This window comes from Glycine soja, chromosome 8, assembly GCF_004193775.1.
Source record: "Glycine soja cultivar W05 chromosome 8, ASM419377v2, whole genome shotgun sequence".
Lineage (NCBI taxonomy): Eukaryota > Viridiplantae > Streptophyta > Magnoliopsida > Fabales > Fabaceae > Glycine > Glycine soja.
Window position 1 is genome coordinate 13,075,569 of NC_041009.1, and position 112,618 is coordinate 13,188,186.

Below are 112,618 nucleotides of genomic sequence, written 5' to 3' on the forward strand. Positions count from 1 at the left end.
TTCTCTTGTCATGTCTCGGTTTTGTGTGGTTGTGATTTGAGTTTTATACATACCCAGAAAAATCTCGGAAAAACTATAATCTATACTTTAATTTTATCTATCCCCAGTCCCCACTCATCATTATATGTAATATATATGTGCAGGATGATGATTCAAGTGCCAACAAAATCGCAAAAGATTTGGATTAATTTTTTATTTTTAAAATTTTTAATCAAAATTCAATTTGATAAAAAAAATTAAACTTTATGTTTTAATTTGTTTCTTCTTTCTGTTTATTAGTTTTTCTTAATTACATTTAATATTATTAAATTAAATTGACTTATGAATATTCCTGACTTATGTCTGCGCAGTTTTGTCCGACTATACGTGTTTTCAGTTCTATACATTCCTAGAAAAATCTCAACAAAACTATAATCTATACATTGATCTATTCCCACTCATCATCATTTTATATATATATATATATATATAGTGGAGAATGGTGGTTCAAGTGTCAACAATATGATTGCCTGTACTTCAACTACGTACTCTTTATTTTGTATTATTTTGTTTTTTTGGTTAAGGTAACGTGCAGAACTTTAGTCTTGATTTTTATGTGTTTAAACTATTTCTTTTAGCAAAATCAAACTTTTACCAATTACATTAAGGCCAATTATCGTTCCGAAGAAAAACAAATATCTCACTGTCTAGAGTTTAGAAACACATCAACATAATAAAATTGTGTTTGACATCTAAATCTAAATCTAAAATGAATTAAAATTTAGTTGTGGGCTTATTCTTCCTACACTCAACAAAATTCTTCTCCATTCAACATATTTTAAAAATTTCAACTTTATTATTTATGGATTGTCAATTTCTAAGAGGCTTACAGATTATATATTACAAATCGGTATGGAACTTACATGTTGATAATTCACAAACATCTAATCCATATGTGTTATATGTAAGAGTATTTTTATTTTTCATTTTTTTGCTAGGTGTATTGGAAAAAATGTGGGTGTAAGAAGAAAATCCCTTTCTTGAGTTGACTTTGATATATCTTGTGCTCAAGCTTCTCAGCCCACTAGGCCAATAGGCCTAAATTCAAGTTTTCAAGGTTCTTAGTCTCATTTTATGTGAAAATAATTGTTTATTGGGTTTTTTTATTGACCTAGATTGATTATTAAAATTCTAGATGAAAATTCAGCAAAAAGACCCCTATATGAATCATTGTTGCTTGCCCTAATGCTACTTAATTGAGAAGTTTACAAGACATACTTAGGGCACAAACTCATATTCTTCAATCTTCCATCTTGAACCTTGTCTTCTTAGCTTTTTTATTCTATTTTTTTTGCTATAATTTGAATTGTGTTGAGAATGCTTTAGTTGCTGGCTTTGTCTCCATCAAAATTTATCATAATAATTTCCTTGGATAGTCTTCTTGAATGCTTGGAAGCTCCACAAATAGTGTTGGAAAAAATAATTGTAGCAAAAGAATGCAGAAACGTGACCTTTCCCCACTATTTAAAACTTAAAAAATGAAACAATATAATACATGTTTTTATCAAAATTTGAAACCGTGGCACATCAGGGTGGACATGATTAAGTGGGGTCCCGAACTTCACACGTCTACTTTGAGAGATGTCTTTTACAGGAGAGGGACCTACAAAACATGGGACTCTGACGCTCAAGTAAGAATATGTGTGACAAAAACAAAGCGTATATGTTTAATAAGACTCATATGAGTGAAAGAGAATGGAACACATGCTTGTTGTCGTGTGTTGAATATGTGAGCAAGTTGAGTAAAAGGGTTCGATAGAACTTGTATTTATATTAGTTAAGCGAGGGTGTTGATCTTTGTTTGTAGGGGTTGTTGCTGGGAGCTTATAGATAATATTAGAGACAAATATTTGTTTATAAATAAAAGGTAGAAGATAATCGTACCTTGTAGATAATATGACGTTATAGATAATTTAATACTTGTCAATAGATAAAATATTCAAATATATTTGATTATTAGTTAGGTTAGAGATAACTTGTTTGTTGAGAAGTCCGGCTGCTAAGAATTAGACGTCTGTGTTCCTATTATAGGACTGACGTGGAGGGTAGACACGTGTCTCCCGATGCCACATAGATTTTGTGGGTCCTAAACAGTATAATACAAATGAAAAATAATGTATTTTTCAATACAAGTAATGTTTTTGAGTTTTTGGCTCACAAGTTAAATGCAAAACAACCTTCTTTCCTATACAAATTGGCATTACAATCTGACACTAGACATGCTTAAACCAAACACCTTTTGTGAAAACATGAACTATTACGGCTACGCCACAAGAACCAAAACATAGAGTAGTAATATGTGTTAACTTTTCTTCCTATGAAGCATTTTAATAATATAGTAGTAAGATGAGGAGTTCATACTCCAATCCAATGATGCAAATCAATATTCACTAACATTAGGTGATAACAAGTACATGTTGGTACCACACTAATATAATCATGGATAAATTGTAGTGATAATCAGGAATGTTAGTGTGTAAAACACCTTGATCATAACCCAGAGAAACTAAGACCCTTAGGTCATATGTCTTACGTAGGATGACATGCATTAGACATCCTTAGAGTTTCCTTGGCTTTCACTACAAAGTTTGCATCCTATCATGAGGTGGAATTTATTCTGAGACCCCGTAAGTCTATTAGACAATGGTTGTATGATCATAGTTAATCTTCTTAGAATTCACATCAGTGAATAATTTCATCAGAGAGTATAAATCTCCTATAGACTTCATTAAAAATCCTTTTAATAAGAAGTTAAACCTCAATATCTTTACTCGATATCAACTCTACCATTCACATGTCACTGGAAATAATTTTATTATTATGTGAAACCATACACGTATACAACATATCAATAATATCGTGAATATTATACATTTGCATTATGAGTTTTTCGTTAAGCTCAAAGATACCCCAAAATCATCACTTTTATTAGAAATTTCATCACACATAAACACTCTTCGATCACAATTATTTCCTTATTATAATTCTTAAAAAAATTATTTCACTCCTTTAAAGGTCCTTTTTTTATCCTATAACTTAGAGGACTAGTTTCATCAAATGTTTTATTTATTATTCTTATTAGCATTATTAACAATATTTTTGTGATTATTATTATTATTATTATTAATAGTAATAAGTATTATTATTACCAACAAAAACACAGATATTAACATCTTTTATTGTGCTAAAATTTAGACTTTATAACAAACGTTTGTAACACATGTCAGTGTTATAATTATAGTAAAAAAATATGAAAAAAATAAGATGCATGATTATTTGAATGCCGAGCCGAAACACAAGAGTTGACGTATGTGTGTTTATAATTCTATTATGCTAAATATGATATATTTTTACAATTTCTATTTTTATGAATTGGCATACATATTAATTTTAGTTTAATTTTTTTTTAAAAAATAGTCGTTTATCTATAAGGATTTTATATTTTATTTCTCATGTCTCTATTGTTTACGATAAATTTGAAATATTGTAAATTAAATATCATAGACTTGTTATGCTACTTACTTTATACGCGTAAATTAATACTTCTGGAATTTTATATTATTATTATTTAAAGAATATTTTATAAAATAGGAGTTATCTCAATTTAGGAAAAAAGTATCATTGTATTTATTTTATACCAAATTAATATTATTGTTTTATACCAATAATATATTGATTTGTCTCTCCATATTCAGATTTTCTAGGGTTCCCTAAAGTGGGAGGAAATGTATATTTGTCTAAAGTATAAAATGTTATGGTTAGTCTTATTTCTCTTGGTACGAAGAAGTTCTTTTTCATTAAAAAGAAACTAATATAGCTTTTATTTCAATTTATATGATATGATGTACAACATAGGCAAATAACTTTTTACATATATAGGAATAAAAAATTACAATATCCACAAAACAGTCACTCACCACCGAGTAGTCTAAGTACATGTAAGCAATAAAGTTCTAACTACATGTAAACAATAAAGTCTAAAAAACATTTTCTATTTAGAAAATCACCAAATATCAAAAGGATTAATTCGCCTTTCCCAGAAAAAGGATTAAATCACCAGTAGTAATTGAAGATCCTGAATGAGATTGAAGATGGGTTGGTGGTATTAGTGTCCAAGTCTTGAGCCCAAATGAAGGTTGACTTAGAGGAAAAAACACGAAATGATTGTATATGGGGGGTTGGGGTCTACGGGGGAGAAGAGAGAGGGAAATAAATCGAGTGTGTTTAAAAGGATAATGAAGAAAAGAATTCAAAAAAAAATATTGGAGGGGAGTGTTGACAGTAACTGCAAAAAAGAAAAAAAAAGAAGACAATTGATATTGGCCATACTGAAATTACTAGTGGCACCTATAGAATTTTAAAACCCCTAGAAAAGATTAATTTCTCCCTCTATTCAAATACTTCACCCCTCCTTTTCCTCACCCCATGTTAGATGCACGACTGAACTACAACAAAATCATAATTAACTTGTTTTTACAATTTTTTATTAATTATAAATACAAGTTACCTTTTTTAAAGTAATTAAATTAAATGTTAATAATGTTAATATAATTTATCATTTTCAATAGTACTCAATATATTTTTTTAATTAAAATTAAATTAATTTGATACAAATTTTTAATGTTTATATCTTTCCACAAAGTTAGAGAGTTAGGGAACAGAGAATTAGATGGGCTATATATATATATATTGAGAAATATTAGTAACACTCTCATATACATGTGTTTGGTTGTTTTGAATGAAAATGAATAAAATTGTGATGAATAAAAAGGATGAAAGAAAATAAAAAATAAAGTTGTTTGGTAGAGATGATAGAGGTATAAAAATAAAAGAATGAAAATTTTGAATTAAAGTGATTTAATAAAAAATAAAATAAAGTATTTTTATAAATTTAATTTTACTCATGTATTTTTCTTTTTTTTAGAACAAAAACTCTTTTTTGTCACTTTTATGATTATACATCGATATTCAGTTATAAAAAAGGAAATAAATAATGCCAAAATGCATATTCGAATATGTCCATGCAAGAAGATGATTTTGACACATGTGTTGTGTATTAGAAAAAAGGTTATTCAATTACGTTTTTAATACTATATTTGATTATGGAAGGAAAGATATTCTATGCTTAACATAATTTAATTGAATATGCATGCAATATAATTGATTTTTGATTTTCTAAGATGCATGTAGAAGTTATTTTTATTGGCATTGGTTAGGCCACACCAATTTATATCATGTTACAAGATAAATGATAGTTTTGAAAACATATAAAAGTCATGATATAAACTTTCAATGTATTTTATGTCATTTTTAGAGTTTAATTAAAGTGAGAGTCCTTCTATTTTTGGATAACTTTCGTTGTTCATTATATTCGTACGGAGAAATGAAAGTTTGGCTTTCCACTTATTACGTTGAAACTCTCAATTTCACTCATAGTAACAACATCCATGATTCTCTCTTGATTTATATTTAAAACCTATCAATTGTTATGATTTTTAATAAATTTTAAATCATATATAGTGATATATAGAGTATTAGAAATAGAATGTCAAATTTAGGTCCTTTTTATTTTTGATCTTTTAAATTTAAATTTAAATTTATATTTTAGTCCCTCAATTTTAAAAAATATTTTAATAATTTATTTTGCGATAGAAAAAATTGTTAAAGTTACGGATAAAAGCTGCCAAAATCAGTTAAGAGGGAATTTTTTTTCCGATATTCAAGGACTAAAAAAAGTAAATCTAATTTTGGAATCGAAAACAAAAATACCCAAATTTAAGGAAAAAAACCATAGGCAAAATCAAAATAAAAGATAGAAGTTATTTTTTCCTAAAAATAAAATAAAACCCAAGCTATATATTATTTTCTCCCTTCTCGTGGTAAGTAGGGTCCACTTCCGAGTGAGCCAAAACCAAAACTCACACCTTTCGCATCCGTCAGCTCTCAATCCCATTCGGAACCAAATTTCAATTCCACCAAAAACCCTAATTTCCTTTCTCTCTAACTCTTAGATCTTCACGTTTTAGGGCTTTCTCCACCTTCCGCAATGGTAAGTGTTTTCCCTTCGCTTCCGATTTCATTTTTTTATTTATTTATCTGTGGCTCAATTTTTTACTACACAGTTTCGCAATTCTCAATCTTTGCTTTATTTATTTTTTATTCATGTAGAATTAATTTTCTGCCATCGTAACTTTTGAAACTCCCTTTTAATCGGTTTGAATGTTTTTTTTTTCTTTTTTGAATTTAACGACTTGGATGTTGTAATAATTGATGAGATACTCAAACTGAGATATATTAAATTAAATGATTTGTTCTTGGTGTATTTATGCTGTTTATTATGATATGGGCTATGATAATATATGCTAATTAATTGTTCTGGTTTGAGCTACAGCACAAATTGGGAAGAGGTCATCGTGACAAACTCCAGCAGTTCATAACAATAACTGGAGCCAGGTGATTTCATAGTTGCCTATGATTTAGTTGCTTCATTTGAAGGTTTTAAATTGTGATTGCGCTGCGGTTTTTGAAATAGTATATAATTGAGGGCAAATGTGACTGCAGTTGTGGTTATAATATGGTTGAGGAGACCTCCAAAACCTCAATATTGCAGCCTCAGTTGCGGTTGCTTTCCACAATTAGAAACTATGCTTAATTTGATTTCACATGTCCTTTGGGTGCATGTGATGGTTTGTCCATTGCATTTGAATCTCTGAATTTTACTTTTATTATATATTATATTATATTATATATATTACGAATTATATTACTAATTACAAAAGATATTCAGTTAGTGTGTATTGTGTGTTGAATTTGGATGGGTTTGGGGTGGGGGGAGAGAGTTGGGATCTTTGTATTCAACCTCGGATCGAAAGCCTCTGTGATTTTCTGTTTTTGATCTGAATTTTTTTGATGTTCCTTGGATTGATTAGTTTGTCTGATATTGACAGACGAGTGTGTGATCATTCTTGGAAGGGTTATATTTTCTACATCAATTATGATTATGATTTGCTTCAGATACCTTGTTGATACTTAATGTATTTTAGTCTGGTTCATGTACTTTGTCGGTTACTTCAGCTGAATATTTTTTTTGTGGGTAAATTTTTTTGAATTTATATCATGCAAGTCAATTGCATCTTTAACTTCTGACATATTTGAAAACAATGTTTGTATTTTCAGCGAGAAACTAGCCCTGCAGGCTCTGAAGGCTAGTGATTGGCATCTTGAAGGAGCATTTGATTTCTTTTACAGCCAACCCCAGCTTAAAACATTTACTGATTCTAGGCACTTGGAGGAGCTATACAATAGATATAAAGGTTAGCAATAAAGGTGAAAATAAAATTGAGACACTGATAGCTTTTAAAATAGTCTGATCCGCACAACAACCAATTGGTGTGGAAACATGAAAAATAAATAAAAAAAAAACAGTATCATATGTGTAAAATGCTTATCAACTATGGCATAATTTTTCTATCCCTTGAGGTTTCACCCTGGTGAATAAGAAGTAAATTTGTCTACGCAATTTATTGTTATTTTGAGTGAGCATGGGTGTTTCATCCCTATTTAAAATTAATTACTGCGCTTGTCAATTAAACTTGGAAGCATTCTAAGATAGAGTATCAACAACAACAACAACAACAACGCCTTATCCCACTAGGTGGGGTCGGCTACATGGATCAACTTCCGCCATAATGTTCTATCAAGTACCATACTTCGATCCAAACCATTAATTTCGAGATCCTTTTTGATAACCTCTCTTATAGTCTTTTTGGGTCTTCCTCTGTCTCGAATTGTTTGTCTTCTCTCCATCTGGTCTACTCTCCTCACTACAGAGTTTACCGGTCTTCTCTCTACATGCCCAAACCACCTAAGTCTATTTTCCACCATCTTCTCTACAATAGGCGCTACTCCAACCCTCTCTCTAATAGCTTCGTTTCTAATTTTATCCTGTCGATCTTACCACACATCCACCGCAACATCCTCATCTCCGCTACACCTACTTTATTCTCATGTTGGCTCTTGACCGCCCAACATTCTGTTCCGTACAAAATCGCCGGTCTTACCGCAGTCTGATAAAACTTTCCCTTTAGCTTGATCGGTACCTTTGCATCACATAACACCCCCGATGCTTTTCTCCATTTCATCCATCCTGCTTGAATGCGATGATTCACATCCCCTTCAATTTCCCCATCATCCTGTATTACAGACCCAAGATATTTAAACCGTGTGACTTGAGGGATAATATGGTCTCCTATTTTCACCTCTGAGTTAGAAACCCTCCTTCTTTTGTTGAACTTACATTCCATATACTCCGATTTGCTTCTGCTTAGGCGAAAGCCATGTGTTTCTAGAGCTCGTCTCCAAGTTTCCAACCTCTCATTCAACTCCTCCCTCGACTCTCCAAGGAGGACTATGTCATCTGCAAAAAGCATGCATCTCGGCGCTATCTCTTGGATTTGTTCCGTGAGGACATCCAGAATTAAGGTAAAAAGGTAGGGGCTAAGGGTTGACCCTTGATGAGATCCAATGTAGTTGTTCCTTTGTATGAGAATAAGGTATGTTGGATATGAGATCCAATAACTTTTGCATGTAAGCTTTTACATTAAAAAAGTTAATCAAGGACATTTTTATTTTGGCTGAGATGCAGCATATATGAACATTACTAGTTGTTTATTTCTAAGTTATTCAATAATACCTGTTGATTAGTGGCTATCATTTATCAAATATATGTACATTATGCCTGTCTGCTAATCCTTTATTGCACTAATTTCTATACAGATGCATATGTTGATATGATTTTGGCAGATGGTATCACTCTCCTTTGCAATGATATCCAGGTTACTGTTTCTGAATGCAAATTAAAATTTCTTGATTCATTTATCTTTATAGTTTACATTTATTCACCTGTATGTAATCACAGAGTCTGTTGTAAAGATGTGAACAGTACTTGCAAGTTGCAAGCACTAATTCCGGAGATTTTGTTTGGAATTTGAGCTGAATTGCTATCAAATGCTTTAGGAATTTTGGAATTGGATTATTTTAAGGCATCCAATTAGGGGAAACTGGGAAAGGTTTATTACTGTTCTTCAGAATAAATGAGAGTAGTGGAGATAAAGAGAAAAGAAGAAGAAAACATAGAGTTCATACCTTGGGTTCTTAGGCATAACACCTAACAGATGAACTTTATTTATTCTTGGAGTATAGCTTTGGCTAAGATAAATTGAGACATTGGGACATGTAGTTGAAAACCTAATTACCTAAGATACAAGTTTAATGTTAAAAAGATGGAAGGAACACAATAGGAATAGATTAGTATGTGATTAAGGGTGATTGAAAATGTAAACTACTAAAGGGATTTGGGAATGCCTAGGAGTGTCATTTTGGGCTGTGATTAGGAAGAAGTAAAGGAGAAGTTTTGATTCTTTTGAATGGAATGGAATCAAATGTATTTCTAGATGTTTCATCTTATTTTAAATAATTCAAATAATAAAACTTAGTAGTATTCCATTTAGTTCCACTTTATTTCATCTCTTTTCATCAATTTAACAATAATTGCCGAATTCTTCCAAGAAGAATAAGAGTCAAATCTGAATACAAGAAAAATGAAGGTTGGTTATCACCATGTGAAAATGAATGTGTCATATATATATATATCTCAGATGTGATACTCATTTCCTGTATCATGTTTATGTTGGTTAGTACATCTCAGTTTCATAGGTCTTGATACCCATATGGAATTCTGATATTTAAGTATCTTATCTATCTATTCAGTGTTCTTGAGTTTTAATTCATTCATAAGGTGAAGATAATTTTTGTTCGAAGAGTAATTGATGCTTGATTCTTCTTTTCCTTTGCAGGTGGATCCTCAAGATATAGTAATGGTACGGATATGTTTTAAACAATATTTCAATTCTGAATCATGCATAATTGCTGGGTTATTTATTCTTTCCTTCATTAATATGATCTTATGTGTAAGGTTATACTTTAAAAAACTGCTATTTAAACAATGATTACATAAGTTACAAACACCTATTAAATGTGAAAACTAAAGATACAGGTGCTGCTAACTAACTTTAGTTGGTAGTAATTATGGTTATTTGAGGGTGCTTTTCCTTTCATCAGAGTTAGATATACATGGATAATAAGTTATAATAGATGTCACCGACATGTCTACATTTCACCATCAGTCAGTCATTTCCTTAGTGTAAAAGCTCTAAATTTATGATTTCTGACAAATATTAACCATAGCAAGATAAGATTCTGTTTAAGGAAATAAAATAAAGAACAATAATGCTCTGACTTATTTGTGTAAGTGGGTGATGATTGGTTCCTGTACGACGAAATATGCAATATTTGTAAATGAAGAGTTTGCAATTTTAAATGAATAGTTGTTGAGCATAAAATTTTCATCTGTTTACACTTCCTACTGTTAGTGTGAACTCAGCTGCACAATGAGTTTATTTAGATGACAAGGGAATGCTTTAGGTAACTGGGAATATTGGAATTTTTGCAGTTAGTTCTTTCATGGCACATGAAGGCTGGCACCATGTGTGAATTTTCCAAGAAGGAGTTTATTGAAGGTCTACAATCTTTGGGGTGTGTATTTTTTTGTAATTTTGAAATGATTTTTCTTTCTATAATGATTAAGTCTCAGTTGAAAACCTTATATAATTGTTGCAGGATTGATTCTCTGGAAAAGTTCCGTGAAAAGATACCTTATATGCGCTCTGAGCTGAAAGATGAACGTATGGGCAACAGTATTTAGATTACAGATCAAAACTAGTTTTAGTCATACAATTTATAATTCACTTGTCACTATAAATTATCTCCAGCAATATTTTGATAAGCTCCCTGAAATATATTCATTGTTTTTGATTGTCCAGAGAAATTCCGTGAGATATATAATTTTGCTTTTGGCTGGGCAAAAGAGAAGGTATGCATCCTTGTCTTATTTCCTCTGCTCCTCTCTAATGTAGCTTAAGTGCTCAACTATTTTGCATGGCTGTAAGTGATAAACTAAGGCCATGACCTAATTTAAATAATGCATTTGGACATAATACAATCTACTAGTTCATACTGTGATGGAACAGGGAATATCTTGGGAAACTGAGTCAAATGATAACAAATTTGATTAATTGATTACTTCTGAGTTATTCTTAAAAATTGATTTTTTATGTTCCTTTAGTTTGGAATTTTTTGGTCTAGATTTTCAACAATGCAGTATGTTGAATGACATTGAAAGTTTGAAACAGGGCTTGAGATCTCTCTTATGTAGTCAAATCCAATTTCTTCTTTCTTGCTTCCCGAGGTTCAAGATGCTGTGCAATATTTGATTGCTAGGCTACCCCTGCATGCTTCTTGCATATGTGTTTTTTGGTTAATTAAAAAATTTGGTCCCTGCACCTATATACTTTTTTTTTTAATTTTAATCCTTCATAAAAAACCAGTTACAAATCAGCCTTGCTGTTATAATTTTGGAAAAGTAGGGACTGATTTGTAAACATCTTTTTCATGTAAGAACCAAATTGTAGAGGTGTTCTTAATGTTGGGACCAATTTTTTTTTATTTTTTATATATCAAATATAAGGACTAATTTTGAATTTAATTTTTAAACATTGTTCATTTTCAATGTCTGGTGATGGTTATTGGTTATATTCATTCTAGTTGTATGCAGAATATTCAATACTACTGATGGCTTTGCAATTATTATGCTAGGGTTGCTTCATGTTCTTCACCAGTTTTCAAAAATTAAAATAACATATTGATGTATTTGTTATTATTATTTATGATTAATGGCTTTGCATTTCGTTCTTTTGGTGGACCCACTTACTGTATCTAGTATTTATGAAATTTCAAAGTTTAAGTAACTGAAAATATATATGTTCAAGAGTCTATCTTATGCTGACAAGACTATATTAATGACTTTAAAAGTCTGTCTTAGGATCATGGGGTTTGTATTTCATTGACTACTAATTGCTTTATGATAAAGTTCTCTGCATAATGGTGCAACATATTGGAAATATCGGATGCTAAAGGGGTTAATGTTCTTACTCTTGAAAGGAAGGAACATCAAAGTAGGATGCAAATGATTTACTTGCCTCCAATGAATGATTTGATGCTAGTGTGTTTTGGTATACGTTAGCAATTGTGAGATCTATGACTGCCTTGAGCATCTAGGGTCGAGTATAAATTCACTGTCGATTTCAGTACTGTTTTGATTCTTTCATTTTGAATGTGTATGCAACAGTAATTTTCAAGTTACCTTTTGCAGGGTCAAAAATCTCTTGCATTGGATACTGCTATTGGTATGTGGCAATTATTATTTGCTGAGAAGCAGTGGCCGCTGGTTGATCATTGGTGCCAGTTCTTGCAGGTAATATACTTGATTATTATTCATATACACCTTTTTAACTTTCTCAAGTTATGTTGTGAAGCTTTCTTATTAGGATGGCTCTCTGTGGGATCTGCTAATACTCGATCGTTTTACTTAAATTGATAATTTTGATACTACATACTCAGGCTCGGCATAACAAAGCAATATCTAGGGACACATGGTCTCAGCTTTTGGAGTTTGCAAAGGTAAAATAATAAACTATTAATCCTTACAGTAAACATAGTCAATGGTGCCCTCATAATGTGAATGAACACTTCCTGTCTTGATAGGGATTTATTGTTGCATGAATATATCTATATCTATGCTTGATCTCTGGCCATCTGTCTTTTATTCTGTTTTTCTCATTTTGTTTGCGTATGATCATCTTGCACTTGGTGGCTAGTTATAGTATCCAAGCTATGTCATTTTAAATCATTAAGGTCTTCTTTCTATCTTGACTGCTGGGGATTTATTTTAGGATTATAACCTCTCTATGTTTTGGGTATAAAGTGGCATGAGCCAAACATGAAATTAACTGGAATATGAATATTCCCATGCAAATATTATAAAGGTTAAACTCTTGAAATGACAATAAAAAAATTCTCAAGACCCCTAACTTTTCAATTGAAACCCTGATCAACATGATCACATTTTACATTGATGGTTGCTGTTGTAATATATCCACGCTTAAAAGTGTGATGTAAAAGAAATATTTTTCTTTCATTGTTCCTTGGTTTTACTTCAATTCTTGGAAAAATGGAAAGATATTGAATGTGAAATGTTAGTTTTTTCTTTTAGTACCCGATCAGCTGGATATTGGGAAATATGCTTTCAATAGTACTGGAAGTGTTTTTACCTACTACCCCCAACCCTAAGAAAATAGCCAAAATATAAAGGGCTTTAGGGCATCTATTGAGATTATATTAAGCCATGTGAGATGTAAACCGTCAACTTCATTTTCTGGTCACCCACCTATAGATTGAGAAGAACTCCGGTTTGCTTGTACTGTTTTTTCAAATGACAATGCTGGTGAATCTTTTAATGATATTTTTATGATAGTATGTTGTTTGGCTTTATGAAGTAACACAAAAACCACTAATATTTGTCATGCTGTTTGCAGACTGTTGGCTCAAATTTATCTGATTATGATGCCGAAGGTGCTTGGCCATATCTTATTGATGAATTTGTGGAGTATCTCAACGAGAATGGCATAATCCAAAATGATCTGATCAATGATTCTAGTCTAAAACGATGATGCATTCAAATCTCAATAAATTGTTATTTAAGAGAATTTGATGGAGTCTCTTGTGATGAGTTGTGCTATTCTGTGATTGAACTCCTCTTTGTTATTAAGTGGGATTCGGTCTAAATTCAAAGGGGACATGGCTGCTAGAGCAAACTCATTCTTACTGACAAGTAGTAGCATCATTTGTGAGATTGTTGATATGGCATATGAATTTCCTTGGGAAGTATTGTGGAATTAGTAATGGGAGCCTACTAATTCCACGGTGTTATAGTTTCTGGTCTCTTTTTAATTTAATAATTAATTCTTGAACGATGTCTTGATAGAAGATAAGAGACTTACGTGATTGTGATTGGCTGTCCTTGTTTCTGGTCTAGTTTCATCTTGTATAATATGTGGCACCAAGTTATTAAAACATTCATGAAATAGAGAAGGGGAAAAAATAACTATGTTGTGGGTCTGTTTTCCTTTGGAACTATTTAGAAGCAATACCTTGCATATCGGTTCTATATGCTCCTACAATATGGTATGTTGTTTATTTGGATATTTAAAAATTTGTCATCTTAAAATTTGGAGAATTCTGAAAATATTAGTACAAGTCATCAAGGGACAATGTGCGAGGTTAGTTTTTTTTCCTTCTTTTTTTCTTTTTCATTTATTATCATGAAATTTCGGATATATATATATATATATATATATATATATATATATATATATATATATAATTTAAGGATATTATCATATTTTATCGTTTAATCAATTTTTTTTCACGTGTCTTTTTTCAATGATTTTCTTATATATATGGATTTTTTAAGTTAAATGATAAATTATGATAATATTCTTAAATTAAAATTTGAAAAATAAAAGGTTCAACAATTTTTTATTTTAAATTTTTTGGTGTTAATGCTACTGTACACCAGCTAGGATCGATATTAGAATTGATTAAATTAGTTTTGGTCTTTAATTTTATTATTAAGATTTAATTTGGTCTTTTTTTAATTCAATTTGATTTTTTGTTTTTTAAAATAATTTGTTTTTTAGAAAATGTATATTTTGTGATGAATTAAAATTACTTAGTGATAATTTTACGTTCATAAAGTGTGATTTTTAAATATCGTTATTTCAGTTTAGATGAAGGATTAAATTGAATAGATTTAAAAATGATTAAATATAATTTTTGTTGCTATAATTTTTTCTTTTCATATTAATTTTTATAAAATGTGTTTATTTTATTTTTTATCCTTAAAGTATATTAGATAACACTTTTAACAATAAAAAAAATATTTTGAGCAGTGAATTAAAGTGCTTTAATGACTAAAAACAAAACAAATACAATTATAAGAACTAAAAGAAAAAATTTATTTTTGTAAGGATGTTAATAAAAAAATGTTGAATTATAAGGATAACAAAGATATTTAAGCCTTTAAAAAAATTAAATGATCAAATTAAATCTAAGAGTAACATTCTCATATATATATATATATATATATATATATATATATATATTTTTTTTTTTAATGATTTGTACTTAGTTGGGAGTTGGATGCTTTTTCGAGTGTTTTCTTTTTTCTGGGAATTTGAGCTTAGACAGTTTTGGTATGCAAGTTGTGGCTATGTACAATCTCAAAAAGACTATCACATTTTTAGTTTCTCAAATTGAAAATTTGTTTTTATTATTATAAAGCTTAAATTAAGTGTTTAAAATCACATCATTTTCAAGTGTTCTGATAATTGGAAGTTTGCTCATGGTAAAAAGGGTTATGAACGTTGGAGAAGAAAAAGATTAGACTCATGTGTTCAAAATCACACCATTTTTAAACTCGTAATATAACTCAAATCTGAAAATAAAATTACAAAAGTAACCAAAAGGTCACACTCAAATTCAAATGTCGTGTAGAAGGCATTAAACCACACGATTAAGTCCAATTTGCGTCAGAGAGAGATATAGGAGACTTGACTCGATAGATTAGGAACTTGAAATCACTGCATTGAGCGAGACAAATTGAGAGCGTCACAAGGTAAAAAGGGAGAATGTTGCAAGACAGAGAATGAGATCGTCGCAAGATAGAGAGAACAAGAATGTTGAGAGGGTGATTTCCACAAGGGGATGTCTATATAACGATCTTAAAAAAATATTGTTGGTATTACGTGATATTTTATATAATGACTTAATTTTTGTCACGACTATAATGAACTTCTAATCAAGAATTAAATATTTAAAGTTAGATTACAGGATATGAACATTTACTTCATGGCATGAACTTAGGAGGTCACCTGAGGCATAAAAATAATACTAGAATGTTGAATACAATACTAAAGAAAAGAGGATATGATAGCATATTGGCCCAAAAAATGCCATTGAGTTAAGGGAGTTAATATTTGCCCTTACCCTGTTTGCTATTGACCTTACAAATTTGAGTGCCAAGGCAAACCCTCCCCTTGCCCCTTCACCTTTCCTGTGCCCCCAACCCAACAACATCGGGTGCTGCTCTTGACACTAGATCTGCGTGCGTGACCCCTTCTACCAAGGTCAAACTACCACCGCACTGGTGCAAAGTCACCTCTACAACTCCATCCGCACCCACACACACTTCCACCTACCCAAACAACTCAGCCAAACCCCACCTGTGCGTGCACTATGCCACCAAGCTGCATACCGCTTGAAATATATAAATATTTAGGGTGCTGTTAACAGTACTGAGTAGCCTGAATTGAATAAGGTTGAGAGAAAAAAATATGATTTGATTGTTAATTTTGTAATGATGCAAAGTCTTTCGGTAACTAACAAAAAATTTGAAAAATAGAGTCGTCTGGTAACGGGTCCTCCTCTGCCTCATTAATTTCCATTTACTAAATTATTGTGTCCTGATATTCTGTTTCATATTTATTTATACATTGATTTTGTTCTTCTAGTTGGACATTCCTTGTGATCCAGCTAGTTTGATAAACATACTTCACTTTTGCCTGTAAAAAAACAAAAAAAAAAAGTGATTGAAAGATCTTGTAACTAGATTTTCAGATTCAATCTCGTTTAAAACATGGTTGGATATTAAAATTTACAAAAAAAAATAAAAATTTCATTGGTTATATATTAGAATACTAATCCCAACTTTTAGGCTCATTTTATAGTTCTAATATTCAAATAAAAAACACACATTTTAAAATATATGATTAAGATTAATTCTTAAAACCAATTCAATTGTATTTGATAATTTGAAATTAATTTAATTTGTTCAATTAGTTTGTATTAAAAATGAAATGTGTATCCATTATAAGAAAAACGTGCTAATTGAGAGTAACTCCTTCCCCCTTTGGATGATGTTTGATAAAATGGAAATTTTTGTTAGGGAATTAAGTGAGACTATTCATTAGGAATAAACATTGATGATTTATCAACATATTTGTGAACAATATGAGTCATAAAATTTACGCATAATTCTTGTAAAATATAATTTGCAAATTAAATCAACTTTGTTGATTCAATCTTAAGTCTTAACACAAAAATTTCTGAACATTTCTTAGAATTCTATGGATAAGGTCTTAAATTGAGCCTCCTGTTCACTTATGTTACAATTACAAGATATGAGGACGACCTTGATTAGCAAGATTATAAAAGAAATTATTTTAAGAAAATCATACCAAGCCTCTTGGAAGAGGGAAAATAGAATGGAAAAATGACTAAACAATAAAAGAAATCAAATTTACACATTCATAATTAATATCTCACCATTTAACCAATTGACCTGATTTGTCGTAAAAGAAAAGAAAAGAACAATTGAGCTAAACACATAAGACTTAAATAGCGAATATTAGGAGTTTAATTTTGTCATGTCAGTCATGTAAGCAAACATATGCTCAATTTATATCAAACTTAATTATTTGACTATATATGTTGATAGTTACATGAAATATGAAACTTATTAACAAATTTCATAACATATCATTAAATATAAATGTAAAGTGTATTTTAAATTAGAATTATTAATTCATATTTAAGGTTATTTACAATAAATAAAATGCATTTGACTCAAGAAATTGACATTTTTTTAAAAAAAAGGCTGAAGTGAAAAGCATCAAGAAAGAATAGAAAATCTCAACTAGATTGACATCCCTACTCAAACTATCCCATGGCGCCACACCACATATATTTATTAAATGATGAAATAAAACAGAATAAAAAAAACAAAATGACCACCTCTACCCACTAATACGGCGTGTGCCCCCCTCTCCCACACTCTAGGGTCCATGCTTTAAGTTTTGTTTGAGGTGTAGGGTTACGGTTTTATGGAGAGTAACCACTTCACCTTTGAATGTTGTTTTCTAAATTAATTATACTGGGATTTTTTTTAAAAAAATTAAAGATTTAAATGACCAAAGATGGAATAATTCAAGAATAAACATTGACAATTTATAAATATGTTTGTGAGCAGTCTTTATCATGAAATATACGCATAATTCTTCTAAAATATCAGTTGCAAATAATCTTTATTAATTCAATCTTAAGTCTTAATACAAAGATTTCTCGATGCTTTTTATTCTTTCATGGATGAGGTCTTGACCGGAGCCTCCTCTTCACCCAAGTGAACATTCTTCGACACGGAGCATCTTTTAAGGCAAGTACAATGAAGATTTGTCATATTGCATTCTCCATCATCAAAACCTTGTGTTTGACAAATTTGAAGACAAACTAGGTTAGAGGTGCATGGGCCTAGGAAATTTTTATTTTCGGGTATGCATTTTGATGTCGCAACTTGTATCGACATTTCTTCTACAATTGAAAATCATGTCAAAAGAAAATGTTATCACATTCAAAGATGTAAATATATAACTTTTTAACCAATGTTAATACACAGACACCTTACAGAGAGATAGAGACACTTACGAGCAAAAAAGAGAACGATGAACAAAATTGACGCGTAAATTTGTTTTGCCATGATTAGTTGATGGTCACCAAAGTGAAGAGTTTATTAGAAAATGGATGGTCAATCCTTATCAAATAGTGAATATATATAAATGTAAGATGTATTATATGAATGTCCATAGAATCTGATTTCATAACATATGTATTTAATTATTATAATAAATGACATTAATTCTAAGGTTACAAGATTCTCTCCAGTTGAAATGAAATCCCAAAAATTAAGTGTAACCAATAAGTTTTCTATCTCCGGTTAGTTATCGTCTCCGGTTAGTTATCGACTGTGAATACTTTCCACCAGTAATATTGTAAACAAAAATAAATCCAACTGTATAGTGTAATAATTTTCGTCTAGAAAAATATAGTGTAATAATTTATAAATAAGTAATTATTTTATTTGTTTAACTATAATAACTTTTCGGTTGTTACAAATTCAAACACATTCAAACATATATATATATTGTGGTACATATGAAATATATTATACTAATTAACTGTTTCTCAACTTCCATACTCAATTATTTGACTGCATATTGCAGTAGGTAAACATAGCTTTTAATGTTATTCAACAGTCAACTTTAACTATAATATATTAATATTTATACTTAATAAATATATTAAATTTAATTAATTGTTATATAAATTTATAGATGTATGACTTTTTATATGATTTTTTATATATTAAAATTATTTTTAATAAAATTTAATTTTTCAAAACTATAAAAAAATTCATTTCATTTGATATGAAAACATAAAAGCCATGTATCACATTAATTAAGCAAAAACGAATATTCCTAAAAAAAGAAGTAAAAAAACCATGACAATTAAAGTAAAGACATTTTTTTATCAAAAAAGTTAAACTGGAAATTAGCTAATTAAAAAAGACTTAGATTCATTTTTAGTCTGTATAATTTAACATTTTTTTTTTATTTTTGTGTATGTAATTTTTTTTTCATTACTTCTTGTAAAATATATTTATTTTGATTTTTTTTATCTTAAAGTGCTTTAGATATATTTTAAACAATAAAAAGTATTTTGAATACTGAAAAATCTAAAGTGTTTAAAGCACACAAAATAAAACAATAGTCATTCCTACCGAATGGCTAATCTGCAATCAACACATCGGTTAATATTGCTCTAATTCCTTAATTCAGTGTCATTGGATATGCTCTTAAATTAATGTGAGTTTGGTATAATCTTTAATAAAATATTGAATATATGAAACCAAATTCTTAATAAATAATAATAGAAACGTTTTTTTTAATAAAAAAGAAAAATGTTATAACACCACATGTTTCTTCTTCTTCTTCTTTATGTTTTTTTTGTTGATAAAAGCAAGACATCCATACCTGAAAGTCATCAAACTAATCTCTCAAGACTATGCACACACGGACATAAATTTTATCTCTTCATACAATGTTTTCTTCATACATACATGCAAAAACATCCTCTCGAACAACACTATGATCACAATCGTTCTTGTTAGTTAACATTTATTTAAAATCACAAAATTCTATGAATCTCACATTTTGTTTAATAAACATCTCCTAATTTTATAATTTTCAATAAATTTAAATTAATACCCTTCAATAGATATGTTTAAATCAATAATAAAGAATTTGTACCTATCACTGCTTTTATAATAATTGGTCGTATAAGTTTGTGTATTGCATAAAAAATTCGTAAAGTAAAACTTATTTAAGAAAATCATACCAAGCATCTTGGAAGAGGAAAAATATAATGGAAAAGGGACTAAACAAGAAAAGAAATAAAGTTTACACATTCATAATTAATATCTCACAATTTAATCAATTGACATGCTTTTTCGTAAAAGAAAATAACAATTGAGCTAAACGCATGAGACTTAAATAGAGAATATTGAAAGTTTAATTTGGTCATGTCAATCATGTAAGAAAACATATTCTCAATTAATATTAAACTTAATTATTTGACTATATATGTTGATAGTTACATGAAATATGAAACTTATTAAACAATTTCATAACATATCATTAAATATAAATGTAAGGTATTTTACATTAGAATTATTAATTCATATTTAAAGTTATATTTACAACAAATAAAATGCATTTGACTCAAGACATTGACATTTTTTTTAATAAGAGTGAAAAGCATCAAGTAAGAATAGAAAATCTCAACCAGATAGACACCCCTATCCAAACTATCCCATGGCGCCCCATCACAGAAATTTGTTAAATGATTAAATAAAAGAGAATAAAGTAGCTTTAAAAAAAAAAAAAGAAGCAAAATGACCCCCTCTATCCTCTAATAGGGCCGTTGCACCTCTCCCACACTCTAGGATCCATGTTTTAATTTTCGTTGGACCCCATTTAAGTGTAGGGTTAGAGTTTTATGGAGTGTTATATAAATTATATACATGTTTTTCAACAATTGCCAAAATAGGTTCACATGTTTTTTTTTGGAAAGAATTATTATTTTTAAAAAAAATACCCATTTCAGCTTCTTTAGAAAATGATCGATTAAATATTTTAATAAAGACTTATTTATTGTTGTATATCTTAACGCATTTTTGTATATGAAAAGCATAGACAAACAAGTCTTAAATTAAAAACCTTTATATCAACTTATTATTTTTTCCCAAAAATAAAAAACTATCAGTTTATATTAGCCAAAACCATATGTTATATACAAAATTCTACTCCTAATATCAGGAAAACAATTTTTATATACTTTATTTTTATGTAGTCACATCCTTCTATATTGTTTTATGAATCTTCTGAATTTTTAATATTTTATTGAGTTGACATTTTAATTTTTTCTGTTAATTTTTTTTATTAATTTATCAATCAATCTTGTTTTTAATAGTATAGACATAATTGAATATTTACATATCACTAAAAACAATAATTTTTTATCAATTAAATTAATATATAAATTTTCTAAGGGGTGTATGAGATTATGATTTTAAAAGAATATTTTATCATAAAAAAATATTGTGAATTTTAAAGATTACGTAGAAATATTATTACTTATCATATTTCTTTTTAAGGTTTTTATGATAGTTTGATTTTTAAGGGATTTATATCACAAAAACTTAAAGGATTTGAAAGGATTTATAAGATTTGAAAGGACTCTATGAATTTTAAAAAATACATTCAAAATTACAAGAGTTAATGAAAAAAATAATAAGAAATGATGAGGTTTGAATAAAAAAAAAGTAAAATCAATATATATTTTTTAATATTTTAATAGCTAAATTGATTTTTATTTTATGTCCTCCTATACTAAGTCTTCTTGCAATAACATCTTCTCATTCTTACTTTTGGATTTGAATAATAAATTTTAAAATATACACTGATTTTTTGATTATTTTTAATTAATAAAATTATTTCATCATAAATCTAATGACATGTTTAAATGATGTGCAATAATAAACATATACTAGAAGAGAGTGATGAGGATAAAAAATTTGTAAAAGATTACTGAGTTATGTGAAAAACAAAATTAAAAATAAAAACATTGCATTAAACAGGTGATGAACATGGTCAATGTAAGGAAAACATGATTAGTTTTGACATATAAGACAAACATTAACTTAGTTTAGAAAGTAAACAGAAAAATTTAGAGAGGGAAAGTATATTTGACAATTTGTTATTCCAAAAGAATAGGAGAAACACATATAACACAAGCATCTTGAAGAATCTTATTTTTTGGCAATTATTTGGTACATCTTTCAATTGAGTAGATGTTGGATATTGAGGTAGGGTATGTCTAATGAGAGAAAAGAAAGTTTGATAATCAATAGAAGAAGAAATAAAAGAGTTTAGCAAAATCTCAAGGATTTAGGTTGGATTGTTTGAAAGATATTTTATACTAAAAAATAACATGAAATTCATATTTAAAAATTTTATCAAAATTTGTATATTTTTTAATACCAAAAAGTTTTATATAAGTTATAAAAAATCCTAATTGAATTCACTGAATTTTGTTGTCCTCCTTAAAATATCTTAAATGTCTTAATTGAATATCACAAAATGTATTTATATTATCTACAAATTTTGATTAAATATCAATGAGTTTTTTATAAAAAAAAAATATTTCAAAAATATTTTGAAATCCTAATCGAATACATCGCCTAAATCTGATATTTTAAACCCATGTTCTTCTAATATTTAAATTATTTTTAATGAAATATTTTTTATAATTAAGTTATTTATATATAATTGTATTTTTATTTACTAACTAAATTTTAAATTGTAACAAGAAAAATGAGTTTTTAAAAGTATGAATGAGGTTATCCTTTTTCAGGCAAGAGGCGTCAACCAATTATACCGTGGCATGTCAAGTGTCGGTTTCTGAAACAATCCTTGCGGTAAAATAGTTTGGATATTCTTTTGTTGCAACGATAAATTGTTAGAAAAAATTGTTGTTTGTTAATGGCCTAATGAGATTTATCCCAGACTTCATTCCTGCCAACAATTGTTCACCTTATGTTATCAATTCCTCCATTGTTAACTTTAGAAGGAAAATTTATCTCGTCTTCTTGCAAAGCCTTTTGGTCTCTCTCTCAGCTTGCTATCATATTGTAAGTATGCATATGATTTTAATTTGTTTGTGTAGTACGGGGATGGTTGAATTGAAAAATTGTTGTTGCATCATGCTTGTGGCAAATGGGAATTCATTTCACATCTGGAAATAATATAATTATTTTGTGTTCTTTTGGGGGGAGAAATTTGGAATTAAGGGCGCCTTTGAATGTTTAAATGATTTTCTACATGGTGTCTCAAATGTCAATCTTGAAGGGTCTAAATGTTGAGCCACAGAATTTAATTAATCAATGTAACAATAAAATAGAACTGGACAAAAGCTCTGCGTGTTTTGATTTTTTACTTTGTTGAGCTGCATTTTTCTTTTCTTTTTTGAAAATAGATAATGTTATTTTGTTAAATAGCAAATTTCAATTGTAATTTTGTCCTCGGTGAATTTGTTCATGTCATAATTAATCATATGTAATTAGCTCTCTGTTACTGAATATTTTTTAAGTGGCAATTTTCATTCCAGTAGTTATTTTTTTCATATCTATGATGGTTTGCATTCTAATGTAGATAGTATATGATATTTCTCAATTCAATTTTAAATTTTTAATAATCAATATGCCGATATGCGTCGCGACTTCTCTATTGTGGTGAAACATATATGAGCATAAAGTAAATGAGTTTAAATCATATTCTTACTCATTCCACAAGGATATTGGTTGAACAATATGATTGAGAATACTTTTTTACATTTGTAAGAATTTGTCATTTTGAATCCAGAGCTTGTGCTTTCAGATGATGAATGCTGGATTTGATTAATTACCTTAGAAGTCTTTCATTTTTGCTCTCTTTCGACTTCTGTTTCCTCTGTCACCATCATATATCTTGCCACTTACATATATTTTCTCCCAGAAATTATTGAGCAGTCACGGTATATTTGTGAATTTGGGAGCTTCTTGTGTATTGTAGTTTCACCACACATGAAAGGGTGTAACTATGTCAACTTGATTTCCACTATTACTTTTAATTGAGGGTCTTTGGCCATATCACATGTAACGTTAACAATAACACATATAGTATTGAAGTAGTGTCTATATTATTATCTTTATTTAATTTCGTTAACTTTTATAAATTTTGGTATCAGCAGTATTGATTCATTCATTAGTTTCATATTTTAGGATGGCTATCAGTTTCAGCTATTGGGATGATTGTGTTGACCCTCAGAATTTTGAGGCAATGTGGAATGTACCTGAAGTGAGTGCTGAATGGATAAAGGCTGGAGAACAAAGATGCCAAAAGGTTCACCTATCACGTGATCCCGATGGGCAGCCATATTTAACACAAACTGAAATGAGGGTAAACACATTTCTCTATCTTATGGATTTGGCCAAGTTTCAAATTTCTAGGTGGCTGGCTTCTACTTATAAGTTATAATAAACACAAGTGTTATGATTTTTTTGGTAAATTGTCGAATTGTTTCGTAAAGGTTTTTGATCGTAATGTAGGGATATATACTCTTAGACGACATTTGAGCCTTTAATTTACAAATTTTTAAATATCTTGTTCACAAATGAAGATGAAATATTTGTTTGTTGTAATTAAGTTGTCACATCTGTCATCTGCATATCCAACTAGGTATTTATAAGTAGTAAAATTGCTTTTAATTAATACTAAATACTCAACTACATCTAAAAGAAGCTTTTCTAATACTTTTACCTTGACCTAATTTGGATAATTAGCCTCTAACTTGTGGGAGCTTTTCAATTCTAAACTCTTACTCTTAAGACTTCGCTAAAGCAACAATGTTGAGCTTTGTGAAGTTTACAACTTACTGGTGCATAGTGCTTATACAGAAGTTAAATGAGGGAACTTCTAAAAAAGTTAGAGGTGTATAAGTTGATTTTAATTAACTTGCCTGATTTGTTTTATCTCTTTCATTCATTTTTTTATAAGTATTTGTTGAGAAATTTATCAAAACTAACTCTCAATACAACAAATTAACCCTACTGACGGTACCTTCTTAAGCTTTTGGAAGATGTGGCAATGCTAAGCTTAAAAAGTTTGGATTATTCTTGATTGGTTGTAGGTCCAAACTCCTACGTCTATCATAATAATGATTTAAAATAAATAATTATGACAAATTCAGAGTATGCATATGCACCCTTAATGAAATGATTGTTTTATGGTTCTAATCTCTGAAATATAAGTGGTACTCCTTTTCGGTTATTAACTTTTTAAATGTTTTTATTCCTTCCATGATTATGGAGCCTCCTTAATTATCAAAATGGGAAGCCATGAAAGGTTATTAATTGCATTAAATGTGGATCATAGATTCAAAATATGTTGGCATATGTGATTGTTTATTCCTTCTTTTTTTACATTACATCATTTTGTGTACTTTCAGGCTGTAGCTGACATCATTATTACCAAGCACTTTCATTCAGAGATAGATCCTGTAAGTCTTCCTTTAGTTTATGTATTTTATCATATTATCTCTTTGTTTTGTTTTTCATGTCCCAAATAAGGTTGACTGATATATACTATTTTCATTATAATAAAAATATGGGGTTAGAGGTTTCGGATCGATGTTACTTTCTCTTTCCTTCCAACCAAGGACAACAAGAAACTATAAATATGTAATCCCCAACGTAGTAGTTTGCTCCATCAATGCAAATCTTTTTTTTAAGAAAATTAACATGAATGATATTAATTTTCACCCAAGCCAATTTAACTCTTGATCGTTGTCTTTTTATTCATTGAATTCTTTTTTTAGCAGTAGAGCATTTGAATTTCTGTATTTTTCATCTCTCAATTCTGTTCCAAAAATAATATATATAGTCTAGGAATTGTTGAGGTTGATATCAAATATTGAAAACATAAATAGGTAGCTAAGTACTCAATCTTACCTAGCTGAGAAGGGGGATGAAAGAAGAATGTGCTATAAGTTTAAATGTAGTCTGTTATGAAGTATTATTACAAGATCATATGGAACAGCTTCACATTGTTATTCTCTGATAGAATTTTAAGTTCCATTGAGATAAGTACTATAGGGACAAGGTCAAGAGCAAATAGATTTTATTCCATGATGAAGGGTGCGACTAGCACACAAATAATGCGATCATAACTCAAAACTATCTTCTGTTTAGACTCTTACAAATTTGCATTACTTTTACGATTAAAATTAATTGCTGCAGGACATGATATGTGCTATTGCTGAACTTGAAAGTGATAGACAACTACTTGTTATGAATTCCAGACACAAATCTAAAGAGCCTACCGTGGGGCTTATGCAACTCCTGCCAAAAACTACAGAGTGGTTGATGAGGTACTGGCTAGATGTCAATACCTTATTTCTTGTATACCTTATTTAATGATTATGTTTCACCAAGGTTGACTACAGCTTGCAGTGAATTAGGTTATTGTTCATATGAAGCAGATGAGAATCGAGAATTCTTATTCAAACCCTTTGTAAATGTATATTTTGGTGCTGCTTATATTAAATGGCTGTCAAACTTTGAGAACAAGTAAGTCACGTATATTTCACATGATGAATGTATACAATGTAGGACCGGCCTAACTAAAAGTAAGACTTAAAGCAAATTTTAGAAACAATGTTTTACTTTAAATGAAAAAAATTATTTATTAAATCTTTTGGTCTAACATACGTGACATTTTTTCTAATAAATGTGGTGTTTTTTTTTTTTTTTACAAAAACTAAAAAGATATATATTTTTAAACAAGGAAGGCGAGCCCTGGTGCAGCGGTAAAGTTGTGCCTTGGTGACTTGTTGGTCATGGGTTCGAATCCGGAAACAGCCTCTTTGCATATGCAAGGGTAAGGCTGCGTACAATATCCCTCCCCCATACCTTCGCTATGAAGTTTTTTTAAAAAGATATATATTTTTATTGGTAGACCTAAAGCTTATGTTTTATACACTTGAGTTGGTCCTGATATAGTATGCATTGAGAACGAATATTGCCTAGTGTTTACAATGAGATCTTGTTCTGAAATGTTTATCACATTGAGGGGCATTGCTTGCAGAAAAAGAAGTGAAGAATTTATTGTAAGGGCATATAAAGGTGGTACAAAGAAGGCAACTCATAAATCCACTTTGCGCTATTGGAATTGCTATCTCTCAGTTAAAGAAAGTTTTCGATCCAGGTGGTTCCTCCTTTTCCTTATTGAAAAATTTTAGTGTATAGATTTTTTTTTAACTTTCATTATATAATTTTTTTGGTGCCACTACACACTTTTGGGAGATAGATAATATCAACAGTGTATTAAATTATGAGTTATAGTCTTTTTCTTGGTTAGAAGGAAAACTCTAATTAAAATGTGTTGTTCAGAATATTTTAATGCTAATACTTTGTCCTTGTTCAGAAAATCTGTTGATGACAATGTTTCACCTCCTGCTCACTCTCATCCCTTACCTTCATTAGAAAACTCAAAAGGTCACTTTCTTTCCCCCTATTCTCCATCTTTAGCATGTTATTTCTCAAGGGTGTGATCTCATTATTTTGGTTTGAATTTGAATTCGGGCTTCATTCTAATATTACACTTGACTGGCTAAGGATCATCCTTTTGTTCTGCTTAGTTTATTAGGGAGCAAAATAAATTGCTTCAAGTAATATTTTGACAAATTTGCAGTTTACCTCTAATTATATTTGAAAATTTCACAAGAACTTAAAGAATATATGTAAGGAAAACCAAACCAAACAAATAGACAAATTGAGCTTCTCTCAGGAAAAAAGGTGGCTCTTTTGGATGCCTCAAGGGTCATTCCCTCCACAAATTTTTAAAACTTAAATTTTATGTTTTCTTTAACTTTTGAACTTTCCCCCTCGAATAAAATTTCTCATCCAAACCCCTTCAAAATTTTCCTCTAACTTTACCCGTGTCAAGATAAATTACAAGCAACAACACAGTCTAAGCTCATTCCTTAATGTAGTTTCTGGTTCACAATGTCACGAACATAAACAAAAAATATTTCTATGGGATGATAGGTTGCTGTGAAATCCCAAATTTTATCTCTCAAACGTGTATTAGTAGTCATTTTGTCATGTAGTCATGCCTAAAAATCCAATTAATATATACTTAAATACATTGGATAATTGTAAGTTCAATTTTTCTTAGTTTTCTGGCATCCAGTCTTAGAATGTTGGTTGTAGATGCTATAGACAAAAAATTATAAGATCAAGAAGTACTTGAAGGAGGCATAATTACAAAAGTATGAAGAGAAAAATGAGTTTTTTAAGAAGTTAACTGACTATGTGCACTTATAAATGACCCTGTCACATGTTTAGATTGTGCCAGTGCCATAACAGTCGAAAGTTTAATGTTGATGGTTTTTTCTTGGATTGTGCCTTTGCTTTTAAGTTGATATTTATCATAAAATATTAATGATTTTCTTTGTTGATATTTATCATAAAATATTAATGATTTTCTTTATTCCATATGATGTGTCTAAGCCATATAGTTATAGATCTGAATATTTTCAGTCTTCTCTTCTATGATTTTAATTATATTATAAATTTATCATAGTATAGGCTTAAAATTAGCCTTGTATTTCTATATTGGCTGACTAATTTTTTATATTTTAAATGAAGATGCAAGTGTTGACACATATTGGGATTCCAGAGTAGCCCCAGAAGATATGGAAGCTATGTGGAATCATCTTGAGGTTCGAAAAGAGTGGAATAAATCCAAACAAAAACAAGGAAAGGTGCGGTTTGCACATGATGAAAAGAAGAGACCATATCTATCCCGAGTAGAAATGAAGGTATGAATCTGTTACTGTGAGTAATTACATATCCACTTAAAAGTTCAAAAAAAAAAAAGGGACACATGAATAAATCAAATGCATAACTAATGCATAAATATTTTACACAAATGTTATAAATGGGAGAGATATAACATTGCAAGGATATGTTAAGAAGTTAAAATCAATTTTAACTTAAATGGGGATATTATTGCTTCCATTCCTTATTTGGGTTATCTTCCAAAGTGAACAATTAAGAAAAAACAAAGGGAGTAGTAACGAATAAATTTTGCATTAACTAGTGTTTTCTTTGATGCATTTCTCCAAAGTTGCACATTATGAAAGTCTTGATGACTTTGATTGATAATAGTGCTTACTACTTTCTGAAATTCTTAGTCCAATCTTATAACTTCAATACATAATTTTGTGGCAGAAGTTTGTTTGGCATGTTTTGTAAAGATTTCATTCTTTTGGATGGATTTTACAAGATGGCTTTTACTATTTTTAGGTTTCATTCCTTGTACTTTTTTTTGTTATTTAACATAAAAAATATATTTATCCTCTTTTTTTTCCTTTTCTATTGAAAATATTTTGAAATCTATAAGTTACAATTCTTAAAATTTGTTAGACTCTTATTTTATATTTTTTTACTTAATCCTCAATAGAAAGAGTCTAACAATGAAACTTGTACTTTTTAAAAAGAACACATCATTTATGCATCTTTTTTAGTAGCAAAAAATTCAAGTGAAAATATCTTACAACATGTGAAGTGGGAAGTAAACTAATAACTGAACGGATTTTTTCTGTTCTTTTTATTTTTCTCTCACACCAAGCCAAAATGGGGATCATGTTTCTGTGTCTTGTCCATTCCATGATAACATACACTGTAATATTTAGTGTTTAAGAAATAAAATTAGTATGCAATATGTGAATTCTAAATTATCATTTTAATTTTTTTTTCTTACAGGCAATTGCAGATATAATTCTATACAAATACCTCAGCACAGTGAAAATTAAATCCGTAAGTATGTCTAATTGGAGGAGTTTGGTTTTAGTATAAATTTGAAATGATTAGGATAAATGCATTCCAGCATACCTATAACACACTTTGAAGGTTGAAAAGTTGAGAACTCTTCAGGTAGTAAGCAATATGTGTATAAATCAAAGTCCAAGCATACTGTTTTTTGGTACAAAGATGGCAAATTGACAGTGTGATTTGGATTTATAATTTCATGCAAACTATCTGAATCTCTCACCACTAGCCAATTCTTGTGGCTTGAATTCCGTACACATTTGACACTATTCACTAGAGTTTAACATAGTTGTATAGGGACATGTGTTATAAACTTATAATAGCTTGATGTTGTACCCTATCTTAATATAAAGTTTAGGGTTATTAAGCTAACTAATCTTCAGAGAAGAAAGGAAATTTCAATACGTTTTTTGAGTCGCCATTATGAGATTATGAAATTTAACAAATATTCAAAAATGCCCTTAAAACGAGATTTCTGGTATTTTTCAGCTTTTCAAATTCAATATTGTGTCTTTTTGACATGCATTTGTTGGTAATATATAGTAATACATGAATTCCTTCTGATTTTTCTGGAATATTGTTTGGTGCACAGACAGTAATTTGTGCCATTGGGGAGGTTCTAAGCAAGCGTTTTCTACATGGAGTTGGAGAACAACCTGGAATAATGGGGATTGACTACTCCACTGCTTACTGGCTTTACTTGTATGTATAGCACATATCCAACATTATCCTTCTAGAATATATATTGATGAAACATTAATGTATCTATGTGCGTGTAATATACTTTGTTAATCTTGGAAATTTGTAAAATTTTGGCATTAGACCAATATCTATTTTATCATCAATTTTAACAAGTACCGTGATGACATTCTTTTTAGCAAATATTTTTTACTTTGCCAAATTCTAGAGTTCAGTTATCTGTTTCAAAGCTCTACCATTCAGAAAGCTTTTAGATACTGCAAGTCTGCAACTACTGTAGATTTGCAATTATAAAGATAAACTTGTATGATTGTATCTTAATTTTGCCAAAACTGGACATAGTAGTATTTGAGCAATGCCCTTGTTTCTTCCTTCACACTGATGTTTGTGTTCAATGTCTTGTTTTTTGCAGGGAATTGGGCTATAGGGCTTATAGACTTGAATCTGTTGATGATCTTAACAATCCATTTGTGTCCATGTACTTTGGTGCTGCTTATGTAGCATGGTTATCAGAATATGAAGGAAGGTATGTCTAATTTGATTACCCCGCTAAATATTTTTCTTTTTGGGTAAAGTTACCTTAGTTGCATGAATGACCTTCCATGTCCATGAAACCACTAGTTTCCCCTTGTCTCCATCCCTGCAGTTTGGATTTTGGAATAGGAGACTTTGTAGTGAAAAATTTGGAAGGAAACTAAAAACCAATAGGAATCTAAATAAGCAAATATTCCTTTATTTTGGGACATACATATAGTTTGGGAAGGGTCAGGGTATATAGAGGGCAACAATGATCTCTCTCACAAATTCCTTTTAAAATATTAGAAAGTGTGTGACTGTGACCTGTAACATTATTGTCAAAGAAAAGAGTAAAGCATCCATCTTGGTCTTTCAAGAAAAAGTAGCATTAGTTTGGTCCTTTAATAATAAAATACATTGAAATGATCTATGTCAAATTTCAATATCAACTTGATCCTTTTGGAGTAATTTGAAGTCAAAATTGAACATGGAAGAACTAATTGATTTGATGTCAAAGTTTGACACCGAAAGATCATCTTGACGTGTTTTGAAAACTAAATTGATGACACTTGCATTTTGGAGAACTAAAATATATGCTTACAGGACAAAAAATAAATCAACTTTAATCATTACTGACTTGCAATTCAGGGAAAGGCCACCGGACTTTTTTGTTCAAGCATATTTTGTAGGGCCAAAAAATGTGAACCCTCAAGATACAAGCACTCTCTGGCTAAAATTTGAGGAAACTCTCAGCAAATATGAAGAAACAAAGAGGTACTAATTTTGAATGCTCACATTTTTCATAGGAATTTATATAGATACAACTGGACTTATATATTGAACTGAACTTGACCAAAGACAACTTTTCTTTCTCTCAGAACATGACACTTATCATATTTGGAAAAAATATAGTTTTAGTTTCAAGGTATTTTTTGGTTAATCTTTATAAATTTTTAAAATATTTAATAATTCCTATCTCCAAAAATGTAACATGCATGTAATCATGTCGCGTTACATGTAACCTCAAAATGGTTAATGTGACATGTTATATGCATGGTATGTCACCATAACAAGTGAAAATGGAGATTATTCTAAAAAAAAATCGTAGGGATCAAAACCAACATTTTTTTAAAAGACTAAATTTAAATGAAGTCATATTTATAGGAGATAAAAATATATTTCATTTTCATATTTTTAGCGTGAATTATAATAGGATAATCTAATCATATGGATTTCTTTTTACAGGAGTAGCGATAGCTGCTCTATCATGTAACCTAACGACGACTTGCCAATCAAATTATGATTACGAGGACTCTATATCCCAAACAGTTATATAGTGTTTCATTTGAGAGCTTTGTAATTAGAGTGGAACCAACGGATTGATGCTATAGGAAAGGAAACAAGAGAATGGAAAAAAGAAAAGAAAAAAATGACCAAAGAAATCTTTAATTTTATTTCTTGCTTCCTTTAATTTTATAGAACCGATTGTCAGAGAAATCTTTTAAATCAATGCAATTCGTTCAAATTTATTGCAATGCAGATATATAGGATCGGTCTTGAGAATTTATGGATCCGAGGAGAAATAATAAATATGACCTTTTATATTTAAGTATTTGAAAATATAAATATATATTATATAAAAATACATATTAATTTCATTAAAAAGTATATAGTTTGTTACATTAAACAAATAAGATAGTCTTAATAAATATCAAAAAAATATATCTCATTTTTATTCAATTTATTCTTATGTTTTTTTATCTATTATTCAATTTATTCTCAAAACAAAATACATAATATAAAGACTTAATTGTAAAAACAGTCCCCTTATTTATCCCAACTTACTAATTTGATATTCCTGTAATTTAATTCATCAATTGAGTCTCCCATTTTTTTTTTCAATCTGACAATTTGAGTCTAAAACTCCAAAATTGAATGTTGACTCTTAATGGGTAACGTTGACGGTAATGTGTAATAATCATTGGATGTTAAAAAAGTGTATGACATTGAATCCCTATTGGTAATTTTGACCAAATACCACCGCCAACGGCACCACCTTTGCCAGCCCTGTCAAAGTCAAAGGAGCGTTAAACACACCTTCATCCACCACCATCATAAGCATCATTAGAAGCAGCATTATTATTATTATTACTACTGCTATTCCATGCTACCATGTTTTCAAACTCGGTTTCGACAAAAAGCATGTGCTTATTGTTGTGGTGATTCTGGTGAAGCAAAATTGGGTCTAGCAAGGACTGAAGTGAGAGATGCAGGTCTTGGCTACTGGTTCTGGAAAGCAAATTTGATGGGTAGCTCTAGAAGTGAACCAACGACGACGTCGTTGTGGATAACACTACTAGAAAAAGGATCTTCGACAATAATTTTTTAGGGACATTAGACGACAATTTTGAATTGTCTTTGAAGTCAACATCATAGAAAGTAAAGACTTTTCACGACGATTCCTAAAAAATTATCGTTGAAAAACTACTATTCTAAGATGATTTTTAGGAAAATAACCATCTTAAAATGTTAAAAAGTTTTAACTTAAAAAATGTCTTAAAATGTATTTTTTTTAAATTAAAAAATTGAGGATTCTAAAACGATTTTTACGAAAGGTTTTTATGCGAAAATCATCTTAGAATATCTTTCTTTTAAAAATTAAAAATAAAAAATGAAAATTTTAAGATGATTTTCAGAAAAAATTTAAAAAATTTAAAGATTCTAAAACAGTTTTCTAAGATGGTTCTCTAAATACTCATCTCAGAATGTCTTTTTTTTAAAAAAAAAATTATAAAAAATCAAGAGACCATTTTACTAATACAAAACAAATTTCTTTTACGTATAAAATGATTGTAATTAAATCCATAAAAATTCAACATTCTATGCCAGTAACTCAATAATTTTCCAATAATCATTAACAAATTAAAAATTTAAATCGTAGACATAATTTTATATATATTTAAATTTGTGAAACAATATATCGATTATGCATATATTCAATATTAAAGAAAGTTATAAAACCTTGGACAACTGCAAAATTTAGCATAAGCATAGAACCATCAAATATGCCTCTAACTAATTATTCATATAATTTACTATTTAGAGAACACAACTGATGTTGCAAACACAATCCAGTTGCATCTAATCAAGATCAACAATTTTTCAGTAGCAGGCTATAAGTGATATTTGTACAATTTATTTACTTATTTCAGAAATCTTGAGAAAAAAGATATGTATTTTAGTTTATGACAAAAAGTCTCACCCACGCAACCGGTTTCTCAATTCATTATCAGATATTTTTGTCCTTGCATATAGCCAAAAATGTGAACTTCATCTGGTTGTAAAAATCCCTGCAAATAGAGATGCCAAATGTTGGAAAATGTTGCTTTAAGGGAAACAAACAACCACTAGAAAATAATCCAGTAAATTTCCACAAAAATGAAAAATAGGAATAGACATTAGATATCAAATTAGTATGTAGAACAGATGAATATAATTTTTTTCATAAAAAAGAAAGCAAAATTGAACTAGTGCTTGATCAAAGAAAAATTTGACTTCATAACATGAGCTGGAAAATAAAATGGCATTCAACGTGAATTCCTTTGTAACGTCTCTAACATAGACCTTCTAGTGAAAATCAACCAATGTGGATTCTTTGAAATAGTTTATCTAAAAGTTGTATTACTGTCAATTTTATCTGTTGAACCATATTTTAAATATCTGAATCAAAACTGCCGACGAACAAAGGGAGGTTAATGAACAGGGTTTATCGAATGTTCTGCACCTGACCCTACTCATGACTTCCAGATTTTATAGGTCAAATAAAAAAATTTTAATAGTTCATGTTAAGTTAAACCAAATAGATATATAGTGCACCTGATCCACTACCATGTCCTAATTATTAAATAAAATATGTATTACTTCTAATAAAATTTAATTTTGATCCACTAGTACTAGTAGTGTTAAAAGTTTCCACACTATCATTGAATCATGTGTTTTCAGTTTTCACTTCATTAAAAAGAATTTGAACATATAACCACTATTAGCAAGGTCAAACTCTTTCAAAAATGTGGCAACATACTATTGATTGTGGAAGAACATTAAGCATTTCTCTTGATAGTACGAATATAAGAGCGAAAGGTTTAGAATGATAGTCGTTGGTTGGAACAATATTCGTACAATTTATTATACATATAGAATTCTCTTACAATGTTTTTTTATTTTCACTTGTTTAAATAAGGAAAAAACTAGTATTTTCTTTATTATTTCTATAAATCCAAATAATATTATTTTTCATTCTCTATTTCTATCATTTTTAATTAAATTTGATGGTTTAAAATCTTTTCATTAAATCATTATTTTTATTTTATATTAATTTTAAATTACATTTATAATTATATATATAAGCTTAAATATTTGTTTGTGGCTAGAAATATTTCATTTTTTCATTATAAGTTTATGTATTTTTTTTTATCATTTTTATCATTGTAAGTTTATTTTTCATTAATATTTTTAGTTTTTATAAAAAGATACATTTTTAATTTCTGTAACTTTTTTTTTCATTTTAGTTCTTATAATACCATTATGACATGAAATTGTTGGCATGCATGACATTTCTGATGTGGCATGTAATGACATCATATGTTGATGTCATATTGAATGTTTTTGTAAGGGAACTTGACAGCAGGATTAAAAAGAAAAATTTGAAAGTGTTAAAGATTAAAATTGATTTTTAAACTAAAAAAATACTAAATTATAGAAATAAAAAATATATTTAAATCTAATAATAATTTGTTATTTTGACTCATGATAGATGTGTTTCAGGTTCTCTTTAGTTGTTGTGAGACTCCTACACTAAGTTGAGACATCCCAAGAGTACAAGTGTTTTTCTTTTAGTAAATGTTATTCAATTACCTAATTGAAGGACAACAAAATAATAGAGTAGATCTCATTTTTTAAAATTTGGGACTAAGCAGCCACCACGACTGGCTGGACACAAAATTTTGAGTTTGATTATATTTTCTTGTACTCTTCAATTATTATATTTGTTGCACTATATCTATTTTTTTTATAGATCATAGGTTCTATAGGTAATAGTCTGGTTAGATTACTATAAGCAATAAAACTTTTGCTTGGATATTTAATATCGTTACATATTAAAAACTCGAACTCAAAACCCTTGCTTAAACTAGAATAACAGCGTCAATTTATTCATACGCTCAATGGTTGCACTAACACGAACACCTATTAGAAAAATATCTATTAATTCAAGATAATGAGAAATTTATACACAAACAGATTTCTTCAAGATAATAGCATTAATAGCATAGGTACTAGCCATGAAGAAACAAACAAACCATTTTAGTCTGAGCTTTGCTGTAAAACTAATTAATTCATACCATACACTAGTCATTATTGTAATTGAAACAACTGATACACAATTGGAAATAGAAATAGATGAAGTTAACTATGAGTTTGACCGAGAGAAATCATTGCTAATTTGTACCATAGCACTGTTCCGCCTTTCAAATTGTTGGGGTGATGTTCAAGTACTAAGACAACACTTGGATAATTGTTGCTGAAGTCAGGAAAGTTCTCATAATAACCATGTATCTGTCGAGTGAAGAAGATCGGCTAAGTTTTAATTATACAAAGAACCTTCACTCTCTTCAATATATCTGAATAGGATTTCACTTAGTATTGTCAGTGTCATGACTTACATTATTTTTCAGTATAACATTATCATTCGAGAGCAGGAATCGACCACCCAACAGCAACTGAGGTCGAGCTTCAGTCTCAACATTAGCTAGAGGAGAAATTCTTGTAGCACTGAGAGAAAATGGTGGAGTTTGTAGTGTCTGCACACTCATGGGCATAAAGTTTTGAGCCAGCAGATTAGGCCTCTCATTGAAATATAGACCATGAAGTTGTGGAGCCATTGTGTTCGAGTTGGCGTTTATTACTTCCCTATGAGCAATAGCCGAGGGTTGAACTGAATTAAAACCTCTTGAGGAAGATCCTTGATGGTAAGGACGAAATGCACAACTTGAGGAGGGGATGAACCTTCCCAAGTTGAGGCCTTCTTCATTCCCCACACCAACATGGAATGGAGGAATGCCAAGTCTAGGGATAGGTTTCCTTGGGCCTTCTGTACCAATACTTTCTGGTCTGGATGTAGAACCAGAAGCTAAAACCATCTAACAAAAATCACGAGTTTGGTCTAGTTAGCCCGATGATGAAAGTTTTCCATTAAAATATAATGAGAAATAATCTTTGTACCATAAAAAGGGAAGAAAAATAAGGTGTGGAAATCGTAGTACCTGTAAATTTGATGAAGGGTTTGAAGTGGAACTAGCCTGAAGATTATTACATTCCATGTGAGGTGAAGATTGAGCATTTTGACCTAGAATAAAGAAAACATCGCTCAGTTATTGCCAAGGTTTGAGATCATGTACTCACCAGTCTATGTATTTGATGTTTCTATGTTTCATCATGCCAGTGTATTAATACCCTAATTACCTTTTATGAAAGCATTCAGTGAAGCAAGTTGATTTTGCATTCTTTTCTCAAGATCAAAGAGATGCTTTAGGGCATCAGATCCTGAACATTCAAGGGTTGTGTTCTTGAAAGCTTCTTTTTCTGTCCCTTCAGTAGTTTTCATAGGTGCAGCTCGTCCTAAACATTCTATGAGCTCCTTCTGTGTGTTCTTCCAAGCCACTTTTTTTCCACCTCTTATTGGAAGTTTATCACTGCTTGAAGAACATATTTCATGTATGAAGGTAAAATTTTACAGGATAGAAACAAGACCAACACTTAAGTTAGTGGACTTACGGTCTCGTTATTTTGGCTTGGTCTTCTTGATCAGCATATATTTCTTCTGTTTGCTGCATGGTTGCATCCTGTTTGACCTGTAACAAAAAAGGACAAGTCAGAGAGAAACATAACTCACAATTTAATGAAAAAACATAGAGCATTAGCTTTATTCATTTCTTGCCTTATCTGAGGGTATATAATTCTTATTCATTGGTTCCATGGTACCGCCAACTTCACTGTTTTCCCTCATCAAACAGCAAACATAAGTGTCATGTTTCTAAAATGATGTACATTTGTCCAATCATAAAATTTGTTTGGAAAGAATATATCACTGAAAATAAATAAACAGATTCTACATTGACAAAGATAGGATTAAGTAAAGCACGATTTTAACATAAAAGTAGCTAAAAAACTCTAAGTAGAGGACATGGTAAAAGGTCAATAAATGACACGGTTAAATTAAAGGGATTGATAAAAAAAAAGGAAATAATATGGCATAAATCATGGAAGAAAACACAAATATTTCAAATTGCCAGTAAAAGTTAATAATAATAATAATAATCATAATAAACCACTAAATAAATCAAGCTGCAGACCATTAAGAGAAGGTAGAGTGGTACCTAACCAGCACAAGATTCTCAATATTTATTTTGTTGACTGTAGCTCCCCCTTTATTTTTAACTTCAATGTTACCTAATTCAGCTGATGTATTGGGCTGGCAATTATGGAGCATAAAACTCATCAAATGGCATAGCAGCAACAAATATTATCAATGGAAAATATATGGTAATACTTTCAGGATAATAGATTAATAATGGAATTTTTTATTCCGTACGTGTGAAAGAAGGTTCTATGAGAAATTTGACTGAAGACTTCAGATTTCACTTATTTTATTTTACAGTGTTTCTAATGCATATCTTACTTTTCTAACTTCTTTTGAAATACAAATTATATAATAATGTGCAAAGAAGAATTGTAAAACAAATTTTCTCCAGCAGAACTAGTGCAAAGCAATAAATAGGATCAAGTCTTTGGATAAAATGAGTGATGAGGACCCACACTTATTTTGAAACAAATGCCACATTTGGAAAACCTAATGAGAATATGAAGTTAAAGTGTCCATTAACTAGTTTGTGTAACCAAATGGTTTCACAATCTATATATATAATTAAAATAATGGTAAAATAAAAAAAGACAAATGCATACCAATAATCCTTTTACAACCTATTCTACAATATCTTTATAGAAAAAGTGAAAAAATATATCAAATCATGAAATCACTACAGATAGAAAGGTTGGCCTAAGTTGAAGAAAATGATAAAATTAAATCAAAACTCTAATCACTCATGATAACGACCCACAGTGAATTAGATAATATCTGCATGCAACTACCAGTGTTTTGTGCGAGGCCTAAAAATGAAAAGACATTAAATTAGAGAGAATAAAATTATACTTAAGTCTTATTATAATTACCGAAAAAGCATGTTTTGTACAATCTTGGTGAAAAACTCTTTCTTTTCCTTGTTTCTTCGCTACCTCTACTTCCCATTGTCGTCTCCATACTTCTTTCTTCTTCATCATCGGTTGTTGTGTTTCCCTTTCCTGACTCCAAGCAATGATTTTAGAATTTTGAAAAAAAAAACATATGTTTACCATGAAACTATTTTGAAGATTATAAAGTAGGATAGAAAATCTTGGTTATCATCCTAATTACAATATTCGGTCATTACAGTTTAAAATGAAGAGAAACTTTAATTTTATGGCATACCTCATCAGCTGAGGTGGACTTTGGCTTCTGATGTATCTTTAAATTCTCTGTTGAGTTTGAAATATCTTCATTGTGAGAGCAGTTTGGGCATCTCAATTCTCCTTCAGGAATAGACTTCAAATGAAACAAATATCAAATCAAACAAAAGTATATATTTAAAGAAATCAAACTTATTAAGCCACGTTCAACATTTATATTAAAACAATTGTATTTATATGATGGTTTCATAACAATAACATTCGCAAAAATTTCATCTATATTACACATGCTACTTACCTTTCTAAAATTACGTTTAGTTATTTTAAAAGCATTTTTTAATACTGACTTGTATATTTGGAAATGAAAGGAACCTGGTCCTACTTTTTTCTGGTCACCAATTATTAAACAATAACCAAGTCCTGTATATTGTTATGAAACTTTTAAAAATTATATTCAAGGAGGATATAGAAGTGAAGTAATTGTAGAACTCTATAGACTTACGGAGTATTCTTCAATTAAATTATCAATCTTCTAGATTTTTTTTAATTTATTGATGAGATAACAAAGAAGAGGAGATACTAATAAGCTTTGACCTTTGTCACCTAACAAATAATTTTGAACAGTAATGCTAAAATGAGCATATGCATAATACAGATACATATATATGATGAGGATATAGAAAAATTTGGCAAAGGAGAATCAAAAGGCAAAAACAAGCTTACTCTATTCTCTTCTACAGCATGTTCTAGCTTGTATGAATTGTCACCAACACTTCCCTTAGTAGCTTCAGATTTTGAAGTTATGTCTTCAGAAACAGTTTTGCTTTTGCGATTATTCGATGTCATCCTTAATAAATTCAGAAAAGATCCTTGATTATTATTTTTCAGTATTTATCTACAAAGGAAAGAGTGAAATCATTTGATAAAATTCTAAATGTTAAGTAATATAATTAATCTAACTAGAAGATCACCAATCAGACCCATGAATGAAAAAAGAAGTACCATAACTATTAGTAATATCAATCACAATATCATATGAGAATGACGTGTATAAATTAAAATTTAATCCTATTTGATAGAAAAAAATATCAAAATAAAACTTAAATTTATGGTTATTAAATTCATTCAATTGATTAAGCACAGTAAGTCTCATCCTCTCGTTCAATTAATATAATATTTAAATACATTCATTTAATATAACTTAAGGTTAAAAGGTTCATTCAATATAGAACTCTAGCTGGTAAAACTGTGTTCTAATTTCAAAACAATATATCTCAACAGGAAAAATAATTTACTGCCAGAAAAAAATAATATAAAACAGTGTCCAGCTCTATACTAGGTTTCAAATCTGTGTAAAGCATATATATCACTAATTTGCTAAACTGAAACTCGATATAAAACATAAAACTGAAACTACTTGAGGAGTTGAAGTTGAGAAGGTATCAGTGGACGAGACAAATAAATTGAGTTATTGGGCATAATCCTCCAAAAGGGGACATGTTAATCATAATGAGTTGATCGAATTAACCAAACCACAGGAGATATTTCTTAAATAAATTCGATTGCTTGTCTCAAACTCAAATTGATTCCGTTTACTAAAACTTCTTAACCTATTTTATTTACTACCACCAAGAGAATGATCATCCACATCACTATTGAAAGGAAAGTGTGCTTTTCTACAGCCATTGATAAAAAAGAATGGTTGGGGACTTGGGGTAATAGAAGCTGACGGTAAAGAATTTAAATGCGCATCTAATCACTCATGGTTAGAAATAATGCATCAAATAACACATTAGACTAGCCAAGTGTATTTAAGAGGAGCTTAATGAGTAGATTCACAAATCCAGCATAACAATAAACACCGATACTACAATGTTTAATAAAATCAGTAACAAAAAAAAGGTGATGCAATCGGAGGCATGTCTAATTAAAGAAAAAAATATATAGGCTAATTTTTTATATACATCCAACAAATTTCAAAAGGATCAAATTGGTTTCCTCCATGCACAAAATAGAGTATCCTGGCAATGAAAATTTGAAAATTAAGGAGATAATCAACCAGATCATGAAAATTTGTCTAAACCTAAGGCAGACAGAAATTAGACAAAGCAAGTTCTACTATAGTCCTGCGCATGTAATCAAGCCATGTAAAAGAAATTAAAATGTCTTTAATTCTTAAGAGTACAGTTAAAAAAATCAAAATAATTCTTGTGCTCACTCTATACATTGTTTAGCACACTTCACTTCATATATTCCAATCAGCATATACACAAACTATAACTACCCAAAGGCATGTGCACTACATTGACCTAAATAATTTGGGACAATGAAGAGTTATCCAACGTGTTGGCCAGGGGTCAAATCTGAGGATCTAAGACAAAAAAAACACATAGAAATTAAATTAAAAGAGCCAAGCCCCCCAAAAAATAAAAAATATATTAATTAAGCCTCATGGTATATTTATCTCATCCCAGCGAGAGGGAATTATTGGTTTACGAAAGAGAGGCACTAATCTAACACTGAGTATCGTAAAGTTTCAAACTTGAGCAAAGATTCATAACCCAATTCAACCCATACAGCAAAAATTCATCATCTTTAACCTTCTACTAGATTGACTAGTAATTAAAAAAAAACTTTTAAAACACATTAAAAAAAGAAGAATAAGAAAGAAATTAAACAGTCCATTATGGTCAACAAAATATTTTGAGCAAAAACAGAAAATAAAATAAATAAATAAAACTGAGTCAAACATAAACGATGAACCAACAAAACTGCTATAAACCTACATGTTTACGAAAACAGGAAAATTAAAGGAAAAGACAAATTATGAAAGAGAATTAAATGAAATTAAAATCACAAAATGAGCAAATCTAAAGCTGATCGATCAACATCGTGATCAACTAATAAAAAACAAAAAACAAATATTCCAACATTCCCATGTTGCCTGTTGGTGACTGAAGCATGCAAAACGAACTAACCTTGGAAAAAACAACTAAGAGAGGAGAAAAAGAAAAAGAAAAGAATGAGGATATTGAGACACGAGATGAAACAGGCAAAGAGAAAGTCTATGGTATATAAATAGATCAATTGGGAGATATTAAAAGTAGCATATAGTGATGAGTTGGTGAATGGCAAGAAGGGAATTCACGCTTGGCTTTGTCATAGCCATTTCGCTTCTTTATATGAATTTTGTTTTTCCATCACTGCTTCCCTTCTTTGCATTTATTGGTCATGGTAACTAATAAATTAAGAGAGAGAAGAATGCACTCAAGTACATTTTCAACTGTCAATTCAAATCATGTTTGTTTCAGCATGTCATTAATGTGTTTTTTCTTGAAATTTTGTTCCTTTCTCTGACAATTGAAAATGGGCACTCGTTTATCTTTTATATATAAGATTTAATTATTTAATTTATTAAAATTTTAAAAAATAAATAATTTAATTAATAACAATAAATTTGTTAAATTTATAATTTTAAAAATTATTATTGTCATTAATATTTTTTATTTTTTAATTGTTTGTCAATGTATTCTTTTTCTTCTTTTATTGAATTATATTTCTAGTTTAAAAATAATTAATAAAAAAATATTATAGATGAAATATTATAAAAAGGAATAAACATAATTTTAAACTTAAATATTATAAAAACAAACACAATTATTCCTTTCAATTTTTCGGGTGTTTGTTTCAACAGTTAAAAATAACCAGAAGCTTTTTGTTTAGACTAATAATAATAATAACCAGAAGCTAAAAAAATCTTAAATCTAGTTAAAATCAAATGCTATTTTAATATCTTCTCATAAAATCAACTATTTCTTAAAAACAAATTATGATTTTTTTGATTAATTAATATTTTTATGAGGAATATCAAAACAACTAGCTTGAAAAATTATTATTTTAAGAATGCAATTAATGATTTGTTTTCCAAGTTTTAATTTAATAATTAATGTTATTAATTATTTATAGAATAAATTACACTTATGCTCATGGGGTTTGGACTTATTACACCTATATTCCTCTATTTTTTTTCAACCTACAAACCCCCCACCCCCACACACTAATTTATTAGCTTCATAACAGCTGTTATCCCTCACCCGAAACGTTCTTAACTCCGTTAACAGAAGCACACATGTGACTGGCACATGTGTTTTTAATTTATCTGTTGGTCTAAGGATTAAGCAGGCATGTAATCCTATAATACTTACTCCTCTAGTCTCAAATATACGAAAAAACATGACATATTAATTAAGAAAATTAGTTAATTTTATTGAAAATAATTTTTCTCTCAACTTATCTTTCAATGAAACTTGATATTAAGGATAAAAAAGAATCATGAAAACTAGCATCTTAATTAAATAAAAGATATTTTAGAGATTATAACATTAAATAAGATAAAATTAATTAAAATTTTCTTATATTTAAGAAGAAAAAATATTTTTTTCTTATATTTAAGATTAGAGTACTAAACATCATTAGTCTCTCAAATTTTAATATTTTTGTTATCATGTTTAAAATTTAATTAGCATAGAAAATAAAAATTTCTAACATTAAAAATGATTTAGTTGATATTTTTTATTTCCACCATAAGCAAAATAACCGTAAACAAAAAAAAGTTAAAAATTCAACATTTAATGGCATTTAATGCATTTGGCAATAAATATTAATTTATTTAAGTCAATAAATGATAAGATTATTCTTTTTTTGTGTTGGACAACCAAGGGTGTCCTGATTATTTTTACTCCTGTAAACACAATAAAACATTAATTCTTCCGGTTCCAATGATAATATTATTCTTTCATACTTTAATACTTATTTTATTGTATAGACAATATTTTTTTAACATATAGGACTTTTAATGAAAAAATTTAAATATACATGGTATACTTACATTCCTTTACACATAATTTATTGCTCAACTTTTTTAATTTTATGGAACTTTAATTTGTGCATTGTATAGAATAAATGTTTACTTTTATATTAATAAAATAATGTTTTAAATATATAAATTATATTATAATTAAATTCATAATAATAAATTATATATGAATTAATTTTTGGATTTAAAAAAAAACAAGGGTGTTGTAAGATTATTTTTAAGACTTAATTGCATTTTTGTTCTCCTCAAAACTGTGCTTTTAAATTTTTAAACCTTCAAGTTTTGATTATGTCAATTAGCTCCCGTGGACATTGTAAATTAATGACTGTTGTCCCTAAGTCCTAATTGTGTCAATTAGGTCTCCCAATGAAGTATTACAATTATATAATTTTGATCTCTTATATATTGTAATTGTGTGATTTTTTTCTCCAAAATACTAGTTCAAAATTTCAATTGCACAATCTATGAAATTTGAGGCTGAAATTGTACCATTATGATATTGAGAGGTTAAAATCAGGCAATTATGATACCTACAATGTTCAATTGGCATAATTGCAACTTGGGGAGTTAAAATTACACATTTGTAATACCTAAAATAAAGGGCCCAATTCACTAGATAACTAAAATTTAAAGATTAATTGAAAAAAATGAGAACCAATTTCTCGCTTTCTAACGGGAAAAAAAAGTCTTGCTTTCTGATTTGGGTATTTTAAATTATAGTATAAGAATAAACAAAAAAATAAATAAATGATAAAGAAGACATCAATTAGACAATTACTAATGTTTTTTTCTTGGAAAAGGCAAAAGGTTATAGTAAATAAGGGAGGCTATGGATAACCACAAGTTATGGTCATATCAATCCAGAACAACACAGCGCTGCAATATGTCCCTAGGAATAAATTAACTCGGTTAGCAAAAAATGCATCTTCCTGCCAGCAGTAAATAATTCATGGCTACAATATGACATATGATTATATTCCAAAAAAAAAAAAAACCTGCATTCCTAACCTCTCCATCCAGCATACCATGCATCCACAGCCAAAAATATGTTTGCTATTGTTCCCTATTACAAGAATTGGCTCACCCTATAGCTAGATACATATGTATAATTCAGTTAAGTCATTTTATTGATCCTGAAAGGATCAGAATTAATGCTGCTACTTGTTGTCAGTTGTCATACAGCCAGATTGTGCATGTCCTTTTGTTCCCTTCGATCTGTTAATCTGCTGTGATGCCACTCATCCCCTCCTCTTTATCATACTGTTAATCTGCTGTGATGCCAAAGCATGCATTTGGTTTCCAACGACCAGGATGTTAAGGAATACTATTAGTTATGAATTCATCATTTAAAAAGTTAATATAGACCCAATATTTTTATAAAACACGCACCTCTAATAAAGATGTTATTAGGATAATGTATTAAGAGATTCCACCACGTACCCCCTAAAGATTGTTTCATACTTTCCGACCATCAGCCTGTACTTGATTAGTATGTAATACTACTTTTGGTCCCTTTTTTATAAGAAACAAATTTTAGTGTAAAATTAAGACGGATAGAAATAAGAAGCGGATCAGTCTCATGAGATTATTCTGTCCCTGTTCAGCAGAGCTTCCCCTTCACCAGGGGTACTGATCATGATCTTGGAGGCCTTCTCGTGATGACTTTATTGTTTTTTTGTCCTTTTGGTTTTGTGTCTTGTTGTCGTGGTTTTTACTTCGTAAGCCTTTAAATTCTGTTGTTACTGCTACTGCTTTAAATTTAACCCAGTATGTTTTCAGGTAAATTGTTAGGGTTTTGGATTATATACATGAAATGAAATAGAAGCGGATTGAAAATAAAGTACCATATTAAAGTATTAAAATATTTTAAATTTTACAAAGTGTTACAAAACTGTGTTGAGAGAAAGTGTTTTCTAAAGATATTATTGTACTTGTTTCTTGCGTGATAATTTCAATGTTATGTGTTTAATTACTATTAATATTTTATGTATAAAGTAAAGTAAAATACTACATTCATATCACAAAAGCTGTCTAGATTCGTGGTAACGACTTTTTGTAAATGACATGCGCAACTTTTTTTATTGTACTAAATAATTATTAATATATGTAACCTTCGTAACATCAATATTTTGCACTTGAACAAGTAATTAAGAATATAATTACAATAATTATATAGAATAAAAAGGAATTTTACAGATGAAGAATACATTCTTAAAAAACGAAAAACTAAATGACTAAACTAATTTTAGATTAAAGATCAGTATATATCAATTTATGGTTGTGCATTGCAATGATGAATTTAATATTTATCAACTTATTAGTATTTATTTAATATAATGACTAAGCTTTAGATTAAGGATTTTTATATATATCAATTTATTAGTATATAGTTAAGTCAATTTGGAACATGTACGAACTCCAACACGACTCGTACAATCACATGAATATCTTACTGGTTTAATAACAAAATTTGTTGGGGTTAATAATATTATATATATATATATATATATATATATACTAAAATTTGCCACACCCTTTGCAAATTAAGTAGCCCTTTCATAACTCTCTTTAAGAAGTGATATCCATTTACATCCTTTGGTATCACTTTTGCAACAACGTGCATTGTCATTTTACTATATGTTCATTTAATTTTTACTTCTTCATAAAACGATTATATATCCATGTTACTTCTACTATTCTAATGTAAAATTTAACAATCAATCCAGCTTGATAGTCATAAACAAAAATTTTAAGTAAGACGGCATGACCTTATTATGCCATACTTATAATCCATATTCAGAGTCAAACAAAAAGTTATTTGGAACCCTCATTTCAAAGTTTTAAACCAGCAAGGCTAGCAAAGTCATCAAATTAAACATGAAAAACGAAAAGAGTATATATCCCAAGTTATTGATGTTAGAATGTTTCTAATGGACTTCAATCAATTGTGGCTATTTGGTTAGAAAAAAGGGACTAATGAATTAGATATTCAAGCCCGCTAATATGGTGATCATTCACTACAAGAAAACAAGTAAATAGCAACTGATTAATCAGTTGCTAAGATGAACAAATCAGTTGCTAGTTGATTCAGTGACCAATTAAGAGATGAACTTTCGCTGGCCGCTATAACCGTGTTCGTTGTTTTATAGTGACTAATTCAATGATCGTTAATCAGCAACTGTTTTAATGAGCAGTAATCAAAGACTGATTCAGTGACTGATATACAAAGATTCTTTGAAAAATTGCTAGTCAGAGACAAGTTTAGTGACTGAATTCAGAGATTGATTCGATGACTGTTGTAGAAATGGAATTGGGAACTGGTTCAGAGATTGGTCCAATGACCATTGACCAGAGACTGATTCAGTGACTGATTGCCAATGACCGAATTAAGAATTCGGAGATTGATTTGATAACGGGATTCAATATCTTAGTCACAAGATCAATCACTGACTTAAGTTCATTGTTACAAAAGAATTACTTCATATATATATATATATAGTATTAATTTATCGATACAAATCAACCTGATAGTGGACAACAAGTATGTTTTTTCAAAACAAGTATCAAGACATCCAAACAAAGTATAAAAACATTATTTATAATAGTAAGTAACTATCCTGATAACTATTTATCAATAATAATACAACATGATGCATAACAAGTTTATTTTATAGAATATATCAAAACAAGTATCAAGATTTATTTAAATTAAGTATCAAAATATTTATAAAAAAAATCAAGTAACTAATTATCAAGATAACTGCACAAAATTAAGTATAACGACTCATTCAAACTAAATATCAACAAATTTACAAAAATAGTAAGTAACTAGTTATCTAGACAATTACACAAAATGTCTATCACTTCAGATGCTTTGAGTCACGTGAATACCAAGTAGGTGCTTTATTTTTGCTGAGAGTAGTACCTACTATGAATACCAACTAGTTATCTAGACAATTACACAAAATGTCTATCACTTCATTTTTTTTTTAGACCTTTAAGGATGCGGGCCGGCTAGCATTTGACAAAAAAAAAATTAAAAAGAAATAAAAATTTATATTTTAAAATGTAAAATTTGATCTATTTTAAATAATTTTAAAAACTATGAATTGTCTAAAAATAAAAAAATTATTTGCCCACAGTAATAACATAATTTATATCTTAAGCTATCTAAAAAGTATTTTTTTTATTTCATGTTTACTTAATCGATAATTTTATACAAAATCAAAATATTATATCATCATTCACCAACCATTCAACTATATATAGAAAGTACTTAAATTTTATACTTTTATATTTTATTTTACTTTGTTTACACCTCTTATTTATCAGTATTATATTTTTTATTAAAATGTAAGAAGTCCAAAAGAGATCCAGATGTTAAGCGAGACGGACTAAAAAGTCTGCAATTTAAACAGGCTAAAAATATCAAGGTCCATATACTGTGCAGGTTACGGGTTTTGTGGGTGGCCCGTGGATGCAAGTCGTTTGCTGAACTCTTATCATTAGTGCATGGCCTTAAATAATTTTGATAATTAATATTATGATGTTTTCAGTTGCTTTTGAAAATTTATTTTAATAAAATAAGAATTCGAAAGAACTCTTATTTATTTAATTTAGGAAAAAGAAATTGATTGATAAACTTAAATAAACTAACATTTGTGCAATGAGAAAAAGAGTAAAATGTCAGTGTGGGATCTTTTTTTTCCCTATTTATTCCTTGATTACAACTAATAGTGCAACATCTTTTTTTTACTCCAATAAACATGATGATTTAATTTATGGTTACAAAATATATTAAAGTTTCTATATGTTAACATATTATAAACCTAGGAGCATTCTATATTAAGGGCTTGAATTTGAAGGACACCTTTACCTACGCACATGATTTAGTGTAAGTAAAAACACTTATAATATTCTAATAGGTGTATGTTTGAATGGAGGTAAAACTGTAATACCCTGAGCTTTACATTTTAAGCAGCTGAATAACAAAACATATATGATACTATTATTCAAGAATTTCAATGTTAAGGGTGCGCTTGATTTGATAAAAAGATAAGATAGACATAACAGTACTGAACAAGTAACCAAGTCACGAGATAATTTTGTATTGTATGTTGTTTGATAGTCGATATACAGTACAAATAATTTTATATTTATTTTATTTGATGTGCTTATGTACAGGGCAAAATAATATAAATTTTACTTTAATACTATTTGTAATGTGCAATGTTTGGTTTGCACTAAGAAAATATACACAACAAGTTTTTGAAACTTTTAAAAGTATTTTATTATTTAACATAAAATTCATTATCATGTTTTACTAATATTTATAATTTATTAATATTGTGATATATTTTAAAGCATTATTTTAGACTTATTGTTATAAAAAATTACAATTTATTAATTATGTTGATATATTTTTAAACTATATCTTATAAGTATCATATTATAAATTAAAAATAACAATTCAAAATAAATTAATGAGCTTGGTGGTGAGGTAAAAGTGGAAGTTATCAGGGTAGCAGCACTAGTTGGCTTCAGAGCGTTTTATTACGACCATGAGAGAGTTTGAAATGAGAGGGGGTCATGATCAGCGGAGGCGTGGTTGTGCGACGACGGGGCACAATCGAGGGAGACTGAGAGGCAGAGGTTGAGGGCCTTGAACTGGAGGCATGGGGAGTACGTGCAATTTCGGGTATGAGAGTAGGCATCGCGAAGGAGGGCGAGGGAGAGAAGGATGGTGACAACATAGAGCAACGTTGTTTAGGCATGGTCGGGGCACCAAGTGATGGAGACAATCTCGTCAAGGGCACACGCGGAGTTGGGGGATAGACATTGGTGCACGGCTGTCATTGGCATCGGTATGGGGAGTGAAGCTGAGAGATAATATTATATTTTTACTTTTATTAGATATTGAATAAAAAATTATACAGAATTTAATGAGTTACAATTTTTTTGTATTTGTTTAATCCATCATTTTTTATTCTGTATTATCCCTCAGTCATTTTTTAAATCAAACTTTGAACAAGTATTTTTATGATATCTTATCCTTTATTTTTTAAAGGATCAAACACGCCATAAAAGTCATAAACATTCTCAAGTAATCTTATGCATATCAATGGGTATTTTCTAGCGTATATACTGATATACAGGACCTTATACCAAAAGAATAATTATATAATCAAGTATCTCAAAAGTAATAAGCTATAAGTCATTAATAAAAATATAAAAAAAAAACTTCATGGCCAAGAATCCTCATTCTCTTTAATGTGCTCAATTTGAAACATAAAAACTAAAGTAATGAAACAAAATCTCATTGAGGGTTAAACACGCAACAATATATTATGTGGCCCATGAATGCATCATAAAGATATAGTTTCACTTCAACATTTGATCAAGCATACACATAACCTTAAACATCAACCTTTGCATGATTTAAATTATTCTGTTATGTCTTTTTCTTCCTATGACAAGTATTCACCGAACACAAAATCTTTAATAATATTTTTTTTCTAACACATATTAGAAATATTACTAAAAACTTTTATAAATATTGTCTATGAATAAATGTTACTAATATATTTTCATGACATTTTATATTTTCATGACATTTTATGTCGTTATAAAGGTTCTTACCAAACATATATAAAAACAAAAACTGACCATCAGACCATGCCTTACTTGCACATGAAAAATTATCGTGGGGAGAAAAGAACACAATGAAAAAAAAAATCTTAATTGACCAGCCATACCCAAGTGCCACGCTAAATTGTTAATCCTAATTCTGATCTTAGCTAAGCTGCACTTCAACCTTTGGTCTCTTCGTAATTTTATCAAAGCATCCCAAATTAACTCATGTCCAGCCATGTGAATATACAAATAAAACTCAAATTTAACCAAACCATTGAGGACCATTACCAAATCAAAATAGACTTTGGAAATTAACACGAAAAGTTGAAAATTGGTCACTGATAAAACTAAAGGAACATAACTAACAAAGTAAAACTCCTTTTGAAATGAACATTGTTCAAGAACAATTAGATCAAAGCTCAATGCAACACCAAGGATGCCACAAAACCCTCTTATTTCGAAACCTAACCTATATTAAGCCTCTACAGGAGCAACAAGAGCTCTCTCATTGTACCTCAATCCACTGTTGGCTGAAATCCAACCATAATAATAATATAAAGCACAAATTACAGAGGAACTAGTGATGTTTACTCAAGCATCATCAAGGGCAAGGACACCAGGGAGTTGCTTCCCCTCAAGAAGCTCTAAGCTGGCACCACCACCAGTGGAGATGTGGCTCATCTTGTCTGCAAGACCAACCTTCTCCACAGCGGCAACAGAGTCACCTCCTCCAATGATGGTCGTTACTCCCTTCCCACTCAGCTCTGCCAGTTTCTTGGCTATGGCCTGTGCAGAAAAAGGGTTTAGTCATCACTTACTCGCGATCAAGTACATCAAATTATATATAAAAGTTTTAAGATTTTAAAAGCATCAGAGAGCTTTTCATTAGTGCATGTAATGCTCTAAAGATTTATAGGTGCACATTTAAGAGCTTCTCAAAGAGTACTTTTACAAATATCTTTCAAAATATAGCAGATGAAGTGATTTATTATTTTTTTTATCATTCTTACCTCTGTTCCTGTGGCAAACTTATCAAACTCAAAAACACCCATTGGTCCATTCCAAATGACGGTCTGGGTCTTATCCAATGCTTCACCAAATGTCTTGATGGAATCGGGACCAATATCTAATCCCATCCACCCGTCTGGGATGCTTGATGCTGGCACAGTCTGCAACCATATCAAACAAAGCTTTAAGTATCCCAAATATTTTGAAACAATACTAATCTACTATTGAGAACAAGATCATAATTTCATAAAGGTATTGAAAGTGTCATGTTAATATTTCCTTGATTAAATAATGCAACATAATTAACTGCATCCATAGAATGACAAATAGTGTATTTGCGGTACGTTAAAGATGATTAGCTATCCACATTCAAAGTAAAGCAACTCCAATCTGCTTTTGGATTTTCACATAAAATGCACAATTTTTTGTATGTTCACCAAGAAACGAAGCATTCCATAAACCCAACTCTAATGAAAAGCAGTACCTTGCTGTTAGCATCAGCAGCAAACTTGTCTGCTATGACCACATCAGTTGGAAGCAACAAAGAAACCCCTTTAGCCTTGGCCTTTTCGAGAAGTGTAGTTGCAAGGCTAAGCTTGTCTTCCTCCACAAGAGATGAACCAACTGAATAACCCTGAGCCTTGTAAAAGGTAAAGATCATTCCTCCACCAAGCAAGAGAACGTTAACTTTCTCCAACAAGGACTCAATAACTCCAATCTTGGAAGACACCTTTGACCCACCAACGATAGCAGCAAATGGTCTCTTGGGGTTTGACACAGCTCCAACTAGATAGTCAAGTTCCTGAAACAATTAAACAAATAACAGATGAATAAACTGCATAAATTACATAAATTACCCAACATTCATATAATGAAGCTAACAATTACTTCCTAGTTCCTACAAACCTTCTGCATAAGGAATCCTGCAACAGAGGGCTTCAAGTATTTGGCCACTCCTTCTGTAGAAGCATGAGCTCTGTGGGCAGTGCCGAAAGCATCATTCACGTAGAGATCAGCAAGAGAAGCCAACTTCTTTGCAAACTCAGGGTCATTCTTCTCTTCCTCCTTATAGAACCTCACATTCTCTAGAAGCAAAACACCACCTTCTGGAAGTTGTGCAACCAACTTCTCAACTTCCTCCCCAATAGAGTCATTTGCCATCGTAACCTATATCAAGAGAAAATGACAATGAATAAAGAGTAAATCCAGCAATAAAAAAGGAGGTGTCAGGAATGCCAAAACAAAACAAAACCAAATAGAGAAGTTTATAAGGCACACCTCAATTCCGAGAAGTTGAGACAGCCTTGGCACAAGAGGCTTCAAACTGTATTTAGGTGTTACACCTTTAGGACGTCCCTGAAAACAGCATAGTCAAGGCAAAACCATTTTTCAAGTCACAACCACTCAAATCACACTCTATAACTAATACACCCAAAAGCAAAAGTTAAATAAAAAAAAGAACGATAACCCCACAACCACAACTATATTAGTTAGAAAACATTCGTTCAAACTGCTATTTTTTACAGATCTCACTAAATCAATCACAGTAAACCCAATTTCAATAGAAAGACATGCCACCCCAACTGGGATAAAAAAAAAAAAAATCAAACTCAACCATAAAATGAGATCCCCTCATCTCATTGGAGACAAATGGACAAAAACAATTATAATAGTAATAACCATCACTATTAATTTCCCTTTTTTTTCTCTTTCAGATTCAAATCCTGAAAATATAAAAATGTTAGTCAGTGAAAGACATCCTTTTCCCAGTTACTATCAATAAAACACACATACACATAGCCAATACCCAATCTAACAAAAACCCACAATAGTAACATAACATCAAATCCAACCAAAACACAAACCCAGATTCCAAATCATTCCTAGACTTAAACAAAACACACCCAGATACCTAAAAACCACATTAAAAATAAAATGGTTTATAAAGAACATACCAAGTGGCTAGAAAGGATCACTTTGGCTCCATGACCAGTTAAGTACTTGATGGTGGGAACAGCAGCACGGACTCTAGTGTCATCGGTGATGTTAAGGTTGTCATCCAAAGGCACGTTCAGATCGACCCTCACGAACACCCTCTTCCCTTTCAAATCACCCTCCTTCAACGTTCCCACGCTCCTCTTAGTCGCCATTTCTTCGCAAACCTGCACGCATCCGAGAAAGGGATCAGGACCCGGATGAGGAAACACAGAAAAGATTCAAACTTTAGGTGGCGAAACTCACAACAACGCAAACGGGTTTAGGGGGAATCTCGGTGTAGTGTGGCAACTGGTAAAGAGATCGATCAGGTTCAGGGAGTGAGGGAACTTTCTAGAAAGATTTATAGAGAGAGGTGGGTGGCACTCGTGTGAACGACACGTGTGAGAGGGTTGTGGCCTTTTTTTGGGATTAGCCCTGTTTGGGGAACCTTTTTTGCTGGGTGGCACGGTGGGCGCAGTGGAACTAGAATCTGTGGACCTGAGGGTAAGAGTTAAATGCCAGGCAAACATAGCATTGTCAGCATTGGTAAGAGCTAATTAATCTTTGTCAGAGGATGAATATTTCTCTCTTAGATTTATTTTGTACTAAAGAATTAATTAGAATTTATATCATAAAACATTTTGATTAAAAAATATAAATTACTAACACTTTTGTTTGACCGTTGTTTCAAGTGCGTTGTAAGTATTGTTAGCCGTACATTTTGCCCCCTTTTGAGTTCATTGTTTGATGAAATTTGAGACTCCCAAATAGGAGTGCATCTTAAAAAAGTCATTTATTAAAAAAAACAATTATTGAAATTATGATAAATTATATGTGAAAGTATTTCGCTATAGTATGTATAAAAATCAAATTTAGGTTTTGTAAAAAAATGAATTTAGGTAATATAAATTTATAACAATTCACACAAACCTTTACTTATAATTTATTTTTTAAAATCTTATTCTATACATTTTTATAACAATTTATCATTAAGTTTTTATCTCTGAATATACCTTAAACTCTAAATCTTAAATTTTAAACCCTAAATTTTTGCTAATAGCAGTTTTCCTTCCCTCTCAATAAACATGACAAAAAGAAGACTTGGCAATGAATGCGGTTGATCACTTCAGCATAAGGATAAAGAGATGAATCCTCTTTATTGATGAGACTCAAAGTTGGCACGGAATCTGTTTCATAAATAATGTGAGTAAAACTAGAATTCCAAGCTAAAAGCAAACCTTGACGTTTTTCCGCCGGTTTTGGTTTTGGTTTTCTTCTTGTAATTAAAAAATAAAAATTGATGTAATTTAATCTACCCATTCCATTCCCCAAAAAAAAAAATACCGATTTTATATTACAAATTCAAATATTCACTCTAAAATAACGACTTTTTTGCTTTTCATTAAGGTTCATGTTTTTATTAAATATTTCATCTTTTTTTAATATCTTCTAATATTATTATTTAATTTTAATTAACTTAAAGAATTCAATTAGAATATACATATGAATTGTTATGTATGATCAAATTATTCACTTTTGTAATAACTATTTTAAGAGTCCTATTTATGATATTGGTTGACAAGTAAAAAAATTTATATAAATTGTGCATCAAAATAAAAGTGTTAGTAAGTTTAATTTCTTATATAAAAAGTTTTACATTATCAATTATTCAAAAATCATAATAAATATCATTTCAAGATAATAATTATAAAAGTCAATATACAATAATTCATGATTAAACACGGTGTAAATACATTTAACACATTCAGTACGAAATTAGTAAAGAAAAAAACTTTCGTTGTATAACCTATATATTCAAACTTTTTATACAGACATTTAAAAAAAAATCAGTAAATAGTTTATGTATGGAACGTGTAAAGAGTTTTTACAATATTATCGGATGATAATTTATTAAATTTTATAACAATTACCTTAAAATTATATTTATCATGAAATTTTTAGGAGTCAAGAGTCTATTATTTTTTACATGTGCATCAAATTAAAATCGTATAAATTCATCTTATTATCACACCACATTAATTAATAGGATGATGTAGTAAAAACATCATCAAATATTATTAGATTCTTATGAAAAAAGTTATACTAATTATGTATATAAATTAAATTATGATTATTGATTGTTATAGTTTAATTGGCATGGCATGACTTCCTGCTCATTTATCGGTAATGAAAAAAATATATTTGGTTTTACATTAAATGAATTCTAAGTTAATCTTAATTTATATTTCAAATCTAATAAATTATATCAGATTTTTTTTACTGCAGATATATTATATCAGATTAATATATATATATATATATATATATATATATATATATATATAATGATATATTTTGATTGAAATATATTTTTATAACTCTATCAATTACAAAATCATCTCTTCAAATTGTTTATATTTTATAAAATAAATTTGTTTTAATGATACATATATGTTTAATATATATTATATTTTATGAAAATATTCATACAATATATAAACATCTAAAAATAAATCGAATAATATAGAAGATGTGCTCTATAAATAATCCAACAAGTATCAATTATTGAACTTCGAATCAAAATATTCATTGAGCAACCATTTGAAAGTTAATGCAAAAATAACATATCAAAACATTCCTACCAATGTGCTCCTGAATTGATGGTTGAATATTCTTCATGATATCTGCATGGAGAGTATTCACCTGATTGATAAGGTGTCATATCTCCCATTGCTTGTCCTGAAATATGAGAGCATCCAACAAGTGACAGCAAAGAAAGTTCATGTTGGGTTGTTCATGTTGTTTACCAACCATTCAATACAAGGAGAGGTATTTTTAATTTTCTGGTAGTTGTTGCTTCCAGACCCAGGACGTACCATTTATCAAATTGAGCAATAGGCAATGAATTATTGGCACTTAGCCACTTAAAGGCTGAAGCTGGAGAATAAACACCATCTCCTGAAGTCCCCCAAATAATCGTGTCTTCCATATTTTCAATGGTCATGTAACTTTGAATTTCTTTCTTAGCATCCATGGGGATAGGGGTTGCTAATCTTTCCAAATGCGACACCCCTCCTCCAATAGCGTAACATGTTTAAGAAAGGGAATTTTCTTAAATATTAAGAGAGAATGAGTGATTAGTCACACTAAAAATAATGTAACAAAAAACAAAAGGTCACAATAAAAATAAAGTAATTTTTGGTAAAAATTTAACTGTCATGTTAAAAATTTTAAATCCTGAAAGTATTATTCTAGATAGGATTTAAATTACTCATTATTCAAAAATCAATCTTATAACATATTTACTTCGGTTTAAATTTAAGGATAATTATTTATATTTTAAAGTTTCCTGAAAAATTAATAAATCATTTTTTTAAAATAAATTGAATCAAATATGCACTTAAAATATTTTTTTAGAGACCCTAATTAAAAAAAAAAACATTATATGTAAAAGACCGGCAATGAGGGATTGGGGAAATTCACAAAGGGATATTCCCTTCAGCATCTTTCTCTATATTCTTCTACGTTGAACTTTGAACTTTTTTTCTTTCTTTTTTTTGACAGATTGAACTTTGAAGTTAACAAAAAAGAAAATATAGTGATTGTTATTAGCTGCTTTAATTATACGCAATTTGGTGTAGACTTACTCACTGACTGACTTTGGCCATGACGCAAGATCCTTAACATTATTTCTGTCGGCTTCTTAAAGGAGGAAATTTTAGCTAGGAGCTGGATATGATTATCATAGGTGGTACATGCAGGTGGATTTAAAATATTTGATAAGTTAGTCAGAAGTTAATTAAAATTTGTTAGTTGAAAACTAAAAGTTGTTAGTTGTTATGTTAGATTAGAAGTGCTTGATGTAAAATTAATGGTTGAATAATTTTCGAAATGTAATAAAATATAAAATAATATGCTTATATATGGATTAGTGTATGTAATTAGAGACTTGATACAATGTTTAAGATATATCTTGGAATTTCTTTTTTATGTAAAGATATATCTTGGAACTTAGAGTCACTAAAATGGAAGAAAACAAAATAATGTGTGAATGCTACAAAGGCCCAACGAGTTTGAATTGTTGGGTGATTTTTCAGATCAATGCCTTAAGAGCCCAATGAGGAAATAAATAAGGAATTTTACTAAATAATAAATAATGCACACTGAACCTAGAAATGTCACGCTAATAAAGAAAATTCAAGCCATCACAGCACTCGGAGAAGTCAAAACCCTTGAGCAGTTAAACATACATGACATGCCCATGCCTTTAAATTCTTCTTTGTTAACCTTACATTCCATTCCATGAAACAGTTAAACATCAATTATAGAAGGATCAATATTCTGATGATGGCACACCCATGATTGGCTAAAACCCACACAATAGTATGAAAAAAGAAAAAAGGACATCACAAAGCAAGACACACATCAACACAATAGAAGATTAATATAAGTTATTGTTATTCAATGATATATAAGGGAGGAAATTACATTAAATGAAAATTTAACTTTATGGCAAAAGCTTATAAAATCCTACACTAACAATCACAGCCTTGAATTGTTCATAAATAACAAATATTATTTTGCTAGGTCTCTTTCTAATAGTCGAAAGCACATAAAGTTTTCACTGTTTAAAAAGTATGCCTGTTTGAGATTGTCTTGTTTATTTACAAATTGCGACATTAATTTTAGCTTAAATGTGAATTTAGTCCTTCTAAGCTCAATTTTTTTTCTTTCAATTTTGGTTTCTCTAAGCTCTTTTATTCATTTTTAGTTCTGGCAAGTTCACATTTTTTTCAATTTTAATCCTTATAAAAAATTTGTTCATTTTTAGTCTTTGTGAGTTTACAATTTTCCAATTTTAATCCCTTTAAATTTCTATTTTTTCATTTCTAGTGTTTGTAAATTCATGCTTTAAGAGATTAAAATTGAAAAAAAAAATACAAGCTTAAAAGGACTAACAAAAATTTACAGGACCAAAATTAAAAAAAAAATAAGAACTTAAAAGAAAAATTAAGCCTTAATTTTAAATACAACCCAGCTGGGAGGTTTTAGAATCCCAATTCCTCAAACCACAAAAGAGGGTATGCGTGTAATTCTGACGCAGAAATGGAAGCCTCCCAACAGGTGCTGAAGAGAAGAATACTGAGCTACAGCTTGGACCGCCTGAAGATGACGTCAAGAAAATAAAACTAAAAACTTTCCAAAATAGTGACAGAAAATGATGCCACGCATCATATAATAAATGATCAAGGAACAATGTAGCCACACAAAAAAATGAATAAAATTTATCCTAAACTAAATATGAATCAGGAAAGGCATGGTTGTTAACATGTACCAAATCCCATAAAATGCCATTTGATGTTACTGGACGACTTTTATTGTGAGAAATGTGTTTCTCTTTTTGTAGTTCCAATTATATGTGGCAGGCCCGTGGTTTGAAAAAGATATGATGCTTCTTAATTTTGTGGCTTAGGAGCTTTGACAGAATATCAAAACAAGAGAACAATAGTTCAAGGCTGTGACATCTAGAATGCCAGTCAAAGATTATGCAGCTCAGTTTTTGTTTTTTTTTTTTCTATAACTCATGGGATCCACTTCTTTTTCAATCATTCAATGCCTTCTTTTTAGTTGAACTCTTCCACTAAAAGGTCTAGATTCACGAGAATTCATTGGTGTCCATCTTCATTGACAAATTGTAAGTCATGTCATTGGATACAACCAGTGCCATCTCTCCAATGGCTAAACTAGAGGCACGCATGCAATGCCAACAAAACTTGGTTCATAATCAAGGATCAGGAGTGTGACATAGATAAAAGCAAAGTGCAAAAAGCTTCTGCCAGCAACTAAAAGATTTATTTGAATTTATGGCTCTCAGCCAGGGTTTACAGTTACACGCAATTTATGTGTGAAGCCAATAATAACTCAAGCAAGATAAAATTTACACTAACAGACTTCGAAGGGTCCTACAACATATGCTCTTTTACAAGATTGACAACACTGACACCTGAGGATGGGAAAATTTTCCAAGATGAAAAGTGTCTTACACAGCGACTGGGACGGCTTCATCAAGAGCAAGGACTCCTGGAAGCTCTTTGCCTTCCAATAACTCCAAACTGGCACCACCACCAGTAGATATGTGGCTCATGACACTAGCAACTCCTACTTTCTCCACAGCTGCAACAGAATCTCCTCCTCCAATAATTGTGGTCACCCCCTTTCCACTGAGGTCAGCCAGCTTCTTTGCAATAGCCTGAAAGAAGGGTACAAAATGCAAATTAATTATGTACAGTGCACACATTTATCAGCCAAACAGAATGGAATATGCTGTAGTAACTGCAGATGACATTTGAATCATCCCTCATCTGACACGTGTATAAATGAACAAGCATGTAGTTTACAAGATGTGCAAATCACATTAGGAAGGTTAACCCCTACTGCATATCCCTCTGAGTATGCATCGCTTAGAGTGGACATTTTTTATATTGACGGTGAACTTTGGTTTAACATAAAATTTGAATGGAATTTCATATGTGGGTGGGTGTTCTTGCATACATACCTCTGTACCAACAGCAAACTTGTCAAACTCAAACACTCCCATTGGTCCATTCCATATGATGGTTTGGGTAGTATCCAATGCTTCACTGAATGATTTAACAGAATCTGGACCAATATCCAATCCCATCCAGCCATCAGGGATGGCAGATGCTGGCACGACCTGAAAGGGTAAATGCAGAATTTAAGTTCTTGCTGCAAATGTTTCAGAATGAATGAAGATTCATATTACAAAGGACCTCCTTCCATATCATTAATATTTCAAGTAGTTCAACCGACTGTGTCATCAGACCAATATCCTATCTAAAGGAGCTTAGAAAACAAACCTTGCTATTAGCATCAGGAGCAAATTTGTCTGCAATCACCACATCACTTGGTAACAAGAGAGACACCCCCTTTTCCTTGGCTTTTGCAAGTAGTGATGTAGCAAGATCCAACTTATCTTCTTCTACAAGGGATGAACCCACTGAAAGACCTTGTGCCTTGTAAAATGTGAAGATCATTCCTCCACCAAGAAGAAGGATGTCAACTTTTTCTAAAAGTGACTCAATCACTCCAATTTTAGATGAGACTTTGGAACCACCAACAATGGCAGCAAATGGCCTTTTGGGGTTTGATACTGCCCCAACAAGGTAATCAAGTTCCTAAAACATAAAGCATATATGTGAAAAATAGTTATTATGATATTGATCAAATATACATATAATTTCAATAAATAAAAAAATGAAAAAATGACGTTTCCTTGAAGTGTAATAGACATTTGACATGAACTTTTATTTCACACCAAGTGATCAAACTTGGCAATATTATAAGATGACTTGCAATAAAAGTGATAGTAATGAAGTTCGGGAGCTTTATTGAGATAGTTTGCAGAACTTTTTGAGTTAACTGATGATAATAAAGTAGTAAACGAGAAGACACAAACACACCTTTTGCAAAAGAAAACCAGCAACAGATGGCTTCAGGTATTTAGTAACACCCTCTGTTGATGCATGTGCCCTGTGAGCAGTACCAAATGCATCATTCACATACAGATCTGCCAGAGAGGCAAGCTTTTTTGCATGCTCGGGGTCATTCTTTTCTTCCTCCTTGTAAAACCTCACATTTTCTAGAAGGAGAACACCTCCATCTGGAAGAGAAGCCACCAACTTTTCTACTTCTGGACCAATACTGTCCTCGGCCTTGACAATCTGCAAATTATCCATATTCAAACACAAAAAAGACAATTCAAGGACATTGTAATTAACCACCAAAAATCACAATGTTCATAAAACGTCTCTCTTCCTACATATTCCTTGATGATCAACACATAAACATACCTGGATACCAATGAGCTCAGAAAGCCGGGGTACAAGAGGCGCCAAGCTGTATTTGGGAGTGACACCCTTCGGCCGCCCCTGGATATTTCATCAAAAGTTGCAACAATTCAGCTTACAGGGTCAAACCATAATAGTTAATGCAAATATACTCTTACATCCACATCAAGAGAGCCTATCGTCTACATTGCCAAAACTATAACAAAACTAAATTGTTCCAAGTTCCAACCGACCAAACATTACTACATTTGACTACAAATCTCACAACTAAAATAAGAAATTGGATTGTTCTACAAATAGCAGCACCCTTGTGGCCCCTGATTGATCCTTCAAAAGTAACCACATTCATAGGCACAGACCCAAAACCTTAATCTAAGCAGAGTAAATAAATTAAGTTGCTTAATCCACAAACCAAGTTGCTTAAAAAAGGTCCTTTTCCCCTAACAAAATATATATATATATATATATATATATATATATATATATATATATATATATATATATAAACTCTGAAATAAATAAATTGTAGTCGCGGTTTCATCACAGTTGTTGATATATATGGAAATTGAGGGCAAATGCGGCTGCAATTGAGGTCGTGAAGACCCCAAAAACCTTGACATTGCGGCCAAAATTTTGCTACTTATTATTGATATAGAAAAAAATTGAGGACAAATGGCGCAATCAACATAAATATACAACATGGTCTAACATACTATTTATGTTGTTTTAGTGGTTTAAAACTTCGATCAGATAGTCACATACAAGTTGATTCCGGACTGAAGTTATCAACTCACTGACAAGTAAAATTCTTGTACCAATTTGTATAGAACTTTCTAGAAGCTAATGCATAATCTAGGAAGTAGGACCCATCAAAATTGGTGATTTACAACAAATTTCAACCAATTATAGAGAGAGTATTAGAAAGTGAGTGTAAGAGATATCGCGCTAGCATTACAAGGCCAATTCTAGAGATAAGAATGCCAATGTTGGAAAGAGTGAAGGCATACCAAGTGGCTGGAGAGAATGACTTTGGCGCCGTTTTGGATGAGATGTTTGATGGTGGGAATGGCGGCGCGGATTCTGGTGTCGTCGGTGATGTTCTGGTTGTCGTCGAGCGGGACGTTGAGGTCGGCCCTGACGAAGACCTTCTTCCCCTTCAGGTCCGCCGCGCTCAGGTCCCCCACGCTCTTCTTCGCCATCGACACCACCCCCCTCGCGCCCTTTCCTCCTCCTCTCACCGCCGCCACGCGCGCCGCTACACTCGCCGCGAGCAGCGGGTCCGCCGCGGCGAAGCCCAGGCGGCGCAGCGGGCGGGCGCGGAGGGAGGAGGTGAGCTGCACGCGCGAGGGGGAGGGGGAGGCGGAGGTGGCGGTGGAGGAGGAGGAAGGGGTGGCGGAGTGGAGGAGAGAGAAAGTGGTGGGGGATGCGGCTGAGGCCATTGTAGAGAGAGAAAGAGAGAGTGTTTGAGTTTGAGTGTGTTTGGGAATTTAACGAGTGGGGGGGGATGAAAGGATGTGGACGTGGACTACAATGGGGGAACGATTGGGTGTGATGAGAGGATTTTGGATTTCTCTTATCGTGCAGGAGAGGTTCAAGATCTTCCTTGTTTTTTCACTCATATATTCCTGCAATATATAAATTTCTCTTTCAAATTGTCAGTTTTGGTTTAAAAAAGAATTATATAGATCACATCTACCATTCTTACCGCAAACCACTATTATCAAGTTCTGTCAGTTCATTAAAAATGATTAATTTTTTTCAAATATTTAAATGTTTAACATAATTACATATTAAATAATCTATTTAAGTTCATTTATGTGTTTGGTAGTATTTTTTGTTAATTTGATGTCTAACATTATAAGCATTTTATTTTTTAAATTATTAAACATTCATTATTTTGGATTTAACAGTTAACATTATGTAGTCAAATGACATTAACAAAAAAAAAAATAGTTAATGTTATCAAATGATGATTATTCATTATTTGAAATTATGAAAATAATGATTAAAATTATTAATGCATGTTTTCATAAATGTCAAAAGTTAAATGATTTTTTTTAAGTAATATATCATGATAGTTGAAAGCTATGAGACTAATATTTTGAAGTAGAGTATGATTTTTTTTTAACACAAAATAGAGTACCAATTAAGAAGTAATTTTTTCACATATGTTATTTTGTTCCTATAGTAAAAAATTGAAGCACTAACATATGTTAAAAATGTCCAAATTATTAGTCACTTGTATCACCTTAATAAATTGTTCAACTAGAAGGTCTTGATTGTTTTTCTAGATTTATTCTTTAAATCTTAGCTTATTTCTTCTTATTTTTCATCAATAAATTTTTCTTTGACTATCATACATTTGTCATCAAATTCTTTCTTCTAATTCTTGTTGTTTTTCTCATTCTCATTTCTCTTCTTTTCAACAACACTTTAGAATTTATAAATTTCAATTGATTAAGATACTTTCTTGACTCCTTTCTTTTAAAATTTTCAATAGCATTTGCAATCACTTGTTCAAAAGGTGTAAAGGATTTGATCGACTACATGCTTTGTTGCATCGCTTGGTCAACTATGTCTGCCTTAAAATAATAGTCAAGGTAAAGAAGAAGATGTTTCATTGCATCCTTAATATTAAAGTTAACATCCTCCTCGTTCACCTTTACAATGATTTGTCTTTTGGTTACATTTATGAGCATATGATTAGTAGTATGAGAGGACAATCAATATCCTTTATATCTATGATTACAATGTTAGTTGGAAAGACATAGTTATCTTTAAGATATGCACTTCTCCAACTTTTTCTTTTCAACGTCTTCAAGATTTTCAATAGCATTTGCAATCACTTGTTCAAATTGTGTAAATGGTGTGATCAACACCATGCTTTGTTGCACCGCTTGGCCAACTATGTCAGCCTTAATGCTTTGCTTGGTTATAGAAAAATGGGAGAGAGTAGGAAAGGATTAAATTATTTTTGTTTTTTGGTAAGAATGAGAAAAGGGGGAGATAATTTTAAAAATGGTGGGACTCTTTTGTAGTACTTCTCACTTATTTTCACTCATTTTCTTATCCTTTTTCTTTATTTCTCTTCAACCAACACATTTTATTTACATTTTATCTCTCGCATATTTCCATTTACTTTTTTTAATCTCCATTTATCTTATTTCTTTCATTTCTACCAAATATGGCATTAAAAAAATAATCAAGGTGGAGAGGATGCTTCATTGCATCCTTAATATTAAAGTTAACCTCCTCATGATTCGCCCTCACAGTTATTTGTCATTTGGTTACATCAATGATTATATGACTATAGTATGGGAGGACAATTGATATCCTCCTCTATATCTAGGACAACAAAGTTAGTTAGAAAAACATATTTATCCACCTTCAAAATGAGATCTTCAATGACTTCATTGGGATATTTCAACAATCTATCAACCATATGTAATGTTATTCTTATTAGTTTGAAGTCTTCTTTCATTGAGCTTCATGGAAATTAAATGCAGCATGAGATTGATGTTAACTCATAAGTCACACAAGTCTTTACATACCAAGGTATTTCACAAAGCACAAGGAATAGTATAACTCCTTGGATAAGCAAGCTTAGGAGTCAACTCTTTATGCAACATTACAACTTTCCTTGAATTGGACTATTTCTCTATATTCTCCTCACAAATTTGTCTTGTGAGTTAAGAGTTCTTTCATGAACTTGGCATATATGGACAATTTCTCCAAAACTTTAGCAAAAGGAATCCAAATTTGGAGTTCCTTCAAAACATCCAAGAATCTCTCAAATTGCACATTTTTCTCTTTAGTCTTCTTGAAACGAAGATAAGGAAGTTTAAAACATGAAGGCAATTCTTGCTTCTTAGGTCCTTGATAAAAAGTTTCTTTCTTATACTACTTAAATGGAGTGTCACTCATTTTTCTCTCCATTCTTTATTCTTTTTCAAATTTTTCTCACTTTTTTTTTACATTTTCTTATCCTCTTAATTCTAATTCTTTATTCTTTCCACCTATCCTCTCCAAGATATCATAAACTATTCTTTAGTTTCTTTTCTTTCACCAACAAGATTTTATTTCTCTGTCATTATCATTTGCCCACTCCTTGTAAAGATAGCCTTGCATTGCCCCTTAGAATCCACTATATTAGTTGAAAATCCCCCACGAGGTTGTTCACTTTAGCTCTTGAAGAGTTGCCCTATCTTACGCTTACATGAAAACTTAAACACTAAAAGATGAAATAGAAATGACTTTGTCATTAGAGCATCCCTATAATTTCTTCCCAACATTCATAAGAGAACAAGTTGTTTGCAAAATTGACATAATCCTACATTAGCACATAGGATACAATCTTTAAGTTTCACCGCTAGAAGAGAAAAACAAATCCATGACTAAATTCTTAATCATAGACAAATTTTGAGGCAACTATAAGAAAAAGTTTGAAACTTAGACATTATTCATGAGAGAGAGCACATGAAATGATTGTTGTGCCTAAAACTCTCTCAATGTAACTTTTCATATTTTGTAAAAAAAAAAAACTTTCCATTTCTTTAAATCCTAGTTTCATACAAAGATGTGCACCATAAGTGTACAACTTATATACAAGCTAGCACAAAACAAAATGGTAAGAAAAAAAAATAGATGAAAAGGTCATACTAATGGTTGCCTAATTCTAGAAATGCTAAAATTGTTGTGAGAAGTTGTAAGAAATATGATGGTTACTACACGTTGTATAGAGTGACCATAGCAGTTTCTTTAGGGCTAAAAAGGTGAGACCTTTAGGTCATTTATCCTCTTTTGGTAATTTTCTTTTTTCTGAAATAAAGAATATTTCTCACACATAATTAAAAGTCATATATATAATAAAATAATCAAATTTATATTATTGACAACATAAGAAAATTCTAAAGGAATCGATGACACTCACACACACAAACACAAAAATTTAATGAGGTTCGATAAATGTGTCTATGTCATTAGGAGTAGAACATCTGTCTTTTCTTATTCATCGATAATGTCTTTTCTTATTCATCGATAATAAGGTTGTATCAATAGTCATTTAACTACAAATTCCAACAAATTCAGAACCACATGGCTAATTTCGAACCACCATCCCCTTATACCACTTTCACTCCAAATAAAAACCATTCCTTTAGCGTTTTTAGGTCCAACTCCAACACCTGGGCACATTTTAAAGTGTTTGCATATGTAGTAGCACCACAAAACAACTCTGTGACAACAGCATCATTTCCATACACTTAGGGCTTATTGAACACAGATAACAGAAACCCCTCTCTACGTTCACATACCATATGATTTAGTCATGATTCATTGACCCTTATCTGGATGATTGTTGTGGGTGCAACTTTTCTTCTGCCCCAGTGTTACTTTCATTCAATGAAAATATGTAGCGAGAAAATGCTAGGTGTGTTTAGTTTGTTTTCTTTTTTAATCTGAGTGGATAGTTCATAAAAAGTTAACCCCATATTTTTATTTAACCTCTACTTCATTTTCTAGTCGTTCATCACTAAAGCCCACTCCTTTGCCTCACTTTGTTGGGTTTGGCCCATGAATGTTCAGAGAAAATCAACTTCAGTGGTCATGGACTGGTCCATTAGATAAAACGATCAGTTTTTGTAATTCCAATTTTCACTTGTCTCCATCACCTAAGGAACAACACCCACTTTCATCCTCATCTCTGACTCCAACAGAATATCAGCCACCATATGAGCACCAAGGTTTGGGCAGTTCCAGCGGTGGGTGCTTGGCCTTGGCCAGCATATGCAATAACCCAAGCTTCATCACACTGCATGACCCCTTGGCTCACATTTCTGAATTCAATTCAGGTGGCTACAATGGTGGTGGTGGTGGTGGTGGGTCGATTGCAATGTCCAAGAGTCAAACCTTTGTGACTAACACGTTTTCTTGCTACTTTGCTTCCGCCACGTGCAACCCACTGAGCAAACTTTCCTCTTTGGTTCTGATTTGCCGAAGCTTGCTTCTTCTCCAAAGTGGTTCTTGCTCGCACCTTCAATTAGGAGTATAGAGGAGACTCTGTATTCTAAAAAATGAGCCTCAGAAGCACTTCTTTGGTTTTTGGATAAAATGAATCATGAGTGTGCATGCTCACTCATTTTTTTTTTAATCTATCAAGTAATTTGTTGTGTTCATTTTCTCTGGTGCAGAATGAATCTGAAGTGAAGCTGCTTTTACTCGTCTGTATGTACTATAGCATATTATGCGGGTGGGCCACACCTGTTACACCTTGTCTACCATGATAGACAGTAATCAAAGGAATCATTTTTGTTTCAACAAGTGACCGTTTTGTTCGCAGAGGCTGGTTATCTTTAGAGTAATTCTGAGCGTTACACAAGGTTTTGTTTCACCTGCATTATTACCCGTGGTAGATGATGAATCACGAGGCTTAGAAAAAGGTTTGTAAATAAATGTTGTATACAAAATATTTCTAGAAATGAGCCATTTTTGGATAACTCATTTTTACATTTTTTATTTTTCTTCCTTGTTCCTTAAATGGGAACCCCTGGTCCCAATTCCCAAGTTCCCAAACTTGCATTATTGTTGAAAATATAGCCACTGGTTTGAACTCATGCATCAGTCGTTTGAATTAAAGCCACTGGGCACATGTTTATGAAAAGTATCGTACGTAAATTGCGTGTAATAAATTTGGTATTTGACTAGTATGAAGATGACGCGTTGAAAGACCATAGTGTGGGGGTTAAACCCCATCATCCATTGTTTTCCTTCATTTTTCAGTACTCATGGTATAAGCTGTTGGGCGTAATTAATACATTACACACTAGTTATAAAGATGTTTGTTTATTTATTTTTTTCTCAATTAGTTAGTTTTAAAGTTTCTATCTATAAATATAAATTTGTAAAAAAAAACTGTAAATATAAATTCATAATGTGAGAATTAATTTGATATGCCTGATAATTTGGTTTTGGATTTAAGGCTTCACCCAGTTTCTTCAGTAATCTAGTCTTCCTCGTAGTATTTATTGAAGAGCTAGAAATCTGACCCAAAACAAAATCATACTAGCATTTTCTTCTTCTTTTCTAAATGGAGTGGGGTCTTAGCCCCGGCTTACAAACATTTTTTAATTTGACTTAATATGGTTTTGAAGTCGGTGAGTCATTGTCTTTTTTATTTTTAATTCTTGTAAGTTTTTTTTGTCAATTTTAATTCTTTAAGTTGGGATTTTTTCAATTTTGGTCCTCATAAGTTCTTTTTGTTCATTTTTAATTTTTATAAATTTGTATTTTTTTAATTTTAATCATTTTAAGATTATATTTTTTTATTTATATCTTCAAAGTTTGTGCTTACATGAATCAAAATTTAAAAAACCACAAACTTACAGCACTAAACATGAATTTACACGTATTAAAATTAAAAAAATAAACTTAGGATACCAAAAATAAAAAACATTAACTTAAGGATTGAAAATATATTTAATTCTTTTTAATTTTAGATCTAGAAGGTCCCCCCTCAATACACAGTTGACCATCAATATCAAAGAACACAGAACACATCATACCATAAATTAGGAGAACATGAAGTAACGAATAGAAGACAATAACCGCACTAGTCAAGTCCAAATGTGGTAAGCGATTCAGAAGTTTTTGTTAATTACTTGCTTTGGATGAGACATGAAGCGCACGGGAATGAAAAAACCTTACTCAAAAATGGAAATACATTGCATTGCACAACACTGACAAGCATGAACTGAGTATAACAAAAAAGCAATGTGAACACAAACTCTTTAATCTGTGTCTGTGCTTCACGATGCTATTTACTTGCTTTAATCGTGTCTTTGTGCAACAGAGGACAGCCAAACACGGAAAATGCATGTATGCATTGAAACAACACCAAGAGTCAGAGAAAGAAGCATAGAAGCAATTTCCTCAATTGGTGCTACTACTACTACTACTACCTTCATATCCAAGAACAAGAAATTTGAGAAGATAATCAACAGTGAACCAAGCTCTTAAAAGGGGTTTCTCACTTTCTCTTCATTATGGTTTTGGCTTTTCTCAGAGAAGAAATGAACCTCTTAGATAACAAGACATTGGCAAAAGTGTTGTTTGTCTTGCATTTTCTCTTAGCAGTTCTCTTGTTCCCTCTTTACATGCAACCAGAGCCCCCTGCTGAGGTAGCTCTATGTTTAGGTGTCATCCCTTGCTTTGTCTTTGTTTACGCCACCATTGCTTGGCGAGCCAGTACGTACATGCAAAAGGAATATTTGTTTACCATTTGAGAATGAACTCAGTGAAGGAAAACCATGTTGATTAGCATTTGACAGATTGAGGAACTGGCTACTTTTAGCTGCAAGTATTTTTTTTTTTTTAGCATTGTTCTACATGCAAGTAGGATGAGTTTTTTGTTCAAGTAGAGAGTTGCAGATAGATGAGATATGATATCCTATGGAGAGTTTTGTAGATAGTCAAAATTATGCAAGGGAAGTTTTTATTCACCACCTCATCTCTTTGTTGTTTGTAGTACTAATCACTTTGCAGTGAACAAGTTACTCGATCTTCTCCAAGATTGATTTCTCCATTCACATCTAAATCACTATTAATTGGAGAGTTTTCTAAAGGGGTGTGGATTGGGGGAGATTCTTAGGTACTCAAAGAGTGAAACTGGCAACGATTGAGATTTTGTTTCAATTAAATAATTTTAATTTAATCTAGTTGCTTAAGCAGGTATCCTATCCACTTGCTAAGTTTTTAGTGGAATTAATGTAGTATCTTAGGATACACATTAGAGGTCAAGTACAAAATTCTTTGGTTCTGTTTTTTTTTGTTTTCCTGCTTACTAGTTACTACTTACTGCTATTATTCCAGAACTTCACCAAGTCATATAATGAATTTCATTCCTCTATATACTTCATTTTTTTTAAGTATATAGGCGCTTTAACTAATGAGTAATGACTCATACGACCATGACCTTCTCTTTGGATGCTGCATTATAGGGATCCCTGATCCATCGTGTTATCTTGTGACAAATATAAAGATGAGAAAAATACAAATAAAGTATATCTGTTCTTTTCCTACATACTGCTTTCTTTTTTCTTCATAATTCTCATTCTGATATTGTATCCGATGAGTGTTCATAGCTTTAGTCATGACTGAGCTTTAGAATTAGGTGATGTCAATTTTGATATTCGGAAAGAACATAGGTTTAATGGTTTGATTTGATGCTTGAATGCTCTTGTGGGAGTTGAGTCCTTGGCTACTAGCCTGTTTCAAATCCTCATTCATACGAAAGTTTGTTGAGTGTTGTCATTTGCTTATTCAAAAGAGACGGGTACATAGGTTGATTTCTTTTCCTGGGTAAGGGAAGAGGGTAATCACTTTAAATTTACAAAGGATAATATGTTACACTGGGTATCTGGGTGGACCTGTAAATTTCTACATATGTTACAGTATCTGGGTGGACCTGTTGGATTTTTGGAGTCTTGGAGTGAAGTTCTGAAGGATGGCATGGCTTCGGTCCCACATTGGTTAATTATCTGATATGAGTGATGTTTATATAGTATTGATGCACACAAGTGATTGGCCAAACCTAAAAGATTCCAAACAAAAACTACTGAAACTCTTAAGTTTGACCTTTTAGCTTTCAATCCAATTTAATATTTTTTTTATAAAAATTAATACTTAATGATTTTTTTTAGTTTTTGTTGTTGATCCTTTATGTAGGGTTTCTCAAAGTGATATCTCAGTGAGGTAAATCTTTAACCCTCCTCCCTATAACTTAAATTGTAAGATATTAATTATAAATGCGTAAATTTATTTTTTTTAGTGGGTTTGGTCCATTTTTCATTATCTTTTTCCCCTATTTCAAAAGGTGTATTCTTTTATATATATATATATATATATATATATATATATATATATATGTATATATATAAAATAATTTATATTATAATCTTGCTTATTTATCTAGAATATATTTTTGGGTAAAATTAATTTAATACTAAATTTTGTAAAATATTCTTATGAACTTTTATGAAATTTAAAAGGTTAAACCCCTCTCTTGTGCCGAACTCTCTCTTGCAAAAGGCTAGTCCTCAGTTTTTTCAACGCATAAAAAAAGACTTAATTACATAATCAATTCTTTCATTGTAATTAAAATTTTAATTAAATTTCTTAATTATTAAAAAATTCAATCAAGTTGTCTAATTATTAAAGTCACTACAAATCCTACCATTTCTGTAGTAGTGTTTTTTTTTATGTGGGGTGAAAAAAAAGATAAGAAACAGAAATATAATTTTGTTATATATTTGTACTATTGAATTATGATTCTATGGAAAGAATAATTTTGAAATTGTAATTGAATTTCTTAATTATTAAAAAATTCAACCAAGTTGTCTAATTATTAAAGTCACTACAAATCCTACCATTTCTGTACTAATGTTTTTTTTTTTTATGTGGGGTCAAAAAAAGATAAGAAACAGAAATATAATTTTTTTATATATTTGTACTATTGAATTATGATTCTATGGAAAGAATAATTTTGAAATTACATAAAAACCCATCCACCTGGGAAGTGAAAATAGCATTTTATTAGTGTGAATAGTAGCTCAATAGTAACACGTCACCCTTACGTCCGAATGCGAGCAGAGCTCTCTGAATACAAAAGCCCAACCCCCGAGTGTGCAAACCATACCCAAATAAAATAAATAAATAAAAGGGATTAATTATAAATTTGGTTCTCAAGATTATTTTAAATAATTTAATTTTTTAAAAAGTTTAATTTTATTCTCAAATTTTTAAAATTTAATAAATTTAATTTTTAAAATATTTCGAATGATTTGATTTAATTCTCAAACTCTTAAAAATATAAGAATCTAATTAATTTATTTTTAAAAATTAAAAATTAAATTAAATATTTTTAAAAGTTAAAGATTAAATTAATTTATTTTTAAAAACTTAATCAAAATCATTTTTGTTAAAATTTAGGGAGCAATTGAATAATTTAAAATAATTTAAGCATCATGTTAATAATTAAGACAAATAAAAATAGAAAAGCTTTTGCCTCAGAGGTATTATTGAGTATTTTAGAGAGAAAAGAGAGAAGCTTAGTGATTTCAGAACACAATGGAGCAACCACAACTCTTGCATGACCCAAATTTCCCTCTCTTCAAAACCCCTTCTTCACCCGCCGTAACCACCACCGCCACTCACAAACCCCTTTCAACCACACCCATCACCACCACCTCCAACGGTGAGCGTCGAGAAGACCACTCCGTCGAAACCGCCGCCACCGTTGCCGCCGACGCGGAGGCGTTCGGCGACCTCGGGCTGGCGGAATGGGCGGTGAAGACGTGCCGGGAGCTCGGGATGCGGAGGCCGCGCCCCGTGCAGCGGCGGTGCATCCCGCGCGTGCTGGAGGGCCGGCACGTGCTGGGCATCGACGAGACAGGGAGCGGGAAGACGGCCGCCTTCGCGCTCCCGATCCTGCACCGTCTCGCCGAGCATCCCTTCGGCGTGTTCGCCCTCGTGGTGACGCCCACGCGCGAGCTCGCCTTCCAGCTCGCCGAGCAGTTCCGCGCCCTCGGCTCCGCCGTGCACCTCCGCATCACGGTGGTTGTCGGGGGCATGGACATGCTCAGGCAGACCAAGGAGCTCGCCGCGAGGCCGCACCTCGTCATTGCCACCCCCGGGAGGATCCACGCCCTGCTCCGCAATAACCCTGATATTCCCCCCGTTTTCTCCAGAACTAAGGTAATGAATAATTGAATTCAGGGTGCGTTTGGATTAATAATTAAATATTTTAGTTAAGGGATAAACTGTTTTTCCTACAAACACACTCTTAATTAGATGCCTTACACTTTAAGTCTTAAGGTGAGTAATCGAGATGAAGTATTTTTTTTCAGTATTTTTTGTTATTGCTATTGCTCTTGTTTTAAAGCGGGAATGCAGATGATTTTAGTTGAGACGTTGAGTAAGTGGTGATTGGGGTGATGAGGGTGATTGATTGATGCTTTTTGTGTAATTGGATTAATTCATTTTAGAGTGACAATGAAAGAAACTTAAAATGTGTTTGACTTATAGCCTATATTGAAGAAATAATGTGTTTTCTTTAGTTTTTTTTAGAGCTTTTGGAAAGAAACGTGACTATTTCCCATAATTTAAGGTTTCCCTAACAATCACATATAATGAAAAGATTGTGAGCTATGAAGTGAAAAAGGTTATTTTTCAAAATAATTCATTTTAAAACGTGCACAAGTTTGGTTTATTTGAGAAATTTTTGAATGAAACGGAGGAAAGTTATACTGGAACTGGAAGTGTGTGAACTGTGCAGAGAATTTGGAAATGTTAGATTGAAGATGATCAAAATTATCTTTTATGGTGAAGTTACTTATAAAATTTTATTTCATGAAACTCTTACTATTGGCCTTCTGAAATTGTAGTGTATGGTAGTGTTATGATATTGGCCTTCTGAAAAAATGAAGCAGCTTTCCAACCAGAGTGATCTATATTGTCTTTGGATAAGAACTCCTCCTAGAAAGAGAAAAACAAGCTACTATGTCTCAAAGATGGAACTAAACTATCCATTGATTAGAGTCTATTTGCCTATATTAGTACTCAATATTTAATGCTGTATGCTTAATCATTGCTTTTTATTTGTGTTCATAATTCCATTCTTTGAATTAATATTTGATCTTTGCTTCTGTAGTTCCTTGTCTTGGATGAAGCAGATCGTGTCCTGGATGTTGGTTTTCAGGAGGAATTGAGATTTATCTTTCAGTGCTTACCAGAAAATCGACAAAACCTGTTCTTTTCTGCAACAACTACAAGTAATCTGCAAAAGTTGCGTGAACGTTACCAAGATAAGATGTATGTCTATGAGGCTTATGAAGGTTTTAAAACAGTTGAAACACTTAAGCAACAGGCTATATTCATCCCTAAAAAGGTGAAGGATGTATATTTGATGCATATTTTGGCTAAAATGGAAGATATGGGAATTCGGTCTGCCATTGTATTTATCTCAACATGCAGGTATCTTTCTAGATGACTTGTTGCTACTTTCTGCTAATATATTACACAATCCTGCCTGATTATTCATTTGTTTGATACTCTAGTTTGCATTAGCTGGTTTCTGTCTTGAAAATTGATATCTAGTATCAAGTTTTTACCTTTGACTACTTTTCTTCATTAAGTGATTAGGATTTTATTAAAACTTTCCGCCTTCTCATTCTAATATTGGCACGATGAAATTTGACCGTATTAGTTATTGCATTGTTGGCAAATATGTCTTCATTGACTTTGTTGGTTATTCTGCTTTCTTTTGAAAGGTTGTTTTGTCTCTGAATTCTGACATCCCAAGTTTGGGATTAATGACAGCGACTGATTTCGTTTATATATTGTTCCTGTTGAAATAATAGGGTTTTGATAAGAAAGGAGGGAAAAAGTGAGAATATAGACAGAATAATAGGATATTAAATTTATATGGTGTATTCTGACGTGTCATGAAACAAAGATAAAGCACTAACACCTATTCATGCTTAGAATTAGGTTATGTACTGAACTTCTAACCCTAATCAAAGGTTCAATTAACTAACTATAAAGGCAAAAGAAATCCCTTTGAACAAGGATCCTAAAATGATAAAATCTCTAAAAGCTAAGTTGCACAATTATCTGTAAAATAAAAAAATTATCCTACCCTACTACTGCCTTTCTCTTCTAAATATTTTGTAGATGTTCCTAACAGTTCCCAAATTGCAGAGATTGTCATCGTTTAAGTTTAATGCTGGAAGTGCTTGATCAAGAAGCAGCAGCTCTGTATTCATTCAAATCACAAGCTCAGAGGCTTGAAGCACTTCACCAATTTAAATCAGGAAAGGTTTCAATACTGCTAGCAACTGATGTTGCTAGCCGCGGTTTGGATATTCCTACAGTTGATCTTGTCATCAATTATGATGTTCCAAGGTTACTTTTTCTTGGACCAATTTCTGTATTTTCTTAATTGCCATCTGAAGCATTTAATTACATGAATTGCAACTATTCATCTGCAGGTTTCCACGAGATTATATTCATCGTGTAGGTCGTACAGCAAGAGCAGGTAGAGGGGGACTGGCTTTGAGTCTTGTCACCCAGGTTAGCACATTTTATATTAATATGAAAACTTATATAATTATCTCTGTTATTTGAATCTAAGTTTACATGCATTATGTTTGTACCTTAGAATTTATGCTTGAAATAATTTTTGTTAAATAAATTGTGAGGACTATTGCTCATTAAACAAACACTGCATGTGAGTGTTTGATCACTTTGATGTGGTAGCTCTAGCTCATTTAACACTGTACTTGAGCCATACAACACACTACTTCTGGGTAATCCTTCATGAGTGATTCATGGATAGAGGGCCTACCACAACCCTCCTCCTTTGCCCAAGCTTGGGACCAACTATTAGACCATAGATGGAGTTATATAATTCAACAGTTGAATTGATAAATTTTTGCATCTGTAGAAGTTATTAAAGGTGTCATTTCGCTAAATTGGACACCTCTTGTCAATTGATCTGAGAGAAAGAGATGATGCTGACAGTGACCATTGCCATCTAAATTGAGCTCACGCGGATTATGAATCCAAGTATCCAACTAAGATATAGTACTGTTGTACAAATTGCATGGATCTTGGGGCCTGAGATTCATAGGGACAGTAGTTATACAAACTGCATGGATGATGGATCTTGGGGGAATGCCCTCAATTCCTAATGAATTGAATTTAATATCCAACTAAGTAGAAACTGGATCCCTGACATATGAATGTAAATCTGGGCTTCTGAACTTGAGTTTGGGTATGTTGCTAACTCTAGAAAAATTAGTTGCCTGCTTGTCTTGTGTGAAAGTGGTGTCTTGAGTATCTTGATGTATAACCATTTTTAACATTTGATAGCTCTATATGTTGTGTACTTGTGTATGGCATAGTTTTGTATGGACTCTGAATATAAATAAATCCATTCTGCTGGGTGGAATTATCACTCAAGCATATTCAGATAATATTTGTTTCTCTCCCCTAACAGACTATCAAGACTTATGTCATTATTAAGTTCAATTGAGACTCCTTATTGTTCAGGTTTCGGTTAAGGTTGAAATTCCAAAGTTTGATATTTTTGTATGAAAATATTCATAGGAATCACATGTACTATAGCCTTGGTTGCAAATAGGTATAATTAATAGCATCAGTAGGATGTTACAAACTCTGTCGTAAATTGTCTATGTATATTGATGTGGTTTTGCTGTTTGCCGATGCAGTGTTTATGGAATGAGATCATTTTAGGATTCTGATATTTGTATTGCATTAGTTTCCTTATTATATCTCTGTTTAAATTTGTCATTTGCAGAATGATGTTGATCTTATTCATGAAATAGAAGCACTTATTGAGAAGCAACTTGAAATGATTGAATACAAAGAAAATGAGGTGCTTTCTCTCATGAAAAAGGTATGTTTTTATTGGGTAACATTTTGTTCCATCGAATTGTATATTTAGTTTAATTAATTTTTGTGTGTCTAAATAATTGTGGCTTTTTTCAATTATGAGCTATGTAAAGCTTCTCTTTTTAATTTCCAATTGACTTCTTGACTGTGATGTATTGTAGGTTTTCAGTGCTAAGAACGTAGCAGAAATGAAGATGATAGATGATGGCTTTGAAGAGAAAGCTAAAGAGCGGAAAAAACAGAAGCTGAAAATGCTAGCAGATAAAGGATTGTTAAATAAAAGAAGTAAAAAGAGAAAACGAAATAAAGAATTTGCAGAGGAAGGGGAAGAACAAAAAAATGAGGTGGAAGCACTGCATATACTTCTGTTTTTTGCCAGTGATTAACTTGCGTATATGGTTTTTATTTTGTTGTGCTTCTTGATTGTGGCCTTTTTCAATTATGAGCTATTTAAAGCCTCTTTGTAGTTTCCAAATTCTTAAAAATTTCCAATTGACCTGTTTACTTTGATGATTGTGTAGGTTTTCACTGTTAGGAATGTGACGGAAATGAAGAGGATGGATGAGGATGGCATTGAGGAGAAAGCAGAAGAGGGGGGAATACAAAAACTTAAAATGCGAACACAGAAAGGTTTGTCAAAGAAAAAAAAGTTAAAAGAAAGAAATAACGAATTTGCAGATGAAGGGAAAAAACAGAAAAAAGAGAAAGTAGAAGCATTAGCAGATATAGAAACTCCAAAGAAAAGGAGTAAGAAGAGACAGTAAATTAGTATATTTAAGGAATTAGTACTTAAACCATAATTTCTGAGTACAGAAAGCATATTTTTGAAGAGAAGAAGAGAGGTATGCAGTGAAGTTAAAGTGGATGGAGGAGAGAAGCTAAAGCATATTAGCGATTTGGTAAAATGGTTTGTTATTGTTTTCACGTCTTCCAAGGATGGCAGATTTTGATTGTCGGAGTAGATGTGAGATTAATACATTAGATCTCAGGACTTGAATACGTTGTAATAGTCAAATGGAGACAAGGGGTTGGGGTTTTAAATCAGGAAATTCTAGGCATTATTTTCACCTGGAATTTTGTATGATGTCTTTTTCATATGATATTGATTGTATCGGGTTTATTTTGGCCTCTTTTTCTATTGGGGATTGTTTGATCTTGAGGCCTAAAACAGGACCAAATAACTGGATTTGAACCGTGCAAAAACATTCAATCCTAGCCATTGGATAATGGTGAGTCAGAGAATCTTTGATTTTGTAGCCAATTAGTTAAACTGCTAATTTAGCTTTGGAAATTACATAGTTGAAAAATTGTCATTCTTGTTAAGTGAATTATTCCAGGTTAGCAGTACCAATAAAATTATAAGATTGCCCAGTACTTCAGATAATGAAAGATATAGAGGAGATATTGCATGAAATATTTTTATAAGCCATTTAACGACAATACCCCTCTATGCATCATATATAAGAATATGGAGTGGGGGTTGCACCCCCTCCTCCTTTTATAGTGGTTGTTCTCCGACAATACCCCTCTATGCATCATATTGTGATTTCACCTTTTAGACCAATCATTCGTACCACAACATGGGAACATCCTTTTGCCTTTTTGACATGTTCAAACGACAAGGGGTGTCATAAAGTGGAGCAAGATTTGTCTGGGGAGGGGCACCACAAAGGTTCTTAGTGTCACTTGATATTATTGATGATTATCAGTGTGTTTCCAAGGGTGGTTCGATCTGCTGCCTCAGTCAACTAAGAAGGCATAAGTGTCTAATGTCCTTCCAATGTTGGTCTCTCCAAGCTACTAGAATCTCAGCATTTACTTCCCACTAGTTTACAGATGATCATGTCTTCCTTGTTTTCCTCATCTTTATGTGTTGTCAACCTCTTGGTTGAAGGTTCACAACCCTTCAACCCTTCAAGCATTGAGCCTATAAGGCACAATTGCTTTGTTTTGTCTGTTGTGCGATCCATAAACCTTCAAACACTAAACCTATAAAGCATGAGTGCCTTACATTTTATTGGTCGATTTCTCAACCGAATGGTCCAATTAAGTTAAAAATCATTTTCATTACACTAACTTTTAAGTGGTTAATGGTAAAGAATAATTTAGGTTATAAACATATGTATCATTTTAGGATTATGAGTTGAATCCCAATTTCTGAAATCAATCAATTTCATTGATCTAAATTAAAAATATAAGTTAATTTGAGACTTTATATTAAAGTGGACCATAAAGTGTAATTTTAGGATGTTTCTTTCCGTACCCTAAGTCTCAAGTGTTATCTCTTTTCATTCTAAAAACAATAATCAAGAATGTAATTTTCATTTTAAATTATCCTTTTTTAAAATGAAAAGAAGTGACACTTAAGACATACAAGGTGCAGGAAGAAATACTGATAATTCATCTCTTCACTGTCAAATTAAATTGGTCATTGGATATGAAATTGTGTAGTTTCAAATCCAATTAACCCAAATCAGTTTAATTTTCTTTTCCCCTACTTTTCTATTATTTCTATTTTTTATTTTATAATGTCATAAAATATATGTATGTGTTAATTATCATTTACTTTCAACATAACAAAAAATTTACACTATCAACTCATAATTGAGAAATCATAATTGATATATGTAATTATCATAAAAAAAACAAAATATTAAGCACATTTCACAAAAAAAATTACACTATCAACTACTTAAGACTCATAATTCATGTAAAATCAGTTATTAACTTTTTTTGTGGTCTGAAATAAATTCATCATTTCATTAAAAATTAAATGCTCAATACAAAAAATAACATGATTAAAAGTACTAGGATAAATGGAGCTCTAATTCATGAGCTATTCCATTAGGTTGTCTCCAGCTAAAACCTCTTAAAGGTTGAGTTACGGGCCACCAATCTCATGCCACTGTTTTACTATCCAGCTCAAACTGTAGATTTCACAAACTTCAAAACAGAAAGAAGTCCCCAAGCTTCTCCTTCATGGATATTCATGCAAGGCTATCTACAATCAGTTCTAGCAACAATAAGTCTTCGGATAAAATCAGTTATTAACTTATTAACCAAAAACTTAGTCTACATATATTTATGCGGTTTTGAATCAAGAAACACGAACAGCTCAATATTTTTTTTTCCAACTGTAAAAAACATATTTTTTTTTGCAGTGACAGCATTAAACATCAACCACTATATTGATGTTCCTGGAAATAATTGAAATGATCGGAAACATTTGTTTTTCCGAGAGTGTGGCGCAAGAACAGGGGAAGAATAAATATGGCACACTCATTCTTCTTCGCACTCTAACACATAACGAGTCACAGGAAAAAACATCAACTAGTACTATGCAGATGAGCAATAAATTCAGCCATTGCAGTAGAATGGAATACTGAATTAAACCTACCTTCTGCAATAACAATACAAACTATTTCATCATATCAAACCTCCTAATTAAGCAGCTACGCTCTCTGGTTATGGACAGCTGCCAAATAATTTAACCACTACACCAATAGTAAACACAACCAAAAGTAACTCATCACAAGAGCTCATACAATCATAAATGAGTGCAAGAAACCTCAAAACAATCTTTTGCTTTTTTTCAATGCACAACACTAAACTACAGCTGGCTGAAAGGCATTAAGTAAATTTGTAATAATCAAAAGGTGCAGGCTACTTTCCAACCTAATTGAATTGCATAGTCATCATGAGTCTGTTTGTTGATGTTGGGGTGGCTGCTGTTGCAGGGGTTGTGTATGAGGCCATGGCATGAACGCCACAGGAGGTCGAGGCTGCTGTGTAGAATATAGTGTTGCTTGCTCAGCGCCAATGGGCTTGCCCATGATCATCCCAGGTGGTCCTACAACAGGATGCTGTGGAGGGACATAGTAATATGGCATATCAGCTGGAGAACCCACTAACGGAATAGTAGCCTTGGTTATTCCAAGTCCTTCCTCTTTCAACTCATCTCTTGGAATAATATCAACCAAGAAATCAAAAACATCGTTTCTCGAAATAGCAGCTGCTATATCATTCTTTTGTAGAGTTCTCCTCTTGTTCTCTTCTGTGTGGATCCAAGATCGCAACGTCAACTCTAATATGAACATTTCACAAGCTTTTGCAAATATGACCGGAGCTTCTGCTGAAATCATCCGGACATCTTCATCAGCTTTCATTATCTTTTTTATCCGAGCAAGAGGAAGGCTATGGTTTTTAAAGTCAATTGTTTGCTCAATTTCTTGCATTTGGTTTGACCAGAACATTTGAAGCTGCTGTTGTTGGTGTTGCTGCTGTTGGTGGTGGAAATGCTGTGCTTGCTGGTATGCAAGCTGGTGAGCAGAACTAGAGAAGGCAGCTGGAGCCTGAGTTGGGGAAGGAGCAGTTACAGCGGGCGTGCCAGAAGCCACCATGGAAGCAGTCGGGTAGTGAGAAGAATAGGCCATTTGGCTAGCCCCTGCGGCAACTCCCATCACATGCTGTTGTTGCTGCTGCTGCTGTTGAGTCTGCTCTGATTTATCCATGATGACTTACTGCTTTAAGATTTAATCTTCTAACTATCCTCTCTTTACAGTTCTATAATAATAAAAAAAAAGGGACAGAAAGACACATATCATATGGTATTCAAGCTTCAAGGATACTAGACTTTTACAGAGGCCAAAAAAATTATTAAAACAGTGGATTACATAAGAAAGCAATAGTAGTCATGTAGCAGATTAGAGATTTGATATTTTCCTACTTTCAACCTACTAATACCCCACTTTTACCAACCTACCCAAAACCATGACATATGTTTTGTATATTCATATACAGAGCATATAAAGTGAAAACATCAGTGTAGTACAAAGTTTGAATTACTTTATCTAAATCACTAATTACCAATGGCTAATAAAATCCAAATCTTTCTACCACTAATTTGTAGTAGGAAATATGCCAGGTCTAAAAACTATGGAGATCAGCATACTTTATTGAACTAGTCATATGGAGACATCTTGAAATGGATTAAAAAAATAAACGAAATAAAAGGAGATTACCATGTAGATGTCAAAAATAAATTTAAGAAGGCACGTCATAATGAGCAAGTTTACCTCCATCATAATGTTTGTAAACAAGTCAATCATAAGTACATGAAAAACAAGGGCACACTAACTAGTTAATCAAATAATTTAAGAAACAACCACAATAATACAAATAAATTACGTGCTCACATCTTTCCATTCCTTAACATCTAACTTGGATCTTGAGCCAAAATCTATACCTTTAGCATTTAGCTAGCTAAACAAACGGATTAAAAGGCATTCATAACACACAACAAAAGACAACTCATAAAAATACGTGTGCTCCAAATTAGTCATGAAGAGATTCAAGAATCCAACTTTAGAAGGCATATTAATAATTAATAATAAAATACAGAGCAAAAACAAGTCCATATTGTCTTCAACAAAGCTAACATTAATGCGCCCATGACACAGCAGAAAAAAAAATACAGAGTTCCAATTGCATGTAACAGAATTCAAGTCCAACAAACCCAGGAGCAGAAGTTGAAAGCATAGAAGATTGAAGAGAAAACAAGTCATTATTGAGTTTTCAGTTCACAGGATTAGACATTTTAAATCTTGAGAAGCGAGAACAAAGAAAACTCCAATAAGTGAAAGAGACCACAAAATCATTATGCATGCAGGGTCGGAAAACATCCTTTATGATATTTTACTTTTCACCTTAATTCACCAAACTGAAAGTGAAACCAAAAGCAGGAAGCAAAAGCCTGCTCTGTTGCAGAACATCAAAATCTAAAAAAGATAGTAGACTTCTTTACCTCTCCCCTGGATTAACATAAATAAACATAGAAAGCAGAGCATCTTGAAGTTTATTCCCATTTCCTTCCTTAAAACAAATTGTAATTAACAGTCCAAAGTTGATATCAAAGAAGTTTCCTCACTTCCTCTCTCCCAAGACAACACAGATACTTCCTATCCATAAAATTCTATGCAAAAAATAACCCCTCTCATGCATGCACAGAATGTAATCATAATTCATAATAATTCATTTGCAGAAAAACTGACAACCTGTAATTCTTGCAATTAACAAAAAAACTATAATCTCCCTGAAAACTAATTTTTTTCGAAGACAAATGATATAAAATACAACAATATATAACTCTGCTCCATAAAGATCCACAAAAACCTAGACGATCAAAACAAACATTTGAAAAACTAAAAACACAAAATTGACACATAATAACAAAACACAGATTAAAAAAAGAATCAACTTTTATTTTCTCAGACATTTCACAAAAACAAACAACGCATTAACGAAGTGAATCATGGGAGAGAAATTTTACCCATGGAAATTGGGCGCAAGACTTTGCAATGGACGGTGGAGAAAACCCTAAGAAAGAGAAACTGAGAAAGCGAGGTTTGCTTTGGTTTCAATTAAAAAGGGAGGGACAGTGAAGTTGAAGAGTGTGCGTTTGAAATTGAAGAGTGTGTTGAGTTGTGTTCTGGAGAGAGAAAGAGAGAGAGTGCATTTCTGAGAGCATCTTTCTCGGGTCGACGCGTGGTGGATGACGAAAGTTCTGACATTCAAAGGGCATTTTCAGGGCCACGTGGTGAGAAGATAGTGGTTGCTGCAGCGTTTGTATGGACGACTGCGACGTTTCTTGGTGTCGACAGCAGCGCATGCGCGTGAGGGTAGGTTTGAGAAATGAGGGAAAAAGTGGAGGACTTTGTAGGAATTTGACCATGGAGGGAACTCAACCTTTTTCGCCTTTGTCCTTGGGCAACATGTTATCCATATTTAGTTGAATATATGAATAAATCTTAAATATTACCCTATAACTTTTTTGTTAAAAATTTTAAATATTACATTTGATATTATATATTTTTAAAATATATTTTATTTCTCTTTGTTATGTATATAACTTCAAAATATCTTTTATACATATAAATGTATATGAAATTTTGATCTAAATACATTTATACCTTATTTTATTCTTAACTATCACCCACTATTATTTGATTTTAAACTCTTATTTTTCTCTTATTTTATTTTTATTTTAAAAAAAATTTACAAAGATACATAAAAAAGTGTTCCAACAATTTGCTTGCCTACTCTTTTGATTGGATAAGTTTACTACATTTTAGTTTTTATCATCTTTATATTATTTTTAAGGTTATGGAGTGAGTAGATAGGGGTGTTGGGTTTTTTGGACTCTCCTCCTATTTAGAGTAAAGACTTAAATGAAGAGGGGTTAGAGTTAGACACAAAAAGAGAGAGACTTGTTTAAGTGGGGAAAATAATCACAAATAATTGAGAGAGAAAGAAGAAAAAGAGAAAATTATTGTGTTTTTTGTATATTTTTGCACACCCACCAGAGAATATTTTTTAGATTGCAATTTTATATTCATTCACCGTTAGATCGGATTGATTTTTGGACAACAGATTCTACACACGCGATACTTCAAATTGTCGTAAAAAAGATATTTGGAGAGAGATAAGTATTTTACATTCTCTGATCTATATTTTGAAATTTCATCTTCTTGTCTCTATTATATCAATTGAGAGTCTATTGGTTTAGTGCTCCTCACATGTTCTTACAAGTTTTGAGGAATTCATTTCAGAATTTGTTATTATGTTGACCTATTTTCCCATCAAGGGGACCAATGACTCTCTCTTGACACGCCCATTATCTTTATCATGTTTGGATGGTAGCAAGTGAAAAAAAATTAAGATAAAAGAGGTATAAGCAACAGGGGGTGACACAAGATCTATGTGATTGTTAGACATTTGATTGATTGAGATCTATGTGATTGTTAGACATTTAATTGATTGATGAAGAAAATAAGAGGAAAAAAATATTTTTATGAATTATTACTATAAGACATATACATATAAAAACGAATTTTAAATGTAGTGATTAGTTGAGAAAAAAAATATAAAAAATAAAAAATAAAAATGGTATACGGTGATGTCTATAATGCAGAAATGAAAAGATTTTTCCAAAATCATATATTTAGGCTGTTAATGTACTAAAAAAACCATGTGAGAGAATTTCTAATAATAATGCACATGAAAATTACAAGTTGACCATATGAGGTAAATAGATTTAAAGTAAAATATTTATAATTAAGAGAAGAATAACTACATAATTTATTAAAGTAACAACTAGCAAGGAAGGAAATGTTATGATTAAAGTACTTTACTGCAGCTAATATGCGATGTGGAAGTTTTTCCATAATTTATTATGGAGACATTTTCAGCTAACATGGAGACATTTTCAGCCCAACTTTTGTGTCTCATCGCTTGTCCTGGCCGACCAAATATAGACATGTGACAAACACACAATAAGAGGTTGCATTACTAGGAAAACAATATATTTACATATGAAATCAATTACATCACTTTACTGTTTTGCACTTTGGTTGCGTTTATTTTAAAATATCAAAATTTATTTTCAGGAAAGTAAAATTGATCGAAAATATCACATTTTTATGTTTAATATAAGATTTTGAAAGATACGATTAGGTATTATTGGTTTCTTAGTATATAAATATCTCATTTGTCATGACTTCTTTTGGACATTCACTTAATTATTTGTTATTATTTGTATTTGAACTCTTTGTATATAAATATAATGCATTAGACTAATTAGTATTTGATATATATGCCGATGTATATTATTTTTATATTAATAAGATTGTTTGATAATATGTTATACTACTGTTATAATTAATGTAAACTTATAATATTTATATTAGTAATTTTATTTTTATTAGATAAAAATTATACTTATAAAAATTAATCTAATACAAATTGTTATTATATTTTTTTTATGTGTGAATATGTATGGCTAGTCTGTAATTTGAAACATTGACTTTGATTAATAATTGCAAGAAGAAGATCGTGACTACCACCACCCATGTCCCTAGATCTTTTTTCTCAATTTTACCCATCTCTCTTTTGATTGTTTAGTATTATTTCTTGTCTTTTTTTTATAAGAATTAATTAAATGATTTATAAGAAGTAAAAAATATAGTTAACTTAGTTAATAGCATTTAATTTATCTTAAATTTATAAGTTTTTTTTTCAAAACTACCTTAACATTAATAAAACATAATTTTTTTTTCAAATATTTTTTATTGATTTTAATTTTTTTTATTCTCTTTCATGTTAAATATATTTATTACTTTACTTTTTATTAACTATGCAAGAGAGGAGACAAATTAAGGTTTGTAAATTGCTCTACATGTCAGGTAAAGTTAGAAAAATGACTTATATTGCAGAATATTTTTGTGAAAATATTAATGCAAAAAGATATTTTAAGTTGTTTCTTATATATAAAATAAATCAAACAAAACCTCTAATTTAACTTCATTTATTTAGTATTGATTTGACCTAATTAATTTCATGTGGACTAACCATAGGTCACAATTAATGAGCAAACCTATTTTCAACTATAAAGTTTAATACTTCTAAATCAAAGTAAAAATTTTCGTGTCATTAAACAACAAAGTCTTATATTATTGTGATAAGTAATGAAGTTGATTAACCTTCAATGTGAAGTTTTTTATATATAGAGAAGAGATGAATTAGGGAGGATGAAATTAGAGAAGAGATGAATGGAGAAAAAGTAGAATATTTCTATTGTTTAAATGGGTTGTCAAAAGAGAAAGAAATAAATTTATATTATTTATGAAATTTAAATATGTTAGTGGTCTTTCAAAGTTTAAATTTGCTTATTTTAGTCCCTCCCATGAAATTCACTATTTGTGACAGTTTTTTTATCTTAAAATTTTGATTTTTAATTTAATAATGCAATAGTATGATTTTTGGCAGTTTAAAACAGCAACAAATTGCGAGAAGAAAAACAAAATTACAAACCTGATATCTCACCCCTTTCTTCTTCTCCCATTTCCGAAACCTCAAAAACCCACAGCACAATCAACAAACAATGACAATAACAATTGCGAAGCGTTCTTGTTTCTTTTCATAGTAAATCAAATTAGAATTTTTTTTCCATGTTGCTTCAGATAAATCTGTGAAATAAAGTGCGAAAGGGTAGTGGCAAAAGAAGAAAAGCATAAAAGACAGCAATCAACATTTTCCCCCCACTACTATTATAGTTTGGAGAGATAATTTAAAACAGTTCATACCTAAGGAATCAACTCGAGATGTCAGTGATGATAAACAAGCCTTGCTTAATACTTCTAATAGAAAAGTGATAAAGAAAAACTCAATAGCATTAACATTTTGTCATATGCAGCTTTTCAGCTTTTACTTAATCATGAAACTTCAGCTCTAGGCTAATTGTTAGTTGAATCTTCCCTTAGTAAATTCCATTTTTCCCACACTTTTGTAGTCTTCTTTAATTTCTCTAGGAGATATCTAAACTACTTATCCTGAGAAAGTAAAAGGAGAGAACAGGTCGTCCAAAATTCACTTTGGAAATAGCATTAAGTCCAAATGTTAATTTGCACAGCCTATTTATGTGGTTTTTCACATGCACACATATACATATTCACAATCAAATACAAAAAGAGCAGGGGCCAGAAAACTACAATACAAACAACTATTGTTGGCCCTTGTATAACAATAATATATATCTTTTTTGGAGCATAATTGAATGAACCGTGTGTGGCAATCAGATCAAATCCGCTGGTTTTCATTTAGATGCCTTGTGGCCCTGTCCTTTGATCTGACTAGCGGCTGCAGACATCACACGCAAGCGGCGAGCAATTTCGGCAAAGGATGGCCTTACTGCTGGATTAGGTGCCCAACACTGCTCCATTAGTGTTTTCCACTCAAGATCACAATAACTAGGGATTGTAGGTCTTAATGTGTTATTCACAATGCCTCCTGCATGTAGTGTGCAAGGAAGTGAGAAAAAAAATCTTTTGGGTGGGGATGAGGGGAGACTGAATGATTTCTTTAATCATCAGTATGTATGAACAAAATATGAGTGCGGAAAATATGGAAAAATGTGAGAAAGTAGATCATGTTAGTTCCAGAGAAGTTAAGCAAATTATTACAGGAAAAAAAGTTCATAGATGTTAGATGCATGCATGCAAGGGCAATGCAGTTTTATGTAAACCAGCTGAAACTACAACCTAGAATATAAAAATAAATCTGAGTCATTTTTAACTTTATAGTTTATACATATTAGCAAAAAGCATTTGTCTTTTGTAATTTTCTCATTAACAGATGTGAAATGTCATTGGAAACTAATAGACCCAACATATGTCTAAGGAAACTTACATATCAAGAAAGGAGTAGTGAAAAATATTTAATTTCTAATATTATATTAGACAAGATAAGATGATTTAGCTTGCCCGATGAGTTTCTACTCTTCAGGTTGTCTAAGGGTTGCTTTTGTAAGTTGAAGAAAGTGGGTAACTTGAATTTAAATACGGAAGTGTTCTACTTTTTATTTTAGTTTAGCTATAAGTATAACCTATATAGGGGCCTTTTTAACTTGATTGCTAGTGGCTATTATCCACCTAGGCCTTCAGATTTTACCTATTTGATCAGTTTTATTATAGTTAATTAAATTCAGACAGTGTACGTTGATTATTAAGAGAATTTAATAAAAGCTCTATCAATGCAATCAAACTACTATTTATGCAAACTAGTGCCTCAGAAAAGTGAAAGATTACTACTAGAGTCCAAGCAACTGTAAACAAGGTTCCAAAGAGAAGAGAAAAAGACCGCACCTATGATTGCGCCATAGTGCATATTAGCATATGGCTCATCACCAGTAAGAATCTCCCATAAGACAATGCCAAAAGAGAACACATCAACCTAAAGATAAAGAAGCATAATAGCATTAATTAATAATCAATGCTTCTAAAACAATAGATATAAGGAGAGACAGTAAAGGACTATCCACTAAATAGGCAAAGTAATTTCTTTCTTGTTTCAATGTTGAATCTCGAGAAAGATTATATTGGAACTCAATGAAAAAGTCTTAAAAATGTATAGGGAGGTGCCAATTGAACTACAAGCTTGTTGGTGGCAATTTCAATATCTAATAGAAGATAAACTTGAATCAACTTGTAGCTATTTTTGTATTCGTTGTAACTAACCGTGATTCTACATTTCCAGTCATGATGTGAAGTTTTACCTTTTCTGAGACCTTATTGCTACTACCATTTAGCAGCTCTGGTGCCATCCAAGGTAGAGTTCCACGAACACCACCAGACACCAAGGTATTTCGCTTAATCTTTGATAGGCCAAAATCGCCAACCTGGTGAAAAGCAAGTTTCGTAGCTTTGTCACACTGAAGACAATTATAATAGAATGAAAAATCCACAGCTTGAACAGATACCTTGCATATTGGCCGTATAGGATCCTTCAAGTTCACGAGCAAATTGTCACATTTCAAGTCAAAATGCACAATATTTTTTGAGTGTAAATATTCCATTCCGAAAGCAGCATCCATGGCAATTATCAGCCTCTTGCGGCGATCAAGATACCTGAAATCAGGATAAGATCATGCAAAAATCTCACCATTTTTCTTGGTGAAAAAATAGTAAATGGTCTCTAAGGATTATAACAAGTAGCAAAATGTAAGGGCTTTCACTGAAAAATAATAGCACCCATTTATAGAAATGAAATAAATTAAGATGGTAACAAAACCTCTTATGTTAAAATTTCCAAAGACCATGTTGTATGAAAATTCTGTATCTATCTCTTTCTATATAAGAAATCACCATTTTGACAAGACACTGCCTATTTAATGTTTATACACACAGAGAGAGAATTTTTGCATGACTAAGTCTGTAAGTCATGGGAAATTTCAATATGAGATCCTTAGGAGGATGGATGCATTACCTATCCTTACGAAGCAAAACATTCCTAAGAGAACCATCCACCATGAACTCGGTAACAGTCGCTAATGTTGCTCCTGGTCCATCCTGAACTACACCATAAAATGCCACCACATTTGGATGGTGAAGCTTGGAAAGTATGTCAGCTTCCCGCCAGAACTCTATGGTCTGAGAGTGGAAATGAATAACATCAATATAAGTCCCTTTAATAAAATAGTGGCTTGACAAAAATATGAGACTAAAACATGAGAAAAGGAACACAATCATTGTCGGTGATTCATAGGCAAGTTACCAATCTTTCTTGTTCTGAAGATCGACCAGCGAAGCAGCTTTTCTTTATTCTTTTAATTGCAACATCTGATCCTCTCCATTTTCCATGGTACACAGTCCCAAATGTACCAGAACCCAGCTCTCGCAACTCTTCAAGATCTTCATTCTTTATGAACTGCCATTTGCATTATAAATATATGTATAAATTAAATGCTAGTAAATCTTATGAACTCAAATTCTATAATGTCATCAGAGAAAAAAAAAGTCCATTAAGCAACCAAGCCATCATCTAGTACAGATGTTCTTCAAGTCAATTTTATAGAAACAAGCTTATGTAAGATATGCCAGTCATTCATAGGTCCATGTTACTGGCAAAAACAGATTATGTAATGGTTGTGGATTAATGAGTCAATTAACATCAGGGTCACCTAAGAGTGACATTGTACTTTTCAAGAATAAACTTAGATGTAGCATCAAAGTAGTTAACCAAGGTAGAATAAATATCCTGCCAGAGCATACTTTAACCTATAAATTTCACACATGCTAATATTGTAAGTGTAGGATCATATGTTAGACAGTAATCCATTTATGACAAGATAGAAAATTGAACTCAATTTCTACAATGGGCAATAAAAAAGTAGACTAAAATTATTAGAGGAGTGCTATAGCAACACACTCTATTGTTGGTTAAAATTATTAAAAACCACAAAATTAGGAGAGAGACTCATTAAATAGGTAGTAGGACCACAAAAATTAATAATTTTCAATAAATTCCAACTAATAGTAGAGTGTTGCTAGCATTTCTCAAATTATTATTCTCTGTAGAAAAGACTGGTATAATACATCAACGCAAACGAAATGATACATCCAAGCATGATACCTGCACAGTACTGGTGTCAAATTCCCCTGCTACAACCACATTCCTCGGTTCATTCTTGTCATCCTAATTTCAATTCATTACAGTAGTTGTCAGCAAAAAGAGCAAATTTGTGCAGGCTCTTCAGATAAAGAACGACTAATAACATACCTGGTATTCAGACTCCTGTGGTCGTATGTTTTCCATTATGGCATCCATGTTCTTATTTTCATTGCCCTTTAGTTGGGAATGCTCATATTTTTGGTGAAAGATACTTGCTTCTGTTTTAGTTGCTACAGGTACATTTTTCTGATTTTCTTCACCAATATTTAGGTGGGAATCTGTGCGTCCTGCCAAAACACCACCAGCTGGTTGAGGAGCAGATGGCTGAGATTTACTATCCCCCTCTTGTACTTTTCTCACAGCAGACGAAAAACCAAGATTATCCTGATCAATTAGAGATACATTATCAAACCCCTCTAGAGCCAAGTTCTGAAAATATGACCAACGTTTAGGCTCATGATTGTCCATATTTAAGCTCAAACCTGCTCTATCTGTTGGTAATGGACCAATGCTTGAGGAATCTTCAGAAATTATTGCTTTGGAGAACATGTCATAAAGGAAATCACGGGGAAACCTGTCCTCGATATCAATCAGAATGTCACCCTGAGTAGGTCTGGATTTAGCTTCTGGGGGAAAATCTTGAGAAACATCTTGGCCTGTGTTTCCAGTTAAAGGAAAAGTCTGGGATTGGACCTTAGTATCATTATCAGACTCCCTGGTAGAAACCTCAGCCAAATTGAGGTCTGGAAGTTTAGATGCTAGATTCTGATTTTGTTCAACAGAAGGAACTTGATGAAATGCAAGATGTTCGGTGCCTTTGGTTTCGTTTTCAGAACTAAGAACCTGATCCTCATTTCTAGAAACTTTATTATCTTCTAGCACTTGCTTCGACTCAGAATTCACATGCTGTGATAACTTTGGATTCACCTTAATTGTTGTATCAGGCAACTGTTTGTATGTCTGTGGCGGGGCAAATCCATCATCAATGGTATGGCCATCTGCTTGCAAAGGCTTTCCTGCTGAGCTGGACATCATGTTCAGATTTGATGTATTCCCATTGTGCAACATGTCAGTGGATTCTGTAATTGAATTTTTCTGGCTGAAGTCAGAAAGCAAATCTGACATGAGTAAGTGAGAACCATGAGCATCATCTGACTTTGTAGATCGGTTCAGCAAATCTGCCTGCTCCCTTGGAATTCTCTCTGAATAATAGACTCTGTTGGGAAGTGGAGGTGGTTCAAGGTAACTGAAATCAATTACATTGGACTCGGCATCAACATGAGCATGGCTGAATGCATCAGTGGCTGTAGTAAAGAAGTCATCTTCAACAGACTTGGGAGTCTGTGTGGGATTCATACTACTAATTAATGAAGAGGCATCTTCAGACTGCTGGTGCTTACCCTTGTTCTTTGATGGTAATGCAGGATGAAGCCCTTCTGATATAGCAGCTGTAGCTGAAGCATCTGATATATTAGCATGCAAATTGCCCTCAAATGGCTGCAAAGGAATAGGATATGGTGCTTCCAAGGGGAAAACTTTTCCTGGGTCATTGCCTGTATGAATGAAATTATCACCCTTTCTTTTCACCAGCGTTTCTGGCATAGCTGAAATTTGTACCTGCAACTGACTGGATGCTTGTCCATCATTCATGATTCCTTGGTTGACAAGGCCATGAGTTGGCATAGAAACTGGAATCTCTTCAAGATTGTGAGCGGAGTTGTTAGAAGGACCAAGGCCATGCTGTAGTGGATAATGACTAGCTTCCCCGTGGTGAATAATCTGCTCATCATAAAACAATGGATGGGTTTCATAAGCATTAGAGGAGATTGGAAGCACTGGTTGTGAAGATTGAATAGCCAGTGATGGTTTAACATTGTCAGTCAAGGATGAACTGCTAACACCAAATGTGTCCATGAGAACTCTGTTGGTCTCCCTCTCATTATTGTGTCCATTCAATTCATGTAAGTTATTAGTAGAGCCACTTTCACCACGAAGGATTGAGTTGTTTCTTGAACCCATGCCCATACCATTAACAGCAACGACATACTGAATTTCAGAATCACCATCCATGCTACCTATACCGAACTGAGTATCATCCAAATCATTCATAGATAACAGAAAAATCCTAAGCTTATTTGATTCTCGGCCGCCTTGTAGATCATGACATTCCTCCATCATATTCCGCAGATCCTCATCAGAAGATACTGAAACCAATGCATCAAGATCTTCTCCAGGGAGCTGATACTTTATCACATGAGTTTCATTATAGATGGATGATGTTTTAAGCATAAGCTCATGAAAACGTATGTCCCGTCTTATACTAATAATACGCGTTTCACCCCCAACATATCTAAGCTTTCCATCACTAGGCCGTGGCAATATTTTACCGCCAAAGCTGCATAGAACCTTCATCTTCATTGATGCGCTTTCAGAAACACTAGAAGAGGAAGTACCATGAAGAACTCGGTAACTGTCTTGATTAGATGAAGATCTAGGAATGGATTGAGCTGAACCATAATTACTTCTGTCCTGGTGTTGAGAAGAGTTCCTTCTGTCAAACTCTTTTGGACCCTTTTCAACCTTTGTGAGCACAGAAATATCTGATCCACTCTCTGATCCAGGGTGGCCCAAAATGCCTTTCAATTCCATATAGCCTGTTGAATAATTGGGATCACCCACAACATTTGGAAAGGCAGGCTTCCTGAGATTCACCCTATCTCTCATAAACTCGAGAGCAAATTCCTCACCAGTCTGTATGGAGTAATTAAGTACAGGTTTATTTTCTGACATATTAAATGGCGGAGGTCGTGCATTGATATGCATGCCATCACGAAGGTCTTGCGGGACCAACTGTGGTGCAGAATGGAATTCCTCATTTCGAGGTTCCATGGAATTGTATTGATGTTTCTGCATCCTTGGTTGTCTAATCAAAGTCTCATTTGTAAAGTTAAATGCATGGATTCACTGTAAAGCCACAGTTCTGGAAAGACACTTAACATCATATAGAAATAATGCACCTAATACTGTAAATTCAATTTCCAAATCTCACAAACAGGACTGCTAACAACTCCAGCAATTTGAAACTTTGAATTCTTTACCCATGGCAATGGGTCAGAAAGAACCTTTGCTAATGCTCATGTTTGTGTCAGCATAATCAACACCTGAAGAAGCTTCCATAATCTTAAGAATTCTCAAGAATAAGGTACTTTCTTCAAAGATCAAACTACCTTCAGAATATGTCACCCTATATGCATGATGAAATTTAGAAACTGCTTAGCTTAGAAGAGATGTAGCAAGATATAAAAACAACTACATAATAGGAATGGATAAAAGATAAAAGATCACAAGAATTATACCCAATAAAATCAATAAGAAAATATATCACCAACCTATGAAAATTGTCATAATATTCAATATCTCATATACCACTAGCAATTTTATTTACCTGCCATACACGATTCACCAAAAAAAAATAAAATTGGCCTCTTATAATTGTTTGAAGAACACAATCTCACAAAACTCAGCTTTCTAACAATCTTAAGGTTGAGGATACTATAGATCTAAATTGTTTTCATGGTTAGTAATCAGATAGTAGACTCTGGTCCTTGGATAAAATAAGTTCTTGTACTTATTCCTTTCAATCCCTAGTTCATTCCTTAACTTCTTCTAATTACATACACTACCTACATAATAATAAGAAGAAAAGGATTTATAAACTGGAACTTCTTGCTCTGAAAATTCCTTATCCAACATGCATCACCCAAAATATTGTCTAGTAATAGAACCATAGCAGGATGTAGTGAAGCAAAACCCAACACCAACCATAAAAAAAAAAGGTTAAAAGATATTCTTTGAGCAAATCAAACCACATGCAAAGATCAAATGGAGGAAAAAGTGAATAAACAGTCAAGGTCAACTAAACAAACAGACCCATATATTAGATCACTGTTGCTCAACTCTCCCATGATTATACAATCCACAAATTATCAAACTTGGGTCTTAACTTCAACCTTCCCCCATCAAAACACAGCATGGAGGATCGTAAGTGCACAAATCAAATTTGACTCAATTAACAGAAAAAGACATCATCAAACACAAAATCACAGCTGAATCATGAAAAGGATGAATCAGAATCAACTAAAAATACCTGACTGATGATTGTTTTGAGCTTGATACAGCCTTTGGCTCAAGAAGGTTTCAGAGGAAGAGCCATGGCTGGTGTCTGGGGGAAAAACTAAAATCAAATGAAAAAAACAAAGATATACATGGGAAAGAAAGAAACCAAAAAGAATCCAACTTTGTCTACCCCATCTTTTGATTTACCTTTTTTTTTTTTTTTTGTTCTTTTGGGTTCCAAAAAACTGTCTGAATCTACTTCAACTTCAATTATCCTTTTGGAACAAAATGACAGCGCACACTCTCTCTCTTGTTTCTCTCTCTATATCTGTGGATTTGAGAAGCTGTGTTTTCCTGTTTTGGAATAAAATAACTTTTTGTGTCAGCAAAACAGTCAAAGGAGTGAAGAAACAGTTGTTAAAAAAAAATTGCACCTTTTTTTTTTATCATTCTTACTGCAATAGTTCGTTAATCGTTAGTCACGTGTTGGTTTTACAACGAGAGAAAAATAACGTTATTATTATATTATATATATGGTGATAAAATAATAAAATTTTACAAACAACTTGTTGAAAAACGTTAGAATTGACGAAGTGAACGTTGTTAAAAGGCATATAATAGAACCCTGTTGAACTTTTTTTAAAAAAATAATTGCATGAGAAAAGAAAATAATTGCATCGACAATGTATAATTAATAAAAAATAGTTTTTAAAATTTGTTCACAACTAAGTTTCATATTTTAATGAGGTGAACTTAGGATAAATGCTATTAAATAAATATTTCTAAATATAAAGAGATAATTAATTATCAAACTTTTTATTATTTGGTCGACTTACACACATTGGTTTATTTAGTTAGTTTTTTGGGATTCTTTTTTAAAATAGAACTTGTTGAAATATTTATTTCGTTCTTTTTATACAGTGATGAATCAAACACCTTTTTTTTTTTTATAATTTTGTATGTGACAGAATTCTCAAAGAAAAAGCTATAAACTTTGGAATATTTGGTACAATTATATGTAAGATTTGTCTAAGATCATAATTCACTTTTCCTGTTACCTGACATTTATGGATGTTTTGATCAAATTAATATGGATCACAAGTATGAAACCAAATTATAACACGAGAATTATTACTCTAGCAATAATCTGCATACAACAAAATGAAGCTAATTTTACTGTCCAAATAGAGTCAGTTTTGTGTAACGTTGAACTCCAAAATGTGAGTTGGATATCAAACCATTAAAATTGAGCCATTGCTACAAGATAGTAAAGCGAAAAAACAAATGGAAAAAATAAAAAACGTTGACATTGTTCATAAAACAAATGATAGCTTATTTATCAAAATCACCTTGTAAGGTGAAAGGTGTCCCCCAATTATATATTTTACTTTGATGATGTCAATAGTCGATGTGAATGTGAGATCTCCAATATGTGGCAATAGTAAGGGAAGAGAAATGTGAAAATTAAAAAGAAAAAAATAGGTAGCCAAACAAACTAAAATGACATCTGAATTTCTATTAAAGCAGTTGAATGTACAACAAAAATTTAATCAGGCGAGCATTGAATCATCAAGAAAATAATAGTGTACCAGATAGCATTGCCCCTGGTAATAAAATACAGCCTTGGAGTACTGTTCAATGAATAAATTTAACAGTATCCAATTTTATCAAGAAAAAGCATCAATACCAACATTGGTGTAAGAGGGGGGGAAGCAACACCAGGATCTGTTTCAATCATTTAGATGCCTTCTGTGTTTTGGTTTGGCTAGCTGCTGCAGTCATTATGCGCAATCGACTGGCTATTTCTGTGAAGGATGGCCTAGCTGCAGGATTAGGTGCCCAACACTGCTCCATCAGTGTTCTCCATTCAGAATCACAATGATCTGGGATTGTTGGCCTTAATGTGTTATTCACAATCCCACCTGTATAAGTAGAAAGAAATTAGTTAGTAGAGCCAGTATGATAAATAGATAACTAGTGGAGTACAAGAATAGTATGTCTGGATGCCCGTTTTAGACCAGCATATGCGTGTGTCATTTCCAAAGCAACAAAAGGTTGCTTCTGCATTTTTTATATCATTGACATGAAAATGTAGCTGCAAGACACAAATGCAAAAACACTAGAAAACTTGAGCAAGTGAGAGGCAGTAAAATTTAGAACAATCCTTACGACTATGCTTGGATACCTGATGATGAATGGAATAGAATGAAATAAATTGAAATGGAACGAAGTTAACATTCCATTGTTTGAATACTTTTATGAATGAATTGGAAAAAAGAAAAAAAAAAAAAAAAAAAAAGGGTTCCATCCTGAACCCCTCAAATTGGAGGGGATAAAAGGATTAAAGGAAGGATATTGAATGTGAAAAGGAAAAGGCAGACACAAGCAATTTGGCAGAGTGCTGTAAAATTTTGATCACATATATCATGAATACATAGTTGCCTAACACATTTTAGTGTCATGCCCCGAATCCTAGGCCTAAAACCATAGGATTTCTCCTCCTTTTCATCTTTAATCTGTGATATAACACATTTTCATTTGATATTATCCTAGTTCTATTGAAAGTCCAACCTTCCTCACCTTAATTCTCAACTTTGATTACCAATTTCACAAAATCTGGTATGATGGTCACTGTTTAAAGAAACTACAGAAGAAACTTTCCAAATATTGTTAATTAATGAAAAGTAGAAACCGTTTTCATGAGGATGCAGCAAGAATGTAGTTGCACAGACATGAAAAAGAACATAAGAAAAAGATCCTACCTATGATTGCACCATAGTGCATATTGGCATATGGCTCCTCACCAGTTAGAATCTCCCATAATACTATGCCAAAGGAGAACACATCAACCTACAAATCAAAATTGAAAATCAGAAATCAAAAACTCCAAGTACCAAGGTGATACATAAGGATTGTAAACTGAAATTATTTAATTTTCAGATATTCCTTTCCAAAAAATATCAAGGTGAAAGTTCCAAGCATCCCTTATTCTCTTCTGAAAAGATTTCCAAAAGTAGAAAAAGAAATAAACAGGAAATTTTGTATGCTTTGTTGAAAAAAAATTGCTTAAACTTCTATTCCAAGGAATAGTTATCAATCTTGGATAGCAACACATAGCAGACAAGCCCAAAAATGCTATGGCAGGATAGCACATAGCAAGACAGCCACTATTCTGAAATTTTTTATGCAGATTAAACAATTTATACTATATACATATAAATGCTCAGAAGTTTAAAAAAATTACTCAAAATTCAGAAAAGAGGTGGTTCATAGATCAGAACAGAGAAAAGAATGGAAGAATGTAATCCCACTGTCCAGGTAATATGAACTAGTTAAAGAGACTCTTCGCTATGAGATTAAGGCTATTTTAACATCAAGAAAAGCAATCAATACAACTCAGCTCCTTAGTTAAATTTCATTCTTCATCATGGGATAATAGAAAGGCATTTCATTCAGACAACTAAAAATTCTACCTTTTCTGAGACCTTGTTGCTGCTACCATTCAGCAGCTCTGGTGCCATCCAAGGAAGTGTCCCTCGCACACCACCAGAAACCAAGGTATTTCGTTTAATTTTTGACAAGCCAAAATCCCCAACCTGGAAAAACAAATTTCTTAGTCTACTAAATGTCTATTTTAAATGTAGAACATTTCGTATTTATAGAAAACTGGAGAAAAAATTCCAGCTAGATACCTTGCATATAGGCCGCATAGGATCTTTCAAGTTCACCAACAAATTGTCACATTTTAAGTCAAAGTGTACAATATTTTTTGAGTGCAAATATTCCATTCCAAAAGCTGCATCCATTGCAATTATCAGTCTCTTGCGACGATCAAGATACCTACAATGAAATCTAGATCCTTCAGTAAAAAATGAAATTCATCATCACCAAACACATACAAGTGTAAATACTATAATGCATTTCATGAGACAGGAATTGTTATTGTTTTCAAGACATGACTTTCCTGATATCCTCTGGATTCAAACTCTTCTTCAGGAACTTGCAGTTCCTCACACTACACCTCTAGTGCTCTGACAATTTCAGTGCAGTTCAGTTGGCTCACAACCTGGTTCTACATGCTCGAAACAAACACATGCAGTTGGATGTGTTGTGTTTTTTTGTCAGGGAAAAGGTTCTCACCAAGCAGCTAGTGGTTCAGCATATACCTGGGACAGATCAGTGGGCAGATCTACTCACCAAGCCTCTTTCACCTACTCGATTCACATATTTGAGTTCCAAACTCAATGTAGCTGAGCTACCTTTGGTTTCTCAGCCCCCTTGAGTTTGCCGGGGGAGGGGGGGCAGAAGGGGGTAAGAGTGTATAGTGTATAAGTAGTGTATATGAGTAACTAACTCAGTTTAGTTTACTACTGTAGTTAGTTAACGGTTAGCTTTAGTTACTTTTCAGTTACAACTGAATCTCAACAGTATAAGTACTGTTATTGTTAGAGATCTCAGTGCCTTTTGTAAATTCTACAATGAGATATACAAATCTCATTTTTCTCTCTAGAATTCTAATAGGCAGCAATAAATCTTCAGCTGATGATATATGATAGCACTTTACTGGTTAGTTTTTAAATACAATGATATGAATAAAAATGCAAAAACTTTTTTTATAGTTGCCTTACCTATCCTTGCGAAGTAATACATGCCTAAGAGAACCATCCACCATGTACTCTGCAACAGTAGCCATTGTTCCTCCTGGTCCATCCTGCACTACACCATAAAATGCCACCACATTTGGATGATGAAGCTTGGAAAGAATTTCTGCCTCCCGCCAGAATTCTACAGTCTGAGAAATGAAACAAATATCATCTCACACGCCTCAAAATCTATCAATCATTGATTGAAGCACTTTCAAGTAAATTTAGTTGGAAGGAAAATAAGTAAGAATAAAAAGGTAGGAAATAATTTATAATAAAAAGAGATAGAGCATGCCGTCAACAGAAATTAAATTATAACTTACCAGTCTCTCTTGCTCAGATGATCGACCAGTGAAGCAGATTTTCTTTATTCTTTTAATGGCAACATCTGTTCCTCGCCATTTCCCATGATACACAGTCCCAAAGGTACCAGAACCCAGTTCCTTCAGCTCTTCAAGATCATCATTCATTATGACCTAAAAAGTGCATTAGAGTAAAGAAAGAAATTAAAGATTTTCAGGCCAGTGTTCAAGCAAGACAATGAGTGCATATCTGAAACCTGTGAATATTTGTGAAAAACAGCTAGATGATCAGAGAAGCATAAACTTCAAGGTCAAATGAGGGAAGAAAAAATGTCTAAGACACATACCACAACCAAGAATATGATTGAGTTGTCCATAAAATGCATTGTTAATCTACATGTTAGAGATCATGTCAAAGAAACACTTCACGAAAGAATTTGAATAAAGAAACACTTCACAAAAGAATTAAAATAGTTACATATTTCATAATTTCTACTTCCCAACATCACCCTAAAAAGCTCCACAGGGTGAAACACACAGACACACACTGCTACCTCCGGTTGAAATTGGTGCATTTAATAATCAGATCTGTCTCAACTATTTTGTGCAGTTTCCGTACTCATATCATTGATGATAGCAACAGTTCAAATTTCTAGTAGTGTAATAAGTTTTCGTTTGAAGTAATTTTAGAAGACAAGGGTTGCTACAAAGAACTCATAGAAATTACAAAGAAAACAGAACGAACAGTAGTTGACACTTGACAAAGAATTTGACTATTTACTCTAGATACAAACATAATTTCCATTTATTAACTTCTGGTCTGGTAAAGCACACCCTTAGTTTTAATTTTAACACAAGGGCGGAGTGATTCTAACCTGTAAGGAATTTTAAGTGTCATTCTTCTAAAAGTAGAACAAAAAGCATTGGGGGATTTTTTAATTGCTATTTTCGCAACATATTCGGCACTGATAGGATTTAAACGGAAACAGAAGGGTAGGAATGGATTAACATGATCAGGTCATGTTCGTCACTAAAATGCAAGCGTATCTACTGCAAAGTGCAAACCTTAACTTTTGAACCCAACTTAATGAAACCTCAATAATTAAATGAATATTTAAAGAACCAGACCAGTAAAATGAAAATTTCAATCCTATTGTTAGTAGCATTCATTTATACACAAGACAACAATCCATTAACAGAAATCAGGTAACAAGTAAGGAATTTTTTTTACCAAAATCCTCTTTAATACCCCTCCCACAATTGCAAACGCAAGAATAAGCATCTTACCTGGAAGGTACTTGGATCAAACTCTCCTACTAAAGAAGGATCAGGAGGAGGTAGATTGCTATTCCTTTTTTCAAACTTCCCAACCTAAGTGATAAGAACTTCTGTAAGCAGATAAACATATTTATACATAATCCAAAACCAAAAATAGTTGAAATCATACCTCATATTCTGACTCTTGTGCTCTTATGTTTTCCATCATAACATCAAATTGCATACTTTCGGTGTCGTTCACTTGGGAATGATCATAATTTGACTTTAGAACAGTGGTTTCTGCTCCAATCCTTCCATGCAAGTCTCTTATATTTTCTTCAACAAAATCAAGGTGGGACTCTGCATGGTTCAGAGAAACTTCATCAGTTGTTAAAGGTTTAACATGTTGAGCCCTATTTTCTCCAACCACTTTTCCTGGTGAAAAATCAAGATGATCCTGGTCCATAAGAGACACATTATCAATCCCTTCTTGAGCCAATTTTTGAAAATATGACCATCGTTTAGGTTCACGATTTTCCATGTTTACACTTAAGCCCACTCCATCTGAAGTTAATGGATGCAGACTAGAGGGATCTTCTTCAAGTACTGCTTTAGAGAACATATCAGTGAAAAATTCACGTGGGAACCGATCATTAATATCAATAAGGATGTCACCTTGCGCTTGTTTGGAAACAACATTTGAAGGAAATTCTTCAGAATCTTCATCTGTAGTTGTATTCCCATTTATGGAAACAGGTAAGGCTTGAACATTAATATCCTCATTAGACTCCTTCACAGAGGTATCACCCCAATCAACTTCTGGAAGAATGGATGCTGGATCATCAAGGTGCTTATCAGAAGAGACCTGGTGCAAAATAGGCAAGTCTGGTTTGCTGGTTTTTGTCTCATCAATCAGGGGTTTGTTATAGTTATTTATACTATAAATTTCTGTTTCCAACCCAACAACATTATCCTTATTTAACAAATCTTTGCGTCCTCCATTGTCCAATGATACCTGCTTCAACTCAGGACTCACATGCTCAGTTAGCTTTGATTTCATCTGACTGCTTGCATCAGGCAGCTGTTTGTATATTTGATGATTGACAGCCCCATTATCAATGGCATAGCCATCTGCATGCAAGGGCTTCCCTGTGATGCCTAATTCCTCAGATAGATTAGGCAGATTTCCACCATGCAACTTGTCACCAGATTCTGTAACTGAATCTGGTGGGTTGACATCAGAAAGTAAATCTGAAACATGAAACTGAGAACTGTTTGTATCATCTGATTTTGAGGACCGATTCAACAACTCTAATTGTTCCCGTGAAATTCTCTCCGAATAGTAAACTCTTTTAGGAAGAGGAGGAGGATGAAGAGAACTCAAGTCAGCTGCATTGTAGTGGGAATCAACATAAGCAGGACCAAATGCACTGCTAGATGTAGAAGAAGTCTCTTCATAATCTGGGAGCTTGTCCATCTTTGTTGGATGCAACGAATGCCCCTCTGGTGCAGTAACAACAACTGATGCTTCAGGAAAATTATTTTTCATGTAACCATTATTAAGCAGTTGTGCAGGAGCTGTTGATGGTAATTCTGAGGCAAAAATTTTCCCAGGGTCACTTCCTTGTTGAATTGAACTATCAACCAGATTGCTTGCAAATGTTCCTGCTATTTCTGAATTTTGTACTTGTATTCCATGAGGTGGAAGGCCTTCACTCAAAATCCCTTGTTGATTAACAAGCATATGAGGAGGCATAATGATAGGAGTCTCTCCAATAACAGGTTTATGAGAAGGAATAAGGCCATGATTAATAATATATTGATCACTAGGTTCCCCACGGCGTATCATTTGATCACCATAAAACTGTGGATACGCATCATAAGAATTTGAGGAAGTTGGTAGCACTGGTGGTGAAGACTGAGTAGCCAATGATGAGTTAAAATTGTTAGTCAGGGGAGCACCTTGTGCAATAGATTCTACACCAACTCTACTAGTCTCCCTGTCAATACTAATTTGCCTGTCCAATTCATTTATATCATTTGCAGAAAAACTGACACCAAACATGGTTGTGTTTTTTCTTGATTCCAAGTCCATGCCATTAACAGCAACAACATACTGGATCTCAGAATCATCACCAATGCTGCTGAGACCAAACTGAGCATCCTCCAAATCACTCATGGAGAACAAAAACATCCTAAGCTTTTGTGATCCTTCTCTATCTAGAAGATGATTACATTCCTCCATCATATTCTGCAAATCCTCATCAGAGGACACAGAAACCAAAGCATCAAGATCTTCCCCAGGAAGCTGATACTTGATTGCATGAACCTGATTATATATTTGTAATGCTTTCTGCATGAGCTCCTGCCAAGATATGTCCTTTCTTATTCGAAGAATGCGTGTTTGGCCTCCAACATACCTTAGCTTTCCATCACATGGTCGTGGCAATATTCTACCACCAAAGCTGCAAAGAAACTTCATCATCATTGATCTATCATAAACTCCAAAAGAGCCATAGCCAGGCACAAATTGTCTATTGTCCTGATTCAATGAAGTTCTTGGCATTGATCGAATCGACCCATAGTTGCTTCTGTCTCCAGGTAATGATGTATTCATTCTATCAAATTCTTTTGGATATTTGTCAACCATTGAGAGCATAGAAATATCAGATCCACTTTCAGATCCTGCATGACTGATGCCTAAAATGCCTTTCAATTCCATATAACCTGGGGTATAATTGGAATCACTGACATTTGATAATACAGGCTTCCTGATATTCACCCTATCTCTCATAAATTCAAGAGCAAATTCTTCACCTGTCTGTATGGAGTAATTAAGTACAGGTTTAACTTCTGATGTATTGAGGTCAGCTGGTCTTCTACCGGCATGTGTGCCATCCATATGGTCCTGCATCACTGACTGTGACCCAGGGTGGTGGTATTCATCATGTCTAGGTTCCATGTTATTGTATAGAACCGTGTTTTGGAATCTTGATTGTTCCATCACACTATCTTTTTCTTCGTTATAATAGAAAAATACATTAAAATCTGAGTCAAAAAGAAGCTCTACACTTTTAGTAACTGAGCAGTTTTAGTCACCATATAGAAATTTGAAGAAGCGTCTGCAATCTTGAAAACAATCAATAACAGTTGTACTTGCGCTCCCAAATTGCAAATTAAATACAAAGCAAGCTCCCTGTAAAACACAATGGAATCAAGACAAGTTCTAGCAACAAATTAACATTCAATAAGATGTCACTGTAGATGGAAACAAATATATGACATGCCTGCAGACGACACTATATGCTAAGTTGCAAAAAGAATAATTATAGAAAAAAAAAAAAAAAGCCCACACAATGGCCGCACCTTTTGCTAAATTAGCATTAACAAATTTTAATGCAGTAAATAGCTTTGGTACCAAATGATGAATTTGGCGCGTGAAAAGATACTCTATTTAATAGACAACGGTAATGGCCTTTCCATGGCTAAAGGACTGTTATGTCTTTGGGGCATGACTTGGATGACTATACATCACAGAGATCGTGCAAACTTGCGAATGCCTTGGTAAGTTATCAAACAAATTGCAAAATGACAATAACAATGGCATCTTATTAGCTCTTCATTCAACTAGTCTAACATAATTTTAGGTCTTCAATTCCACAAAATTTATAAAGCTTTTGACGATCTTATAAGCAAGAAAACTAACAAACCGATTGCATTTAGGGGTAAATCAGCTAATATTCAAACATATTTGCAAGTAGCAGTCAAGCAAGAGAGGCCATCACCATCACCAATCCAAAAAACTGAAACACCAATAAACAACAATAGAAACACATCCAAATTTAACAAATTTGGTCACAGTCTAGACTCCACCAGAAAAACAACGAGAACCCAACCCCTTCAACTCCATCTCAATCCCCAAACCCAGGAAAATCAATCTAGGGTTCTGTTCTACCTGCCAATAGCTTCACTTCACAATGAGCCAAACAAAAGCAAAAACAGACAAAACCAACAAAGAGAATCACAAACAAAACAGAATACAGACAGAATATGAAACTGAATCTAGCCACCCAATGAAGCAAAAACGCTGATTAAAAAACAGAACTTTCCCTTACCCAATGCCCTCAGCTGAAAAGATGCAGCTACAAGCCAAGAAGGGATCACAATAAAGACCAAATTTTGAATCCAGAAAAAGAGGTTTGAGAGGAAAATGAAACGAACCCCCTTGTTTTTTCTCCACTGGGTATCACGCAGTAACGTTGGTTTCACACCAGTGTGTGAAGCAACTTGTACTTCAAGCTGTTGAACTCCTTTCAGCAGAAAAAGACGGTTCTTTTTTCTCTCTCTGCTCTACCCAGTTGCACCCACCGTCCTTTCCGTTTTCGTTTATGCCGAAATTAGATTTATTATTGTTTTTTTATTTATTTATATTTATTTCTGCATTTAGTCAAACAAGAAAAAATCAATCTAGCTCCTTCCTTACAGATAAATACAGAAGGGACAACGTGGCCATTTCTTACCAACTTTCGTTTTGCTAAATCATGTGTATTGATCTTTAAAAACAGTTTTAAAATTCCTTTCATTTTTTTAAATAAGTAATTTTGAATCTTTTATTTTAAAATAAAAATATTTAATCCTTATATTTTTAAAATTCATAATTTTAATTTTATTATTTTTAAATAAAAATATTTAGTCTCTCACTTTTATAAAATTTATGATTTTAGTTTTTCTATTAAACCGAAAATGTTAATTGTTAAATATTAGTCTTAATTATAACATAAATTAAATAAATAATCTCGTGTTATGTCATCAAATTTAGGCAAAATTATATTTTTGGTCTTTCAGTTTTGGATTTGGTTTTCAAGTCATTTAATTTAGGGTTCTCCTATTTTGTAAAATCGTGCAATGTTGATCCCCTAGGCACAATTCGAAGTTGACCGTTAGTAAATGATGATGTTGACGGTTATGATGATTGTCATGTGTCATGTTCTGATTGGTCAATAAAAACAACAATACATTTCATCTTTTATGGAGTTGACATGTCATGTTATTTTTATTAATTAATCAGATCATGACACGTGACACCATCACTTGTTAACGGTCAATGTCCAATTATGTGGGGACCAACATTGCACGATTTTACAAAATAGGAGGACCCAATTCGTAAATTAAATTACTGGGCGACCAAATCCGAAACTAAAGATAAAGTAGGGGACCAAAAATGCAATTTTACCTCAAATCTAAGTTATATTAGATTAATTTCTTATCAATTAATGTCTTTCCAACTTGATGGAAGAATCATAATTATAAATTTTATAAAATTGTTAGACTAAAATATCTTTATTTTAAAATAGGAGACTAAAATTATGTATTTTAAAAAATAAAAGTATTAAATGTCTCTATTGTAAAATAAGAGATTAAAAATTATGAATTTAAAGAATAGGAAGACCAAAATTACATTTAAGCCTAAAACAAGTTTAATATCACTTTTAATTTATTATATTTTATAATTGTTTTATTTTAGTATATTCAATTTTAAAAGTTTCATTTTGATCTTTTTAAAAAAATATTAAAATTAACAATACATTTCAAAAATGAACCAGAATAGAATTTTTAAAACATAATAAATCAAAACAAAACAAGTATAAAGCATAATAAATAAAAAAACGATATTAAATCTTTTAAAAAAATTAACTCAATATAATCACAACTAAAAATTGTCATTTTCTTTATTTTATTTTTAAAAAATAAATAACTAAAAAAATTATTATCTCCCTCGATCTTTTTCCGATCTAAAAAGATAAAAAAATATAATATCACATAAATCAAATGAGGTCAACAAATAATCTCACTAATTTTTACTGGAAAATCTAAATCTTTCATTGAACTCAAGTTTTTTTTTAATAAAAATAATAAAAGCAAATAAAAGAGTAATAATTTTTCCTATAAAAACAGAGTAATAATTTTAGAGAAATACTAACACTGATTAAGAAACTAAACGTAAAATAATTATTGAAGGCATAAAATTACGTTTCGGTGTCTAAGTCAAGAGTCTAGACTCAAGACCCATAATATTTAAATGCTATGGATTAGTATATTACAAAGTTAAATGACACTTATTATAATATAAGTAGAAAAAAGTATTAATTAATATTATATTAAAATGACACTTAATTTTATAGTATTTATTATTATTTATATACGACACTTATTATAAAACTAATAAACGAAGGAAATATCATATGAAAATACTTTAAATCGAAACCCATTAGACATATCAAAGTTTTTAAAATGGATGAAGTCATTTGATACTTATTCAAAGTTCAAAGATGTAACTGGGAAATTCAACTAGTAATAATTAATTAATATTTTTTATAATATGTAAATAATATCAAATGAAAATGGAATAATATTTTATTATAATAATATTTAAATAAAATTCATAATCTTATAATAGTATGACATTATATTTCATTTACAAATATCATAATTTATAATTCGTAACACATTTAAAATGAAAATGGAATTAAATTAACTATGCCACAATATTTAAGTTTAATAATAAAGATAATATATATTAACAATTACAATTAAAAGTTAAACAAATATAATTAATATAACTATCAATCATTATAATATTGAGTTGAAATTGTATAAATCACTGTTGTAATATTAATTTTTGAGACTCCATTTGAAAGAGCTTCTCAAACGCTTATTAATTTAGACTTATGTTGCAAATACTTGTATAGTTATGTGAGAGAGCTTACGGAAATATCTTATAACTAGTTTATAAGATTTTTTTAAAACTTGTTTCATAGTAAATTAACTCTCCAAGATAGCTTATAGGAATAGGAATAGTTAACCGAGCTTATGAAAATATTCACATTCGAATCGCACTAGGGCCAAAAATATAAAGTGAGTATTTTTATTTTATTTTATTTCTTTCCTCGTAAAAACTCTAATTGGCTCTTTGTAGTGTCCAATGGGCACTTTTGTCATTTCATATAAAATTTCTCAATTAATATCAGAAATTTTTTAAAATTATTATTAATTCTTCTAGGCATATTTATGACTTAAAAATAATATCTAAACCCCTCTAAACTTTTTACTAGTTTGTCATGCATGTTGCATGCCTTCTTGAGAACAAAGCAATCATTTAACCAAATTTTTGGACATTGATTAAAAAATATTAAAAATTTAAAAATTGAGAAGTACTCATTAATATGAATATGAATGTAACTATAGGGATCACAATTTTAAGATTCTCTTCTTGTTTTCTAAAATAAAAAAATATCAATTCAATAATTAAAAGGTGTTACAATGTAACTCTTACTCAACAATTAATAACTAATTAGAAGATCTTATAAACCTACATGTACTCTCATTAAGTATAATTAGAAGTGAAAATAAGATGAGTCGAGTTAGACTTTATTAGATCTAGGTCTAATCTTGATTAAAAATATATGATTTAAAATTTTGCATGTTTATCCATCAAAAATATTTTATAAAAATCTAGTTTAGTTTATATATAAATTTAGTCTAACTTACAAACTTGTTTAAGAGTCTAGTGTGTGATAATTTAATATTAAGATATAGTGGTAAAAATACGTATGTCAAACTTTATAAATATATTTTCATACTATATAAGTATATTTTTATTTTTAATATTTTTGTTGTGGTATCCATGGGGTTAAAGACACCCCAAGAGAGCAAGCTTTATTTAAAACCACGAAAAAAATGAGTTTGAATTACATCAGCCAAAATCGACCACTGAATGAACTCAGGCACAAAATTAAAAATCATTACATCCCCCTACAATGCTAAACCATGCTTTGCAAGTGCATCAAGAACTTGGTGAGTCTCTCTAAGAGTGTGGTTCTCCATGCTGAAGGAAGTCTCTTATAGCAGCAACTATACCTGCAACCGTGTGGGAGCTAGGACAGCCCTCCTTAATTAGCCCCACAGCAGATTTTGAGTCGGTCTCAATAATCAATTCTCTAAAACCCATGTTCCAAACAATTTATATACCCTAATATAATATTCATATTCATGATAATTTATTTAAAAATATATTTTGTAAAGAACCATTTAAGTAAGACATAAACTTATTGTTCAATAAATTTAATTATAAGTTTTAGCTTGATTTTTTTTTTATGTAAATCAACATGCTTAACATTTAAAAAGATAAATAAATACAAAATCTTAATGTATTATATCATATTTAATATAATAATAATATTAGCAATAAATATTTATTTATGATTTTTTAAATAAGTCTATTTGTTAGGTCTAATTTTTTTTGAATGATTTAGTCTATTTAACTAAATAGATTTTAATAAAAACCTTAGTCTAGTTTATTTTTTTAGAAAAACTCTAATTTGTCTCAATTAAATCTAATATAGATTAGGTCTTAGATCCCTTTTTAACGGCTTAATCTATTTTTCACCCTTAATTATTTATAATCAATGTGGAAACCTATTGGAACGGATCTTACTCAAATTCAAGATGCATGCATTACCATTTTCACAATGTCATTTTTTTGGATCGAGGATCCATTTGAGAGGCTTATTATATTACACCATTCAAACTCGAACCAAATGGTGTTTCGTGCTTCTTACATTCAAACTAGAGCATTCTTAAGGGCCCATTCAAACTCTATTAGAAATTCCAAAATGTTCAGTGGTTAAAGAAGGCTAACTTTTTAATATATTTTTTTGGTGAATAGAAATTTCATTAAAAAGTAGAAGATATATAAGAGACCTAAGCGATATTTTGCTAGAATGTTAGCCTCTTGGTTAGCCTCGTGATGGACGTACGTAACACCATCTAATATGCTCTCGATGCTGTGAATTATGAATAGACTTGATTAAGCCTAACTTTTTAATATGATTATCTCATAGCTACGTTTATGTTACTATAATATAATTTACTTACATATAAAAATACTACTGCAGAAATAAAACCCTTGGAGCACTATTAAGAACATTTTTATCCATGTATTATTGCTTTATTAATCCACACATTGACTTGAATATTAAAGTATTTGTGCAGATATTCACATTATTTTTAGAGAACTCATGAAATATCATTACCTTTTAACAGGAAGATCTAGTTGATAAAAAGAAAGATTAATTGAATTTTTTAACTTCAATTTTTTACTTTTTGAAGAATTTTGCTCCTGACAAATTATTTCAGCTTATTGTACCTCCCACTTTTTAAAATATCGTGAATTTTACCTTTCGTCGTACCTTTATTAAATTCCAGACATCGCTAACACTTTCTAATGATTTTAACCGTCACTATTATGAAGTTTTATATTTTTTTTTCTTTTCCCTCCCTAGATGTGCAAGTATAATACTTCTTTTCTTTATCCACGTACAAGTCCAACAACCTAAACATTTTCTTTGGCATTTTCTTGCACTTTGCCACGATCTCTCTGACAATCTGAACAGTGACATCGTGCCTTCTCACAGGACTCTGTGATCTGAACAGTGACATTGTGCACATGAAATAGAGTGTCAATGATGATTATTTCGACAATATTCAACCAACACTTGATCTTATCGTCTCAAGCGCCTCCCAGTCCATCTTCTGAGCCTGAGAGAAACTAACTCTCTCCACTCTAAAGTGGTGTACAGTGCCTCACCACTTAGAAGAAAACAACAAGTCCTTTTGTTAAATATATGATTAAAGTTGTTTTCAGTTTGACTAATTTTTATTAATTTCAACAAGTCTTTCAAAATTTCAAATTTATGAATTATCATGCTATTTAATTCTCAACCTAGTGTCACTCACACTCCATAAAGATGTCATTTTATTTGGCACATTTTCATCAAACACCTTGTCATCATTCTTCTCAAGAAAAAAAAAAACAGGGATAAATTGGGATTACAATGAAAATGCAATGAATGAATTAAACTAAAGTATGAAATCACAACTCTTTCATCACTAACGAAATATTGGTCCTACACTCTTACATTAGACTCAAACTTAATATTGTCTCTTTATCAAAATAAGTATTGTATTTTAAAAAAATTATCCCAAAAGAAGTTTCATATTTAACTTTTTGATGTAACATTAATTAATATTTTTTAATCAATATCTATAATAAATATCACTTTAGTTTTTTATTATAATATCAATACTACTATCTTTTATCTATTTAATAAGATTAGTTTCATAAAATTATTACTTTATTACTTTATTAATTTTTTTATTTTATTAAAATAACGATAATTATTTTGAAATGAAAAGATTACTTGATCTAACTAAAATATCAATAATAATTTTGAAATGGAAAGATTATTTGTTATTAGGCTGTTCGATCAGACAAGTGAAGAAAAGTTAAATGGTACGTTATTTGAATAATTAGGTTTCGGAAAGTGAGAGCATTCTTGACGTAGAAAATCAATCAAAGTCACTAGAAGTGTCACATGCATGGGAAATCGATTACCGATGCTTAATTAAACAAACCATTTCTTAACAAGAGAACACACTGTAATCAGTGTTAATTAATTAAAAGTGATTTATGTAAATGTAACAATTGATTCGCAAAGTAACAATTGCAATCAGGGTTTAAAGATAGAAAAATCAACTTGTGTAATTAGTCAAATAAATTATGATCTTAACCCTCCCGAATCTAGATTAAAATAAGCACAAAACTTAGATAGAATATTATAGGTGTTGTTGGTATTGTTATTCAATTAGATTTAAAGTTTCATTTTGGTAATACCCAAAATAAAGGAATTCATTAAGTATTATTATATTAGTTATGTAAAACTCCAAGTTAGATTGAAGAACATATGTATTATTTTATT

At 31.5% G+C, this 112,618-nt stretch overlaps 9 protein-coding genes and 3 long non-coding RNA genes across 14 annotated transcripts; 4 read left to right on the forward strand and 8 right to left on the reverse strand.

Annotated features, from left to right (window-relative positions):
- Positions 1 to 5,915: 5,915 nt before the first annotated feature.
- Positions 5,916 to 14,161, forward strand: LOC114422074 (DCN1-like protein 2). Its single transcript, XM_028388265.1, has 11 exons — positions 5,916 to 6,088; positions 6,431 to 6,492; positions 7,216 to 7,352; positions 8,815 to 8,873; positions 9,894 to 9,917; positions 10,550 to 10,632; positions 10,717 to 10,781; positions 10,920 to 10,969; positions 12,308 to 12,409; positions 12,556 to 12,615; positions 13,530 to 14,161. The coding sequence occupies exons 1-11, from the start codon at positions 6,086 to 6,088 to the stop codon at positions 13,662 to 13,664; spliced, it is 780 nt and encodes a 259-aa protein (XP_028244066.1). The 5' UTR covers positions 5,916 to 6,085; the 3' UTR covers positions 13,665 to 14,161.
- Positions 14,162 to 18,107: 3,946 nt separating this feature from the next.
- On the reverse strand, positions 18,108 to 18,636 carry LOC114423392. Its single transcript, XR_003668835.1, has 2 exons — positions 18,535 to 18,636; positions 18,108 to 18,420 (listed from the first exon to the last, which is right to left on the reverse strand). It is a non-coding gene; the product is annotated as an uncharacterized LOC114423392 (long non-coding RNA).
- Positions 18,637 to 24,266: 5,630 nt separating this feature from the next.
- Positions 24,267 to 32,526, forward strand: LOC114421251. Its single transcript, XM_028387100.1, has 12 exons — positions 24,267 to 24,443; positions 25,492 to 25,542; positions 26,282 to 26,412; positions 26,495 to 26,611; positions 27,129 to 27,248; positions 27,468 to 27,538; positions 28,694 to 28,866; positions 29,813 to 29,866; positions 30,471 to 30,580; positions 30,990 to 31,103; positions 31,742 to 31,867; positions 32,339 to 32,526. Exons 1-12 carry the CDS (start codon positions 24,267 to 24,269, stop codon positions 32,364 to 32,366), a joined length of 1,272 nt encoding a protein of 423 aa, XP_028242901.1. The 3' UTR covers positions 32,367 to 32,526.
- A 3,900-nt stretch (positions 32,527 to 36,426) lies between these two features.
- LOC114422083 lies at positions 36,427 to 37,997 on the reverse strand. The gene is made up of 4 exons (XM_028388278.1): positions 37,925 to 37,997; positions 37,613 to 37,842; positions 37,414 to 37,496; positions 36,427 to 37,290 (listed from the first exon to the last, which is right to left on the reverse strand). Exons 1-4 carry the CDS (start codon positions 37,981 to 37,983, stop codon positions 36,784 to 36,786), a joined length of 879 nt encoding a protein of 292 aa, XP_028244079.1. The 5' UTR covers positions 37,984 to 37,997; the 3' UTR covers positions 36,427 to 36,783.
- Positions 37,998 to 38,086: 89 nt separating this feature from the next.
- On the reverse strand, positions 38,087 to 39,782 carry LOC114424640. The gene is made up of 4 exons (XR_003669046.1): positions 39,675 to 39,782; positions 39,380 to 39,508; positions 38,527 to 38,621; positions 38,087 to 38,142 (listed from the first exon to the last, which is right to left on the reverse strand). It is a non-coding gene; the product is annotated as an uncharacterized LOC114424640 (long non-coding RNA).
- Positions 39,783 to 51,485: 11,703 nt separating this feature from the next.
- LOC114422076 (phosphoglycerate kinase, cytosolic) lies at positions 51,486 to 54,637 on the reverse strand. Its single transcript, XM_028388268.1, has 7 exons — positions 54,411 to 54,637; positions 54,125 to 54,331; positions 53,448 to 53,525; positions 53,076 to 53,336; positions 52,654 to 52,971; positions 52,172 to 52,330; positions 51,486 to 51,947 (listed from the first exon to the last, which is right to left on the reverse strand). The coding sequence occupies exons 2-7, from the start codon at positions 54,317 to 54,319 to the stop codon at positions 51,753 to 51,755; spliced, it is 1,206 nt and encodes a 401-aa protein (XP_028244069.1). The 5' UTR covers positions 54,320 to 54,331; positions 54,411 to 54,637; the 3' UTR covers positions 51,486 to 51,752.
- Positions 54,638 to 59,963: 5,326 nt separating this feature from the next.
- Positions 59,964 to 63,659, reverse strand: LOC114422078 (phosphoglycerate kinase, cytosolic-like). Its single transcript, XM_028388270.1, has 6 exons — positions 63,022 to 63,659; positions 62,018 to 62,095; positions 61,628 to 61,888; positions 61,025 to 61,342; positions 60,703 to 60,861; positions 59,964 to 60,396 (listed from the first exon to the last, which is right to left on the reverse strand). The coding sequence occupies exons 1-6, from the start codon at positions 63,451 to 63,453 to the stop codon at positions 60,187 to 60,189; spliced, it is 1,458 nt and encodes a 485-aa protein (XP_028244071.1). The 5' UTR covers positions 63,454 to 63,659; the 3' UTR covers positions 59,964 to 60,186.
- A 3,911-nt stretch (positions 63,660 to 67,570) lies between these two features.
- LOC114424394 lies at positions 67,571 to 70,578 on the forward strand. The gene is made up of 2 exons (XR_003668983.1): positions 67,571 to 68,451; positions 69,861 to 70,578. It is a non-coding gene; the product is annotated as an uncharacterized LOC114424394 (long non-coding RNA).
- Positions 70,579 to 73,085: 2,507 nt separating this feature from the next.
- On the forward strand, positions 73,086 to 78,805 carry LOC114422079 (DEAD-box ATP-dependent RNA helicase 36). Its single transcript, XM_028388271.1, has 7 exons — positions 73,086 to 73,762; positions 74,718 to 75,040; positions 75,767 to 75,970; positions 76,057 to 76,138; positions 77,388 to 77,486; positions 77,644 to 77,826; positions 78,004 to 78,805. The coding sequence occupies exons 1-7, from the start codon at positions 73,136 to 73,138 to the stop codon at positions 78,244 to 78,246; spliced, it is 1,761 nt and encodes a 586-aa protein (XP_028244072.1). The 5' UTR covers positions 73,086 to 73,135; the 3' UTR covers positions 78,247 to 78,805.
- A 1,942-nt stretch (positions 78,806 to 80,747) lies between these two features.
- LOC114422080 (nuclear transcription factor Y subunit C-2-like) lies at positions 80,748 to 84,165 on the reverse strand. Its single transcript, XM_028388272.1, has 2 exons — positions 83,811 to 84,165; positions 80,748 to 82,045 (listed from the first exon to the last, which is right to left on the reverse strand). The coding sequence occupies exon 2, from the start codon at positions 81,991 to 81,993 to the stop codon at positions 81,178 to 81,180; it is 816 nt and encodes a 271-aa protein (XP_028244073.1). The 5' UTR covers positions 81,994 to 82,045; positions 83,811 to 84,165; the 3' UTR covers positions 80,748 to 81,177.
- Positions 84,166 to 87,893: 3,728 nt separating this feature from the next.
- On the reverse strand, positions 87,894 to 95,944 carry LOC114422082. Of its 2 annotated transcripts, XM_028388277.1 has the most exons (10): positions 95,807 to 95,944; positions 95,631 to 95,705; positions 91,592 to 94,727; positions 91,445 to 91,507; positions 90,587 to 90,739; positions 90,299 to 90,462; positions 89,793 to 89,940; positions 89,589 to 89,711; positions 89,179 to 89,266; positions 87,894 to 88,324 (listed from the first exon to the last, which is right to left on the reverse strand). In XM_028388277.1, the coding sequence occupies exons 3-10, from the start codon at positions 94,394 to 94,396 to the stop codon at positions 88,131 to 88,133; spliced, it is 3,738 nt and encodes a 1,245-aa protein (XP_028244078.1). In that variant the 5' UTR covers positions 94,397 to 94,727; positions 95,631 to 95,705; positions 95,807 to 95,944; the 3' UTR covers positions 87,894 to 88,130. The 2 variants fall into 2 exon arrangements, with proteins under 2 accessions (XP_028244078.1, XP_028244077.1); XM_028388276.1 differs by having other exon boundaries at positions 95,631 to 95,942.
- A 1,138-nt stretch (positions 95,945 to 97,082) lies between these two features.
- On the reverse strand, positions 97,083 to 106,195 carry LOC114422081. 2 transcript variants are annotated; one of them, XM_028388274.1, is made up of 9 exons: positions 105,917 to 106,195; positions 101,992 to 104,997; positions 101,832 to 101,915; positions 100,566 to 100,718; positions 100,228 to 100,391; positions 99,292 to 99,439; positions 99,073 to 99,195; positions 98,362 to 98,449; positions 97,083 to 97,521 (listed from the first exon to the last, which is right to left on the reverse strand). In XM_028388274.1, the coding sequence occupies exons 2-9, from the start codon at positions 104,803 to 104,805 to the stop codon at positions 97,334 to 97,336; spliced, it is 3,762 nt and encodes a 1,253-aa protein (XP_028244075.1). In that variant the 5' UTR covers positions 104,806 to 104,997; positions 105,917 to 106,195; the 3' UTR covers positions 97,083 to 97,333. The 2 variants fall into 2 exon arrangements, with proteins under 2 accessions (XP_028244075.1, XP_028244076.1); XM_028388275.1 differs by having other exon boundaries at positions 97,334 to 97,521; positions 106,023 to 106,195.
- Between the last annotated feature and the right edge of the window lie 6,423 nt (positions 106,196 to 112,618).

Coding starts and splice junctions, on each gene's coding strand:
- LOC114422081 (XM_028388274.1), bottom strand. CDS start 104,805: ATGGAACAATCAAGATTCCAAAACACGGTTCTATACAATAACATGGAA. Junction 100,719..101,831: donor TTGATCCAAGTACCTTCCAG/GTAAGATGCTTA, acceptor TGCACTTTTTAG/GTCATAATGAATGATGATCT. Junction 99,440..100,227: donor GTATTACTTCGCAAGGATAG/GTAAGGCAACTA, acceptor ATTTCATTGTAG/GTATCTTGATCGTCGCAAGA.
- LOC114421251 (XM_028387100.1), top strand. CDS start 24,267: ATGGCTATCAGTTTCAGCTATTGGGATGATTGTGTTGACCCTCAGAAT. Junction 26,612..27,128: donor CTGTCAAACTTTGAGAACAA/GTAAGTCACGTA, acceptor CATTGCTTGCAG/AAAAAGAAGTGAAGAATTTA. Junction 30,581..30,989: donor ACTGCTTACTGGCTTTACTT/GTATGTATAGCA, acceptor TGTTTTTTGCAG/GGAATTGGGCTATAGGGCTT.
- LOC114422079 (XM_028388271.1), top strand. CDS start 73,136: ATGGAGCAACCACAACTCTTGCATGACCCAAATTTCCCTCTCTTCAAA. Junction 76,139..77,387: donor CTTTGAGTCTTGTCACCCAG/GTTAGCACATTT, acceptor TGTCATTTGCAG/AATGATGTTGATCTTATTCA. Junction 77,487..77,643: donor TGCTTTCTCTCATGAAAAAG/GTATGTTTTTAT, acceptor GATGTATTGTAG/GTTTTCAGTGCTAAGAACGT.
- LOC114422074 (XM_028388265.1), top strand. Junction 7,353..8,814: donor GCTATACAATAGATATAAAG/GTTAGCAATAAA, acceptor ATTTCTATACAG/ATGCATATGTTGATATGATT. Junction 10,782..10,919: donor CTCTGAGCTGAAAGATGAAC/GTATGGGCAACA, acceptor TTGATTGTCCAG/AGAAATTCCGTGAGATATAT.
- LOC114422082 (XM_028388277.1), bottom strand. CDS start 94,396: ATGCAGAAACATCAATACAATTCCATGGAACCTCGAAATGAGGAATTC. Junction 89,941..90,298: donor GTTTTGCTTCGTAAGGATAG/GTAATGCATCCA, acceptor TCCTGATTTCAG/GTATCTTGATCGCCGCAAGA. Junction 89,712..89,792: donor CTATACGGCCAATATGCAAG/GTATCTGTTCAA, acceptor GCTTTTCACCAG/GTTGGCGATTTTGGCCTATC.
- LOC114422076 (XM_028388268.1), bottom strand. CDS start 54,319: ATGGCGACTAAGAGGAGCGTGGGAACGTTGAAGGAGGGTGATTTGAAA. Junction 52,331..52,653: donor CTGCTGATGCTAACAGCAAG/GTACTGCTTTTC, acceptor ATATGGTTGCAG/ACTGTGCCAGCATCAAGCAT. Junction 51,948..52,171: donor AGTTTGCCACAGGAACAGAG/GTAAGAATGATA, acceptor TTTTCTGCACAG/GCCATAGCCAAGAAACTGGC.
- LOC114422078 (XM_028388270.1), bottom strand. CDS start 63,453: ATGGCCTCAGCCGCATCCCCCACCACTTTCTCTCTCCTCCACTCCGCC. Junction 62,096..63,021: donor TCATTCTCTCCAGCCACTTG/GTATGCCTTCAC, acceptor TGAAATATCCAG/GGGCGGCCGAAGGGTGTCAC. Junction 60,862..61,024: donor CTCCTGATGCTAATAGCAAG/GTTTGTTTTCTA, acceptor TTACCCTTTCAG/GTCGTGCCAGCATCTGCCAT.
- LOC114422083 (XM_028388278.1), bottom strand. CDS start 37,983: ATGCAGCAAACAGAAGAAATATATGCTGATCAAGAAGACCAAGCCAAA. Junction 37,843..37,924: donor CAAGCCAAAATAACGAGACC/GTAAGTCCACTA, acceptor TTCTTCAAGCAG/TGATAAACTTCCAATAAGAG. Junction 37,497..37,612: donor ACTGAATGCTTTCATAAAAG/GTAATTAGGGTA, acceptor TCTTTATTCTAG/GTCAAAATGCTCAATCTTCA.
- LOC114422080 (XM_028388272.1), bottom strand. CDS start 81,993: ATGGATAAATCAGAGCAGACTCAACAGCAGCAGCAGCAACAACAGCAT.